Source organism: Cucurbita maxima, unplaced genomic scaffold, assembly GCF_002738345.1.
Source record: "Cucurbita maxima cultivar Rimu unplaced genomic scaffold, Cmax_1.0 Cma_Scf00015, whole genome shotgun sequence".
Lineage (NCBI taxonomy): Eukaryota > Viridiplantae > Streptophyta > Magnoliopsida > Cucurbitales > Cucurbitaceae > Cucurbita > Cucurbita maxima.
Window position 1 is genome coordinate 1,915,014 of NW_019272031.1, and position 138,388 is coordinate 2,053,401.

The following is a 138,388-nucleotide window of genomic DNA, read 5'->3' on the forward strand; positions in this document are numbered from 1 at the left end:
TAATCCAAGACGTTAGACACTCACTGTGTAGACAAAGTAAGCTATTCAGAGTAGAGAACTGCTCGAAACTTCAAGGCCTTCTCAAATGCTAAAATAGCGTAGAGACTAGGCCCAAAGCCTAGAGAAAAAATCTTAGTTATCTACTAGGTTAAGGATGCGATGAGAGTCTATAAGTTTTATACTCACCTCTTTCTACAATTTTTTTTTTAGAGATGAGTGATGCTACTAGTCGAGATGAGGAGTGTTCGAGAGCCGAGCTTTCACATAGGAGTGTCGACTCGAGACGTTAGCTTAGTCAATATTTTTATAAGTTGCCATTTGTAGGCCTTTTGTATTCGGTTCCCATTTCCCATTTTTTAATAATTTGAACTGCACATGTTTTGCAATGTTTCCGTTTTGGATTTTAATTAGTGTTGTATGACTTTGATTAACGCACAATTTTACTGTATTTTTTCTTTCATTTGTTTGTTATTGTCTTGTTTTTTCAGTCACAGTTCGAGATTCGAAACTTTCAAAATTAGGAATACAAAAAAATTAACAAACTAAAATAATTTTTTATATGCAAAAAGTTTAGAAATTAAAAGAAAAACATATAGAGTGATAAAATTCAAACCTATTTAAAACTTGAATATAATTTTTCAACCAAAGGGGTCTAAAATTTCTTACTTCTCATGACAAGTCAAATGTCTGCATGATTTGGGCATCCCCTTCAAATTTTTAGATGCATTGAATTGCTACAAGTTTGACTAACAGTGAGAAGTCAATATTGGCACAGGATTTAGGGTTTGAATGTTGAATGAAAAGTCGTTTGAACGTTGTTCTTTCTTAATTAATTTATATAAATATCTTAATTACCGTCCCGTCTATTTTAATCTGGCACTATTGAATTTCTACTTAAAAGGTGATTTTGAAAGTTAAAATGATCGAGAATATTTTTTAATAATTTACACCTTTAGTAAGGTGAACATAGAATTGTAATAAGAAATCTTAGTTTTCAAACTTCAATATCATTATAATTCAAACTTCTCAACCAAAAATTTAAGAAACCAAAGCACACTCAACCTTAAATGATGGGAAGATTATAGTTGAAAGAGAAAGTATAAAGTTTGAATTCAACCCAAATGATGAGAAAATTAGAGAACATAAGACTGAAAGAGCGTTCTCGAAAGTACAGTGAGGACGAGAGTGCAGTTGGAGAGACAACTAATAGATTTAATGGGCGAGATTTTGTTCCAAATAAAATGGTTTTGGTCTAATTCCAAAGGTTCTATTATCGAAACTGATATGACATATGTTTGACATGCAATATGATGTATTGGTATAATGCACAATCTCAGTATATGCCTGGAAAGTTATGATAAAAATGCTATGATATGAAGGAAAGCAAAATGGCTTGTTTTGCGTGATAATGAAAGAAAAATGTTGGGAGGCAGGAAAACGTCTATACTCTCTTTTATGATGGTATAGAAGCGTACGCTACGAGACAGGAAAACGATCATTATGTTCATTATAATGCTGCAACGATCGCTATTCCTAGCGGCTGTCTGACAACAATGAGAATGCTAGCCTAACCAAGAAAAGGGGTCCAGGAGGTGTACGAACCGACTAGTGGGTCCATACTCGCACGTGTGGCCCGTGTGTAGAATAGTAAATACACATACAATTACCCGCTTAGGTTAGTCGTCTAAAGAAATACGAAAATAAAATGATAGGTCTCATTCATGATTGTTTATATTTGCATCTAACCCCAATAATGGGATCATGCTCAAGTCACATGCTACTTTTATTTCAGGTAAAAGCACGGGGAAGGCAAGTACATAAATCATGACAATGTTCTATGATAAAGTGTACAAAAATCACAATTTGAAACTTTATGTTATATATACCGTAGCAACTTTAAGTTATCTGAAATCTAGGGTCGTTACAATATGTAACAATTTTTTAAGAGGCTGGCTATCGTTTAAAGGACGCTAATTGAGTCAACGTGATCGATTGCTCAAAGTCTTTCCTCACTTGTCCTTAACAATCTCCTACTTTTATGTGGAAAAAATAATAAAGAAAATGTACAAGATAGGCCTAAGAGGGCCAACTTATTATTCAAATTGCATGACGTTTATCTTACGGCAGCCAATTCTCAGCCATCACAGCCATATGCCATTATATATCAATTCTTAGATCATCTAAAATCCTCAACCCAAACTCCAAAACTTCTTCAAACAAAGAAGAAAACTATGTTGAATTCAACCTCTTCCATTCTCCCTCTGCTACTTACCTTACTTGTCTTTCTTCTTTCAGTTTCAGTTTCAAACTCAGCTTTATTGGAGCAAAGTTTTCTGCATTGTCTCTCTACAAATTCTCAACAATCTGTCCCTCCTTTCTCTGTTTGTGCTCCAACCAATGCTTCATTCATCCCGCTTCTTCAGTCGACTGCACAAAACCTCAGGTACTCGGATCCTTCGGTTCCGAAGCCCGAGTTTATCTTCACTCCATTGTACGACACTCATGTCCAAGCAGCTGTGGTTTGCTCAAAGGGCCTCCAAATACATCTTAGAGTGCGTAGCGGTGGTCATGACTACGAGGGTCTTTCTTATGTTTCTCAAATCGAAACTCCTTTCATCGTTGTCGACCTCGCCAAACTTCGGTCGGTCGAAGTAAATATCGAAGATAACACTGCGTGGGTTCAAGCTGGTGCAACGGTTGGTGAAGTTTACTATAGAATCTCAGAGAAAAGCAATGTCCATGGCTTCCCTGCTGGTCTTTGCACTAGTTTAGGCATAGGTGGGCACATAACAGGCGGTGCATATGGGTCCATGATGAGAAAATATGGGCTTGGAGCTGATAATGTCATTGATGCTCGGATCGTCGACGTTAATGGCAGAATTCTCGATCGAAAGGCTATGGGAGAGGACCATTTTTGGGCCATTAGAGGGGGTGCTGGAGGCAGCTTTGGGATTATTCTCTGGTGGAAGTTGCGGTTGGTTCCTGTTCCAGAAACTGTGACAGTCTTCACTGTTCCAAGGACCTTGGAGCAAGGTGCCACTCAAATCTTGTACAAATGGCAGCAAATCGCAGACAAGTTAGATGAAGATCTATTCATTAGAGTCATAATACAAGTAAGCAGTGACAAAACCACAAAACAAAGAACCATTACAACTGCTTACAATGCTCTGTTTCTTGGAGATTCCAATAGGCTCCTCCAAGTTATGGGAAAAAGCTTCCCTGAATTGGGTTTGACATCAAAAGATTGTACTGAAACGAGCTGGATTAAATCAGTTCTTTATATAGCTGGAGAAGCACCAAGAACACCCCCTGAAGTTCTTCTACAAGGAAAGCCACAATTCAAGAGCTACTTCAAAGCTAAATCAGATTTCGTTCACGTCCCAATCCCGGAAGTCGGACTGGAAGGTCTGTGGAAAAAGTTGCTGTTAGATGACATGCCATTTATGATATGGAATCCTTATGGAGGAATGATGAGCAAGATCTCAGAGAATGAGATCCCATTCCCACATAGAAAAGGAAACTTATTCAAAATTCAGTATTTAACATCATGGCAGGGTGGGAATAAAGATGTTGAAAAACACATAGAGTGGATCAGAGAACTTTACAACTACATGGCTCCATATGTTTCCAAGTCTCCAAGAGCTGCATATGTAAACTACAGAGATCTTGATTTAGGTATGAACAAGAAGAACAATACAAGTTTGGCCCAGGCTAGCGAGTGGGGCAATAAATATTTCAAGGACAACTTCAATAGGCTGATAAAAGTAAAGACAAAAGTTGATCCTGATAACTTTTTCAGACATGAACAGAGCATTCCACCATTTGCAGTCACTAAATCATTCAGAAAGACAAGAAAGTTCAGAAAGAGCGGTAGTAACTAGTATGCCAACAACAATAAGCCACCAGTTAATAAAACTTATATCAGCGCTATCTAAGTAATGTAGAAGAGAAAATGAGGTTTTAAGTACTTACTGCTGTAGTAGACTGAACAATAGTTCTTCATCTTCTTTCCTTTTCGTGTCAAACTGCAGGTCAGCGTGTGCTTTCACAACTTACAATTATGTTTTACCTATAAGTGATGAGCGTCATGACACGATATCAATGTGGCATGGCTCAACATTTTGGATGTTGCAGAGCAAACTCGCACGTTTATCACTTTAGAGTATTTTGTCTCTACAAACCTCAACCGTTCATTGAAACATTAATGAGTCATCTGAACTCTGATACATCAATAACTCCTATCTGCTCATAACACCAAGCACTGAACTAAATTGAATTAATTTCTAAGACTAACAAATAACTTGACTTGTATATTCAAGACCAATTGTAAGTACTTAAAAATTAACTCAGAAACCTACAGATCTTCTGGGGCCATTCAAAGAGACCGGTTGAAAGTTGGTCGCTGGTGACTGTATGAAGGTCCCGTTGGTTGGTTGGTCATTTGTGTTCCTCCATTTGTGTAACATTGTCTATAAGTTTCAAAAAAGTGCAAACTCGATGGATCAGCAGGTACCAACAGATTACGCCTAATCTGCACAATAATTTCTGTGACAGTAATAATAACTGTTGATACTATTGATCTCAAAAGTACACGTCAATTACCACTAAGCTAGGAAAACTTTGACAACTAAAATATACCTTTTAGATACAACTCAACGACTATTGATTTCCTTGTTTCTTTGTCACTTGAACAGTAAGAGTATATGGCCACAAATCAGACCGAAGACTACATGAGTGCAAGTCGAACGCCAAATTTTCTAAAACTGGAAATTACCATGATAATTTACAAAACTTGATCATATCCACACGTAAATACAGTACATAAAAGTATATGTACCCTCTCCCTCTTTAAAATGTAAAAGAAAACTAGACTAAGCTACCGATATGGACAGATCCTCAATTTCCCTAAATATCTACAGGTAGTTGAATCCTCAAAAATTGGTTGTGATTGCTCTTACTTGTCCATGCCTGAAAAATAGGTCGCAACCTCAGTTGGTTTAAGGTTGCATCGTGAAAGGAAATCAAATATCAGCTCACACTGCAAACAGCAACTTGTAAAGTGTTGCAAGACAACTCCTTCTGTTTTGGGCTTAGGAAAGAAAACCACGTCTTTATTAAGTTAACCTCACCATATTGATTCAAAGAGGCTGGATAGCCTACTTCATCTTGAATGATTGTTTCAAAATCAAAAGGGAGAAGACCTAATAAGGCAGAAACAACGGCAATTTGAACACAAAGACCAGATTTAATGGTAGTGTCCAGGCAAAGAAAGGCTGACAAATTAGATCTCAAGATCTTAACTCCTCCGTCTTCGAAGCCTCCAGTAGCCACACCAAACCTACAATTCAAAGTTGAAAATTAATATAATCGGATGGTAAAGAGTCTAGGAATATAGGTGTAAGCTAGGTAGCTGAAATACTAGTTATTCAGCCCACACACAGCTAAAGTTTAACACTCGCTGACAGAGGCCTATGCCAGCTAATAAGCTTCCTTTTGGTGCACAAGTTTCATTTCTAATATATTTAGAACAAGATTTAGCATTAGAAATGAGAAAATTTATTCCAGGAGAGATTTGCAGTGTTTTACCTCCCAAGTTGACCCAGAAGAATCACAAATGGAAGACTCTCCTTAACTGATGACTTCAAAAATTCCAGCAGCTGAGAGATAATGTTAGCGAATGTCCAATTCCAGCCCTGCAATTGAAAAGCAAACCAGAAGCAATCTCAGTTTCGGATCTAACAGGATAAACAGCATCATGTTCCATATCTCTCGAGATTAAATATCAATTATCAAATAATGAAATGGACATTTACAAGAATTGCAGGTAAAGGAAAGCAATCCCTTCCAACACTCAAAAGATTTCAAGGTTTCTAAAATTACAACTGAACCTTAAAAATGAGATTTGTACAATTACAAATTGAAAATATGACATACATATACCTAACAGAATAATAACTAAAAAAACAACTCTCAAAAAGATGTTTGGGCATGTGTGTACCACAAGAAGAGAGAGAGAGAGAGAGAGAGATCAAACAGTGCCATTAATGATAAGTATACAACAGAAGCAGCTACTAGGAAACCAAATCAAATCTCTCTCAATGACTGAACACAGAATACCTCTCAATAATTAAACACAAGTATCAAATACTGTGACTAGTCACTTACGTCATAGAATATAGTTGAAACGTTGTATTTCAGGGGCACAGAGGATACAACAATATGGAAGCTTGATTACTCTGGGGATTTTTCATCTAAACCGCTTTTCCTATGCTGCAGTTTCAAAGGGATTCTTAAACAAGAAAATTTCAAAGACAAAGTTTGAAGCATCAGGTGCCAAAGAAGATTCAAATTTTCTAATCTTGAATCCAGTGCCAAACTAGTTTGCTTATGGTAATACCCAATTTTTTTTTATGCTGATCCAAAATAAGGGAGATTTCAAGAGCTCCCACTTGAACCCTACAACTCAGACCAAATTCATACCTCCCCTCACACCGAAAACATTCCTTTAAACCTAAACATTCCGAAATCTAGCAGAAATTTTTAGGATTTCTTGAGACAATTTCAAGATTCCTGGGTATCCGATCACTCATTGAAGAATAACTTGGTCTAAACGCAAGTGGACAAGGTCTGAAAGTAAAGCCTAAAATCATCTATATGACAGTTTTTTTTTTCTATTCCATCATATTCAAAGCGATCTGCTAAAACAAGAAGTCAGTCCTCAAATCATTGACAGACTATGTTAAAATTATTAATAGTGAAAGGTGAGGACCAGTACCATGTAGCATGCTAGCAGTTCAACCAATGAGATGGCATCGGTAATATCACACAGTGTGGGATTGAAGAGAGACCATGAATCATCATCAGACACCCTATACTTTTTTAAACAACAAGATGCATCACAGTCCAAATACAATGCTGGATGGACCTCTTGACCACTTAAATTTTCACAAGGAATCTGGTTGGCTATATTCTTCTCGGACAAGGATTCTGGATTTATTGAACCAGTTGGATTTTCTAAATCTTCAGCCAATGCATTCTTATGAATTAATCGCAATAGAAATGACACAGCCATGGGCATAGACATAATGTTAGCTGAAAAGGGGCAATAAGCGCATTGAACAAACTCTGTTCTACAATTTCCTTTGGGTGGGGTGAAAGAAGCATCATCTGATGATCCGACCACCTCAAGATGCGTGATTATTGATTTCAAGACAGCCATCAGAGTAGAGTAACCTTCCAAACTGAAAAACTGATCTCCACCAATATGTGCAAAAATATGCAACATTGTTAACACCAATGAAGACTCATACCTGCAGATCCTTAAAATACTGTATGATACCTCCCAAAGAAAACCAGTACGATGAACTGCTTTAGAAATTGATGCCAGTATGGAACTCCCTGCGATCAAATAGTTCGTTGATGCTGGTGTCAGTGACAATGCTCTGTTTACACCGTCAACAGAGATATTCACCCTCAAAACACCCTCAATCGATGTCTCCAAAGAGGCATCAATACATGATAAGATCCGTCCATCTATTATGAAGTCTTCTATGAGGGCAAGTAACTCATCCAAACAGAGCAATTCAGTAAACAAGCTTCTTATTTCCACATCAAGCATTGCTACCAACATGAAAAAAGGAGGAAATATGGAAAATATCATTAATATGAAACCAAAGAAAAAGAGAATGAAAATCTGTTTAACATTAGTCACTAAGAGAAAAAAGAAGGTACCTTCACATATGTGCCCCGAAAATGAATCCAAGTAGGTATTGCAGTTCAGAAAGTTCCCATATTTATGCACAGCAACAACATTGAAGTTGAGCAGCAACAAGGAAAAGAAAACACAAGCCTTCTCCCTGAAAGTCATTATTAGTAATTCAATTCTCTTAGAAAGCAAGAAAATAATTCTGAAATTTTAAGGATCTCTCTTAATCTTTTTGGGGAGGAGGGAATCATGAAATAGAAAATGTTTCCTAAGAGCAGTAACTATTTGCACTGGTACAGATAACAAAGATACAAGATAAGTCAGTTTGCAGATCAAATGAAACAACTTACATTGGTAAAAGTTTATGCTCCATGTTAAGGGAAGCCAAGATCTCTTGCACCATCCACTCTTTTTTACTAGTCAAAGAACTCCTCTTTGAACAAGCCTTAGTTGCTGAAAAAATTCTGGAGATGCTGCGGCAGTCTTTTGTATTAGAGAAAAGGACACAAAAATCAGGGATAGAGTTGTCCAGGGTTCCAGATTTTATTGCTGATGCTCCCACCCCTTCACAGCCAGAAAGAGGAACATTTGTCCCAGGCTTCTCTACAGTAATCCCAATCTGATCAAGACAGTTTTCTTCTGCATGTACAATGTCGCAAAGATCACTCCCATGTCTCCCTTGCATAAAACATGGATCAAGATGACGTTTACTGCTATGAATATCTCCTAACAAGCCAGAGTTGCAGTGTTGGGTATAATTGGACTTGATCTCAACATCCATGACATCATAGCTATGCAATTGTGGCTGACCTTCTTCATGGCGTTCATCTAGTAAAGGCTCAAATTCATTCAAAGTAGATGTTTCAGCGCCAGGAATATAAATATCTGGAAGTGAAGGGGACAGTGGCATTTCCATTGCTCTCCTGTAGCATTCCTCATCAGCGGCACTATCCAAATCTAGCAATTTCATATAGTCTCCATCTGATATATTCCCAAGAGTTCCCAGGGTTTGAAGTTCACTTATGGCAGAATTATTAAGTTCCTCTGAACAAGGCTGCAAATTGTCTGTAAGTTTGCTGACAGGTTGAGAAGGTTGTCTACCAAAACTTTCAAGCGCACGAACTTCAATGTTAACTTGAGTCTCCATCTCGTTATCATCAAGCAACTGTTCCCTTGTTTTCTTCGGGCACAAAGTCTTTCTCTTCTTCCGGGCCTTCTTATCAGCAGAAGGATCTTGAAACACGTTTGATATTACATGTCCCCTCTTTTCTAAGGGCTTCTCTGTAGGGCTGTTTAAAGCATGCAAAAGAGACAACTTCTCTTCAATCTGAGAATGTATTTTTCTACTCTCATGATATAAACATTCAATGTTTTCAACAGCTTCAATGGTCCTTTTTCTCTTTTGTTGTTTTTCGTTAGCTCTTCCAACATGATTTTTAATAGGACTTCTGACACTATTTTCTGCCATCCTAGCAATTTCATTGTCTTTCATCTCACTAACTTCACCAGATACATTGGATATTTTTGGTTTCATAATCAAGTTCTCTCCAACCAATTTCGCTGCTGTCAAACAAAGACCGGCCTTTTCCTGTGAGCCGGCCAACTGACCATCAGAAAAAGATGCCGTACTTGAATTGACTGCACAACTTTGGAACATTTTTCTGTCAGAGTTTACAGGATGAGCCTCCAACCTAGATTCAATACCTGATAAAGATGTGACATGATTCCCTCCAGATAAAGGAAGCAATGGAGCGTCATGTTGTGGGGTAGTCTGCCTGAAAGTATCAGGCAACCAAGTTTTGAAAGGCTCTATAGCATGTAGATTCTTATCTGCATACAAACTTCGCAAGTTCTCAGCATTCTTTGTCTGTGAACCATTCAATATGGAATGAGTGTTTAATCAAAAGTGAGTAGAGCATAGTAAGTAACAACAGCCCTTGGAGAGTAAAGAGCCCGCATTATAATAGAGCCTCCTACTCAGCAAGATAATCACTGAAAAAGACTCATACCTATATGCTAATATGTTTTGTTGTCTGTAATTATATTTGCAACGAATTAAGCAATCAGTGGAATAGAAGAGGATTATAATAACTCAACTAAAACTGAATATGCAATCATAAACAACTTGCTACCTCAAATCTTGATCAAGACATATGTGAAAGAAGATAAACAAGAAAACAAGTGAAGAAGGTGAAAGAACATTAATATCATCCCACCTTTCAGAACTTCGGTAGTAAAACAAAAGCGGGGGAGGGTTACCCTTAAGACAATTTCATTTTAATCAGCTCCACGTGAAGTATAGCAAAACTATGAATCTAGAGTCAATATGATTACCAACTTATTCTGAACTGGCAAGGCTAGTAGAAATTAGAGTTAGCAGAAACCTGATTGAGACTATTACCAACCTACATCTGCAATTAATTGGAGTGAAAAGTGGGTAGATCAATTCAACACAAGGAATGACAATAGTGTGATGACATTGTGCCTTTAGAAGTGAGTAAAAATATAACAATAAATATAGCCAACAGTTCTACTGTATGTACAAGATTTAAAAAAAGGTAAAAAAGTAATTGAAAAGGAAAAACCAACCTTTTCCAAGTCATCATTACCCTTAGCACCAGTAGAGGCAAATTTATGTAGGTTGTCCAAGTAGTTTGACAGCTGAACAAACTTTAGTTTAAAACGACCCAGTTCATGCTGAATAATGGAATGATGCGTATTTTCCAAGTTAGCCACTTCTCTAGCATGTTTCAATCGCGTCTTCTCAAACTTTAGCTTTTTTTTCAACAGCTTCATTTCTGCACGTTCAGAACTCATGGCATGTTCAAAAGAAACAGCAGATGCATCAACTAATTTCCTAGAAGACTTTAATTCACGTAAATTCTTTTGAAGTTTCTCAACTTTCCTTTTCTTTTCTTCCAACTCGAGAGCCAATTTATCGGCACGGCATTGTTCATCCATGGCCTTCTTGCGATAAATCTCTAAATGTTTTTTCAGTTCTGATGATTTCATTATGTTGGAATCCACTGGCTTCTCCTTCATAATCACCAGATCTCCATCCATCTTATGCATTATGTTAACCTCCTTATCCTTCAAAAACTCAAAAGCCAACTTTAATTCATTTGCATTTTTCTGTATCACTTCCAACCAAGGTTTAACATTCTTTTCCACAGCCTTACCATCAGTTTTCTCGTCATGTTGGCCACAACAAGATTCAATAAAAGTTTTCAAGGTCTGAAGTTCTTTGACCTGCTTCTGCAATTCCTCAATCTTGCAAGTCTTTCTTTCCAATTGCTGAAATAAGTTTTCAGCCTTAGATTGTTCTTCCTCAGCCTGCTTCCTGTTTGCTTCAGCTTGCACCCTTGAAGCATGTGCTTTAGACATTTCGGAATTTGCACGCTCTCTCTCTTTGGAAGTCCTTCGCTTTTCTATCTCTAGGCCTTTTTTAACCTCAATTAGTTTAGATGTTTCGCTTTCCAACTTTAACTTTGTTTCTTCATATTCTTTTTTTAACATCTCTAGCTGTTGTCTGCATTCTTTAACCTTATCCAATTCAGTTTTGTGAAGCTTCCTTAAGTCACTACCCTTACTCCTTTCAATCCTAACTGATTTCAAAGTTTGAGCAGCCTCCTCTTTCCTCACTTCAGCATTTTTCCTTTCAGCATCTGTCTTTCTCTTCTCTGTCTCTAGAAGTTCGTTTAGATGGCTGATTTCCTTCTTACCCTCAGCAACAAGAGCATTAAGATGCTCTACTTCCCTACAAACTTTAACTGCATCTACATCGTTTTGTCTCAATGAAGAAATGTGAGATTTCAAGTCCAAAATTTCCCTCTCCAAAGAAACTCTAATAGCGGATTCTTTTTCTTTTCCCTCTCTCTCAATGGAAGCTCCAGCCTTCTCCTCCTCATATCCTACACCCATTAATTATCAAAATTAAAAGAAGTAGTAGTAGACACAAAATAACATCATCCAAGTGTAGCCCTTCTTAGAAAACCACAAGCTCAACAGCTAAACTAAAAGATCTTTTTATCTCCAGTGTTTTTAGAGCAAGATGCAAGGTGATACAAAAACCAAATCGATGAATATACCAAGAAGCATAACTTTTTCATTGTATAAAGGTTGAAATCAAATCGATTTCTCAAGTAAAACCACTCAAAACAAAAGAAGAGATGGGAATTAAACATTTGGTGTCATTTGTCTGTTAATCAAATACATATGAAAATAGGGCCACTGGGAAGGAAAAATTTTACAACCGACTGTATGATAAAAATATTCTCAAATTGTCATAAACAAAAGAAAGATATAAAAAGTCTAGCTTTGTTTCACGCTTCGTTATTCTATTAACCATATGTCACATCTCCATGCTAGTGTTGGCAGAAGTATCACAAATTCTACAATGAATACATGTCTTACAGAAGTTCCGTTATTAAAAGATACAAAAGCAGGCAGAGGAAAATAATCATGATTGAGATTCTACCTTTTTTAAGATTAAGATTCTCCGCCTGAATCCTATTGATTTGTTGCTGAAGGAGCTTGACTGCCTGCCGTAAAGCATTTCTCTTCTCTTCTACCTCGGTGCACTTATCTTTCCACTGCGCCCATAACAACCATAATGAAATGAAACGAAATACAAACAAAAAAATCACCAAAAAAAAAAAAAAAAAATGGCAGAAGAGGAAGACGAAAGAAAAAAAGAAAACCTTACTCTTTTACAGCAGGAATTAGCCGATTCAGGGTTCGGTACGAAATCGTCCAGCATTTCCAAATGCCCTAAAGAACAAATGATTAAACAAGAGAAGTCGAATTGCTGCACTTAAAATCTTACAAACTCATAACTAAAACTTCGCAAGGAAGTACCAGATTATCGAAAACGTGGAATCGGTCGCCGGAAATTATTGAACAGCATGAGTTCAATAATCATCCACTTGTTAGCATTCAGCGCAGTGAAATCCTAGAGAAACAAGTTCCTCAAACTTAGTTTCAAGTATTTGAATGAAAACACTCGAGTACCACTTCAGGCGATCATCGCAAAAGCCAGTCAATGGAAGTCGGTTTAAAACTTTTATCTGCTGTAACGGATGGATGGAGCAAACACAAAATTGATCAAAGATTTTAGCATTGGCTTCACTGAAGTATTAACAATCCCTTCCTCGATCGTTGGATTCGCAGCGGTAAAGTTTATAATTGGTATTGTTTGAACTTCAAACAAGAATCAATGTTCTCTGCAACATTTTGGTTCCTTTTCATTGGTTAGGGCTTTAACAGAACCGTGACATGAAAATGAGAAAAAGCGGTGCTGGCAAATTGGTTCTGTTCCCGGTTTGAACAAAACCGAACCGATAAAACCCCAATTCGCCGCTTACTTATAAAACAAAAAAATAAAATAAATAAATGTTCTTATTTACCCTCGTTGGATTAATAGATTTTTTTTTTTATTCAAGTCGGTTAAATTGGTAACCCAATTCAATCTATAAAAAAATTTATAATCCAATACGACCCAAAAATTAAAAAAAAATATATTTATCCACCATTTATAATTTTTCGAATACGATAAAGATAATTAAAAGTTCACAAACAAATACAAATCATTCTTACTCTTCACAAACAAAAAAAAAAAAATCAAAAACAACTAACTAGAATTGTAATATATTAACGTAGTTTAATACTCTCATAAAACTAAAAACAACTAAAATATCGTCACTCGTTAAGAATTATTCAAGAATTGAAATTGAGTTGCGAACTAGAATTGTAATATATTAACGTAGTTCAATACTCTCATAAAACTAAAAATAATTAAAATATGACCCTCGTTAAGAATTATTCAAGAATCAAAATTGAGTTTAAAAAAAAAAATTAAAGTATTATAACAAAAATAAAATATATTATAATTGAAAAGTTCTAAATTATTATATAAATAAAAATCAATTTTTAAATTATATACACAATTTTTATTTAATTAATTATTTAATTTTCAACAACATTTAAAAAATAATTTTTAACTCTTTTGAAAACTATTTTTGTTGAAAACTATTTTTTTGAAATATATATTAAAATTCAACGACTAATCTTAATTAAATATTTTAAAATATTATTTAAAATAAATAAATAAAAACGTCACGAACACCCTTGAAAATAATTTGATATGTAAATTTATTTTATTCTCGAGTATAACGTAGTCAAATATGCTTCCGATTATATTTTACGAGAATGATATAAACTTTAAAATTTTAAAACAAAACGTTACCATAAGAGTTTAACCAAAATTTAATACAAGATTTAAGTACCATCTTCCTTATTTTATATTACATTAGAACACTTGAGGCCATACAAAAACTATACTACATAATAATCTTAGAACATACCAATTCAAGATACACAGATATATGATGGCAGGATAAAATCGAATTCAAAGTTGGGCAATTTCACACCATCCCGACGACGCCACACGACAGGAACGAATAAATCAAGCAATAAGTAGGCAGAAGAACAAAGAATAATGTTGAGAATCAATCAATCTCAGGAAGTTGCAGTCATAACCTATTGCTACTGATACAACACTACACCTGCTGCAGAAGTGGGTCATCGTCATCGTCATCGTCATCGTCATCGTCATCGTCATCGTCATCGTCATCGTCATCGTCATCGTCATCGTCATCGTCATCGTTTCTCAGCTACTTTTGAAGGTGGAGGCAATGTTCCAAACACTTTGTCCCATAGTGATGAAGTAATTCCAAAGCCTAGTGTTTGGATTCTGAAGTGATGGTTCAAGTGGTATTTCTGTACAAACAAATCAACCCATTTCCAGATTTCTTATATATAACAAAACTTGTATCAACTCCTACCTTCTAACATCTGTAATGCAATATGTATGTATGTATGTATAGGTGTACTCATATAAATACCGATATACGCTTTTTGTCATACAAGAACTACATCTAGAGTGCTATAGTTCAACTGTCCTTGCCAGTTGGATTTCATTTTTTAACGTGTCGAAGACCCGAAAGTGATTTGGATGGTATTGATTACCCATTTTGATCAAGTGGTCGGTTTGCTTTTGAGGGATCCTCAATTCAGCCTTATTATATAGTCTATCTCCTCCCATAACGTGATTCATGAAATCGTTCCTTGCCAACCAAGGTAATAAAGCCCACTATTTTCTAAGTTTGATGGGAGAAGTTTCGTCAAAGAGACTTATTTCTATGTCGAGGCACTACCACAAAGTGAGTCTTAATCAATAAGACGATTTCTCTTTTCCTTTCATGGTCCTCGACCAAGTGAAAGCAGATGCAAATGACTTAGTGTAATAGCCCAAACCCACCGCTAATCGATATTATCTTCTTTGGACTTTCCCTTTTAGGCTTTTCCTCAAGGTTTTTTTAAAACACGTTTGCGAGGGAGAAGTTTCCACACCTTTATAAAAAATGTTTCGTTTTCCTCTCCAACCAATGTGAAATCTCACAATCCACCTCCCTTTGAGACCCAACGTCCTCGCTAGCATTCGTTTCTCTCTCCAATCAATGTGGGACCTCACACTTAGGCAAGCACTTGAACTAGCAGATCCGCTTAAGAAAGCTTATCAGAGATCAACAGTTCAATATCAATGTTTACTGGAAATTAACTGGAACTAGCAGCCCATTACAGACTTGTATCAGAATGTGTATAATTCTCTCTTAGATCAGACGATTTGTATATCAGTCCTGCTTTGACTAACATGGGGGAAACATATGCATAATAAATGTGTTCTCATTTAATGGCATGCTTAAAATCCTAGCAAATTTAATACGCACCTTAAGGTTTCGTGCCGTCTCTCCAGATGGCTGGCCGTGATGAAGGTAGTGATGGGTAACATCATACATCACGTAGCCCAGCAATCCACCTCCAACCAAACAAGGTGTGGTAGATGGAGTGGCAAAAAGCTTTATCAAGTTCCAGAACTGGTAAGTCATGCAAGGAAAATAATTAGGATGACAAGGAAAAGAATTCATGAAACCGAGCTAATTACAAAAGGTGATTAGATGGCTGCTACAGGATTATGCAAGCGTGAACCCACACGTTCACCACAACATGATAAAATAAACTTTCATAGTAAGATTTATATTCATTGGATTCATGTTCATTATGGTATGAACACTAAGCACCAAAGACTAATGACTGTTTATGCCAAGAAGATTTGGTTTTATTTACTAACGACTTCTTTTTTTTTCCCCCCCAAGCGATGCCATGTTAACACGACCACAATAAGCACTCGTACGTATCTATGATCCAAATACCCCCATAACGACTGTGCAGGAAAACGTAGAACGACAAACATTTCAAAAATAATCCCATTCAACACACTAAAGAACAATTGGCCGCAACCGAACAGGAAAGAACAAGGAGAAGATCGACATACTGGAAAGAGCAGAATAGCAGTTGCAGCAGGAGGGAAAACGAGTCGCAAGCTATCCATTGGGTGTTTGTGGTGGCAACCATGAAGAAGATAGTGTAACGTGTTTCCCCTAAAGCATCCAATTCCAAAATGGTTTGAATCATCTTAATTTGCAAGTGAAAACCAAAACAATGAAAAATTTCTAGGCAGTGTTTAGGTTACTAACCAATAGCTCTTGGTTTTGATATGGAAAAGAAATCGATGAAGAGTATATTCGAGTAACGTCCACACAAAAACTCCAAATACCACCATCAAAAATAACTCTAAAGGAGTATGACCCATCCTGTAAGACATTGATATGAACCAGCAAACAACTGGCAGCCAAATGGAAGGAATCGCCCACCAAGCTGTACGAGTCAAGAACTATTTTGCACTCAAACAAAAAATACTTCGTTAATCATCGACACGTAATCTCGATAACTTCTCGAACATTGGGGGGAAATCAAATTCTTTTGAAAACCAATAAGCTCTGCCATACCTCCCAGAAATCACTTTCGAAAAACCGTGGCCCTTCTTTGCTGACAATGGGCTGGTGAACCCATTCCTGATAATCTTCTCCAAGATGTCCTACCTGATAAAGAAATGAAAGTTCATTTCTGTAGCAAGTTGAACTGCTAAGAATATTATGCCAACTTTCATAAAATTTTATCATTTCCAATTTCTTTCGAGGTAGTATCACAAGAACATAAACCGAAGAACATTACAACCACCAAATAACATCTATGACACAGAAATTTTCATTATTGGGCAAGAAAAGGTTCATTTCAGCTCGAAAGGCATAAGTCTAACCAACCATTTTCATTTGCATCCAAATTCTGAACCAGATTTATTCATAATATAAACACGATCGAACCGACATTGTCGCTACCTGGAATACAAGTGGCTTATTCAAATCAACAGTGAATCCCTGTGCTACCATCTTGGCCTAGACGCAGCTGCAGAAAAGAACTAGAGGATTAAACGAAGTAATCGAAACCGACACTTTTGCCTACAATAATTTGATATCACCAAGGAGCAGCAGCATAGAAGGAAATAGTTCAGACTTTGTCATGTTTCTCAATTGATAACTCTTAGATATCACACTGAAACTTCACTCAATAAAAGAGAACTTTATTCATTCATCTGCTCCTGTTTTCTTCTAAATAAACACATGAAACATTACACATTTTACACTTAAAAACCAAGAATCCATGCTGTAATTGTTCGTATTAGAGCATCAAAAGGCCATAATCTCAAAGTTTAAGCCAAGAAATAAATGAAAACCCACATCGATTCAGGTGGGGAAACCCTAGCTCATTTCTCCACAATTCACAAAAGAAACAGAGAGAAACGTAAATCAGAAGAAATTCCAGAAAATCCCTTCTCCAACACTCATAAAAAAAAAGGCCCACACTAAATGAAAACCAAAGAAAAAGAGCCCACGACGCTACTCCACAAACGAATCGAAAGAACAAAACAACCTACAAACCACAGATCTACAAACAGCCACGGAAACCTAAGAGACGAGAAAAACAGTGACAAACCGGAAAATGGAAATGTAGGTTCGGCAGAAGTGGCGGCGGCGGCGGAAGCGGCGGAAGCAGCGGCGATCTTTCTCGCTGTAGACAATGAAGTACCTCCACCACCACGACGGCGGCCACCGGAGAAGGAAAGTGAGGGAGTCGGGAGTGGCAGTGTGGTATGGGGAGGAAGAGAAAAGGAGCGGAAGAGTAACGCTAAAATAGGGGTTGAGATCTGGACCGTCCGTTGAGAACATGCATCCGACGAAAACGGCCAGCAGATTCGCATAGTGGAATCTGCGGATGCCAGTCTGGCAGGATTTGCCACACCTCCGAGACCACGGTTTACGGGCATCCAGGATGGCGATGGACCAAATTTTGTGTGTCTTTTAGTGTCTTTCGGGCCAATTGAACCGTTTTCATAAATTGGGTTGAGTTGAACTCTTAGCTCGGTTTGCTTACGTATGAATTGTTGGTTTAAAACTCCAATTTCACCTACTTTTATCCACTTCTCAGCTCTCGCATCGATGAACAACGTAACGAAATGCGATACTTAGTGTAAATTGTAGGATCCCATGAACCATCAAACCTCTGAACGCAAGTTGCACTTGGAGCCTTCTAGCTAAGGACACGTTTGCCTGGGCATCATGCATCGCTGCCCCCGCATGCAATACCCACTTGGGTTTGTTGCACTATCAATGGCACAGTTAGCCTTTTGTGCGCACCTTCGTGCGATTGACTTAAAATTAGAGTTGTAACAACCTTAAATTGATTGTATAATAAACCGACTTTGTTCTGCATGGAGTTTAACACATGGATCAATGGACTAATATAAATTAGAAAAATAATTTTATAGAAGTTTGAACTTGAGATTTATGTCATGAGTTCACATAGGTTGACTTGGATTTCAAATGATAGAATCGAACTTCATTAAGGATGAATTAGTGACAACAATATAAGATAGAGTAGAAATTGTATGAGTTATGAAGATGTATGAGTTGTATCATATGAAACATTATGACGTTATTTCATATTAAGATGATGTACATATATTAAATGTCATGATACATTATGACGATGATTTATTTTCTAAGACACAACCCAAATTAATGTTAATGATGATGTAGGTATGAAGGTCAATGCATGCATGTTACCTAGGGTAATGTGCGAACGGAGTATAAGGGCATGTCATTAGAGTACTTTCTTATTTATGATGATGAATACGGATGCATACACTATGATGACGATGATGATCACGCCTCGCATGACACTGAGGGTCTACTGATCTCTGGACGTTGCTACGTACAGCTAGCTTAACTATGATGGGTCCAAGAGGGTGCGAACAGCCTGAGGATCCACGTTCGCACGTGTGAGTCGTGTGTAAGGAAGTTAATAATGTTTGCATAATCCACCCCGCCTAAATGGTGTGAAAGTTATCTTATTTATAATCAAATAAATTACAAGGATATGGAAAGAGTAATAAATAGAAATAACAATAAATAGAAAGATACCTATAGTAATAATGTAAATATTATATATTTGCCTTATAATCAAAAATCAAATATAATATATATGGTAAACTATAATTTACTAAATATCCTTAACACCCCACCGCAAGCTAAGTGTTGGATTTAAACAAACGTGAAGCTTGAATCTGAAAAATTCAAAGAGGTTGAGAAACACTTTTCGGGAAGATGTCAACAACCTGGTTCAGAGGAGGCGTAGAGAAACACTCTCTTGGCTATCGAAAATTGCAGAGGGATCGCCGCTCAGCGACGATGCTGCCTTGGCTTCGGCGAGAATATGTCTAACCCATGAAGATGGATTGTCGCTTAGCAATGATGCTGCCTTGGCTTTGGTGAGAATATGTCTAACCCCAAGAAGTAGAAGGGGAAACCTAGAGCAAGGGACAAAGACAATGTTGAAGCCGAAAGAGTCTCCACATTGAGCGAAGGAGCCAATTTTAGCGAGAAGGGCAGCCAAAAGAGTCCCACACATTGGGCGAAGGAGCCAATTTTGGCGAGAAGGGTAGCGGCAACTTGGTTGGCGAAGAGGCTAGTGCGACGCCCAGATTCCAAAGATAAATCTCTACATAAGGTCGATGGGTTTATCGAGATTCTGTATATTTTCGAAGAGAATGCTGATGAAGATCCTAAGATTAGGGTTCCTGTGAAGGATGAAGGATGTGTTGGGTTTTATGTCTTAAAACTCATAGTTTGTAAACAAAAACATATTTTATTTTCAATAAAGTTATTATTATTGTTTATTCAGTAAAGATTATTATTGAATAAAGTGAACTTTACGATCATTAATCTAAATCCAATAAACTAAGAACACTCTGGCTATAGTATGATTACTTGAACTATTTGTAGAGACATAAGAGTTGATCAAGTTCAAGTATATAGTCAAAATGATCTATAGTATAAGGATAAGGCTGAGTACCTTATTCTGGGGACACTATGGATGCGGCTCACTTTTGTATATGATATAAACAATGTGATCACTAAAATTGTATATGTGGAGACATGTGAGTAGGGGAGTCCTATGCAATGAGTATTGCATAAGATCGGACCATGAAGAAAATCACTCTCACTTTATAATGTCGTTTACTGTTGAGACTGATTTTCTTTTCATTCGATGACCTAGGTAACTCAATCTTAATCCTGAGTTAACCATGAACTCCTGTTTATTCGGAATTATCCTTAGATTTGCATGGGTGAGAGTGGCTCAAGTTCGCCGACTCAATAGGCCTCCCATTTCAAGGGTAAGACTGGGTAAATGGTGGGGTGCAAGATGGATTTACTTCTACCCACTTTTAGGGATAAAAGAAAGGTTGTTCCCTTAAGTACTGACTCTAGGTCTTGAACAAGGGGCCCCACTCTTTCATTGGCCTGCGAGGGATCCGGTTTACTAGTTGGAACACAAACCAATTGTTCATTTGAGGATCAGTGAGACATAAGAAACAAGAAGTAACTTCAGGGGTAAAACGGTAAATTGACCCAGCTCTAGTTACGAACAACCTGTGAAGGATCGACTTACTAATCATGGTTATATCAAATGGACAGAAATATATCTATAGTGAGGGGAGTGCAACTACTAGGCTATAATGGAATGTCCTAGTAGTTAACGAATATTGGCTAACAAGGTTAATGAGTTTAACCGGTTAATCTTGGATCGTTGGAGCCCATGATCTATAGGTCCATTAGGTCTCTCTGCTAGCTCATATCGGACTAAACCATAGAACAATGTGACGAGTGAGTACGAAGTGTTCGAATTCAAATTAGGGTCAATGCGCTACATATATACGATATATTTAACCACATTTTTGTTTTATTTACGAATTAAACAAAAAAGAGAGAATATGAAATATTTAAATAAGATTTAAATATCTTAATCAAATATGTGTCAGAAATTAATTGGGATTGACATTTGAATTAATATTAAATATTAATTAAATAGTTCGATTAATTATTTAATATTACTTTAATTTGAAATTAATAATTCAAATCGATTGTTGAATCAAAATGAAGAAAGTCAAAATATTGACTTCATTTAATAGAAAAACCCATGTTAGTGGAATTTTGAGGTGTCAAAATTTGGTTAACTCAAGCATGCTTGCCACATAATCCCAAACATTTGAGTGTCAAAATTTGGTGATCTCAAATTTGCATGAACATGCAAACATGACTCCATAAATAGAGTGTTCATAATACATGAAAGGTCTTCTTGTTGGTGAAAAACCTTGAGAAAAACCTCTCACAAACACTCTCTTCATATATACAAAATCTCTCCCAAGTTTAGTCACTCACCAGATTCCACAATCCCGTTCTAAGACCGGAGGATAGTAGAGAAGACACTAGGGTGGTTCGAAACCGGTTCGTGAGGAAAAAGGAATTTGAACTACAAAAGGTTAATATTCAAACTCATTAAGTTTTAATACTTATGAACAGGCTAGTTATTTACTATAATTGATGTTCTAAAAGTGTCTAAGATCCAAATTGCTTCCGCATGTGTTATATTAACACCATCAGGATTGAAGGAAAAATTGGGAAGAAAATGAAAGAGGCTATGTTTGGAAAATGTGAGGTTGTATGTACAGAATATGGCGAAGGATGATAGGGAGGTCAAAAGGGTGGAGCCGAAGAGTAATCAATCGGCTCTGCATGTGGCAGCCATGACACTGTCCTACGACGTCAAAGTCAGCAGTGGTGGTGGAGAAGAACAGTAGAAGATTTCAAAAACCATTGAAAAGAAAGGATCCGGGTTGCTAAATCAAAATGGCTCTGATACAATAAGAATGTTTGCATAATCCACCACACCTAAATGGTGCGAAAGTTATCTTACTAAATCAAAATGGCTCTGATACAATAAGAATGTTTGCACAATCCACCACACCTAAATGATGTAAAAGTTATCTTATTTATAATCAAATAAATTAGAGGAGTAATAAATGGAAAGATACCTATTGTAATAAGGCAAATATTAGATATTTGCCTTATCATCAAATATTAAATATAATATATATGGTAAACTATAATTTATTACTAAATATCCTTAACAGAATACTACAAGTTCGCACGATGGTTTTAATGATAGGTCCCTTATCATGTGTTGCATGTGTTTGCACTCTCTGACCCCAATAGTAAGATCATTTACTGAGTATTTCTTAAGATACTCAAGTGTGCTACTTCTATTTCAGGTAAAGGCAAGATACCCCTGTACGGCTAACGACGATATCGCAAGTAAAGACCATGACACGTGCATAGGATAGTGGTATTTTATTATTTTAGACTTAGGTTAGTGTAGGGTGCTTCTACTTTTAATGTTTTATTTGGTATTTCCTTAGGTTATTTTAAAGATGCTTTTGAACATGTAAGTCCATGACAATGATTTATGATGAAGCTTTAAATGTCTAATTCTGCAGAAGAGCATAGGTTATGATGATAGTAGCGACTTTAGGTTAGTAAAAATGTAGGGTCATTACACCCTTGACTGCACAGAGTTACTATTCTCCAAAAACTGTAACATAAACTACTCTGATAAAGGGATATGGATTGTAATAGCTCAAGCCCACCGCTAGCAGATATTGTCTTCTTTGGGCTTTCATTTACGAGCTTCCCCTCAAGGTTTTTAAAACGTGTCTACTAGAGAGATGTTTCCACACCCTTATAAAGAACGCTTTGTTCTCATTTCCAATCGACATGGGATCTCACGATCCACTACCCTTCAGGGCCCAACGTCCTCTGCAATTGATGTGAGATCTCACAATCCACCACCTTCGGGGCTCAGCGTCCTCGCTGATGCTCGCTCCTCTGATAAGATAAGGAACCACTACAAGGGGAGTAAGATTCGGATTACCTTGTTGATCGAATATCTCAAGGCAAGAACATTGTTTAAGATTCGAATCACTCCACAAGCAAGATCGATCATGTATAGCTTGAATGATTTTTGTTGATCAAATATCTGAAACACTTGTTTGAGATTCGAATCACTCCACAAGCAAGATTGATCATGTCGAGCTTGAATGATTCTACATGCAACCTAAACTACATAGAATTGCAAATAAACTTAGCCATTGGCTAAAAAAAGCACAAATGCTTCTTTTGCTGTATATTTTCCAAGTCTACTTACAAATACAACATACATGGTTTTATATAGCCTCAAAATGAAAATACTAAAGACATTCCAAGAGTTGTAACATTCATTCTTAATGGTCTTAATTAACCCTTATGTAATTGTAAAAAGTAAATTAAAAGTCTTAAAATACATTAATGAAATACAATAACTCTAAATTGTAGTCCACCCAAAATTCAAAACATGAAACTTCATTCTTCTTCAATGTGACATTCAATGTGACATGAATTGAAATATCATTTTATAATTTCAACAATATTTTCTTCACATCTTCATTGAAGTATATTGTATGATTGATGTCTCTTGGTTCATATCATTCTCTCTCCAATCAATGTGAGATATAGATTGTAACAATTCAAGCCCACCGCTAGCAGATATTGTCTTCTTTGAGCTTTCCTTTTCGAACTTCCTCTCAAGGTTTTTAAAACGTGTCTGTTAGGGAGAGGTTTCCACACCATTATAAAGAACTCTTTGTTCCCCTTTCCAATTGACATGAGATCTCACAATCCACCCCCTTCGAGACCCAGCGTTCTCCAATCGATGTGGGATCTCACAATACTTCCCCTTCGGGGCCCAATGTCTTCGCTGACACTCGCTCCTCTCTCCAATCAATGTGAGATCTCACAATCCACCCCTTTCGGGGGCCCAAAGTCCTAACTGGAAAATCGCCCGGTGTTCAGCCCCCTTCGGAGCTCAGTGTCCTCGCTGTCACACCACCCTGTGTCTAGATCTGAGATATCATTTATAATAGCTCAAGCTCACTGCTAGCAGATATTGTTTTTTTTTTTACTTTCCCTTTCGGGCTTCCCCTTAAGATTTTTAAAACTCGTCTACTAGAGAGAGGTTTCCACACCCTTATAAAAAATGTTTCGTTCTCCTCTCCAACCAATGTGAGATCTCACAATCTGCCCTCTTTCGAGACCCAAAATCCTAGCCGGCATTCGTTCCCCTCTCCAATTGATGTGAAATCTCACATGGATTCACAATTGGTTAGTGATGCATATTATGTTCTAAGTATTATCGACTCCGAAAGGGTATTCCCCCGATCAGGTTCTTTATAATGTATTGATTGATTGTCTTGCTAAGATTGTCATATGTTTATCCAAAGGGTTTTACCAAGTTGACTTAGTGGCATGTAACTTGTCTTAGTGAAGCTTCCTTCCCATTCTCTTGCCTTGGAACTATATGCTGAGATGTTGGATAAAGGCTTAATGCCTGATAAGTATAGTGTTCTTTGGTCTTTGTGAATCAACAACAATTGATAAAGCCATTGGTCGTTGAAACTTCAAAAGCTTGCCATGAATGAAGTCTATTATTGTCCTTGTATCTAGAAGTTATGGTAATAAGGGTCTAGTTTGGATTTTGTCCTGAGTTCGAATAAATTGGCTTTTAAAGTTCATCGTGTGAATAGTTTCACAATGTTGAGTTTAGACTTCAAATGTAAAAGTAGCGAACAAATCAAGATGTTAGATTGAAGTTTAGACAATAACGAAGAATCAAAGACAGATTGAACTTCTTCAAACGTAGAAATTTAGAAGGAGTTCCATTTCGAAGAAGAAAGTTGAATATTTAAAAATAAAAAAGGTTGAGGATGAACTATAATGCATGTTATCATAAGAGAACACGCTTTTTGATAGACCCACGTCGGTTGGAGAGGAGAACCAAACACTCTTTTATAAGAGTGTAGAAACTTTTCCCTAGCCGACGCGTTTTAAAGCCTTGAGGGAAAGCCCGAAAGAAAAAGTCCAAAGAAGACAATATATGCTAGCGATATGCTTAGGCCGTTACATTTTTTCAACCGTGATGGTATGATTGTCGATCCCTCTTCGAGTTCTGTTTTCGAGTTTTTATCGGTCCTTTTTCATAAAGAAATGAATTTCTATTTTTTTTTTTATTATAATTCTTTAAATTTTATAAATGGATAATTGTTGTTCCTTGGAGGAGGTGGTTTTGTTTTGATTACTTTCCTTTAATCACGAGCGTTGAATATTAATCTTACTTTAGACAGTAATATTAATAATTACAAGTCTATTAATCAAATCTCTAAAAAGTTTGAAAATATAAATAGAAAAATAAAATTTTTAAAAAATTAAATAATAATTGCTAATTTATTATATTCCCAACTAAAAAAGGCCAGGAAATAATAATACAAAGTACAATTCAATGTTCAATAATTCAAAGTACATTATTATTATTATTATTATTTATTTATTTATTTTGCAAAAGAAGTACAAATTTTCATTAAAAAAAAAAAAAAAACAATTCAGCCTACAAAATAGAATTAAAATATTTTTAATTAAAAATAAATAATAATAATTATTATTATTATTATTTTTTGAGAAATTAAAAGACTTCCCCTTAGGCAATCCCTTATGTTTCAAGCAATTATTCAAATTCTTTTTATTAAAAGTGAAACCAAAAAATGATATAATCTCAAACTTCCAAGAAAAGAAAAGTTTTAATAATAGTTTTTTTTTTTATTATTCTTTTTTATTTATTTGTTAAATAATGTATATTTTAATTATTTTTATCTCAAATTATTAGTCTTTTTTTTAATTATTTATTAATATATTAATGTTTTTTGTTAGATTTGAATGTCTTTATTTTTATTTTTATTTTTTTTTAATATGAAAACTATTAAAAAGGAATTAAATATATCCCTTTTTTTTCTGAAACTATTATAAAAAGAATTTAAATACATCTCGTATTTTAATTAATTGTGAGTCATGATTTAAACCGTGTATCAAATATTTTATTATTTTATCTACTTATCCCGCGTGATTTTAGATATAAATTTAATCCCTTCTTCATTAAATTTTTTTTGGAGGCATAATAATTATTATTTTTTTCTAGATAAATATTGAGGGCGTACATATAACTAATTAATTAATTGAAATTTTTAATAAATTGTGTGAATTTTTTATTATCTAAATTGGTTAAACGGTAAATATAGTTATAAAATTTAGAGAGGGAAATTTAATTTATTGAAACTAGGGATATTTTAACCCAAAAAAAAAAAAAATTAAAACACTAATAAACACAATTTAAAAATAAATAGACTAAAAAAAAAAAATAGACATAATTAAAAATGAAAATAAATAAAAATCTATGGCTTGCATTGAAAGTTAAAGTAAATTTTAATTTAATTTTAAAAAACTTAATTGGGGCTTCGGATCACATGTCTCTTTCAATTACAACTCACTCTCTACCAATCATCCTATCCTCTTGTGCCCATAACATCATTTCAAATATTTTTTATTTTTATTTTTCTATTTTTACAAATTATTTAATTTATTTGTAAAAATAAATACATATAATTCAAAAATATTGTCAAATTAATTATTATTTTAAATATTTTATTACCTTTTTTTCTCTCTCAAAAGTCAATTTTGCATAAGTGATATTAATATTGTTTTTTAAATTATTTTATCAATTAATAATTTTTGGTGAGGATTAAATTTTAAATATTAATAAAATTTAGGAGTAAAAGTAAAAAGGGTTAAAATTATGAGTTTATAAAAATAGAAAAAGGATAATTTTATATTAATTAGTTTTAGAAAATAAATGGGTTAAATTTAGTTTCTTTTCTTTTTTTGGAATTCAAAAGGAAAAAGACAATTTTATTTTCGTTTTTGCAAAAATGCCCCTTGATTTTAGATTATTTACTTAACAACCAACTATAAATATCCCCCGACATCCCTGTTTATCTCTCCACCCATTCAATTCCATTCGTTCGGTAACGAATCCAATTCCCTCTCTCTCTCTCTCTCTCAAATTCTCCAATTTTCTCTCTGTAGTTCTTATCGTTTTCCGTTTGTTTCCCGGGAAAAATAATCGAGGATGAGAGAAATCCTCCACATCCAGGGTGGCCAATGCGGCAACCAGATCGGTGCCAAGTTCTGGGAGGTCATTTGCGATGAACATGGAATTGACCATACTGGCAAGTACAGCGGCGACTCTGAGCTTCAGCTTGAGCGGATTAATGTCTATTACAATGAGGCCAGTGGCGGAAGGTATGTTCCTCGTGCCGTTCTTATGGATCTAGAGCCTGGAACTATGGATTCCGTCAGATCCGGACCCTATGGTCAGATCTTCCGTCCCGATAACTTCGTTTTTGGTCAGTCTGGGGCTGGGAATAATTGGGCCAAGGGACATTACACTGAAGGAGCTGAGCTTATTGATTCTGTTCTCGACGTTGTCAGGAAGGAGGCTGAGAATTGTGATTGCTTGCAAGGTAGTAGGATTTCTTTTCTTGTTTTTTGAACTATTGATTTTGGTCTTTGATTTCCCGCGCAATTTTCTCACCTGGTTCCTTTTGTGTTAATTTATTTTGAGGTTTGGAATTGTTCTTTTGGATCTAGCATCGCAATTCTTGTGTTAAATTCTTAATTTCGTTTTGGTTGAAATTCTACCGTTTTCTTCGAATCATACTGATTAGCTTCTTTTATCCTATGGTGTTTGGGATTTTGTTCTGAAGGATTTTTTCTCTTGCTTCTCGAATTTGGAGAAATGGCTCAATGTTCTGCAAAACTTTTCTTTAGTATTCTGCGTGGGTTCAGTCCAGCTTCTGATATCACGTTTATATAATTATACCGACGGATTTAAATATACGGATCCTTATGAAACCATAATATTAACTTTGTTTTCGATGCTATCTTCTCTGGATCTGATCGTAAAAAACATTATATTCAGAGGATTTTTCCTATTTCCATCCCCTCCGTAAGTAATTCTATAAAATTGTTTTATCAACTTTCTTGCCAATCAAAACAACAAAAAATTGTTTTGTCAACTTTGATGTTGTGCGTAGTTTTGTATCTTTCGAATTTTTATTTGCATCTCTCTGACTCTCTCTGTCTCTGCGACATGAACACACACAGAATTCTTTTACAATGGCTGACTATCTTTTTCCTTCTTATTTGTAAAGGATTCCAAGTTTGTCATTCTTTGGGTGGAGGTACTGGCTCTGGAATGGGAACACTTCTGATTTCAAAGATCAGGGAGGAGTACCCAGATCGTATGATGTTGACATTTTCTGTATTTCCTTCTCCCAAGGTTTCAGACACAGTTGTAGAGCCATACAATGCCACTTTGTCTGTTCATCAGCTTGTCGAGAATGCTGATGAATGCATGGTTCTTGACAATGAAGCCCTCTACGATATTTGCTTCAGAACACTCAAGCTTGCTACTCCAACATGTAAGTGCCTAAGTCCTGACTCTGAAACTTATATTTGAGTCTTGAAATGTGCGTTTGGTTGCTCATTGTTATATAAAAAACTGTAAATGGATGGTGTTGAGTCTGAAGTTCTGATATGTCTCTTTAGATACTTAATAGTACTTTATTACTTTTTCCATGGCTGTACTGTGCAATTGCATAAAAATGATTGTTTTCAAGTCCCAAATCCCGATCATCATTTGCTGGTGGCAGTTGTAAAAAGGGTCCCAGTTGTAGGTTCTTTCCTTTGTTTTACTTTTTCTTTTCTCCTTTTTCGCCAAACTTAAATACTAATTATGAGATCTCACATCGGTTGGGGAGAATAACGAAACATTTTTTGTAGAAGTATGAAAACCTCTCCCTAACAGACGCATTTTAAAAACCTTAAGGGAAAGTCTAAAAGGAAAAGCCCAAATAGGATAATATCTGCTAGCGGTGGGCTTATGCCGTTACAAATAGTATCAGAGCCAGACACTGAGCGATGTGCCAACGAGGAGGTTGAGCCCTGAAGGGTGTGAACATGAGGCGGTGTGCCAGTAAGGACACTAGGCCTCAAAGGGAGGTAGATTAGGAGGTCCCACATCGATGGGAGAAGGGAACAAATGCTAGCAAGGACATTGAGCCCTGAAGGGAGTGAATTGCGAAATCCCACATTGGTTGAGGAGGAGAACGAAACATTTTTTATAATAGCGTGGAAATCTCTTCCTAGTATATGCGTTTTAAAAACCTTGAGGGGAAATCTGAAAAGGGAAGCCCAAAGAGAACAATATTTGCTAGAGTGGACTTGGGTATGTAGTAAAAGGAAAAAATTCTTGTGAACCATGTTATGCACAAATGTAACCACAGATTCACATGAACGAAAATGCCAAAAAGTGCGTAATCTTATAGTAATTTTATTCATTTTTTACATTTATATGGAAAATATCAACTTATTGGTCAGATTTTTTTCTTACTTGTTCAATTGTCATATTGCAGTTGGTGATCTCAACCACCTTATCTCTGCTACCATGAGTGGTGTTACTTGTTGTTTACGATTCCCTGGACAATTGAACTCTGATCTACGAAAACTTGCTGTCAATCTCATTCCATTCCCTCGTTTACATTTCTTTATGGTTGGTTTTGCACCATTAACATCAAGAGGATCCCAGCAATACCGAGCCCTTACCGTGCCAGAGTTAACCCAGCAGATGTGGGATGCCAAGAACATGATGTGCGCTGCTGATCCACGACATGGTCGATACCTTACCGCTTCAGCCATGTTCCGTGGTAAGATGAGTACTAAAGAAGTAGACGAGCAAATGATTAACGTACAAAACAAGAATTCATCTTACTTTGTTGAGTGGATACCCAACAACGTCAAGTCCAGTGTGTGCGACATTCCCCCCAAGGGACTAAAGATGGCATCGACTTTCATCGGTAACTCGACTTCAATTCAGGAGATGTTCAGGAGGGTTAGTGAGCAGTTCACAGCCATGTTCAGGCGCAAGGCCTTCTTGCATTGGTACACCGGCGAAGGAATGGACGAAATGGAGTTCACCGAGGCCGAGAGTAACATGAACGATCTGGTGGCCGAGTATCAGCAGTACCAGGATGCAACTGCAGAGGAAGAATACGAGGATGAAGAAGAGGAAATCCCTGCTTGAGCCAACATCCATTCAGCAACCTGGTTTGTCTATAAAACTCTGCAATCTTGTTGTTATTGACTTAAATTTTCAGTTTGTGATTATGATGATGGTGTTGTTTTCTGTTGTTCGGAGTTTGTAGAATCTTTCATGTTGTTCAGATATATGGAGTGAGTGAGGGTCATGTAATGTAATGAGAGATGGGTTTTGGATATAATATATATCTTTGTTTGAATTAGAACGATTGATATTTGTATTTAGTAGGTTGGCATATTTTAATATGAAAGGTTTCATGGTAGAAGTTGTTGTTAACGAAATTAGAGGTGTTTTATTAGACATAAATTAAACACACTTGTTTGTAGAAGTTGTTCTTAACGAAATTAGAGGTTGTGGTAAAACTTCGTTTAAAACAATGTGGTAGAAAGCAATGTGCGACTCACATCATATGTTCTGTTCCACTAGAGTTCTAATTTTTCAAGGGTTTTGGTATAAATAGTGTATGGTGGAGCTTGAGTAGAAAGTATTGACTCTGAATTTCTAAAATGGAGAATGGGGCGGGGACGGGAATAGAAAAACCTACGGAGACGAATGCATCCCGACCCCAACGTGTGTCCTGTTTCTACTCCTAAGGTCATGATTTACAGAAACAAATCACTCACTTCTTCTATAAGGATAGGCACACAAATCACAACTTCAAATGTCATTATTGTTTACCTACCATTTAATTGACATTTTAATGATATCGGATGAGGAACTTTACGTTGCATTTACTTCATTCCACCATCTCTCTGTGAAATGCACTTCATTATCTTCCAAACATTTAATAAACTAACTTGTAGGAGATGAAGTGCGATATTTTAAGAAGTGCATAATGAAACGTGATCATAAATAGATGAGAACGATTTTGAGGATATATGGATAAGAGAGATTAAAAAAATTAAAAGTCATTACTTATACCAACAAGTTGCATCTTCTTTTTCGATGCCTCAATCATAGGAGCTCCATGGTTAGGGGTACTTAGAACAATACTCTTAGGTGACCTCGTAGAAATTTTCTTGAAATGCATGTGTAAAGTATGCTAGAATGAGTCATATTAGTTTGTAGGAATATTCTTCACTGTCAGGAGAATATCGAGGCACACAGGTACTGAATTCAGGTTTTGAATCCTGACATGGGTTGTTACAATACCAAGAATTATATAAGATATCTTCACTCACATGCCTTCACATGAACGACTTAGATCAAGTTATTTGTAACAATTAATAATTGGGGTTATGAATCGAAACCCGATAAAAGGGGGGAAAACTTTGGCCTTCAAAGTAAGGTGGAGGTAGATAATAGCTCAATTTTGGTAAAGAAAAATCCATTTGTGAGGTCATGATTTGTAGGAAGCAAATCACTCAATTTTTCCATTAAGGATATCAAATAAGTGACATTAATGATATTCAATTTAGGTGAGGAACTTTCATTGCATTTACTCCACTCTACCATCCTCTCATCAAATCAAAACCACTTTTCTTCTAAATATTTTAAATAGATATAAGGTAAAAGATTCATTATCGACTTTTGAAATGGCAAGATTTATCAGTAAAACAAATTCGAGACTTATAATTTAATTTAAAATTGCTTAAATTTTGAAAACGAACCTATAATTTAACTTAAAACTGCTTAAATTTTGAAAACGATTCTAACTAATTTCATAACTTAAAAGAACTTGGCCGCTCTCCACAATAAAAATGATTAATGAGGCCATATGCATAAAGCTAATCGAGTTTATTTCATGAATAACTCCATTAAAATATGTAATCACTTCAGTAAATAGCAATATAAAAATATGATGAGGCCATATGCTACTTTTAAATTTTTATTAAAAAAAAACTTTAAAATTAAATTACATACCAAATAAACTCAGTTTTGGGAGTTTTTAAATTTTATTTAGGTGCTCAAGTTGGAACTATATTATTAAAGGAATTTATTTTATTATTCTTGATAAAATAAAATAAAAATAAAATTTAACTTTTAACTTTGAACATGATGTAACAAGTCAAATGATTGTTTGTCAAATTCTTAAAAACCATGATTGAATGCCTCATAGAATTAAGGCTATTATTGTTGTAGTCATTGGGAGAAAGAATTAAGGGTATATTTAGTTTTACTTAATGAAAATCGACTTCTATCCTTGTTCTCATTCTCGAAAATATAGCTAAAAATGATCGAGAATTGCACATGATCTACATCCATGAAAAGATCTATTCTATCTATATAGAGAGGGAGGGGAAACCCAGAAAGCTTGACTTTAAGATAGCTCGGGCAAGCAACTCCTCTTTCTTTATTAATGATCTTTCCCTACTTGACTTATTTATCTCGCACTACTCGAAGTCTTCGTAAACTCATTGTACGTCGTACAGGTTGCTGTGAGGAGATCCTTGTGCCAATGAAGATTGCTTACGAATTTCTTTATTGATGGTTTTTACACAAGTTCAATCTGGAGAAGATCAAGAATGTTGAGTCTTTCCTGACAATTCACTCTCATTCATCTTGAGTGTTTACTGTCGAGTAAAAGAGTGTTTGAATAGTTCAACCCTAGTTCAATTAGGTTCCGTCTCATTCATCTTTCGTCTTTCCTTCCAATTCACATTAAAACACAATATCGATTTAGCTCATCTTAATATCGTAATAGCAAAAAATTACGGTTAAAAGCTATAGTAATAAACATCATATCAATTTAGCTCATCATGATATCAATATGACCAAAAATCATAGATTAAAATCGAAAATGTTAACTCTCGATCTAAATCTCAATATTGATAAGAGTTGAGCTCTCGTGGATATGTAAATATGGTTAAAAATTATAGGCAAATATCCTCTGAATCTTCTTCTTCCCTAACATCACTTCATCTAACTTCATACTTTAACTCTCATTACAAAATGTCATAAGCGTAATCACATGTAATCCATAATTAGAGATTCTCGTTAATTGATTATGATTCCAGAGAAGTAAACATATCCTATGTTCTACTCGGGAAGATTAGTTGAGTCTAATGTTCAAAGAGTTCGTTGTATACTTTATTAGACCTTTTGAGCCTAAAGGCCCTGGTCAACAATTCGACTAGCCCTACTTCCATTTTTCTTTGATTATTTTGGAGTATAAGAAGAGAGAACAAAGTTGTAGTAGGGAATGAAAGGGCGTCGATTTTTTGTAGATTTCGATTCGAAGCTTTTGTAGATGTGTTTCTGGGTATTCCTTTAGCATTTCGTCCCGAGAACTTTCATAAACATTCAACAATAAATGCTTTTGATTAATATATATATATATATATATAATCGAAAACAAATTGCAAATATAATTTCACTGACCTTTAGAAAACAGTTTCTAAGAACAATTTACCAAAACCAATGAAAGAGTTAATAATAAAAAGAATCGACTTATTCATGAAGACACCCATCAAAGAATGAGAAAATTTAGACACAAAATTCAAAGACAAAAAGCTGACTATGGTTTTGTGAATACAAAAGGGAGGATGGGTCCCACATGTTCCCTACATGTGAGTGCGCATGGGAAAGAGCCATAACTTTGTTCCTTTCTAATAGCCAACAAAAATCAGGTTTTTGGGTCACTCCTTTCTCAACATTTCCTTCACATATTCTAAGATGAAACTAAACATCACAGTCATAGCCTCACGCTTAGTCCTTGAGGCACCAAAAAAGACTTTGTTGACTGATTTTCAGAGCCTGAAAAGATAGCCCAAACTCACCGTTAGCAAATGTTGTCTACTTTGGCCCATTACGTATTGTCGTACGTCTCACGGTTTTAAAACGTATCTGTTAGGGAAAGGTTTCCACACAATTACAAGGAATGCTTTGTTCCCCTTTCCAACCGATGTGGGATCTCACAATCCATCCCCGACTCCTCAGGGGCCCAGTATCCTCGTTGGCACATCACTCAGTGTCTAGCTCTAATACCATTTGTAACGGCTCAAGCCTACCACTAGGAAATACTGTCTGCTTTGGCCCGTTACGTATCGCCGTTAGTCTCACGAGTTTAAAACACGTCTACTAAGAAAAGGTTTGCACACTGTTGAATACTGGGCCTTTTTTGCACCCAATTTCTCAATTTCTTCCTATAAATACCTCAGTTTCTTCATTCCTTCTCTAACAAACTAAACATTGAGTAAATTTGACTCAATATCACCTTTTGTTCCTAAGCCAAACTTCCAGACCCTTTCTTTTCCTTGTTTATTATGGCCAGTTCTGCTTGTATATTGGCTATTTCATTTCTAGCATTAGTTTTCTTTCTTGCCTTCGCATCTGATCAGAGTCCTATTCAAGATTTCTGTGTAGCAAATAATGGAAGCACGGGTATTTGTTTGATCTCCCCTGTTCTTCCCTTGTTTTAACATATTTATCTGAGTTGCTAGTAAGATAGATTGAACTGGAAACGGTTCAGGAGTCTTACTAGCACCATCTAGGATATGTCAAGAGAAAGAAGAACATCTTCTTATTCTCTAAATCCTCGGAAACCTCTAGCTTAGCTACATGTTTTTTGCCTATTTCTACAGGCATAACCAACCGACGTATAATACTAATCAGTAATCATATTCATTCCTGCTAATGCATCTCATTTGTTCTCTTTATTCCATTAACTGTCATGTGAAGATAAATATTCTAACCCCCTAGTTTCTCCTTCCTTCTTTCCTACTTGCATCCTTGTCAGATTTATGAAGGATTATGAGATTCACGTTGGTTGGAGAGGAGAGTGAAGTATTCTTTATAAGGGTGTGGAAACTTCTCCCTTGTAGACACGTTTTAAAAACCTTGAGGGGAAGCCCGAAAGAGAAAACCTAAAGAAGACAATATCTGCTAGCGGTGGGCTTGGGCTGTTACAAATAGTATCTGAGTCAGATACTAGGCGATGTGCCAGCGAGGAGGCTGAGCCCCGGTGGACATGAGGTAGTGTGCCAGCAAAGACGTTGGGCCCCGAAGGAGGGTGGGATTGGGGGGTTCCACATCAATTGGAAAAGGGAACGAATGCCAGCGAGGACGCTGGGCCCCGAAGGGGGGTGGGATTGGGGGGTCCCACATCAATTGGAGAAGGGAACGAGTGCCAGCGAGGACGCTGGGCCCCGAAGAGGGTGGATTATGAGATCCCACATTGGTTGGGGAGGAGAACGAAACATTCTTTATAAGGGTATGAAAACCTCTCCCTAGCAAACATATTTTAAAAATCTTGAGGGGAAGCCCAAAAGAAAAAACTCCAAGAAGATAATATCTGCTAGCGGTGGGCTTGAGCTGTTACAAGGATAATCATGATATGCTTTCTTTCTAAGTTATTTGTCATCATTATCAGAAAAAATAAAGTTTCTTAGATGCTGTCCTTTTCCATGATTCTGCTAGCACTAATTTTTCTTCTTCTTGTGAATCCAATCACTAAAGCATCTGATATTGTTAGCAACTGATTGCAGTGTTACTAAATGGACTAACCTGCAAGGACCCAAAGGAAGTTGTAGCTGATGACTTTTCCTTCAGCGGCCTTCACCTTGCAGCTAACACATCAAATGCACTGGGGTGTCATGTGACTCCAGTTACTCCATCAGAAATGCCAGGACTCAACACTCTTGGCCTCTCCATCGTTAGAATAGACTATGCACCACAAGGCATCAACCCTCTACACACACATCCTCGAGCTTCCGAGATATTGATCGTCTTGGAAGGCAGCTTAGAAGTCGGATTCATCACATCATTTCCTGAAAATCGACATATAGGGAAAGTGTTACAAAAGGGAGATGCATTTGTCTTCCCTGTTGGTCTTGTTCACTACCAGAGAAATCCAGGTCCTACCAATGCAGTTGCTATTGCTGCTCTTAGCAGCCAGAACCCTGGAGTGATCATAGTTGCAAATGCAGTATTTGGGTCTATTCCAAATATTTCCAGTAACATTATAGAGAAATCTTTTCAAATCAATAAAAAGGCTATTGGCTACCTTCAAACTAAGTTCTAGATTAGAAAGCTACAAATCAGAATGACAGAAGAGTTGATAAATGAAATTGTTCTAAAGAATCATTTACTTCTGCTAGTTTGTCATATGCAGTCCAGGCATTGAATTTTTCTAAAAGAAATATCATTTGCAGTTCAAGTGCATCTCTTATTTAGGTTCCAAGATGCAACAGCCAAGGAAGTATAATAAAGAATCAAGAAAGACATGGAATTACAAAGCCACTCTTTGTTAACTGTTCTTATATATGTTGGTAATCTCTGGAAGTTTATCTTATCCAACAAACAATGGGTGCTTGGCTATCCCTAGGGACATCAGCACCTTCCTTTCTGTGATTTTTGCAGGTCGTCCTTTCAACAGAAACAAAAAGATGCTTATTCTCCACTTCACTAGAGCATCTTTTTGGAATCTAATATAGAAAACTAAACTTTCTTTTCTTGTAGACTTATCTTTGCTTGGAACAATTACAATGTTTCTCTTATAAAAATTAGGAAGATTATTCTCTTATCTCCTTTGGCTTTGGGCTTGGCGTTTTTCCTCTTTTTTTTTAATATTATTTTTTTGGATAAGAAAGTGAAAACATTTCATTGATATATGAAATAGATACAAAAAGTCCTATCGAAAATATAATTACAAAAACACCTCCACTGAGCTTTGAGGGTGGTCAAACTATAATTACAAAAGAGAGGATAATGCTTACTCCATAAAATAGTAAGGTAAATAGTAGATCAATGAGACACTCGATGCTTTATTGCTTATCAATGAAGATGCGAGCATTCCTTTCCAACCATAAATTCGATAAGAAAGCAAATAAAAAGTAGTGCCGAAGTACCTTTTTCACCTCCATGAAAGAGTGTCCAATGATGGCCTCTCCTCCTTTATTGTAATCTTACATTGATGTAATCGTTTCTTACGGTAATTACCATACCAGGCATACGGTATCAACCAAACCAAGTGCATTTTTAACAGCCTGAAACCTCTCCAAGAAATGGAATTTTGAAATCACAAATATAAAGATAAATGTTGTAAAGGTTGCTTCCTTCTAATGGTGTTTATACACTCTGACATCTCAAAGTTCAAGAGTCATTCATCAATGTTATCTTACAACAAACAGCAGCCAAGAAAGTAGTTATAGTTCCCTGATGGATAGTCAAAATCGAAAGTTTAAATTTTCCATAAATAGGCACTACATAAGGTATCTTGACAATCACCTTGAGGTTGAGATCTGCCTGGCTTCAATATCCTTCAATCGAAGACTTACAGCTCTTTTATGGGCATCTAGGCCCTCAACTTCAGCCATTTTTTCGACATACGGGCCAAGTTTTCTTAAGCCTTCCTCAGTCAAAGACTGAATTGTGATGTATTTTAAGAACGAGTCAAGTGAAACTCCACCATACATCCGTGCATAACCATAGGTTGGAAGAACATGATTTGTCCCACTTGCATAATCCCCCACGCTTTCTGGGGTCCATGGCCCCAAGAAAACAGAACCTGCAAGATAAAAACAAAGTTCATTAGGTAGGACATGCAATTATAGTTAAAAAGTGCCTAAGCTGTCAACTACAACCAACCAATGTCAACAAACAGGAATCTGGCTATGCCTATATTGAATAACGAGCTACGACTAACTCTATATAGACAAGATTGGCTTGATATAACAACCGACGTGTGTTTACAAACTCCGGACCTAATTTGTATTTAGCAGTTTCATGGTATACTTGAGAGAGTAAGCTCCAAGGGAACAATTGAACTGAATTTGAGTTGGATGAATGTTACTATGTTCTTTTACAGTCTAAGAAACACGAGATAGATAATATTTCAGATCTCTGACAGTTTTAATGGTGTAAAATATGTGAGAGTTACTCTAGTAGTATCCTACCAAATCCTTTTGTAACTATAGTCACTCAAAGGTTATAACCGAATGGAGATCTAGACTCTGATATAACTCAATAATTTTTTAATGAGAGCCGCTGTTTCGTAACTTTCTTTAAATATATATACAAACCTCTAGTAATAATAGCCTAAAAGCTAGTAAAGTGTAGAGTACAAGCTTGAATTAAGATAAACAACTCTCAGAAGATACCTGCATTCTGAATGAAACTCTCCCACTTTTCTGCATCCTTGACATTAATTATCAAATGTTCAGGTGCATATAAGTTTGAAAAAGAGACTGCCTGAGAATCAAAACAACTATACTAAGTTCCAAAAAACATGAGATGGCGAAGAGATTCTGAAATAATAATTTAGCAAAAATCCAATAACAGGCAGATTCGTCGAGCACATATTTGAACTGACGGTATATGTACTAAATCTTCATGCAGAAACAAATTCAATTTAGAGTAAAGAAAATTTCCAGGAATTCTTTGTTGCTACTTGTTAGTTAGAAACACGTTATTAGTTTACGTCTATAGATTCCCTTGGTATAGCAATAGCAGTAGTAGTATTTTTCTTCCCTCTAACATTGATAGTGGCAGTCAAATCTAAAAGTAAGGCTAAATATCAACTTAATAACAATATATTTCTGGACACGACTTACATCAATATTGATACGACCAATTTAAACAATGCATGACTGATTTATTTTTACTTTCTTGTTCCATATGTTTAAGTTGTGGTAAGTTTCCATGATTAACCAAAACCTCTTAGTTACATCAGCATTTCCTTACGTGGATGCAATTCAAACCATTTATCCAAGATAACAAACCTCAACCATATCACGAGCAAACACAGTAAAACTGTGGCTCAGTGCTTTTGAAGCAAGCTCTCCCCTTGGAAGACTTTTACATTGTTTGCTGAGTTCCTCTTCAATAGCTTTAAGATCCACACCATCACCAGAAATTACAAGAACTACCTGACTGTCGGGGCCATGCTCGGCCTGCATATTATTTGCTGACATGTCAGGTGTAGATAATCGTCAACCACACTCAAAAATAAATGAATCAGACAAAGTTTCTCTTATGCTAGTCGAACAATCACAACCAGGGATGACAAAAGAGAACTCACTCGTCAATTGCATGCAACACAAGAGAATAAGAAAAAACTTCTTTCACATAATTGTTGTCCAAATTTGAAGTATAATCTAGAGGAATTTTGTGCTCCTATGCTATAGGAAACAGAGGAAGTTTAATAACTAATAACCTGGGAAAGTAGATCTGCTGCTATATGAACTGGGCTGGCATATCTATCAGCAATAACCAGAACTTCTGAAGGCCCCGCAGGCATATCAATTGAGATCATAGCTTCACTATTCTGTCCCCGAAAAAAAATTGGCCATATAGTTAAAATGTTTATCAAACTTCTAGGAAATAGAGGTTTATTTTTTCAATTTCTAAGTACAAATTGATTCTAAAATAACAATTCGAGTGCATGGCAAACCAATGTTTTTATAATCTTCATCTAAGAAACGCTACAGACATTAGTTAACACAATAGATGAGTTAGATCCTAGTTGTACGAAGTGAATATAGGTCTAACTTTTTTTTACACACATTGAACACTTGTTAAGCAAACTAAATAATGACAAAAAAATCAAACTAGAAATTGATCCCACAAAGTGACGGTTATGGTTATGGATTTTGGGTTTTTGAAGCTTATTTGGTCAAATTGTTACTACGACCTTTCAAAAGTTAATAATTCATTCACTCTCACTAATTTTATGGAGGAAGACACTGCTGAGCCAGGAAGAGGAAGAAACATTTTCCAGTAAGAGTATTTTCAATGCCAAAAGTATTATTGAAACAAAACTTTGACGTTTTCCATCCAAAACTTAACGATAAAGGTATTTTTGAACATTTTTGAAAGATTGGAGATATTTTTTAAACTTTTAAAAGTCCAGGAGTAGTATTGAAATGAAACCTTAACGCTTTCCATCCAAAATCTAACAGTAAGGGTTTTTGAATGTTTTTTCTAAAGATCAAAAGTATTTTTTTGAACTTTCTGAAGTTAGCATCAGTAGCTCTGGAACATGATAGGACAGAGTGGCGATGGGTAATGCTTTCTCATCCCCGTCCCTACTCTCCAAATCATTATCCATCCATGAAAACACCCATTAAATTGGGCGGGGATCGGGTAGGGCTCCTGGAACTTTCCTTCATTTAGTTTTGGACTTTCTGTTGCCGGGCTTCTCTTATTTTTGGTGGGTGGGGGTGGGGGGCATATATAAACTATATTATTGTAGTACTATTTTTTAGGATAGGAGATCACGGCTGAGTTCAAAGACAGGAATGCATCCCCGTCCTCAGAATAAAATGGAAAATAAATTTTTTATCCTCATTTAAAATGGAAATACCTGCCCTGCTCAAGGTAAGTCCCCATGGGGAGTCCCATGGAAAATGTTGACTCCTCTAAATAAGACCATTATTGCATCAAAAGGATCAACAATAGGGCATCCTCCATTTTGAACATTAATTCTCATGAATAAGAAACTACGATATTATTAGATGTTCTTCAGGTCCCCCATGTAAATAAATTTAAAACGTAGGAAAATGAAAAAAAAAAAACAAAAAGGAATCATACTTGAAGAATCATTTTGGCAGCTGTTACATATTGATTACCAGGGCCAAATATTTTCTCAACCTGCAATCAAAGAAGCAATTAACTCTCAAGGAAGCTCAACCAAAATATATTTTCATAAAATATATATTTATATATATCCCACAGCATATTTATATATAAACATGAACACAATTTGACGAAAACATATCAGAATTAATTAAGAAAAAATAGATTGATTATTATCAAATATAGTGCCAAATTATTTTTAATATGCATTATCATGAAACGACTACTACACAAGGCAATACTATCTCATGTTTCAGATATTCAAGACTTAGACCCTATTTCTTGCTTGAGAGTGCTACAATCCATTCACTGAAGTTCTCACTCTATAAGGGATATTTATATGCTTCTGGTTCAAGTATTACAGACAAAATTGACATCAATCTTTAGAAATCTGTGAGAAACAACTGACTTGGCTATAAATAAACGAATTCTAACTCTACATGATAAATGCTTGTCAGAATGACACAAAACTCAATATAGTATTACCTTAGGGCAAGATTCTGTCCCCCAAGCCATAGCTGAGATAGCCTACAAATTAAGAAGAGCCCAGCAGTCACAAAAATATTAATTTTTGACATCTAATATCACAAATTAAACTCAACCATCTGTCTATCTAATACATATTCTATATGTAGCAAAAGTTGTTTACAGACCTGAGCTCCTCCGGCCTTAAGAATGTGAGTCACACCAGCCTTCTTCGCACAATAGAGCACCTCCTAAAGAAATTGACATCAGTCAGTCCCTTTACATGTAATAATTGAAAAAAAATATGCCTCATTTAGTGCTAGGATTTGTATTTATTTATTTATTTTATTTATCCCAAGACATGATAAACTTGAAGCATGTAAGGGTAAAGCAAATACCTTGCATACGCTGCCATCCTGACTGGGAGGTGTTGCAAGAACCACAGTTCCACAACCAGCAATCTGAGCAGGCTGGTGCCAATAAACAAATGTCAAATGATGCATCTGGTAACTTATACATCAACGCTATTTACTAATGAGGAATGAGTATGAAGACACATCGAAATGAAATATCTAGAAATGAGAATAAAATTTGTGTTGCAATAATATTGTTCATTGATGCACAATATAAATCAAGTTCAAACTAGAGTGGTATTTCGCCTAAAGTTTAAAGTTTAAAGTTTAAAGTTTAAAGTTTAAAGTTTAAAGTATGTAGGCAGTATAGAGAGAGAAAAGAAAGTAGAGAGACTCACAAATATGAGAGTGGCATTCCTTACCTTCAAGATCAACAGGAATGACTCTCAATTTTGGGGTGAGGCACAAATTGTGAATCATTGCCCATTTTTATAAGTTCAGTACACAATGAAGATATAACAAGAGAAAATGGGTGTCATTCCCTAGTTCTCATTCCTAACAGATAAACATGTCAAAAAGTAGAATTGTTCATGATCATCCTTGGCAACTAATATTCTACGGCACTGGTAACTTACAATTGCGAGCATCAAAGCCGTAGATGGTAAAACAGCAGTTCCCCCCGGAACGTAGAGACCAACAGAAGCAATGCTTCTTGCCACCCGTTTGCATTTTACTCCCTGAAATATTTGTGTAAAAAGCTTATAACATAGATTATAAGCTCATATTTTGAATAAGATAACAAATTATGAAGCAAACTTACAGGCATATTCTCAACACTTTTTTCAGCCGATATCTGAGCAGCATGAAATGCGTAGATATTGTCATAAGCTACATCAAATGCTTCTTTGACAGCTGCATCAAGCTGTGCGAACGTAAAAATTTCCAATGTCAATCATTTTATCAACAAGAAAACTGCAAAGAAAAACTCAAGAAGATGTCCAATTTAATGTAACTCCTAAAGAGAAAAAAAGAAAAATTGAAATTCATCTCCGAGTGTAAATGAATAATTAGTTAAAATATGTAGGTGCTGAATTTATCCACAATTACCTCAGGCTCTGGCAGGTCAGAGACACTAGCAACAGTCTCTTTGAGTTCAACTTTGTCAAACTTTGCAGTATAGCTGCAAAATATGCAAATTTAGAGAGAGGTTATATCTACGCACATATCAAATGATTCACAGCAATACAGATATGATGAAAACTAAAAAAAAGAACCACCTACTCTCTAACTGCAGCATCGCCTCTGTTTCGAACATCATCAACAATGGGCTGGACCTAAACATAGAATTTAAAATCAGATGTTTTAAACAGAAACTGAAGTGATAGGAATATGACAAAAAGCGAATAAAACTCACCACACCAAATATTGAAGAAAAATCAATACGAGGGCGAGCCTTTAAACTAGTGACAGCATCATGATTAAGTTCAGATAACTTATAAGACTTCATTGCACACTTTATGCCTTTACTCAAAGTTCCTGTTAGAAACAAAAGACCATACAGAGTGAAGGATAAAAAGGAGCAAGCAGGAAGACATGAAGAGGCACAAAATTTTCAACAAAGTCCATCTAAACCACAGCCAGAATTGGAAGCTAAAAACTATTCAGTCTTCAATAATTTTTTATAAACAAAGCTCCTAATCGAAAATAACTGACTCTACATAGCTCTTCTTAGGTGGTTAAAATCTAGAAAATATTAGAATGACGACAATTGTATCTAGGTAACACTAAGAATTCTTAGGTGGTTAAAATCGAAAATCTAGATATTGGAATATTTAGGAAACACTAAGAATTTGACTAACCATCGTTCTCAAAAGCCATTTTCAATTTCTTGTTTAATCAAATGCAATCAATATAAATTTCTACAGCATTTACTCCTAAACCTCGTTCACCATATTCACACACAAGGTGTAGGAAAGCATAGACAAAAATACAGAACCATACCTCCTGGAAGGTAAGAAGTCCGGAAAGAAGCAGATTTTGGAACACGCAGAGTTCGAAAATTCCGCTTTATACGTTGTTGAACCAAGCAATTACACCTCCAATTCAAGCTTATAATCTGACTGTCCATAATCACCTTCAATCAGATTGATTAGAGCGCGGCTTCATAAATTAGCGAAATATATCCAGAAAACATTAGAAAGTCTACGATCAACCTTCGAACATTGCAACAGCTAACAAAAATGAAAACAAAAAATCACTCCGGATAGAAACAAACCGAAGAATGATTTCAGGCAATACCAGCGGAAATGGACTTCGTCGGAGGCAGTATCGGCGAGAATCAGCAAGGACACGGCGGAGCCGACGATGATCGTACAAGATTCTGTGCCCCAAAATGAGTGAGTGTAAAGAGATCCAGAGCAACAAACGGCGCCGGTGACAGAAGAAAGAGACCACAAAATTCTGCGTAAAAAATAAATATTTTTTTCTTAATTAAATTTTTTATTTTATTTTCTACTTTCTATAAGGAATTTAAGAACTATTTAATTTTAAATTATTTTCTTAAGTTTCTTAAAAAACAAAAAGAAAATTTTAAACAAAATCTTAATAATAAATTTTGATTAAAAAAACAAACCCATAATTTATTAATATATCCTTAAATATTATTTTAAATTTTATAATGTGTAATTATAAAACTAACGTAAATTAAAGAGAATTGCTATAAATAAATAAATAGTAGTAGTTTTTATTATTATTATTAATATCAATATTTTTCATATTTCTCCTTTTTCCTAAATTTTGTTCTATTTATTTAAAAAGAATGGTAGGTAATTTATTTCGATATTTTGGAGAATTCTAAAAGAATAATAATTTTATTTAAGAAAAGGTTATAAATTATTAATAAATTATCTAAATTGATTCAACTATCGATCATTAGGGCTTAAAATAATACCTTTATTATTTTAGGAATATAAATTAATTTTTACGCTAAAATTATTAATTCTCGTTAAAAAAAAATAACAATAATAATACAAATATCCCAATTTAGTAGAATGAAAGTTATATTTATTTTTTTTTTATTGAAAAAAAAAACTTTGTTTTTAATATAAGAAAAATATATATTGGAATTATTTTAATTATCTTTTTTTTAAGTACTATAAATTTCAGATACCCTTAAAATTGTAAGAGTATTTGTTTTTTAGTAATTTAAAAAAAAAATCCAAAGAAATAGATTTCTTACCTTTATTTTTTTACTATAATTTTGTTTTTTTTTTTTTTTTTTTTTTTTTTTTTTTTTTTTTTTTTTTTTTTTTTTTTTTTTTTTTTTTTTTTTTTTTTTTTTTTTTTTTTTTTTTTTTTTTTTTTTTTTTTTGTTTCTTAAAAGAAGCATTTTGAAAAACAAAAGTAAAACTTTTTTCACCATTTAATTTGAATTTTAAGAACATTATCAAAATAAAATAAAATTAAGATGATTAATTTTAATGCATTTTCATTTAAATGAAATTATATGATTTTTTTTTACCAAAAAAAATCCAAAAAAAATATCTAGAGGATGGTATAATGGGTATTTTGTATTAGTATACGAAGGGTATAATGGGTATTTCGATAATTTTAAGAACATTATCAAAATAAAATAAAACTAACATGATTAGTTTTAATGCATTTTCATTTAAATGAAATTATATGGTTTTTTTACCCAAAAAAATCCAAAAATAAAGTATCTAGAGGAGGGTATAATGGATATTTTGTATTAGTATGAAGGGTATAATTGGTATTTTGAAAATTTTAAGAACATTATCAAAATAAAATAAAACTAAAATGATTAATTTTAATGCATTTTCATTTAAATGAAATTATATGATTTTTTTTTACCAAAAAAATTCCAAAAAAAAATATCTAGAGGATGGTATAATGGGTATTTTGTATTAGTATAAGAAGGGTATAATGGGTATCGATAATTTTAAGAACATTATCAAAATAAAATAAAATATCTAGAGGAGGATATAATGGGTATTTTGATAATTTTAAGAACATTATCAAAATAAAATAAAATAAAATAAAACTAACATGATTAATTTTAATGCATTTTCATTTAAATGAAATTATATGATTTCTTTTTTACCCAAAAAAATTCCAAAAATAAAGTATCTAAAGGAGGGTATAATGGGTATTTTGTATTAGTATAAGAAGCTTCCTTTACAAAATTATTTACAACCAAAAAACAACTGAAAATGTGAAAAAGAGATAGTTTTTTTTTTTTTTTAATAACATTCTAGCTCTCTTGATGATGCACTGTTATCTCTTGGAATACTTGCAATCTGCTACTCCTCATCAAGTTCACATTCTCTCCGGCCATGGCGGCCGGAAATGGCGAGGAGCGGCAGTTATCCATCGTGTCGACCATAGGCTGTTGATTGAAGTATAAAGGGCGTCGAATTGCTGGATTTGTCGATGAAACGACGTCGACCGAGTCGTCTTCAACCTGTTGATTGTTGCTTGGACTGTTGTTCTTGTGGAGTATATTGGAATTCAGATTCTCATTATTGAACTCCTCCTCTTCATTTTCACTGCTCCAATGGCCGAAGCAATCGACTCGATGACCTCCTCCACTCGACGATGTTGCTTCGGTAGTATGATCTTCTTCCCTCTCGTCATTGTCGTCTTCGTCTTCTTCAACTAGATCTGCCCAACTCTTCTTCTCACCAACTGTTGATGAATTCCGCTTGATCTTTTGATCGTCGTCTTCCTTTACGATCCGGTCGTACGACATTGTAACATCCTCATACTCGATATCTTCACAAGAATTCTGCTTCCAATCATCAAGATCTTGAGGTTCATTGAGTTCAGATCTTTGAATATTTTCGGTGTTCATCCGAGGCTCGAATGAAAGTTTTCTACTCCGAGGCAAACCTCGAAAGCACTCGGTCGCCTTTCTCGAACATCCTCCTCTGTTAATACCCCACGAACAACTCCTCGGTTGTGTAAATGGAACTTCGAGTTCAACAGCAGCAATGAGAGCTGTAGGCTTATACTTCGACTTATAATTCGATGTCGTTCGAGTTCCTTCCGATTCAGAACAAGCATCATCATCTACAAGACTACTCGAACCATTAGTTGTTGTTCCTTTTCGCTGCCTCCGGTGTCGAGTATCGAATTCCCAAAAGGAGTTTTTCGGTTGAGTGAACGGAACTTCGATGTTTCGTCTTGGTCGAGTCGGTGACGAATATAACGAGCTACAGTTGAAACTCTCATCTTGGTTATATGCCTTCATTTTGATGGGAATGCTGGAGTTACTTTTCACTAGCTTTTCATTGCAACACAGATAATTATGTCGATGATCGTCCCGAATATGATCATTTACGTTATCGTCCGAAGTCCACATTGTCGATGCAGTGACACGAGAAGAAACAGAAGACGGCGGCCGAGCTCTAGCAGTCGAGGTTATCGTCATCACGGTGCTGTTATCGTCTCCGGTCTTTAATTCTTTTTCAGCCAGCATATGAGATGCACGTTCAAAGGATTTGGCATATGATTCTTCCATTGGCTTGCCTCCAGAAGAAGCTCTTACAGACTGAAGCAGAAATTTCGCTTCCACGAGTCGATTCGTAAGGATCAAACATATTGCAAGATTGCATTTTTTGTTGTTGTCTGACTCGAGTGACAACGCTCGCCTGTAAAACAACACGTAATACTTTCTTAAGTCATGTCCGAAACATCCTTAAAAACATAGTAACACAACAAAAGGGACAGTATCTTTAGATGTCAAAATAAAAACTAGCTTTTAGAGGTTCAAGTCTTGGTAGTTATGAACTTAATGTTGCCTTGGATGTTGGAAAAAACATGACAAAATCTAGCTCATACAAGCAGGTCACAAGAGTAAGAATCTAAACCACAATGGATCGTAGTATACCAACACAATATCGACTTACCGGTAATAGTCTTCGGCGACATAGACGTTGTCCAGCTGCAAGAAAGCCCAGGCCAAGTTTCCAAGAACTCTGAGTTGGAAAAAAGAGCTCGTGTCAGTATTAGGAATCACGGACCTTCACAATGGTATGATATTGTGCCACTTTGAGCATTCGCTCTCATAGCTTTGCTTTTGGGCTTCCCCTAGAAGGTCTCGTACTAATGGAGATGTATTCCTTACTTATAGACTCATGATCATTTCCTAAATTAGTCGATGTGGGACTCCCTCCCAACAATCCTCCCCCTCGAACAAAGTACACTATAGAGCCTCTCCCAAGGCCTATGGAGTCCTTGAACACCCTCCCCTTAATCGAGGCTTGACTCCTTCTCTGGAGTCCTCGAATAAAGTACACCTTGTTCAACACTTGAGTTACTTTTGACTACCTCCCCTCAAACAAAGTACACTATAGAGCCTCTCCCGAGGCCTATGGAGCCCTTGAACAGCCTCCCCTTAATCGAGGCTCGACTCCTTCTCTGGAGTCCTCGAACAAAGTACACTCTTTGTTCGACACTTGAGTTACTTTTGACTACCTCCATTCGAACAAAGTATACTATAGAGCCTCCCGCGAGGCCTATGGAGCCCTCGAACAGCCTCCCCTTAATTGAGGCTCAACTCCTTCTTGGAGTCCTCGAACAAAGTACATCTTTTTGTTCGACACTTGAGTCACTTTTGACTACACTTTCGAGGCTAGCAATTTCTTTGTTCAATACTTGAGAATTCTATTGACATGACATGACTCTGATACCATATTAGAAATCACGAATCTCTAGATATTGTCCACTTTAAGCATAAACCTTCGTGGTTTTCCTTACTTATAAACTCATGATTATTCCCTAAATTAGCCAACGTGAGACTCCCTCCCAACAATCCTCAACAATCAGTCTAATACCGAATCGATCAAGAAAAGAACGAAAACAAACTCGATACCTACCTCGATTTCTCTTGCTCGATGGTAATTTGCACCTTCTTCCCTTGGGATCTCGCGGCCTTCGTCCTCTTCCCTCCAAAAACCGTGCCTTCTTCGATTTGTTTAAGTTTGCATTGAAGCATATCAATCTCTTCTTGTATCCTTCCAGATCTCTGCAAGAACACACAACATGAAATACTGTCTTCTTCTTTACAATAACCAAAAGAACAAAAGAAGTTCTTGCCTTGTATAATTCAATCAAGACATTGTCAATAGATTCCTGAGCATCGTAAGGACAGAGATGGCGAAACGATCTGATCGCCTCAATCGCTTCGTCAGACCGGTCCAATTGCTTCATCACTACAGCCATGTCTTTCAGTGCACTGTCCACTCGATCTCCGGCGTTTATCGCCGCCCAAAACAGAGAAACAGCCTTACCCGGATCTTTGTCTATCAACTGCAGAACCAAAAATGGCCTAAGATTCATCATTTCCATGGAATGTGTTCATTTGTAACAACACTGCTACCCCAAGTATGTTGTCTATTTTAGGTTTTCCTTTTCGGACTTGCCCTCAAGGTTTTTAAAACGCATCTAGTAGGTAGAGGTTTCCACACCCTTTCGTTCTTCTCCCCAACCGACGTGGGATCTCACAATCCACTCCCTTCAGGGCTTTGTTCTCCTACACAACCGAGGTGGGATCTCACAATCCACCAGCCTTCAGGGTTTTGTTCTCCTCCCCAACTGAGGTGGGATCTTACAATCCACCCACACCACTAAGGGTGTTCCGTTCTCCTTCCCAACCGATGTGGGAACTCACAATCCTCCCCCCTTTAGGGCTTCGTTCTTCTCCCCAACCACGTGGGATCTCACAATCCACCCCCCTTCAGGGCTTCGTTCTCCTCCCCAACCGATGTGGGATCTCACAAACCCACCCCCTTCAGGGCTTTGTTCTCCTACCCAACCGAGGTGGAATCTCACAATCCATCGTTCTCCTCCCCAACCGAGGTGAGATCTCACAATCCACCCACACCCCTAAGGGTGTTTCGTTCTCCTCCCAACCGATGTGGGATCTCACAATCCACCCCCTTCAGGGCTTCATTCTCCTCCCCAACCAACGTGGGATCTCACAATCCACCCCCTTCAGGACTTCATTCTCCTCCCCAACCGATGTGGGATCTCACACTTCATCCCGTTCAGAACCCAGCGACATCACTGGCACTCGTTCCTTTCTCCAATCAATGTGGGACCCTTAACAAATCCACCCCTTTTGAGGCCAACGTCCTTACTGGCACACCATCTCGTGTCTACCCTTTCGAGGAACAACCTCCTCGTTGGCACATCGTCCGGTGTCTAACTCTGATACCATTTGTAACTGTCCAAGCCCTCCACTAGCAGATATTGTCTTCTTTGGGCTTTCCCTTTCGGGCTTACACCCTTATAAAGAACGTTTCGTTCTCCTCCCCAATGGACGTGGAATCTCACACATTTCTTTAGGTTTCTAATCAGCTCAATCAAACCCCCCACATGATCCACTTTCTTAGACTAAACAAACCCAATGATCATAAAGAAACAAAGAACCAGAAACTTCAAATCACAAAAACAGAGCAAAATTCTGTAGTAATCAACAAAAGAACTCAAACCCAAAATTCAAAAGTTTACACAAACCTGAACTTGCTTTGCCTTAACATAGGGAGAGTCCCCAGAGGGAACTTTATGAATGACATGAAAAAGATCAGGTTTATTGACAGAATTGGGTGTCGATCTTTTCCTCTCTGAAAACGCCGCCGTTTGCGGTGACCGGAAAGGCCTCGATTTCCACGATGGCGGAGGGGTGGAAAACCCCCTGCCGGGTAAGTTGTTCTTGCCGCTGTTCATCCACATGGGTGGCATAATCCCCTCACAAATTCCACTGAATTTTCCCGAGAAAATTTTCGTTTTCACTTTCTCGCCCAAGAAAAACAAGTTTTCTTCTGTGGATTTTAAATTTTCCTTCTTGGATTAGAACACTTCTTCTTCTTTGAATCTTGCATGGGATTATTCTGGTTAGAACAAATACGGAGAGAAGCGATGATGATGTCCTGTGAGTGGGGAGAAGAAGAGAGAAAAAAAAGTGGCCGTTTTATTAATTACTAGCCGTTGAAAATTTCATTTACTCCACACGTGTCCAGACTCAAGTAACGAGCCGGGTCGGGTCGGGTCACTCCCCGGGTTCCGGGTATTATTATTTTTAAAAAAATTCAATGATAGCTCGAGTAGTTCTTCATTTGCTGCAATTCCACTCCCAAAAAACTTGATACTCATGAGCTGATTCTGTCAAATTCTCCATTGGGTGTTCAATTTTCAATTTGTGAAGCAAAACCAAGATCTAAGTGGCCCGATTCGCGAACCCGAATGGTTCTTTAGTCCACTCGAATCTGTAATCGTGATTACGAAATTTACAAGATTTGATCCTTAAAGTATTACGTTATCCGCCAACCCGAAAAGAATTGTTGAGAGAGAAGTCTCACGTTGGCTAATTAAGAGGAACATCGTGGTTTGTAAGTAAGAAATATTATCTCCATTAAAACGAGGCCTTTTCAGGAAACCAAAAACAAAGTCATGAGAACTTATACTCAACGTGAACGATAATCGTACTATTGTAGAGGCTTGTAATTCTTAATATGATATCAGAGTCATGTCTTTAACATGACATTCTCACGTGACAAATAAAAAAGTTTGAATTTCGAACATGTAATCAAAAGTGACTCAAGTGTCGAATAAATGGTCTACTTTATTCAAATGCTCAAGAAGAGTAAAGTCTTAATTAAAGAAAGGTTGTTAGGCAGGCTCTAGAATCAAACGACCACTTACGAAAAGGGAAAAACACCGGATAAGACAAGCAAACGAACAAAAAGGAAAAGACAAAAATGTCCTTGGCCTGAATCTCACAGGGTCAAAAAATTCCATAGTGGAAGGGACAAAAGGTGGAAATTCCTTGTATTAATTCAAAGCATGTTCTTTTTTTTTTTACAACTGATTACACTAACAAGGTGAGCTAAACTGAGACTTCATCTAATTCAGAAATAAGAAGCTAATGATACAAAACAAACAAACTATATGGACGAAAGATCCTCATATATCGTCTTGATACCAGGTCGTTCCGATATGGTTCGAATACATCGTAAAGCTATACCGAGCACTTCCTTCATACCCTTCTCAGCTACTGCATTGCTCATTTCGGACAACAATATCGTATCGAAACAATCAGATCCCCGTCCTTCGGCCACCCGTAAACGCACCCAATCTGTTAGATCGACCCCTCCCTCTTCACCAGAGATCACATCACCAGCACATCTTCCAGTCAGAAGTTCCAACAGCAACACTCCAAATGCATACACATCCGACTTGAAGGACGGCTGTGGCTTCTTCGAAGCTGCCAACTCCGGGGCACGATAGCCTAACACCCCGGCGTCAAGAATCTGTTCGACGGTGCCAGCATTAGTCATGAGACGATGAAGGCAGTAATCAGCTATACGAGCATTCAGGTCTGCTCCATCTAGTAGTACATTTGTTGCCTTAAGGTTCCCGTGTGGAACAGCTCGATCGAAATGGAGATAGTTCAGGCCACGTGCGATATCAACGGCTATCTTGAGTCTTTGAGCCCATGTCAATGGTCGTTTTCGTCCCGGACGATCTGAAAGCAAGTTTTGTTATTTGCAGGAAACGATTCAAACTCGAAGCAAGAAAGAATCATCTGAAAGATCGATCTTACCATATAAAAAGACTGCGAGATTTCCGAGCGAGATATAGTCCGAAAGAATGAGCTTCTCATGCTGTGTAGGACCCCAATAATACCCTCTCAAGCCAACAATGTTCGGATGTCTGATATTCGCAAACTTTTTCGCTTCCTTAGCAAATTCCTTTCTCGGCTTCGCTACACCTTCTCTTAACCACTTAACCGTTAAGAACATCCCGCTCTCGAGTGTCGCCCTGTAGGACGTGCCATGGCTGCTTCTCCCCAACACTTCAGCTGGAGCTCTGGATAGTTCCTCTGGTGTCAATGAGATCGAATCATCAAGAAAATGAAGCTCTCCAACCAAACGATCCGGCGATCTCACATCCAGTCTACCAAGGTTTTCACCAGTAAACGAATCACCCGACTCAGGTGACCAAGTAAAATGACTACTTTTAGCTGGGGAGAAACCAGTTCCAGCAGCTAGTTTCTTGTCCGGGCTGATTATCTCAGACGACGACCCTTTCCTTGATGTCACGAGGTCCTCAGCCGAAACAACCAAATTGCTACCAGTTCCAGCTCCACCGATGCCAGCGGAGCTAAGAGAACTACGCCTCTGAATGTCCTTAGCTGTGGCAAGCTCGGGCGGATTCTTCCTTGATATACAAATATAATGAAAGAAGATAGCAAGGAGTATAATAATAACCAATGCAATCACACATGAAACTATTATGATTACTTTAACAATTGTGTTCATTTTCCTTCTACCTGTTCTAACATCTGGATTATCACTCCATCCCGGACCATTTCGAAGAATCAGTCTTGAATTTCCAGGAAAGAACGAAGAACGTGGAAATTTTTCCAGATTTTCGGGGACCAATCCCGAAAGATCATTAAACGAAACATTGAAGTTCCGAATATTGCTCGACAAGTTGCTCGGAAGGGGCCCTGTGAAGTGATTTTGTGATATATCTAACGAGATCAAAGCACTCAGATCGGACATCGACGTAGGCAACGATCCAGAAAAGTTGTTTCCAGCAATATTCAGCAATGTAAGATCAGTTAAAGAAACAAATTCATCAGGAAAATAGCCACCGAGCTGATTATGAGAAAGATCAAGAACGTTAAGGTTTGCTCGACCCAGTGAAGGAAGCGAGAACTTAACCGTACCACGAAGTAAATTATTATCCAAATAGAGCTCTTCCAAAGTGGGCATTGTGAGTAAATCAGCTAACAAAGGTCCATCGAACTGATTCGAGCTCAGATCAAGGACTCGAAGCTTCGGATACTTCGTAATAGCACTCGTAAGTGAACTACTCAGAGTATTATGAGACAAGTTTAGAAAATTTAACCGTAAGAACTGCAGAGATGCCTCGGGGATAGGCCCGTTCAAAAGATTTCGACTGAGATCAAGGAATTCGATGTTCCCCCACTTGATCATTCTTGTTAAATTTCCCTCAAGTTTGTTGTTCGAGAGATCAAGCACGACACAACTTCCAGTCAGCAATGGAAGTTCACCCGTAAGCTGATTCGACGACAGATTGAGTATGCGTAGCGTGGTCGAAGTGATCATACTTATTGGCCCTGAGCGATACATTAGTCCGTAAGTGCTTAATCAAACTGGAATCACATAAAACTATGAAAAAGAAGATATGGTCCGATACCTGAGAGGTTGTTGCCACTCAAATCGAGCTCAGTTAAAACCGAAGCATCGCCTTTCAATAGATTATTAGGAATAGCTCCCGAAAATCTGTTGTTGCTAAGCTTCAAGATTTGAAGATCATACACAAAACTAAAACCGGGTAGCTCTCCGGAAAGCTGATTGTAGCTTAAATCCAATGTTTTCAAGTTTACGAACACCGATAACTCGCCTCCAGTGACCAACGATCCCGTAAGCTGGTTATGACTAAGGTTTAAATACTTGATAGTATCAGAAAGTTTAGGCAAAAACTTCCCATGCTCCATATCAGAGCTCATTAGCATGTTGCTACTAAAGTCAACATAACTGACTTCCGACAGAAGAAAAAAATCGACATCGAGCGTGCCATCGAGCATATTACCGTGCAAGTCAAGCACCTCAAGATCTGAAATAAGCTCAAAACCTTTCGGAATCCTCTTAGTAAAACCATTAAAAGATAGATTCAAATAAACCAAGTTCATCAGCTTAGTCAATGTCGTAGGAAGCGACCCCGAAAACGAGTTACGACTCAAATCCAATGAACGGATTGATCGAAGACCAACAATCGGATCAAGAGTACCAGAGAAGTTGTTCCCAGCTAATGATATGTTTTGCAAGCTTGTTAACTTGCCAATCCCCTGAGGTAAAGACGACGAAAACAGGTTATTCGAGACATCAAAGAACTCGAGGCTTCGAAACTCGGCTATATTGTCGGGTATCTTCCCCGTTATCGAGTTGTTCGACAAGGAAAGCTTTACAAGTTTCGTGAGATTCGAAAAAACACTCAAATCTACATCAGCTGAAAGGCTCAAACTCTCCAAAACCACTCCAGCAACACTTCCATTGCTGCAAACAATCCCATTCCACGAAGAAGGACAGCCATTAGAATCAATGGACTCCTCATTCCATGAACTAAGAACAAACCCTGCTGGGTCATGCTTGATACCCTTCTTGAACTCAAGCAGAGCCAAGATATCTTGTGAAGGGAGCTGAGCCACAGTAGAAACCAACAAGAATGATACCACCAAAATCCTAATGGCTATCATTTCAAGCTACTCAAAAAGGCAAAGATTCTAGAACAAATGAACACAAAATTTAACAAAAAATGCAGAATCTCAATGGGTTTCCAAGAACAGCCACACACATTCTAATAGATTCAGAGATTTCAGCACAGAAAATGGAGGATTTCCCCCACAAAAACCCCTTTACAGAGTAATGCAACGATACCCATAAACATAATCCAGAAGAAAAAGAACAAAATCTTGGGATTACAGAGAAACAAAGAGCATAAATCAATAAGAACAACAAACCCAGAAAGAAGAACAGAGAAATGGGTATTCAAACAAAGAATTAGACGGCATTAAAGAAGATGGGGCTCAAAGATTTACCCACAAAAACCCAAAAACAAGAGTTCATTAAGCTGTTTAATGGAGAAACGATGAAAAATGGGGTTGTCTTCGCACTCAGACGCCCTGTTTAGTGAAGCGAATGCATGTGAGTGATGCGAAGAAGAACCCCACAGTGATTAAGCAATTTTGGGGAGAAAAATGAATTAATGGGAGAAATCAAATATAAAATAATTTAGATTCCTTCTTTTGAGGAGGCTCAGTGTCAGCTTATCAGACACCAAACAGTACGCGGGAAAATGGTGTAGAAATTCGTGAGAAAATGGTGTATTTACCCGCCATGGTTGAAATTGGAAGCTCATCCAATTCTAATTCTCCCATTTTCAATCTCAATTTTTTTTTAATTCATACAATATTAAAGTATCGATATTCAGGAGAGTAATTAGTGCTCTATCACTACATTATATTTGAAATAACATGTTTTTAGTCTACAAATTTATTAATGTCATTGAAATATGTTACATTAATTATAAACAATCAGTATAGGTCACTAAATCTGTAAGATTGAAAGATTTGAAAAATTAAGTTTTACTCAATTTTCTGCTCGAACAATTTTAACTTACTAAAAAGAAGGAAGAAGAACAAATAAGTTGGGTCACTCTGTATTATGAAACTTATAGTAAAAGATATGTTTTATGGAATTTAAATGAGTCTTCCGTATTCAATGTTTAGGATATGTATACAGTTGCAACCTTAAATTAAATAGAAAATTTTGGATCGTTACAAAACTGGTGATAACAAGCAAAAGCTTGAAACTTTGTAAAATTTTAATTTAAATAAAAAATATATATAAAAATAGTACAATAATATAGGAGAGTGTGAATTTAAATATTTAATTTTCTCAATTTATACAATAAACTTCATTCAGTTTACCTATACTCAAGTTGATATTAAAATGTTTTAATTTTAAAATTATATATATATATATATATATATATATATATTTTTGGTATATTTAAAAAAATTTAAAATGCATATTTAAAAATATTATTACGTGAAATTATTAAAAATAACGAGTAAAATAATAATGGGGGAACTTGAAAAAACTAATAATGCAAATATAGTAATTATATTTAATTCACAAAAATAATAAACCGTCATTTATTTAATCTCTAAAATTTAATTATACGGTTTTAGTAATTAACCGTATAAAGAATTTTGTTTTCTCAGAATAAATACCTTTTATTATATTTATAAATATAGAGAGAAATTAAACTAAATTATTCACAATACTCAAAATTAATATTCGTGAAAAAATATATATTTTGGAAAGATAAATTAATAAAAATATATTTAAATTTTGTATTTAGTATAAAAAATATTTAGAAAATATTCGAAAATGGTAGTAATTTATTTCAAAAATACCTTAAACTTTTAAAAAATTTAAAAGTTTTTTTTATATATTTTTGAATTTTTTTAAAATTTTAAGGTATTTAAAAAAAATCCATTTAATAACGTATTGAAAATTTAGCTAATTTTGTAATTAATTTAGACGAATTATTGTCCACGTTTTTCTGAATGAAATGATTTCCATTTGTAAAATAAAAAATGCCACGTAGGACGGTAGGACCCACAATTTCCTTTTGACCAAGATTTCTTTGCTGACTCATTCCTATTGGACCAGAGTGAAGGGAGGTGAAGTAGGTGCAAAATATAATTGTAAGCGGGGTCCACTGAGCAGCCAATAATAATGTGACACGTAGGACGCATTTTGTCTTTATTGTGCAGTCCTTATCATGGTATGTGTGAGCATGTGGTTGCGTGAAATACCACAATGTGGTCCCTACCAAAAAAAAAAAAAACATTTTTAGTTTTTAATTGAAATTATTTTTTTTTACCATTTTTATTTTTATTTTTTTAAGTTAAATTATTATATTTATATTAATGATTCGGAGAAAATTAGAATTTAGTCGTAGTTTAATATTTTATAAATGATCTCTCTTGATAAAACGTTCCTAAGAAATTGCACATTATTCGTGTATAAGTAGTAATTTTCAATTTTTTTAAGTATTTTTTAGCTATTTCAAGCTTAAAATCGCTCTTATTTAGATGTGGTCTCAGTTTATTCATGTATTTTTCAGTTATTCAGTTGTTACTATTTATAAGTTAGGCCGTTTATTAAATAATTTAAAATTTTTAATTTTGATATGGGGGCAATAAATTGACGAGTTAAAAATTAAAAATGAAAAATTTAGCAAAGAATAATTAAAAAACATATCACAAACATGGGGGGCCAATATTTAATATGAAGCCAAAAACAATATGGAAAGTGATTCCACTTTGAGAAAATATATATATATATATATATATATATATATATATAAAATATTTTCAGAAAAATAAAAAAGATATTAAGAGATATACTTTACATATTAATAATATTTTGGATATAAACCTTTTTAATTAAATATTGTTAAATATTTTTAATGGCGTTAAATTGAATTATTTATTCTATTAAACATAATTTATAAAAATTGGACCTTTTATTATTCAAGATGAAGACAAAAAGAATTGTCCCTTTTAATAAATAAATAAATAAATTGGTCTTATTGTAAATATTGTTGGTTTATATTCTTAATGTTGATTTTTAGTTAATTAAAAAATAATTAACAAATTTTTTTTCTGATTGGTTATAAATAAAATCATAATTGAATATATATATATATAATCATTTAGAGGAAGGTGAAGTCGTAACAAGGTGTCTATAAGTGAACCTGCAGAATGATCATTGTTGATGCCTCAAACAACCCGTGAACATGTTTACAAACTTTTTGTTTCAAGAGAAGCATTTGCGCCATGGATCTTAAACGAATAAGCTTGCCCCCTGCCCCGGTTTCGGTGTGCGAGGGGCAAAACATTCTTGTCGTATTATTCACAACGATTCTCGGCAACGGATATCTCGCTTCTTGCATCGATGAAGAACGATATATGACAAATTAATAAGTTTCTCCAAATTTTTATAGCATGTTGAAATTTTTTAATGGAATATAAATTCAAAAAGTCTTGTACTAAAACAAATTTTATTTTTAGTCGGGATGTTCCTCGCTTTTAATTGATATCGAACCATTCGTTCCATTCGACAAAATTGTTCAAATTTAAGGGGTCGGGATTAAAACTTTAAGATGTGGATTGAAAGGCTATAGGTTTAGGAGGGTTTTATTGCAAAGTGGACTAATTCCAATTCCCTATTCCCAAAGCAAAAGGTATTGACTTTAATTGATAATTTGTGAAACTTTTTTCAAATACAAACAAAAAATAATAAAGCTAAAAGTATATACATTTTATATATCTTTATTGCTACTAAAATTTGTCTAACTTTTTTTTCTTTCCTTTTTCATATTTTCTTTGATGATTTCGAGGTTTAATTTCAAAATCTAATCGAAAAAAGGAACTTTTTATAAGAAAAATAAAATATAATTTTAAATAATGTTGGAATCGAGTTTTAAAGAAAAGAGTTAGAAATCGAGTTTTAGTGAAAGATCCGAAAGAGATGAAGTATTTGAAAAATGGATTGCAATGGTCGAGAATGATTTCAGAAAGGGAGAGAGGGTAACGTTCTTAATTTTCTTGCTTTCGACAATGAAATGATGAAAATCAACGACCTTTCAACATAAAATTATATCAAATTATTGACATAATTTTTTTTGCATTCGATTGGAGAAGCACCATTCAAACTAGGTAATGAAAGCCTCTCTCTTCGAGTTCTTGAAACATAATTCTATTGAAAGAAGTCGATTGGCTCTCTAACTTTTGAGGACCGATAAAATATATAAGGATCACGATATAAACTCACATAACAAATTGCTTAAGAGTGATACGATATAAGTGATGTGAGATCCCACATCAATTGGAGAAGATAACGAAGCATTCTTTATAAGGGCTGGAAAACTCTCTTAACAGACACATTTTAAAAACTTTGAAAAAAACTCAAAGAAAACAATATCAGCTATTGGTAGGCTTGAATTGTTACATGTGACGCTAACATCCACATTTTTTTCGACTCAAATAAACTCCAGCACGAACCAAGAAGCTGCCACCATCAATGTCAACTGTTCTAAACATGTCATCAATCCTGTGAAAAGGATGATCATTGCAAAAGAAGACACTACCAAAACAATGAAAAAGAAATAAAAAGCGTAGAAAGGATCAACATTAAGTTATGCGACTCATTTCTATATATATAAAAGGAATCAAGGGAGTCCAAACCCAAGTCCACCGCTGGTAGATATTGTCCTTTTTGGGCTTTCCCTTCCGGGCTTCCCCTCAAGATTTTAAAGCATATGCTAGGAAGAGGTTTCCACACCCTTATAAAAAATATTTTGTTCTTACAATCTACCCCTTCGAGAGCGTCCTTGCTGGCACTCGTTCCCTTCACCAATCGATGTAGGACCTCCCAATCCCCCCCTTCGGGGCCTAGTGTCCTTGCTGACACACCGCCTCATGTCCACCCCCTTTGGAGCTCAATCTCCTTGCTGGCATATTGCCCAGTGTCTGGCTCTAATACCATTTGTAATGACTCAAGCTCACCGCTAACAGATATTGTCTTCTTTGGGCTTTCCCTTCCAAACCTCCTCTCAAGATTTTAAAATGTGTCTGTTAGGGAGAGGTTTCCACACCCTTATAAAGAATGTTTCGTTCCCCTCCCCAACCGAACCGAAGTAGGATCTCACATAGGATCTCACACTGATAATTACAAAAAGTCTGATTAACGGATGCCCATAAAACTTCATCAACTCTCACAACCTCCCACACCTACTCCGACCTCCCTACTCTTTTAAAAATTCTATTGTTCCTCTCAGGCCACTCTCCCAACAAGATGATGATTAATAAATGTTTTACAATACTCTCATTTATCATAAATCAGTTGAAAATTCAGTCTTTAAATCTAAATTCTAATACAGCAAGAATCCAGCTTGATTATATATGTATATACCTTGACTGCTGTCTCACTGCCGAGCTCCTTGAGGAGCTTTTGTCTGTCGTCTAATTTGCCAGCATTTCACCTGTGAAGACTCATATTCTGGATTAGGTCAAGCCAACAGTTATCATAGCAATAAATAGGAGACTCAGACAGCACACAATCAAAATTTCTGACATTAGCAACAGCCAAAGGAGGAAAATGAAAGGTATTCTACATTGAAAAGATAAGAATTAAATCTACATAAAACCATTAATGGATGGAGGGAACCTGTGTTGAGAATGGTTGGGAGGGAGTCCCACGTTGGCTAATTTAGGGAATGATCCTGAGTTTATAAGTAAGGAATACATCTCCATTGGTATGAGGCCTTTCGGGGAAGCCCAAAGCAAAGCCATGAGAGCTTATGCTCAAAGTGAACAATATCATACCATTGTGGAGATCCGTTAACATGGTATCAGCATCATGCTCCTAATTTAGTCATATCAATAGGATCCTCAAGAGTCGAACAAAGAAATTGTCAGCCTCGAAGGTGTAGTCAAAAGTGACTCATGTGTCGAACAAAGAGTGTACTTTGTTCGAGGGCTCCAAAGAAAGGAGTCGAGCTTCGATCAAGGGGAGGCTCTTCCCATGTTCTATCAACTCCTCTAAAATTTTTCTCATTCCTGACCCAAATGCTCCATCAAATAGCAAAAGAACCAGCATCCCTAAGGGTATTCATTACCCTTATCTTGAAAGGTGATAGGGTAAGGCTGAGATAAAAAATTTCTAAAATTTGGATAACTACAATATTATCATCAACAGCAGAGAGAAGTTAAGCTTCTTTAGTGCTGTATTCCTATGGCTCTAATTAGTATCATTCATATATAACCAAGGAAAGCATCATCAATACCAGCTACTTCAATACTCAGAGAACATTTTAACAAACACCAAAGGCAAAATATGGTAATAATGTAAGTAATATTCAACTAATTATTATACCTCATCAGGACCTGCAGTGAAGAAATATATGAGATTGATCGACGAGAACCCAATCTTTATGATCTTTGGAAGGGCACTGTGACAATGTTAATAATAGTCATTCTGTATCAAATTATTATTATACATTCTGAAGCTTCAAAATCATTGTGAAAGTAACACTGTTTGTCATACAGTTGGCAGGCTCTAACGACCCTAGACCCTAAATTTTCCTATTTAACCTAAAGTCCCAATTATACATTTAATGTAGAATTACTCTAATGAACTCTTATCATAAATTCAACATTAATTTCATGTCATTGAATAAGTTTTCCACCTTATCTTATTGACGATAAAAACTAATCCGAAGAATTCTAAATCGATAATAGCTCGAGAAAAGGAAGTTAACCTCACTTTTAGGTTTGTATAAGTTGCGAAGCCATTCAAACCGCTCATCTGGCACATTTGCTCTAGCTTCGTTAGGTTCAATAGTGCAAAAAGGGAATCCAACCTGAAATCTCAAACAAAAACCAATCACAGGGGTGTACAGATTCATAATCAACACTCAACAACATTACTACCACATAATAATCCAACAAAACCAAAACAAGCATACGCATCCTGGATTAGCAAACCATAAATTCCAACAAGATTATAAAAAAAGCATCCGGTAGTTCATCATTGAACATTCCGGATAAACGAACAAGCAAATGAAATTTCATTCCTAGCATCCAATCAATATAGAGCTGGAAAATCCAATCCAGACAATTAAAAGAGGACAAAAAATGATCGAAGTAAGAACATACAATTCCAATCTTGAGATGGGAAGAAAAACGACCGAGAATAGGCCGTTCTGCGGGAGTTTCCTTGGATTTCGAAGCTTTCGTAGGCATTTCTTGTACTGAGTAGGACGGTAATGGGTGCCTCTGTTGTTTTAAGAGAAATTAGGTGAGAGTAAATTGGTTTCGGGAAGAAAAATGCGTAAAGAGAGAGAGAAAAGCTGAAATTATGATTGCTTTCAAAATAGTTAAATATTCTAAACAAATTTCTTATTTAAATATAAATTAACATTCTCGAGAGTGGCTAACTAAATCTGTCACACTCCCTACAAAATTGTCGTCTAAAATTTTGGTGATCCATTCGACGTGTCAAATGGTCAAACTGAGATATTTTGAAATCGTGTAAATAAGGAAAAACTGTAAAAACTCAGGTTTTATCTAACAATCTCCTCCTAAAACCTGTAGTATATCTACCTTATTATTTGAACTCCGATCTTTGAGCGTAGTTTTTCAAATTTCACCCGCGCCAGGGATTTGGTGAAAATGTCTCCAAGTTGTTCCTCTGTTCGGATGTAATCAATCTTGATGAGCCCTCGATCTGCACATTCTCGAATGTAGTGGAATCTGATTTCTATGTGCTTGCTTCGTTCATGCAAAACTGGATTTTTGATCAGGGAGATAGTAGCTTTGTTGTCTACGTATAGCATTGGTGGATCACTTTCTCTCCCGATGAGTTCTTCCATTAGTCGCGCAAGCCAGATCCCTTGTGTTGCTGCCATCGAAGCAGCGATGTATTCTGCTTCGCAGGAAGACAAAGCAACTACCTTCTGTTTTGTTGATTGCCAGCAGATTGCGCCGCCTGAGAGAAAGTAGATCATTCCGCTAGTGCTCTTACGATCATCAACGTCACCGACCATGTCATTATCACTGTAGCCGACCAGCTTGAGTTTCTCCTTTCCACTCCCTGCGCAGTATCTTACACCCCAGCCTCTAGTTCCGGCTACATAGCGCAAGATGCGCTTGACAGCCACTAGATGCTCCTCTCTAGGTTCTTCCATAAACCGGCTCACATATCCAACAGAATAAGCAAGATCAGGACGAGAGTTTACCAGATAGCGCAGACTCCCGACATTGCTGCGATAATTGGTGGAGTCGACTGTCGTCGTAGTGCCGGCCTTCCTTAGTTGGAGTCGGGCCTCCATTGGCGTCCTTGTAGGATTACTGTCCACAAGCTCAGTTGTGTCTAACAGCTTCTTCGCGTATGCACTTTGGCAGATGGAGATGTCAGTAGAATTCTGTTGCACTTCGATGCCGAGATAGTAGCTGAGCACGCCGAGATCGCTCATCTCGAAGTTTTTCGACATCTCCTTCTTGAACCTTCCAAGGACTTCCACGTCAACTCCGGTGATTATGAGGTCGTCGACGTACACTCCCACGATCAGTCGCTTCTTGCCATGGCCGTGCGTGTACATGTCATGCTCAGAGACGCAACGTTTGAATTTCAGTGACAGTAAGGTACTGTCGAGCTTTGCGTTCCAGGCTCGTGGAGCTTGTCGAAGCCCGTAGAGTGCCTTGTGCAGGCGCAGTACTTTATTGGGGTTGTCGTTGTCCAGGAAGCTAGGTGGTTGTCGAACATAGACGGTCTCCTTCAACTCTCCGTTAAGGAAAGCAGACTTTACATATGGTGAACCTCCCAAGAGTAATGTGCCGCAATTTCCAGCAAGAAACGAACGGATTCTAACCTTGCCACTGGCGCAAATACCTCTTCGAAGTCCACTCCTTGCTTCTGGACGTAGCCCTTTGCCACCAGACGGGCCTTGTGCTTCACAACTTCTCCTTTTTCGTTGCGCTTCAGTTTGAAGACCCATTTGAGCCCTATGGCTTGGTGTCCCGGCGGCATATCCTCCTCCTACTAGGTCGTTGGTGACGAGGTACTTCACCGTAAATTAATTTGGATTATGGTCTGCCTCAATCACGTCATTCCACTGTCAGAAGGTGCTTTCGTCGAAGACGACGTCACGAGACACGTGAGCTCGCCCCCCTACAGGATTATATAGTCTGTACGCCTTGCTCCCGGGTTCATAGCCGATGAAGACGACCTTCAGCCCTCTGGGATCGAGCTTGGCGAGGTGGGGACGTGTTACCTTCATGTATGCGACGCAGCCGAACACGCAAAAATGATGTACCGTTGGTTTTTTGTTGTACCAGGCCTCATATGGCGTCTTCCCGTCAAGGCTTTGGGTTGGTGACCGATTGAGAAGATAGACAGCCGTCATTACTGCCTCTCCCCAAAATCTCCCAGGCATCCCGGCCGTCACCAACAATGATCTCGCTGTCCCGATGATGGTCTGATTTCGGCGCTCCACCACTCCGTTCTGTTGGGGGGAGTAGGGCGCCGTTATATGTCGATCTCGTCACAGTACTTACCGAAACTTGTCGAGCTGAATTCCTCGCTCGGTCTGTGCGCAGCACTCGCATCTTCTTCTCACATTCGGCCTCCGCTCATGCTTTAATGTACTTAACCGCCTCTACCGCCTCACTTTTCGCTTGCAGCAGGGTCAGCCACATGAAGCGGCTTTTGTCATCGACTAACAGGAGGAAGAGACTCTTACCGCCTGGAGTCACCGGCTTGTTCACGCCTTTGATTACTGGCAAACCGTGCACCAACTCCTCCTTCTGTAGCTTTTCTAGAGCAGGAAAGTTTAAGTGCCCGTACCTTGCGTGCCACCTCCAAGATTCCTCTTCGGTCTTGGCCGAGAGACTGACGGGTTGCTCTATCTCTAACTCCAGGATGTAAAGACGGTTTGTCGTGCGTCTTGCCTGCGTGAGCAGCCGTCATTGATTATCGCAGATTTTGAGTAATCCGCGCTCGATGGAAATGAAACAGCCTGTCTCATTGAGTTGACCCAGGCTCACAAGGTTACCCTTGAGACTCGGGATGAAGTTAGACGTCGGTCAGTTTGCAATGCTTGCCTCACTTGCTGGCAAACAGGATGGTGCCACGTCCCACGCCCAGTTGGAGCTCTTTCTCGAGTTCAACATCGTCGTGGATTTGGAATCGACAATGGGGACACATGCACTTACCATGAAGAAGAGCTGGCTCGTCCTCCTCGGATTGAGCCACATGGGCCTTTTCGGCCTTCTCCTTGTTCCTAAGCTTGCTCCTCCAGCAATTCCTGCTCAGGTGTCCTCTCTTCCCACAGTTCGAGCAGATCGACCTAGCCATTGGTCGACTTCTTTTGATTTCCATCTTTCCCGCGCGTGCGCCCGTGGGACATCCATGGCTTCTTACCATCTTTGCGGCTGGAGGAGGACCCGTTTTTTGAGTAGTCTGCGCTCGATGGAAATGAAACAGCCTGTCTCATCGAGTTGACCCAGGCTCACAAGGTTATCCTTGAGACTCGGGATGAAGTTAGACGTCGGTCAGTTTGCAATGCTCGCCTCACTTGCTGGCAAACAGAATGGTGCCACGTCCCACGCCCAGTTGGAGCTCTTTCTCAAGTTCAACATCGTCGTGGATTTGGAATCGACAATGGGGACACATGCACTTACCATGAAGAAGAGTTGGCTCGTCCTCCTCGGATTGAGCCACATGGGCCTTTTCGGCGGGATGATTTCATTAGTATTAGTTGTGATAAACTAATGCGCCACTTCCCGGTGAAACTGGACCACAAGATTATTTGATAGTAGAGAAAGAGAAAGAGTACTTTGTGTTAGTAGTACTCAAAAGTGTATGATTTATTGAAGTATTTGTAGAATATAATAATCTGGTGTGTCCTCTCTTCCCACAGTTCCAAGCAGATCGGCCTAGCCATTGGTCGACTCCGTTTGAATCCCATCTTTCCCGCGCGTGCGCCCGTAGGACATCCATGGCTTCTTACCGTCTTTGCAGCTGGAAGAGGACCCGTTCGCCGTTCGTTGCTCTCGTCTCCTTTTGATTCCCATCTTTTCCGCGCGTGCGCCCGTGGGACATCCATGGCTTCTTACCATCTTTGCGACCGGAGGAGGACCATCCATGGCTTCTTACCAGCTGCTCTCGTCTCCTTTTGATTCCCATCTTTTCCGCGCGTGCGCCCGTGGGACATCCATGGCTTCTTACCATCTTTGCGACCGGAGGAGGACCATCCATGGCTTCTTACCGTCTTTGCAGCAGCTGGAAGAGGACCCGTTCGCCGTTCGTTGCTCTCGTCTCCTTTTGATTCCCATCTTTTCCGCGCGTGCGCCCGTGGGACATCCATGGCTTCTTACCATCTTTGCGACCGGAGGAGGACCCGTTGCTCTCGTCGGCGTTGGCCTCTTCATGGTGGTGGATGGAGATGTCGGCAAACTGCAGCGACATGGAGGAGTGAGTGGGCCTGCCCGAGATGGGCCCTACGATGTGTGTGTTTTTACACTTCGCATTTTCTTCTACTCGAGCCTGAGATCTATATGTTGTTAGATCGATGTTCTAACCACTTGAGCTATTCAATTTTTTAGTTGTTAGGTTGGCTCCTCTGCAATGATATACACCGATGGCTTCAACTTGGCTCTAATACCACTTGTTGTTTTCAGAGAAATTCGGTGAGAGGAAATTGGTTGTTGGAAGAAAAATGCTTAGAGAGAGAGCTGAAAAGCTGAAATTATGACTGCGTTCAAAATCAGGTAGTTGAATATTGAGAACAAATTTCCTATTTAAATATAAATTATCCTAAAAATGGCTGGAGAGTGGACAACTAAATCTATGTCACTCCCTACAAAATTGCCGTCTAAAATTTTGGTGATCCATTCGACGTGTTTTGTCAAATGGTCAAACGGAGATATTCTGAAATCGTGTGAATAAGAAAAAACTGTAAAAACTCAGGTTTTATCTAACAGCCTCGGCTAGCTGAATGCTGAGGTTTGGTGCCGGAGACAGAAGGCGTCGTGAGGCCTTTCTCCCCTATGCTGTATACCCAAACCCCAACCCAATTGTTAAAACCCTAACGAAGTCACTTGCGCTTGAACAACGCAGCTTCAACAACACATGCATTTGTAGTTCTAAATTATCAAAGAATTGACATTTGATCCTATAATTTTAAATCACATATAATTATTTAAAATTTAACTAAATAACCTCGGGAAAAGGATTGGCTCTGAAGGTTGGGCACGGAGGTCCCAGTCCCGAACCCGTCGGCTGTTCCCCGAAGGGGGTTAGACATGAGGCAGTGTGCCAGTAAGAACGCTGGGCCAAAGTGGGTGGATTTGGGGGCGGTCTCACAACGATTGGAGGAAGGAAAGAGTGCCACATGTTAGGCCCCGAAAGGGGTGGATTATGATGTCCCAAAAAGGGGTGGATTGTGATGTCCCAAAAGGGGTGGATTGTGATGTCTCACATTGGTTGTGAGGAACAGTTAAGAATGAAAAATAGAATTGGGATCGATCCTCATTTATGTTTACACGTTTGATACCAACTATCACCTAATACCTAAAAATAGGAAAAATATATAACTAACTAAATCTCTCGTAAATAAATAAAATATACAGTTAATCAAATCTAAATCTAACCTAAAATATAGATTAGATCCCTAAATATCTTAGATATACTCCTAACTAATTATTAAAATATATCTCAAAATATCATATCCTAATACTCCCCTCAAGTTGGAGAGTGTATGTCAATCACACCCAACTTGTCCTTCAAAAGATCAAAGTGATGTCTTCCCAAAGCTTTAGTAAAAACATCTGCCAATTGCATTTTAGTCGAAACATAACACGGTTTGATGATTCCAGCTTGTAACTTTTCTCGAACTATATGACAATCTATTTCAATGTGTTTCGTACGTTCATGAAAAATTGGATTGACTGCTATATGTAATGCTGCTTGATTATCAGCATATAATAATGCTGGTTTGGACAGTGGAACATTCAAGTCTTGAAGAATGTATCTTAACCAAGTTAACTCTAAACAAGTATTTGTCATAGCTCGATACTCGGCTTCTGCTGATGATCTGGACACAATAGTCTGCTTTTTAGACTTCCAAAAAATAATTGAATTTTCGAGGAAAATACAGAACCCAGAAATAGACCTTCTGGAAGTTCGACAGTCACCCCAATCAGAATCGCAATATGCTTGTAATCTTAAATTGTTTTCAGATGGTAGTAGGAGTCCTTGACCAGGAGTGCCTTTGATGTATCTCAGAACTGGAAGAACTGCATCCCAATGTGGTTTTCTTGGTTCATGCATAAATTGGCTAAGCATACGAACTGAATAAGCTATGTCAGGCCTAGTGACTGTCAAATATATTAATCTGCTAATCAACCGTATGTATTTACTTGGATCATTCAACTTCTCTCCTTCTATTAAAGAAAGTTTCAGATTTTGCTCAATAGGAAATTTTTATGGACGTGCTCATGTAAGACCTGTGTCTTGAAGGATGTCTAGAACATACTTTCTTTGAGACATAAAAATTCCTTCTCTAGACCGAGAAAATTCAATGCTTAGAAAATATTTCAAATTTCCTAAATCTTTGATAAGAAATTTATGGAGTAAACTAGTCTTGAGATATTGAATTTCTTTGAGATCATTGTTTGTCAACAGAATATCATCAACATAGATTAGAATTGTCGTGGAAGAAGTACCTTTACTCTTAGTAAATAAAGAGTAATCTGCTTTGGATTGAGTGTAGCCTGCATTTTGTATAGTTGTAGAAAATATGGAGAACCAATTGCGATAGCCTGTTTTAATCCATAAAGAGATTTATGGAGCCAACATACTATATTCTCCCCCTGTCGGTGAAGACCTGGTGGTAAAGACATATAGACTTTCTCGTCTAGATTACCATGGAGAAAGACATTTTGAACATTCAACTGATGGGTGAACCATTTTCAAGCAGCAATAGTGAGTAGGCAACGAAGTGTAGTAAGTTTTGCTGTAGGAGAAAATGTTTCTGTGTAATCAATACCTTCAACCTGAGTGTATGCCTTTGCTACAAGTCGAGCTTTATAACGGTCAACAGAACCATTAGAGTTGTATTTAATTTTGTACACCCAATGACAACCAATAGCTTTATGACCAGGTGGTAGAGGAACGAGAGACCATGTATAATTACGTTCCAAAGCTGCAATTTCATCATTCATAGCATGCTGCCATAACGGGTCGCTAATTTCCTGTTTTAGGTTCTGTCTGGCATGTAATAAGAGCTAGAAAAGCACGTTGAGTAGGAGAAAAATGAGAGAATGAAAGGTAATGATGAAGGAGATACCTGGTGCTAGTGTTGGGACTTGAGCTAGAGGTTAAATAATTGGTTCTAGAAGACATCTCATAATCCTTATGTCAAGCTGGAGGCTGTTTAGTAGTATCAAGTGAGATAGGATTAGAATTAGTGGGCGAATCTGGAGAAGGTGGAGGAGACGACGAAGTAGTAGGTGAAGGGATAGGAGGTGAAGGAGGAATAGAAGGTGGAGGATGAATGTTTGAGTAGGATGGATCATGAAGTGGTACAACAGGAGTCGAAGGAGCTAATGTCAAAGTTTGTGAAGCTGATGAAAAAAGAAAGTCATCTTCACAAAATTTAACATCGCAATAAGAGCATGCATAACTTAGAGTTATAAATTGGTAATTTGCTACATTTAATTTGATTGGAACAAGTGAATATCCTAGCAGTTATGAATTGGTAATTTGTTCCATTTAATTTTATTGGAACAAGTGAATATCCTGGCTGATCAGAGTGATGAATATAATAAGGATGTGTTAAATCAACATCCGAAATTTTGAAGCTAGATTTGGTTGATTCCGCCATAAAGGAAATTTTGATATTTAAGAACACCACCAAGATCGGCGCTATGATACCATGTTAAGAATGAGAAATAGAAATAGAATTGGGATCGAAAGTATGATTTTTATTCATGTTTACGACGTTTAAATAAGATACAAACTATCCCCTAATACCTAAAAATAGGAAAAATATATAACTAACTAATTTATATCGAGTTAATCAAATCTAAATCTAACCTTAAATATACCACTAATCCATAAATATCTCAGATATACTCTTAACTAATTATGAAAATATATCTTCAAATATCATATCTTAATAAAAACAAACCACCATTTATATGGGTGTGGAAACTTTCCTCTACCAGATGCGTTTTAAAGCCTTGAGGGGAAGCCCGAAAAGGAGCCCAAAGAGAACAATATCTGCTAGTGGTGGATCTGGGGCGTTACAATTCCACGGACTCCCTAGGTATTTTACCTTGGTAAGACAACATATGTACCTGCAGATTTAGTATTACATATATGCACCTATAAGTGCACTACATACGCTATATGAGTGCGGTCAAGGGGTCTCCAACTGTTCCCGAATTGTGTTTTTTTTTGTCAAAGCAGAACAAGGGAGCACTTAGAGTCGATAGACACGAGGTCACTCCTTCTTGTGTCACATTCATATTGTGAGACTATTAGAGTTAGGCCGACTACCCTAGTAGTTTATCTGTCATAGAGAACATACTCAATGATGTATGTTAGAGTTGGAAATACGACAACAGACACTAAAATTAGAATGTAATTATCTAGATACCTTGAATTCAGCTACACTTAGTCTAGTCAACATGCTCTAAGAGATTGGCAAACTGGTGAGAGTTTCCCCGAGCTAATGTGGAAAAGCTAGAAGTTGACCAGCTGAAAAATTAAAAGTAAGCAGAGATAGAAGAGTAGAACCAAAATGTTTGTCTAGGCGAGCCTACGACATAGATTTATGGCATATAGATATGAGTACAAGCTCCTAGGGGCTTAATATTGATTGTACACCAAGCAGTCGATCAATGAGAGTCATTGAATCAACATTAGTTGATTGAATAAGCTTTCAAACCCGAACACAAGTTGAGTATAAGAGATCTAGTTAAACTTAGCTGCTTGTGGTAAGGAAACTTAAATAGTAGTTATTGAACTGAAATGACAACCATAATCAACCGAAGTTATTGGACTGAAGTGATAATTTGGTCCTACAAAATAAGTGATGAATGAAAGTAAGTCGAGGACTTGAGTGAATTTCAAAAGTTCAGTCAAAGGACCTTTTATTAATTTCGTTTAGATGAGTAGAACGAGTCCTACCCGTAGAATACAACCGATGATTGAGAATCTAGGTTAATTTTAGTGATGGCTTCTGGTAGAGCCTCGGTTATGTATGTGAATGTTGTATAAGTAATATGATTAGCTTTAAGCGAGCTACATATTGGATGTATACTCATTTGTGCTACTCTCCCTTTCTCGCAAGTGACACCTAAGTATCAGGTGATGACGATGTGGTGAAGAAGTTAACTAGCCATTGTAACTATTAGATTAGAGTCTAGAATGATTAGAGAAGTTGATTACGACCTAATGTGAAGATAATAAGCATGTTTTAGGGTTTAAATCAATAAAAATGGAACCGAGATGCATGTTTCGAATAGTTGAACCCGAAACATGTCTTTCATGAATCGAGCCTAGCCTAGTGATGCCCTAAGTCACTTTAGACCTCCCTACCTTTTCGGTATGCCACGAGCTCATGATTCCTCACATCGATCAAGTTTTTCTTAAGAATTACTTCAACGGGTAAGTAGTCGTACTGGATTTTTCTTAAGAATTATTTGTGAAATCCATCATGGAATGATCGGAGAAGTTGATTATGATCTAATGGGAGGATAATGAACATGTTTTAGGGTTTAAATCAATAAAAATAGATCGAAGATGCATGTTTCGAACCGTTGAACCCTAAGCAGCATGTCTTATTTTTGAATTTTAATTTAATTTTGCCCTATTTTTGTATTTGACTTAAAATTTTGACAGATTTTTTTTTTCTTTTTTCATTTTTCTTTTTATAAGATGTTTGTTCGCAAGCCTCACCGCCTCCGGTGGCTGTTTCTTCTCTGTTCCTTTCATCTCTCGTCGAGAACCAGAGCTCTAATTTCTCCGACTCAACAATCTCCCGGAGTATCTCCGGAATCAATCTAGATTTCTATTCGAATTTATTCTATTTGATTTTCTGGTGGTTGGAGGACTGTGTATTGCGTTCGCCGACGGAAATTGAGTCGGAACATCTGACTACGTAGAGCGAGTTTCATTTGGTTCGGTGGAGTGTGCGACAAGATATAGGCATCAAGTTGCAGAAGGCTTTGGTTTTCTGATAAGACAGTACGTTGAGGCAGTTTACTTTGTCCAACTTTTGTTTGAACTCTTCTTTATTCGACTGTGAGTTTGTGTGATTGCATTTAGTTTTATGGTCAGGTCATTTGTAGTGATGAACTAGTTCGCGTTTTAAAATTTTGATTGTTTCTTTTCGTCGGCGTATTGTCTTCCAATTTGTTGTCCTCTTATCTCTACTTGTTTATATGCCGGTTAAATTCAGGCTGCGGAGAGTGCTAAGTTTCTGCTGCTTCTTTTTGTTTTGTAGTTTAGATTGCTTTCTTTTTCTGGAATTTTCTCTTTTGGGAAGGATAGGGTGTTCTGGGCTATCAGATGCCTCTGCTTTATGATTCTCCCCCTGTTCAATGAAGTATGCCATTGTTATTATTTTAGAGATAAGTGGATAAGTTGTCATTTCTAGTGCTATGAATTTCATTTAGCAGTTTGGTGAGCCTTGATATGTGAAGAAATGTTGTTAGTGTTGGATGATGAAAATCCCACTAGTCCCACATCAGCTAATTTAAGGAATGATCATGGGTTCATAATCAAATAATACTCTCTCCATTGGTATGAAGCCTTTTGGGGAAGCACAAAGCAAAGCCATAAGAGCTTATGCTCAAAGTGGACAATATCATACCATTGTGGAGAGTTGTGTTCATCTAAAAGTCAGTACCGGTACATGTGCCTAGTTATCAAGAAGTGGGACACAACATTTTTGTCATTTTTTTTTTTTACATTTTGATTTTGGTACCTTGATTGCGATATTGCAATGCGTTGGTAAGCTCTGTGCCTGCTGTTGGTTTCTTGCTTAATTGATTTGTCTTGCTGAGAGAGAATTTATTTTTGGTTCTTATAAATTTGGGCCTTTTAAAATGCGTTTCATGTCCTGCTTCCTAAATTATTGACTTGTAATTTCCTCGTTTCATTTTTTAGATGGCCAGATGGGACGAGATTTTTTCTCTTCCAGTACAGAATCCTTCAACCTTGGAATTTTCTTCCGCTGATCTTGTGTGGTCTAAGGTAGAAGGATGGCGTGACAATGTGGATAGAGTTGCAGTAATCCCTTTTGCTAGAGTTGATGATTTTGTACGTGGCGAATCTTCAAATAAAGAATGTCCAACCAGATTTCATGTTGAAGCAAGGCGACGACGAGCATTGAAAGCACCTTTCAAACCGAAGGTTGATGGTGTACTGGAGTACATTATGTAAGTCCCATATTTGTATATGTGTTATATATACATATGTTTTCATCTCGTGCTTGGTCTTTTTTCTTCAAATTTTAGAAGCTTAGTTATTCATCGAATACATAGGTATTGGTGTTCGTTTGGTCCTGATGACCACAGGAAGGGGGGAGTTGTACGACCCAGTAGAAATACTTATATACCAAAGAAGAAAAATGCTGGACGGCCAAACACTAAAAGGGGTTGCACCTGCCACTTCATTGTCAAACGTTTAATTGCTGAACCATCTATTGCACTGATCATATATAATGAGGACAAGCATGTAGACAAGAAGGGATTGCCATGCCATGGTCCTCAAGACAAGAAGGCTGAAGGTACTCGTGCTATGTTTGCACCATACATCTCTGAAGATCTTCGTTTACGTGTATTGTCGCTTCTATATGTTGGCGTTTCTGTGGAGACCATTATGCAGAGACATAATGAATCGGTGGAGAAACAGGGTGGTCCATGCAACCGTGATGACCTTTTAACTCATAGATATGTAAGAATACAAGAGAGAAGCATCCGGCGTTCCACTCATGAGCTTGATGAAGATGATGCAGTAAGCATTAACATGTGGGTTGAGGGCCATCGTAGTAATGTTTTCTTTTATGAAGATTTTACTGATACAGACACCTTTACTTTGGGAATTCAAACAGAGTGGCAATTACAACAAATGATACGATTCGGCAATCGTGGCCTTCTTGCTTCAGATTCCAGGTTTGGAACAAACAAGTTGAAGGTATATCAGCTAATTCTTATGTCTCAGTTATTTCAACGTTGTTGGATTATAAGATCCAATTTCAATGTCAGATGATGCTAATTATGCCTTTTCTGCATTTTTGTCCAGTATCCAGTTCATAGTCTGGTAGTATTCAATTTAGACTACAACGCAATTCCAGTAGCTTGGATTATATCACCAAGATTTTCCAGTGGAGATGCCCATAGGTGGATGAGGGCTCTTCATAGCAGAGTTCAAACCAAAGATCCTACATGGAAGTTGGCTGGCTTTGTTGTGGACGATCCTCTTGCTGATGTACCGACAATCAGGTTACCTATTTCTCTTTGTTCAGAAATTAAGGACACTTTTGGAAGCCAAACTTGACTAATCAATCCATTGGGCTCATAGAATCAAAAGATAATCATCTTAACAGTTCAATAATTGTCTATAATTATAGACTTAATTCCTTTCTTCATTCTGTTCCTTTTCTTGGTTAAAGATGCTATTGATTCATACTGTCTTGTCTTGTTATAGTTTTGTTGAATATGAGAAAACTGTGCTGACTTCTTTTCTTCAACTGTTTTGATGGATAAACCAATGCACATGACCGATAAGTCCACTTAAAGGGCTACAGTCAATATTTCTTATGATTCTCCATAAGAGTGGCTTATAATTATTTTTTATGCTCAAATTTTCCTCTGCAAAAGGTTTTTAAGTTCAGTTAATCAGTACAATCTAACTTTTTTCGTTGGCGAATGTGAAAGCTACTAGTTAGTGCAAATCTAGCTATTCTACAGGATTGGCTCCCGCTTCTTTTAGGCTTGTCTTTTGTATTGTATTTTTTCATTTTTTCATTAAAAGCTCACACACGCACAAAAAAGAAAAAAAAATTGCTTTCATTTCCTTTCAAGTATGCCGCCCTCAGGTGAATGAGAGTATTTCTTTGATTTTATTCAGGGAGATATTTCAATGTTCTGTTTTATTAAGCTTTTGGCGGGTCCGTCATGCATGGCATAAAAATGTACTGAAGAAATGTGTGGAAATTGAGAAGCAAGCTGAGATATTAAGACAGCTTGGGCAAGCGGTGGATAGAGTTTGCCGAGGTGATGAAAAGGTGGATTTATTTGAACAGCTGATTAAAGATCAAGTTGATGATCCAGATTTAATTGACTACTTTAGGGCAACCTGGTGTCCTAGACTAGGTTTGTCTCCTTCTCCGTTCTCTAATAATGAGGTTTTCTTAGAAAAAGAAGGTTTCCAATTTATCATGCTTGCTGAATTTGTTGCTATCATTTTTATTTGCTAGATATCTGCATCATTTATCATCCAAAGTCTTCTAACGGCTACAAATTGATGGTTAATGCGATTATTTTATAATTCTTTTATATTTGACTTCAGACATGGTAAATGCGAGTGCAATGTGCATGAGCACTATCATTCAAGCACATTGCATTTGTTTTTATTTGAAGGAAGAGTGGCTATCGATCTGATCGAAAACAAATGTGTTCCGGGGGTGTAACAGCCCAAGTCACCGCTAACCGATATTGTCCTCTTTGAGTTTTCCCTTTTGGGCTTCCCCTCAAGGTTTTTAAAATGCGTCTACTAGAAAAATGTGTCAGCGAGGAGGCTGAGCCCCGAAGGGGGTGGATTGTGAGATCCCACATCGGTTGAGGAGGAAAACGAAACATTCTTTATAAGGGTGTGGAAACCTCTCTAGCAGACGCGTTTTAAAAACCTTGAGGGGAAGCTCGAAATGGAAAGGGGTTATTTTGAAAATTATGGACATTAGTTTTGAAGGCTAGATACATTCATTACATGTGCAACAAGTTTCAAGGCCATGGTGACTAGGAGGAGCATATCGAAATTCTCATCGTCTAAATTTTTTTGGTCTTAGGTTTGTGGACTACTGCACTAAAAGACCTTCCACTCACCAGTCTGGAAACATGTGCTGCAATGGAGTTTTACCACAGCCAATTGAAGTTACGATTGCTAAATGAAAAAGATGTTGATGTTTATCAGCGCACGGACTGGTTGGTCTACAAGCTGGGTACAAAGGTACATTCTTACTTCTGGCTTGATGAGTACTCGGAGAAGAATAGTTTTTCACGGTATTGGAAAGATGAATGGATGAGTGGCTTGACATATTGGCGCAGAGCATTGAAAATTCCAGACTCTGATGTTGTCATTGAAGGAAATATCGCAAAAGTCACCGACCAAATTACTCGAGACAGGAAATTTGTTGTTTGGAATCCTGGTTCGCAGTTCGGTCTTTGTGATTGCAGATGGGCAGAAATGGGTAATCTATGTGAGCATATCTGCAAGGTTATTAGCATATGTCGTAAGAAAGGGACTACAAAACCATCAATCAGCTCATTGCAGTACCAGAAGGCCTTGACCGACCTGCTGCGCTGTCCACCTCACGATTCGTTAATACGTGATCATGCTGTATCGTTTGCAATGTCTGTCCAGAAGCAGTTGAATGTACTAATCAGCATGGGGAGCAACCAAGAGTCGAGGAGTCCTTTCCAGGAGCATAAAACTGACACGGAAGTATCTACTGGAGAGACAGAATATCTGAGGGATATTGTACATAGAAACAAGTCTGAGTCGAACCAGAACAAGAGTGACCGTGCCTTGGTACAAGAAGCTGCTTCTAATTATATTACCGATAACGCCAGTAGCTTGCTTATTGATTCAACTGTGTCTGGAAAGCATGTGAATGGCGAAACTGCCGGGGAGGACTGCCCTTGTACTGAGATGGACGTCGATACAATGTCAATCTCTATATCGCCACAACGACTAAATTCCGTTGAAGAGGTTGTCGACGGTAATTCCTTTGAACAAAGTACAAATACAGTACAAATTGATATGGAGTACGAAAGTGTACCTCCTTCCAGTTACAATACCATCTTTGTTGACAGTGAACGTCATCAAGAAAAGATCGATGGCATTCTCAGTGATGCTCCTGAGCCCACAATTGCTTCATAGAGAACAATACCTCTTCTATTCCACGAACAAAAATGACATTTGTTCAGTCCTTCTGAGAAGAAAAACCAGATACCAAAGAAGTTTACACCATACCATATCAGATATGAACTCTGGGAACTCTTCTGAGCTTAAGTAGGTTGTTCTGAGTTGAACAAATATTGATCCTAAATTCTTCGGCGCACCGTTCTTGCCACGGTTAATGATCAAGCAGCTCACAATTTATTCTGCATCTCATCTTCGTGGCCACAGTAAGATCTTACGATAATCCATCGACGATAGTTCGATCCAAATTGATGAACTTTCATTGGACAGATAGAGGCGCATGATATTTTTTCTATTTTCCAGAAGGCCATGGCTGGCTGGGTTACTCAACTCTCTGGATGTTCCTCACATCAATACTGATTCTTTGTAAATTGTACAGGGAGCCACCGGGAAAAGAAATGAGATGACATGAGGTAGAGTTTAGGAGCGATGTGGAGCGGTTAATTTGATTCGTGTTATGTTCGATTTCATCAAGGTAAATCTTAAACTTAGAAGTATTGCAATTTTTACCTTAAACTTAAATAAATATCGCAATTTGTATGTTTCGATAGTCTTATGATAGAAGAACAATTATAATAACTATGGTTCCGAGTTTAATTAATTATAAATATGTAGTAAGAAATTAATAGACCTAGAGTTTTTTTTTGGTTAGTTGCGTTTTGGACAACTTTATACAATTTAATTACATGTTAATATTAAAAGTAATAGTAACAAAAGTATTTTTTTAAAAAAATATAATATTAAAATAGATATTTCAGAAGTTTAAAATAATTAAGTGGTTGGTAGAAGTTTTTCGTATAATAAATAAATAATATTTTTTTTGTTTGATTCTATGGTTAATTTCAACAATTTTATTATATTAATTAATTGTAGTTAGTTTATTTTATTAATTTAAATTATTATAATAACTTTAATCCATTAATAAATATATTATGAATAATGTGTTTTAATTTTAGATCTTTGAGTTTATGGATTTAATAAAGTTATAATAATAAAATGGAACATTAATTACACGTGTAAATAAGTATTCACTTTCATTTAATTAAAATTTTATAGGTAGAAACAAATTAAATAAATAGGCTTTTTAACGTAAGTTTGTTCAACTTTTAATATTTTCTATAAAGTTTTCATTTATTTGAACTCAATTCAATCTAAATAAGTTGACAACAAAATCCAAATTTTATGAGTTTCCTTGGGTTAATCGGAGTTTTCAAGGCAATAGGTCTTTTGACTAGGGGGAGTGTCGTGGACACAGGTTGTTAGGTTCATGATTAGTATCGTAAATCTTAAGGAGAGTGTCTTGGAAAACGAATAACCAAGATCAGTACAAAAACCTAGAAAGTAACTGAGAACAAGACAACGATCAAGAACTAAAACTAGACGTGGATTGAGATCCAAACTCAAAGAACAGTAACCAAGAACTATAATTCAAGGACTAAGGTTCTCAGGATAGATCATGATAAGAACCCACAAGTCAAGAACAAGCAAGTCAAGAACAAGAACTAGACAACCTAATTATGTACAACAAGAACCAAAATAAGACCAGAAAAAGTGTTGTACCCTAGCATATCAAGGACACGATTAAGTGTCTACAAGTAGACTACTTCATTTCATGTTTTCCATGTTTTTCAGGTAAACAAGGAGTAGACTACTTACTGAGTCTTTTTACTCATTTCATGTTTTCCATGTTTTTCAGGTAAACAAGGAGATTGAGAGCAGACTCTAGAGCAGGTGCCATAGACAAGTCTCACCCATCATCCTCCACACCCTTTTATTTTAAATATTGTGCCAGTTCCTTTTGTATTTTATCTTTATGTTGTGTTTCAAATACTTATGTATAACACTATTTTGTTATAATATAAATATAATGTATATTATGTTTCAAATTTTATTTGTTTTACTTCGTGAAAAAGTTACTCATCTTTTTGGAGTCATCGAGTCAGTCCGGTTCTTACAAGCCGCCTAAGGACTATAGATTGATATGATAGGTCCCACCAATGATTGTATGTGTTTGCATCTAATCCTAACAGTGAGGTCACTTACTATATCTTAAAATACTCAAGCCACGTTTTACTCATATTTCAGGTAAAAGCAAGACATCCCTACACGGTTGACAACGTCATTGCAATTCGAGACCATGGAACATGCATAAGGTAGCTGTACTTATTTTGTTAGACTTGTGTTAGAATAGGGTGTTTTTAATATTAATGCTTATTTATTTCATTTAATATTTTATTATGTCGTTTTAAAAATGTTTTCGAACACATAACTCTATGACAATGTTTTAAGATGAAGTTTAAACATTTATTTTCGCATAAAATAATTATGTTAGGATTAAAAACACTCTTATGGTTAGTTTTGGAGGGTAACGGTTAATATTTTATTTAACTAATACCCATAAACTTTCAAAAATACTTTTAACTATTAAAGTGTTATAAAAATACCCATAAGTTTTTTTTTTTAAAAAAAAATTAATTTATAACTTAATTTTTTAAAAAAAAATTCAAAATTACCCTTAACGTTAGTATGACGAGTTAAATTCATCAATAGACAATTTTCATTCATATATTGATCGTAAGATTTTTTTTTGAACTTTTTGTTTAATAAAAGTAAAAAATATTAATTGTATTTTTGAATTATTTTTAAAAAAAATTAGTACTTTTGAAACACCATTATTTTTTAAAAAAATATTAACAATTTTATCCTAAATCTTTATTTTGGAGGCGTGTATGATACCTGGGTAGGCGTGTATGATACCTGGGCTCGAGGGAAAGGAGAGATGTAAAAAAAATTACCAACTTGACCTTTAGCCCAAATGTTATTTACTAAAATCTCCTTTTCAGGGATAATGATGGATTGTTAGTAGTGACGATTTAGACGATATAGTTAGGAGACATGTACGGTTAGATTCCATTTGACATATCTTAATTAAAATGTTTGGGTGTTGATTGGGTTAGATAGGTAAGTAAAAAGGCCTTATTTAATTTAACCATAAAATTACCATAATATAATTTTTTTTTATTTGAAAAAAAAACTTACCTCGAAAGCTCGTTGACTCGATTAAAAATTATTAAAAAACAACGATATCGCGAAAACCTAGCAAAGTACATAAATTCAAACCATCATATCATCAAAATCCCCAAGATCCTATCGTACTTTCAACGTGGACAGGTGGGTTCGTAAGCTAATGGCCCAACACTGTAAAGCACAACCGGTTTCTTCTCGGCGTCCAAGAATGCCTTCACCGGCTTCAACTCTGCCCCCTCTATTCCGCCGTTCATTTTTGACGTTATAGTGCAATTCTTGTTCGACGACTTCACATTATAAACCTTGCATCGGTGGTATGCGTGGCTCGACACGTCCTTCGCCGCTAGCCAGAAGTAACCGTTATTGTCCGTGGTGGCTATCACAACTACTCGAGAATACTTGGTGTTCTTGCATGTCATTTGTACCATAGCACCTGCAACGATCATAGATATATAATACTAGGTGTTTTGGAGAGATTTTAGGTTCAAGGTAGACAATATCATACAAGTACGAGAATCATTATTGGACAATGTGAATAAACGCTTTTAGTAAACAAACAACAACATTGATATCAAATTTAGAACATTGCCTCGATTACATGTAAAATACACGCTAAAACTAAAGTGGGTTTATGCTATATCTAATGATTCGTAGGTAAAAATGTTATTTTTCGAACTAACCTGAAAGGGGTTTAGCATCGAGAAGGGTTTCAACACCGGGATACTTGCAAGACTTGCAATAAACAACACCTTCGACTTCGATGGACCTTCTTTGATGATAGGTATGCGGTTTAGGTGGCTCAACGGGGGCGTAGTGAGGCGAAGGGGAAGGAGGGAGGTGGTGGGGAACCGGAGATTGGCTCGGTGGCTGGTGGGGGATCGGAGACTCGCTCGGCGGGGGAAGGTGGTGGGGAACCGGAGATTGGCTCGGTGGCTGGTGGGGGATCGGAGACTCGCTCGACGGGGCAAGGTGGTGGGGGCTCGGGGCAACTAGATGATGGTCGGCTGGTGCAGGAGCAGGACTCTCATGATACTCCGCAGCTTCAAAGACATTGAAACTACAATGGAAGAGAAGCGTTATTACAAAAAGACTTATGGTAAGAGAAGCCATTTAGATATGATATGAACTTCTAACATCCAAGGCTCGTATATATAATGGCTCTTAATCAATAATAACATTAAAAAAATTTGAAGTTGAAATAAAGAGGCAACTCACATACCAAATAAAGTTGAACAAATTTCTTAATTAGAATTTTATAAATAATTTAAATACTAAAAAATTTCATTCTTCAAAATTTTTAATTTTTAAAGAAATGATAGAAATGGAAAGTGTAAAGAGATGGGTAATAAACTAAACCGACCATTTGTTACCTAATCAAAATCTCAAGTACCATTGACTTCTCTGTTATTTGTAAAAGACATGACCTATTACACGATCCAAACTTAAGAAGATTCAATAAGCATTAGTTTTTCATATACGAAATTGGTTAGACTCGGTTCAACCAATCATTTCATGTGTTACAGACTGATTCGATTGAAGAAGGACCATTTAAAGTTTCAGGAGTGAATATTTGCATGCAAGCATTATTTCATGATTGGTTAGAAAACTTTATTTTTTATTTTTAATTTAAAAAAGTTTGTAAAAATCAAATGGTGAAAATTCACTTCTGTCTTTTGTTCGGAGGGGTTAAATCACGGCCATAAATGTTTGTGTTGGGAGACTATAAATACCCACCAATTATTATTTAAAAAATCAGAATTTGTGAGGAATGACATTGATCTCTCAAGTTGAGACGTTACCCTTATAAATTCGAGCATCATCTTTGTCATTTATAAGTTTCGAGCAATTCTTGTTGTAGATTGCATCCGAGCCATTCAGTCAAACATTGATCAAGTTTGACTGTAGAGTGACTCAATTTAGAACCATGTTCAAATCGTGTTCTATATCTTTGATCGTAAGAGGTAATCTAATTCGAGCCTTATTTCTTGTATGATCTAAATTTTGTATAAGAAGTGTTAATTTCTCTGATTCAACAGTTATTACTCCACTCAAATAAAAGCTTGATAGTTGAGCTGACGATTAGGGTTGCCTTATCAGATCCCATATTGGTTGGAGGAGGGGATAAAACTTCTCTTTAGTAAATGGGTTTTAAAATCGCGAGAGTAATAGTGATAGGTAACGGGTCAAACCAGACAATATCTGCCTATAACGGGTCAAACCAGACAATATCTACCAATAATAGACTTGCGTTGTTACAAATTGTGAAATATTCGGGATAGAAATGTATTTTTATTTTAAAATATAAATCGAATTTATATTTTAAAATAAAAATTATCCACTTAAATTTTTATAAAAATATTTCAAAAAAAGGAGAAAAAAATTAATATTTTCTTAGTTGACCATTATTGCCATTTCAAGAGGTATAAATTAATATATTGCACTGAAAAAAATGATATCATTTAGTTAGTAGTTAGGTTGGTCAACTATATATTAATATTTCTCTAATTCTTTTTTGTCGTAGGTGAAATTACATTTAAATCCACTAATTTAGGATGTTTTGATACGAAATTACTAATATTTTGGTTAAATTAAGGAGGATTGGAGCGGTATTAGCTCATTGATCCGCTTGAATTTCAAGTACGACACTCTTCTATTGGTTAATCGTGTTTTAAATACCTTTCGAACTATTAGATATGCATGCATTGGTTGATCTATATGATATGTATACTCGTGACTTATATTAGATGCTTATTTAAGCATAAGGTTTGGAAGGAAAAATGAAATTAAACAGAAACCAAAAACCCATTAAATCGAAAGGTTGAATCTATGATTTGTATATGTTTGGGTGTTGTTTTGGTCATTTGAAGGACGTTTTAAGTTCATACGAGTAAGGACTATGCTATTGTGGTGTTTTGAGGAGCGGAAAAAAAATTTAAGCAACCCAAAATTCTTCGTGTGAACAAGATTTTCAGCTATTGCCCGAAGGAAAAATGTGACGTGTGGGAGTGCATGCGTGTGGGGCGCTTGTGGTTGAGAGTGTGCAAGCGCACGAGAACACATGAGCTCGTCCGTTTTGTCACCTTGCTAAGTATATAAGTTTCGAACATGTTTTAACTAGTAATATGATACAAGTATTTACGTATGTGATTGAAGACATAGTAGACAACTAGTCGAGAGTGAACCTTAAGTATAGAGAAACTAGAGAGAAGTTAGTCATAATATCGTGAAAATTCCAAAAAAAAAAGAAAAAAGAAAAAAGAAAAAGAAAAGAAAGTAAATAAAAGCTTTCACCCTTAGAAGAACGACCGAACACTAGAAATTATTTGACAAGTGACTCGAGATGAAAACTCGAGCTAGATTTGGGGTTGACATTTAGAATAGACTAATAACGTGCTTGAAAAATTCAAAATTATTAATATAACATAATCATTTAATAATAATTAAATATTTTATTTGCAATTTAATATTATTCGGTATGGAAAATGATTTGATCCAAATTATTCATGTGAAGACATGTGAGTCGAGATGTCCATTTAACCTATGAGGTCGAAGTCCCGTGAGTGCTTGTCCTGAATGGGGTGAGGATTCCCTATTGATCGGGAAATGGGGAAGGGTGTAGGGAGAGATTTCTTTCCATGTCTGCCAAATTCCCTAACCCGTCCCACCCTCGTCTTCCTTACTATAAATATATTTTTAATGCATGAAGTAAGTATCAAAACTTATAAAATATTATTGATCTTATTATAAAGGTATAATATTGTCCACTTTGAGCATAAACTCGAGTGAATTTCTTACTTCTAAACTCATGATCATTCCCTAAATTAGTCAGGGTGGAACTCACTCCCAATAATCCTCAACAAATCTTTCATCAGAGTACTCGAAATGCTCGACCAGGGAATTTGGAGAAAATGCATTGGAATACTCAAACAAAGAATTGGGATGTTAGTTGGATGTCTCTTCAAACAGAGTGCGATTTCTTTAATGCTTATGCTTATGCTTATATGCGTTTTAAAATCGTGAAGTTGACGGTAATACATAACAGACCGAAACAGACAATATCTGTTAGTCGTGGACTTAGGCTATTACAAATGGTATCAGAGCCAGATACCGGGGTGGTGTATTAGCTAGGATGTTGGCCTCCAAGGGAGGTGGATTGTTAGATCCCACATTGGTTGGAGAGGGGAACGAAAGATTCCTAGGGTGTAGAAACCTCTTCCTAGTTTACGCATTTTAAAACCATGAGGCTGACGACGATATGTAACGAGCCAAAGCGGACATATCTACTAATAGTAGCCTTGGGCTGTTACAAATGATATCAAAGCCCAACACCGGGCGATGTGCTAGCGAGAACGTTGGGCCCTCAAGGGGGATGAATTGTTAAATCTCACATTGGTTGGAGAGGGAAACAAAGTATTCCTTATAAAGATATGAAAACCTCTCTCTAGTATACGCGTTTTAAAACTGTGTGACAAGTCAAAACAGACAATATCTACTAGCAATGGACTTGGGCTGTTGCAAATGATTTGTTTTTCAAGTTCCATGATTGCATGTGTTTGCGTGCAAGACATCTTTTTACGGTTACGATGACAATTGCAAACAAAGACTATGAAACTTACATACGGTAGTTGTATTTAATTCAGTAGATCTTAGGTTAGTACAGTGCATTGTTATTTTTATATTTACCTTCCTTTATTTTAATATTTCTTTTATATTGTTTTTAGACCCTTTCTAAAACTTATAAGTCCATGACATCATTTTATGAAGTCAATTTAAATGAATGTTTCCACATAAAGAAGTTACATCGGGTAGCGACTCTACGGAAAATATTATTTCATAAAGTTTCAATATCAAATATTCACAAGTCACAACACATCACTAACATCAATAACAAATATAAAATATTCTTAATTTTCATAATAATTTTAAAAATAGGATACGGTGTGTCACGACCCAATATTTTACTATGGACCGTGACTAACAATGACACATGAATGCACAAAATAATTTAAGTAGTCAATAGAGAAAAATCATTTACTTCCAATAAAATTTTGAACGACAAACAAAAATAATTAATAGTTTGGAAATAAATTACGAAAGAATTCAAATACAAAATAAAGACTGGACTGACGCCCCAGGACAACTCATTCATCTATGACAATCCCCGTCTCCATCACGCCCGCCCTTGACCGACGCCTCACACTCCTGAAAAAGGAAAACATAGCAAGGATGAGTTTAAAAATTATACTCATTAAGCCACCTACTTGTACGCTCTCATCGCTTCCTAACTAAACAGGTTCCCACGGTCTCCTAATTTGATTATAGAACATATGGTTCTAATCTTAGTCCCTTGGGGCTTGCCCCTTGGACTTTACCAGTTCATCGTCTTTTCATTTGATACTTAAAGGTTCCTTACGCTGAGCTGATATGGCCAGTATCTCTTTATGAGGCGCTACCTCTGCATGACTATATGAGACTACATGGTATCTAGCCTAGGGGTGTGCTGAGTACCTCCTAAGCTCATATAGTCCCCCTATGGGGGGCACGACCCAACCCGTTCCCATGCAGCTAATGGGTTGTACGACGTGGAGACACATTTCCCATGTTAAATGGCTAGGAGCAGTACGAACTGGTCAGGAACCCCTGGTCCTCCCACGAAGCTATAGATACCGTTCACACACTAGCAATCTATGAACACTCCTGAGGTACTTCGTCACCATAGTAATTTGCTAAGTTCCTAGGAGAAGATTAGGTCTAGCTAGAGTGACTTGTCGCTCCTAACTGCAAATCCCTAGGCGTATCATAGTAATGGGCCATAGAAAATAACAGAGTGTGCATGCAACCGTCGTCTAACATCATAATATATAATTCATGCAAATTAGGCACGCAAGCTCAACGGGGCAATGACCTCCATCAAGCACCCAAAATGCGAAGTTCGCGCTCAATGGGGCGAAGTCATCCATCAAGTACCCGAAACGCGAAATACACAATTCCAACATGAATTAAACACATGCATACGTATAGCGGAAATTTAAAGCATGATCGCGCTCAGATAATTCACTCAAAACTTCACATAATATTACACATCATCAGCTCATAACAATCACTTATAGGAGGCTACCACCTAAGGTGAATAACTAGCATGCATGCAGTCCAAGTGAATCCTACAAGTATTTCTTCCTGAACACCGGGTGGTGACTTACCTGGTTGACGCGTGCCCTTTCGCTAGCGTTTCTATGCCCGTGAGGTGTCCAAAAATATTGTTTTTCTTCAAGATCCCTATTCACATAAAAACAGTATTAGAACTAGGATCAGGACAAAAATCAAGCAAACAGAGGGTGAACGGGCCAAAACGGGTGTCTCACGCGCCCTCAGCGTTGGCTATGCGCCGACCACACGCGAGAAAGTGCACCAGTCGCAGGCTGCACGCACGACTGCTTCTGCATAGTCGCGAGTTAGGAGGTTCGATTCGGCTCGGGTTTGTGGTTCGGCTCGAGGTTTGCAAGCGACACGTGTCATCGTTTCACTGGAGTTGCGTTGCTCCAGCCAACGATCGACGCGTGTCTGGCACCTACCAAGCCGCACTCCGCCACTCGGCAGCCGACACGTGACTGCCAAATTATTATTTTTTTTTCTTCTTCTCTCTCTCTCTCTCTCTCCTGCAATCTGTTTTTCCATTTTCATATCTTTTGATTTGGAGTTCGAATCAATATGGTTTCTTTGGCATGGTTCTAGATCGTGTTACGGGCTATGTCGGTATTTGTTTTTCGTAATTTTTCCTTAACTACCAGAAGAGTTAAGAGCGTCGGAAGTTCGCTTACTGTTCTCAGACGATTCTCGGATCTCCACCTTCGGATCAAAATTTCAACCAAACTTCTTCACAAATTGTGTGTAGAGTTGTTCCTAGGTGAATATATCAATATTTTAGGACTCGATTCACGTAGGAAAAGCCCAGATCTGAAAAATGTCGTTCAAAACCTTACCTCGCGAAACGTTCTTGGATCTTGACGGAGTGTCGGCTTCGCTAACGTATCAGTTTGTATAAGTCTCGTCTGAAGGTGGATTCCGACGGTGGTCTGATGAAACTTAGCGGCGACGCTTTTCTGTTTCCTCTCAATTTGATGGGGTTTTCCTTGAACCCGTGTTATGACTTCTGTTTTTTGGGCGCTGCAAGGAGGGTTAGGTTGTAACCTCCTAGTGGGGTTGGTTGGGTTGACCCAATAAAAAAAATGTCAACCTGTGAAGCGGTCGGAATTTTTTGATTCTAAAAATTAAACCCAACCCAAACAAAAAAGAAAAAAAATTTATAATTCGAACTCAATTTGTATGATTTGGGTTGAATAGTCCAAGATGATCTGAATTCTGGAATCATAAGAATCCTCTTAATACCAAATTTTGAAATATGATATTAGATGAAACCTTATTAAATGTGACGTAAGATTTTGTTTTATTTGCAAAATTAAAATGGTAATAAAACCCAAGGATGAATTAAAACATTTAAACATTGGTTAAACTTTCAACTTAGTTTCAAGTTTGAGGTGTGTAAAGTCGTAATTATTTTAAAATTTAATTTTAATTAAGTTGATTACTGATTAATGACATTTGGTAATAATTATGTGAGAAATGATTATAAATATATTTCATTTATCTTTGTTTGATCCAAATCATTAGCCATCATCAAATGCCACATGTCATGTAACGTTAATTTATTAAATAAAAGGGAGTGATGAATAATATAATTAAAATCCTTTTTAGAGAGAAAATATATTTTTATTAGTTTATGTAATTTGAAATGTAAAAAAAAAAATAATAAAAAAATAACTTTAAATTTTATTTTAGTTTTTAATTTTTTTTTTTGGAAAGATATTCATATTTTTATTTTCTTAAATATATTTTTTTTATAATAATATGGGCTATTTTTAAAATTTATTAGAAATATTTGTACAATAAATATAATTAGTTAAAGGATCAATTGCAAATATTTTTTATATTTGTATTTATTTAGTTTTTTAATTTCTAAAAAATATTTAATAGTTCATTCAATTTTTTATTTTTTGTATTTTCAAATAAATTACTCAATTTTTAATTATATATTTGATAGTTTTTTTTTAATTTGAAAAGAATTTAAATAGATATTTAATCTTTCAATTTTCTATAATAAGTGTTTGAAAATAAAAATTATAAATAAATTCTTGAAACTTTTTGGAATTTTTTTGGGTATTTTTTTAAATTAAATAATTAATATAAGTTTAAATTTTATATCTAATAAAATATTAAAATTTTAATTTTTGTCATTTTAAAAAGTGTAGAATAAGTAAATGAAAATTTAATATAAACAAAATCCGACAAGGGGGAATCCGACGTCGTTTCTCTTTCTCCCAAATTTGATTCCATTCCAATGCTCTTAACTCATCAACTCTTCCTCTCATAGATAAAATCCAACCACAAACGCAACGCACTGTAAATCCACAAACAAGAAATGGCGATTCCCTCGCAGATTGCTGCATTCGCCGCCGTCTGTTGCTGTCTCGCCGCCATTTTCTTCTTTGGATGCTCAAATGCGAGAGACCTGCGTCCATCGGAGCACGGTTTGGAGTACCAAAACCCTGGCGCTACCGGAAACTCTTCATCGAATATGCAATCGTTCTTCCAAGGAAACACCTTAACCTCCTCCGGTGTCGAACTTCCGAAGGCGGTGAACACGAGTCTGCCGTCGCAGTGGTGGAATCGCAGCCACACTAACCGCTCTGGATCAGGCGGAGATCACATTCGCGGCGCGTTGATTGTTGTGAGTTTGGTATGTGGAATTATAGGCTTTTCTTTACTGATTGCTTCTGCTTTTATTTACTTCTTCAAGTTCAAGAAGCAGAATAGTAGATCGCCGTCCTCGCTCTCTGCCTCTGAAACTGCTAGCATTGTTGTTAGCAAGTGATTTGAAGACGAATTTGCATTGTACATAGCCATGAGATCTGGTCGCTGATCTTATTTCTGTAAGAGATTCATGTCCTTTTCTGATTTCTTTGCTTTTATTTACTTCTTCAAGTTCAAGAAGCAGAATAGTAGATCGACGTCCTCGCTCTCTGCCTCTGAAACTGCTAACATTATCGTTAGCAAGTGATTTGAAGACGAATTTGCATTGTACATAGCTATGAGATCTGGTCGCTGTTCTTATCTCTGAAAGAGATTCATGTCCTTTTCTTTTCCTTTCCTTGATTTTTGCTCTGGTATGTTTGAATTGAGTTCCTGAACTAGCATAATCTTAGATCTTCAGATATTCCACAAGATTATTGCCAATTTCCGATTCAGATACAGTTGATTCGTTCAGACAATATCTGATTATGAACATTTGTTGTTGTGATTTAGATTTGTGGAAAATGCAATAGAGAGCAGGGGAATTTAATGGTAATTAGAAGAAGTAAATTACAAGTTCTGAACCTTAAAATAAATAATTGGTTAAATAATAATAATTTAATTTTAATTTTAATGTTAAATTACAAGTTGCCATTAAACTTTTAAGTTGTTTAAAGTTTCTAAAATTTTAATTTATGTTAAATAATTTAGAACTTGATTTTTAAAATTTTAATTTTATGAATAATAGACCATTAACATTGGCATATTTATTTATTTATTTATTTATTATTATTATTATTTTTAACGTGAAGTAATTTATTAAAAATAGAATTAAGTCTAAATTATAGAAAATACCTCTAAATAATGAGTTAGCCGTAGCGATGACCTGAGGTCAACAGGTCCCTAACTGTCATGCGAGGCATGATTTGATTAGCGTACGTGTCTGTACTCATCGTCATAAATGGGAAAGTATTTCGATGTATATGTACACACAAAATACAGGACATCTCTATAGCTTTTATCTTTAAATCATCTTCGAGACACAACCTTATATATTGTTCATATATTACTCTAAGCAATATGCAAGTGTTGGTCTTCATATGTTCATCATCGTCAACTTCAATTAGGGTTGTGTCTTTAAAAAAATCGTTGACATAATGCGTCATGACATTTAATACATGCACATCATCTTAATATGGAATAATGTTATATTAAGTCACCTCATCATCATACATCTTACATCTTGATGTCATCATCTCATATCATCATATGTATCATCACATCATCATACAATATTATCATATAACATCATCAATATCAACATCATGTAACTCAGTCTCGTCTTCATACGTCATACGTCATACATCATATATGCATCATGCATCACCATTATACATTATACATTTTATATATATATATATATATATATATATATATATATATATATATATATATATATATATATATATATATATATATATATAGTATTAGAAAAGTTTCTATCTTTTTATCAAAATGAGTGAGTTAATTCAAAGAAATTTTAGGTCGACAACAATGCATCTAATTGATGATACAAAGTTGTAGGGGAGAAACAAGTATATGGATATTCAAGATGACCAATGTACCGTGGACACTTGTGAAAGTTTAAAACAAGAACTCTGCTCACAATTCTTTCAAAAGAATGTCGAGATAATTGCAATAAGGAAGTTAAGGCATATTGAGAATATCTGAAACTACGTTAAGCAATTTTCTGAGCTTAGGTTGGATATTCGTGATATGTTCGAGAAAGATAAGATCTTTAATTTTGTTGAGAGATTGAAGAATGGGAAAAGATCAAGTTTTATGAATAAAGGGTCCAAGTCCTTTCCCGGACCTATGCTACAGTCAAACGATTATTTGACCTTAGCAACGATCAATCCTATGACAGGAGGCAAAACTAGGTTTGGTAAGCCAAAGAGGAGAATGGATCAAAGTTCCTTACGTACTTCTGGCATCCACCATCAACTCTATTATCCATATACACTTGCACAAAATGGTTGTGCTAAGAGAAAACATCGTCACGTGACTAAGACTGACTTAACCCTTCTTTTTCACTCTCATCTTTCTCCTCGTTTGTGGGCTGACGCCTTCAGCCCTACAACATATATTATCAACCGGTTGCCTACTCCACTTCTTGGAGGCAAGTCACCATTTGAACTCCTCTATGGCTAATCTTTGCGTTAAGACTCACTTTCTTGTTGTCTCTAGCTCCTAGACCTAACCTCTTTCCTCTCTTCATATTTCAAATTTTTTTAAACCGCATCTTTGCCATATTGATTCATCCACCTACCACTTCTTCACCACAAATTTCTCAATCCAGCTCATCTCTGTGTGATATTTGTTTTGACCTTGTGGATGAGTGTGCAGGTTGGTACCTCTCTTGCCATGATCACATGATCCAAAACTGGTATTTTCAAGACTCGTCATCCAGCAAATCTTGGTATTTTGGGCTCATCTGGACTTCTTTATGCTCTCCTTGCATCCACTAAACCAAGAGGATTCAAATCTTCTGCTAAGAATCATGCTTGGGTGCTGCCATGTATGAAGAAATTCGAACTTTACAACAAAATGACACTTTGACTGTGGTTCCTCGCCCTGCCAACACCAACATCGTGGGCTCTAAATGGGTATTTCCCATTAAATATTTTTTTTGATAGATCTGTCGAGCGTTTCAAGACTCGTCTTGTTGCCAAAGGTTATACTTAGGTTCCTGACCTTGACTACATTCACACATTTAGTTCGCCGTCAAAACTACTACTATCCGTGTTGTGCTTTCTCTTGCTGTCACAAATACATAGCCTCTTCGACAACTTGTTGTCAAGAATGCTTTCCTCGATCGCACTTTTATTGAACATGTTCACATGGAACAACCTCCGGGAATATTAAGTCTCGATTTCTCAACCCCTGCTAATGTATTTTTTAAAAGTTAACAATATATTTAAATCAGTTCCATTTAACCAAATCTAGTTTTAGGAGAATAGTTTTAAGATTTAGCTTTAATTGGATTATAATTACAATTCTCATGGGATTACATTAAATTTGCAAAACGATTTCAAACACGAAGATCCAATTAAGAATGATTTGGAGTTTCGATGTGTCGTATAAGCCCTTTGATCGGTTGGGACTAAAAGGAGTCATTTCAAAGTTGTAGAAATTACACTAAAGCATTGAAGGCGTCACCGGCCTGACTCTTGGATCGGTTCACGGTCAGGTCCGGGGAGCACATTGAGCTCGTCAAGATGAAGGTTCGGAGCCAGCACGAGATGAAGAAGAGCCTCACGTGGTGGGATCTTATGTGGTTTTGTATTGGCGCCGGAATATTCGTCCTCACCGGTCTCGAAACTAAGAAACATGCTAGCCCAGCCGTGGTCTTGTTTTATGTCGTGTCCGGTGTCTCCGCCATGCTTTCCGTCTTCTGTTACACTGAGTTCGTCGTCGAAATCCCTGTTGCTGGTACGTGTCTTTTTCCAAATCTCATCTCTGTTTCATATCGTTTGGAAAAAAATATTATTGTTGATATCATTTAACCACCCTTTTTTCATGGTTTCTTCCTCATATCTTGTTCAAATTTTCCTACCATTTAAAATAACAATGATGATAAGAAGAAGACTAAATTAATAAATATTTTGAATTGAAACATATTTCTACACTAATCTTAATTTAAATTTAATTTAAATTTATTTTACAAGGTGGATTATTCGCCCGCCTAAGGGTAGTACTAGGAGACTTCGTGGCATTCATCATCGAGAGCAACATCCTCCTCAAATGTGTAATTGGCGGTGCTGCTGTTAGCCAGTTCATGGACTTCATACTTTGCCACTTTGTGCAATCACCATCCGAACGATTTTCGCATCCACGTCTCATCTTTCCCCAACAACTACAACCAGCTCGACCCCATCGCCATTGTTGTGATCATCGTGATTTGCACCTTAGCCGTAGCCAGCACCAAAGGCTCCTCCCGCTTCAACTACATTGCTTCCATATTCCACGTTGCCATCATCATCTTCATTGTCGTTGCTGGCCTCACCAAGGCTAACTCGAAAAACTTCACTCCCTTTGCTCCCTATTGCCCTCGTGGCATCTTCGTAGCCTCGGCCGTTTGTTCTTTATACCTATTGGTCTTATTGGGTCAATGGCGACCACCACATTAGCTTATTGCATTCTTGTGGTTACGTTGTGCTTGATGCAACCGTACCAACAAATTGATGAGGATGCGCCGTTTTCGGTGGCTTTTGAGGCTGTTGGATGGGGTTGGGCTAAGTACATTGTTGCTGTTGGTGCTATTAAAGGCATGATTACCGTGTTGTTGGTTCGTTCTTTTGGACAGGCGCACTATCTCACGCACATTGCCAGAACCCACATGATCTCACCCTGGTTCGCCAAAGTGCATGAAAGGACTAATACTCCAGTGAATGCAACAGCCACAATGCTAACTGCAACAACAGTAATCACCTTCTTTACAAGCTCGGGAATTCTCTCAAACTTCCTCTCTATCTCCACCCTCTTCATCTTCATGTTGTTATCCATTGGCCTGATCATCCGACGCTATTACATCAGCGGTGAAACAACACCATCCGACCGAAACAAGCTTATAATCTGCCTGGTTCTAATCCTTGGATCTTCAATGGCAACTGCCATATACTGGGGCTCGAGCGATGGCTGGATCAGCTTGGTAGTGTCCAATTCCATATGGTTTCTCTCAACTTTGGCCCTATGGCTCGACATCCCACAGGCTAAAAAGCCTCGTGTGTGGGGCGAGCTGCTCGTCCATGGCTGCCTACACTGTCTATCGCCATCAACTTTTTCCTTCTTGGCTCTATCGACAAAGCTTCATTTGAATGGTTTGGAATATGGACTGGGATTCGATTGATTTACTATATCTTATTAGAAATCATAGCTCTCCATAATAGTATGATATTGTCCACTTTGAGCATAAGCTCTCATTGATTTTCTTTGGGCTTGCCCAAAAGACCTCATACGAATGGAGATAGTATCCGTGACTCATAAACCGACGATCATTCCCTAAATTAGCCAATTTGGGACTCCATCCCAATAATTCTATTGTAACGACCCGAAATTTTTACTAATTTAAGGTCGCTACTATATATATGTCATAAATATTGAATGCGGAAATATTTCATTTAAACTTTCATAAAACATAACCTTCAGCAAAATACCGTCATGGACTTGCCTGTTTCGAGAGCACCTTTAAAAATGACAACAAAAAGACATAAAATAAATATATGTTTAAATTAAAAACATCGCATTCTAGCGTAAGTCTAAGAAAATAAATACGACTACCATATACATGTGTCATGGTCTCGAGTTGTGACGTCGTCACATACTTAAGTTACCATTTCATTGTAACATCCGAGCCACGTACTTAAGTTTCCATAATTAAAATTCCAAACTTCTAGGATTTTATTTAGAACCTTAGAGGAAAAAATGGTAAGGGTACCTCCAATAATCTAAGAAAAATAAAATAAAATGGTAGAAAAATTAGAAAATTCGGGTGAAAGTCAAATCGGGAGTCGAAAAGGATTTTAGGTGTTTGGATTGTAAAATTTCATCAAGAACCGAGAAAGAACGAAGGTATATTCTATAGGTCTCTAACTTTGATTTTCACAAGATTTTGGAGCACTCTTGAGTGTTAGAACTTGAAATTTTCATACATTGTCCTATGCAACGCCCCATGCATGTTTTAATCTCGTATACAACAATTGCATTAAAAATACCTATCAACTACTAATGGAAATTGAACGCGTTCTATTACCCTATCATGCCCTATCCAAACTTACATGGTCTTTTCAGCGTTCACTGTCATCTATGCATGAGAGTTTTACCTACACATGAAAAATATAAGAGTAGCACGTGACTTGATTATTTTATGACTTACTCACTAAGTCAACCCACTTTTGGGATTAGCAATGTGACACACATAACATGATTGGGACCTATCTTAAAACTGTCACGTGACCTTGGACTCTTTCCAGTTCCGAGCAGGGTTGGATGTGTGGTACTTCTCCGCACACGATCCACATACGCGCACATGGACCAACTAGATGGGCTCATATACGTACCCATGAGCCTGGCATAGTCGGGTTTAACGTATTATACGTCGTCGGACGCCACAGAAAAGGAAAAGCCTGCATAAAAGGGAGATCCTCCACTATAAAAGGGAGATCCTTACTTCATTTTATTATCTCACTTCAACGGTTCAAAGCTAGAATTCATTTTCTGACAGCTCCAAGCCAGAATTTTGGCTGATTCAACTTGAGTCTGATACGCTCGGACCCTTTATTACTAGTTTCAACCCTTCGAAAGCACTTAAGGTTAGTATGACTACTTTTAGTTAGTTTAAACTTTTGGGGTCTAATAATTAGGCTTAGTTAGTTTTTATTATTAGGAGTAAATTTAAATTATTTTTATGCCAAATAAGGTTAGCCAATTCATAGTAGAATCTTAATTTATAATTGTGGAACTCCTTAGGTAGAATTAAATTTTGGAGAGGAGCGTTAAACTAGCATCAAGGGGTCATGGTAGCTTCGATCTAGGGCAACCAAGTGGTCTTACTATCGGCTGGGTCAGAAAACTTGACTTATCTATGACAACACGTGCCTAGTGGCCTTTGCACGTGTCATTTATGTTTTATGTTATATGATGATGCAAAGGTGGTGTATGATGATGTGATGATGTTATATCCATGTCGTTCCTCGAAATTACTCCAAATTATCACTGATTGTCGCTTTGTATTGGAATATCCATCCTGTTTCGTTAGTAACTTAAGTATTCTTAACTCCCTTATACTAACCTTATTTACAACAAGATCAAATTCAGCGTCGAGATGGTCGGAACCCAAACAATTTCAAAACCCATTCTTGATTCTGACGATAAGGGACGTTGTTAAGGCGTGGAAACTTACCTCCCTCTTGTGTACATGCAATTATCGATGGACTCTTTCATCACGTGAGGTGGCCATTTGATGTCGGGTTTCTCTAGTTGATCTTGCTGGAGTAGCTTTCGAATTCCTCTCTTGTTCTCTCTCCCTCTCGTTCCCTCTCACTTGTACGTAAGCTCTAGTGAAGTATTTTGGCACCTTTTTTAGCGACCGAGTTTTTTAATATAATATATTAGTACCTACTTACTCTATAGGTTTATTTTCCATTATTTGTAATATAATATATTTAAAAAAATCGTATTTGAATCCCGTATTTGAATTCCATTATTTGTAGCAAATCTCACACGAACTTGAATGTTGTAATTTAGATCATAGAACTCAAACAACCATTGCATAATTTGAATTATATCCTCATCCTACAACCGAGTAAAAAAGTGGTCAGATTTTAGATTATGTCACCCACCAAAGAAGTTGATTAAAGAATAAATTTCTTATATGTTTGTATGGTTTACTTTTGCATTAGTCATTACGAACAATAGGAACATTATAGGTTAGGTTAAGTTCGATTCAAACTCTCGTCTAAATATAACATATTTTAACATGTATGCAACAACTTCCTATATATAATACACCTTATTAATTATTACATGTATTATATATGTTTAGATAAATAAAGTTAGAAAATTGATGAGATTTAGATCGTACAATCTGTAATGTTCGTTCTATATCAATTTGATTCCGCTATATATATGAAATAAAACAAAATGGATTTGTGTACCCAAAAAAAAAAAACCAAATTAAATAATAAAAAAATGAAGCTTCAAAACATGTTTTGTTTCATTGTATTATTTGTTTTTCAATCCAACATGATTATTAACTCATTAACTCATGTTTTGCACCATCCGAGTCAAAGATACTGAATGGGAAGTGGTAATTTGGAATCATATGAATGATTCAACTCTCTCGGGTCACTAAAGACTACGATTTAGGCAAACATGAGATTGGCCCTGGAGAGAAGTACTCCTGGACCTTCAAAGAAATTATTTGACAAACAACACGGTTTTGGTGCAATTTTAATAGTAAACACGGAGATGCTTCTGGTGAAGTATTTTGGCCAAAAATGGACAATTGGTCTAGTGACCAATGTTATAATAGTATTTGTACTTGGGCAGCGGGAGACGATGACATTTCATTATGTCTTGGTTCTAAAGAATCATATCTATTAAAGTACACTTGGAAATGATATAACTAAGCTTCATTGAGTTGACTTCCACTTGAGCATAACTCTTGATATAGACACAAGAAAACCCGTCTTTTTTTTTTTTTTTTTTTTTAGCTTGGAGGTCAATCCTTCTCTACTTGTTGAGTTAAAATGCATATCGATAATAATAAAAATAAAACACAATATAGTTATATATGTTTTTTTTTTAGAAAATTGTGAGATCATACCACATTGGTTGGAGAGTGGAACGAAGCATTGTTGGTAAGGATGTGAAAATTTCTCCTTAGTAAACACATTTTAAAACTGTGAGGCTGACAACGATGCGTAACGAGTCAAATGGGACAATATCTATTAGTGGTGGGTTTGGGCTATCAAAAATGTTATCAGAACTAGTCACTAGGCGGTGTGCGAGAGAGGACACTAGATCCCAAAAGGCAGTGAATTTTGAGATTGAACCACATTGGTTGGAAGAGGAACAGAGCATTTTTTATAAGAGTGTGGAAACTTCTAACAATATTTACTATGATGGGCTTGAGCTGTCACATTAAGAAAGTCAAGTTTATGAACTTTGACTTTAAATGTAATAACCCAAAATTAGAAAAAAAAAATGAAAATGAGAGACCTTTAATGTGGTAGACTGACCTGATAACCAACTACACTACACACACCAGATGATTTCCGAACTTTGATCTATATTATGATATAACATAATAACAACTTTTTAAAAATAATTAAAAGTATTAATGAAATTTGAATAGTTTTTTTTTAAAGCTTAAGGATATTTTTATCGACTTAACCAATATTATATTGATAGGATTTTATCATTCAATGACAGAAAAAAAAAAAAAAACCTAATAATTTTGTGAATAAAACAAAAACTTATGATAAACAATATGTCATCATCGTCATCGTTGCTAAACCATAAAAATTTGAAATTTTGAAATATTAACAAATATATTGGATTTATTTGTTAATTATCATCGTGAATCCTTTGTGAGTATGACTCCGGTAGGGTCTTGCAGCGGTTCTTGAATCATCCCCTACAAAAAGTGTTCACCTAGATATTGACTCATCCAAATACCTTTTATGGAGGGATATATCAAAAGCCACCACCAGACCCTAAATGAGTCGTATAATATTTGGTTGAGATTAGCTCATTTAGTGAATAAACACTTGACCTACTCTAAGATAGCACTCACGAACATTAGTGATGATATACGTTCTCCAAGTGAAGGTCTAAGATTTTAATCGACTACAATGGGAGTCGGAATCCACGACCTTCTAATCAAAAGTCAGACGTGTTAATCCATTGCGGTATGTGGGTCATTTTTTTTTTTTAAGTTTGTGTATATACTTTAACAAAAATATATATGTTTATACTTCTACAAAAATAAATAAATAAATAAATTTATTATTATTATTTTATTCTCTTAATTTAATTTAAATTACATTTTTTTTTTTGTACTAACTCTATTATATTACATTTTTATTTATCTTAATTGAGTAACATCTTACTTTTATTTTAAAAACTATATTTTTTATTTTTTATTTTTCTCTCCTCTCTCTCTTCCTTCTTCTTTACATGGAAGCATTGAAGAAGGAAGAAATTAGATGGAAGAGAGAGAAAGGGAATATTCCTACACTATATTCCATCCATTTCAATTTTATAAGACTATATTCTATCCTTTTTAAACTTTTTTCATTCATGATGTTATTTTTTTTCATTCACGCGTACACTAGGATGATGATCATCATCTTCATCATCATCATGTCTCGCATGATACTCGAGGGTTTGCTGACCTCTGAACGTCCGACTGCGGACAACTAGTCCAACTATAATGGATCTAAGGGGTGTGCAAACTGTCTTAGAACTCACGCTCGCACGTGTGGATTGTGTGTAGAAAGTACTACACATCCAATTTTGTCCAAGAGGCCACCTCTATGGTTTTAACGATAGGTCCTTAAGCATGAGTTGTATGTGTTTGCAATCTCTGACCCTAATAATGGGATCACTTACTGAGTATTTCTTAAAATACTCTTGTAAAGGAAAAGCACCCGTGTACACAACTGACGAAGACATCACAAGTAAAGACCATGAAACATGCATAAGATAGTGGTATTTCATTTCTTAGACTTTAGGTTAGTATAGGGTATTTTTAATTTTAATGTTTATTTCTTTTATTTAGTATTTGGTTACGTTGTTTTAAAGCTATTTTCGAACATGTAAGTTTATGGCAGTGTTTTATGATGAAGTTTTATATGTTTATTTTCGCATAAGAGATTATGTTATGATGACGGTAGCGACTTTATGTTAGTAGAAATCTAGGGTCGTTACATTTGGTATGAGAGCACTAGGTTATAGATTATGTAAACTAGTCTACGAGATAAGCTTGGCATGTTCCCACCGCCGATGCCCTATCAGCATCAGATATGTAATATGTAAGATAAGAAAAGGAAATGTTGATTGCATTTGGTTGTTATCAAATATAACTCATGACACCACTTACTGTATTATAGTTGACTTAGTTATATGTTTATTATAATATAAAATATGAATGTTAATTGATGTATTGATAGTGTTTAGATTTAGCAAGGTTTTTATCATGAATGGGGAACTATAGTTTATTAAGCTACTAAACACTAGTAAAAAGAAATTATGAATATAGTTAAAATATGCAGTGTTTGACCATAGAGATGGAAAATAATGTAACAACGTATATTGACGATTAAGTTTATTCAAATGAAAATGACCAAGAAAACTTGATAGACGACAGTATCTTATAGTCTACTATAGATATTAAAATTGGTAGTGTCAAAAGGAAATTTTGTAACTATAAAGTATGTAAACTGTATAGGTATGAACAAAAAAAAAATAAATAAATAAAAAAATAAAAAAATTATGAGTCCAAGTGACTTTAATGGGATTAAAGTAGTGAGATGTAGAAAACCTATTTGCCTTAACACTAATTAAAAAGTTGTAAAGCTACAATTGCAAATATGAATGTTATGAGGTTGTTTAAAAGTATCGAGTCACAGCGTTAATGATATAGAATCGTAGACAAAGTTTTATGAGTATTTACTAAAGGTCCAATAATGCACTTTTTTGTCCATATAAAAACAAAAACTAACTAGGAAAACAATGTAATGAAAGAAAGATCTCGTTGACCAAAGAAAGCAAGTCGTGAACATACTAAATGAATTTTATTACTCATGAAACTTTAGGAAATTATGTATGAAATTTGATAATCATTGGTTTAAGGGCTAAACCAATTGTATGTGTAAAATGACTAAAATGCCCTTATAACTATGTAGGAGGACCCTAAGTAGTATATAATTTAATGAGTATTATGTCATGGTTCGAAGAGATTATACGAAGTTACTAGGCCATACGTACAAACAAGGTTCAAAGTTTAGTTCATTGCAATATGAATAACACCTATTTTAGTAGTACGGTAAGAACTTGAACAGAATGAGGCATTTCATAAGCAATAACAAAATGAAACTCACACTCTTCTTCCAATAATATGTGTGACTACTGATCAAGAGGCATCCACTCTAGTTCCAAGTACACTTCACCTGATTCTACGTTTCCGAGCTTGAGCGACACCTCTTGTTTCACCTTCCCATCCACGATATTGACAGCACTGTCGTCGATAAGGGCGTTGTCGTCTGATTTCAACCATTTTCCTATCTGCATATCCCCATATATTTCAGCATCTCCAAATGCCATTGCTGATGTTAACATTGGCTGGAGGTCGATTTCTGCTTCACCCATCGAGTCATTAGATGAAACAGTGTCGAGATCGAACACTTTCTGCAATGGACCATTAAGTGAAGGAAGAAAAAATGAGTATTCACGGTTGAGGATTGTTGGGAGGGAGTCCCACATTGACTAATTTAGGGAATGATCATGAGTTTATAAGTAAAGAATACATCTCCATTGGAATGAGGCCTTTTGGGAAAGCCCAAAGCAAAGTCACGAGAGCTTATGCTCAAAGTGGACAATATCATACAATTGTGGAGATCCGTGATTCCTAGCCTCCACTTCTTTCTTCCTAAAATAACCTCAAATGCATAGCAAGTATTCAGTAGCTTGTAACAAATGCATAACACATCTGAAAACAAGGTTTCATATTTACCAACTTCAAGGGACACAAAATTGAGCTCTAAAAGTTGGATCAACTGTAAAAATCTGCAAAAAAAAACTTACCAACTCTAAGGGACCATATTCTTGAGGAACCGACAGCATGAGTTCCTCGTTCCAAACTGGATTCAAGTTTTTCTTTTTCACAGTTGTTTTCGCAGTCTATCATCAACAAAACCAGTCGTCATTATCAATTTCTCAACAAGAAGTTAACAATTATTATCCAATCCACCTTCTATCTTTGAGCATGTTAGCAGGTTCAGAGTAGGACATTCAGAATGCTACATTTGCAGAGTTCTTAGTCACCCCACCATAGACCAATTAAAAAAAATGTAAAAGCATGCACCCTTGAAAAGATCAGAGCTGTTACTGACCTGTTGCCCAAGAGTCACGGTAATGAAAGGATCACTGGATTTCATATCTCTCACAGCTAAGTTTGTGCCTTTAATCACCTTAACTTTCAGTAGTCCCATAAATTCAACCATGCCTTCCTGTGGCTAGTCCCAAAAGCAGAAAGAGTAGAGAGTTAATCAGATTACTATCCATAGATGGTTAAACATATTAACTAGCTGCTGATCTCATCCAATAGCTCCAACTAATTATAGCCAGATTTCGGATGATGTTTTGGAGGAGAATGGTTCGGGGGAATATGAAGCATATTTACAAACATATTACTCAAAACTGATCTCCATGCCAAGCATGAAGCAGTTAGAAAACAAATACATTTTATCATGTGGTATGAGATGTAAATGAACTTACTGATTTCTTTGAAGAGTTCTGAAAACAACTTGGCTCCTCAGGAGTCTTTGAAGAGTTATTGGGTATAATTCGCAAGCTAGGTTTTAAAAATTCTTGAAGTTCATATTTGGACCTGCATGAAAGATTACTTACTTAAATTACTCCTTAGAGATTCAAAACTGAACAGGGGCATGGTTACTAAATATGTTGTCAATATACATTCATAAATCATGATCCGGATTCCCTTGCTAAACATTTACTGATTGCTGAAGTGCAAAACCATGACATTTTAACTAAGCACAACTAGTAAAAGGGGAGAAAAATTACACGGTAGGCTATAAATTATGGCTGAAATGGTCATATAAACAACAGAGAAATTACTAGTTGTCATTTATGATGCACAAATATGTAAGAGATCCTCCGTGACAACTATTGCAAGTCAGAGTCTTACTTTATGAACTTTGAACGCTCCTCATGGCTAGCACTCGGTCCAGGCTTTGTATATCCATCAGGAATAAAAGCCTCATATATTGAATTAGCAAAACCATTTCCTCCAACCTCCATCATGGCATCGATCTCATCATCAGACCATTCATCCAATGTTATTGATAAGACCTGAACCAGAGCCAATAATGTCCTTAGAACAACGAATTTTCTTTAATCTTAAAAACTCCAGCAGTTCTAAGTTCAGGCAAAGTTTTCTGATGAGAGAAGGAAGTAAAACCCTGTAACCTTCCATTTCTTGTAAACTATTCTCAACAAGAGCAACATTGACCAACTGGGGACTACTATTTCAGCAATGTAGGCTGCAAGATTGCATGGCACCGATTGCTTTCCCCTCGAGTAAATCAAATTCAAATTGTGCTTTTACGATGAAAAGCGTTTAGCATGCTTAACAAATAGATAAGGATACCACAGAATATCGGAAAAACATAAAAGTAGTTATAGTGTTAATTCCAATGACATATGGAAAGAAAAAAGGAATGCAATCCGAAATCTGATTTTTGAGAAAGGTGAGTATTACCTTTGATATATGTGTTCCAAGGTTTCTGTGTACACCACTACATTTTAAGCATACAAATACACCAATATTTGCAGAGCTGCAAAGGCAGTGAATCATACATCATACTTCTTGAGATGATCATATAAATTGAAAAGAAATCCATGGAAGCATATCACCAATGAAAAACAATGTGCTTTGTTTCAGAGGAAAAATTATTAAAACTAAATGATTAGATCATAATCCTTCAATAACGAAGCTTAGGAAACTTACGCCCATTTAGGATCAGGAGCACCACAATCTGCACAAAGTTGATTATCTTTTTGAAGCAATAAATCTTTTAATCTACTTTTAGCTGCACAAAGAATTTCAAACCATAAAGTTTCTGAAAAACGCATGCAAAATCTGCTTCCTAAACACACACACACACACACACACACTTCAGTAAGCACACCTGATTCAGGCCTCCTGAAATCCCCTGAAAAATGACTCATTCTCCGCTTCGATCTCAGTGATTCATAAACCAGATTTCTTCAGATGACCTAAAGAAAAACAGGGGAAGGGAATGCAATTCAGACAAGCTCTCACAGCAAAAACAAAAGAAAAAGGAAATCCTCCTTAAAAAATGGATCTCAGGTCTTCGCAATGGATCATTTTACCACAATCAACTAAAGGAAAACCAACAAACAAGTTCTGCAAAGCATTTTGATTTCTGTATGCCGCAAAAGCTAAACAGGAAAAACAAAGAAATCCTCCGAAATAGAATGGAGATGAAAGATTAAAGCGAAGAAATGAGATATGAAACCAAACAATTTAGATCAATGGCGGATCTAATTTGATGATTCGATCTAATAGTGCAATGAATTTTTTGTTGAAAGTGACTGTAAAACGAAGGTGATGAAGCCACATAACCTGTTCTTACGCAGATTCTATCTCCACCTTCATTGTCCTAAGCGATTTGAAAGTAAAAACATATTTAAATATGAATATTTATTTTATTTTTATTTTTAAATTAATTAATTAATCGTTAGAAATTTAAAAAAAAAAAAAAAAAGAAAAAATGAAAGTGGTCCCGGCTCGGTTAAGCATATAAATATTAATTTTATGTTTCACTATGGATGTCCTAAACCTAGTGAAGACTAAGTAACACGAGTCCGTGACATTATTTTTAAGAAATTGCAATCCTACTAGTGGAGTTACTTACCGAGTATTTTTATACTCATTCATGCTATTCTTCTCTTTAGATGGTACTTGAGTTTGTATGACACGTGACAATGGCACGACAAGACAATGACGAGGCTTTGAGGATAGAGATAGATCAAAACCTTAATTGACTTAATCTCTCTCTCGTTTCTTAAATCTCGGCCCTCCTTCACTGTTCTCAAACTTAGTCTTTCATTTCTTAAATCTCGGCCCTACTTCTCCCTTCTCAAACTTAATCTCTCGTTTCTTAAATCTCGGCCCTACTTCACTCTTCTCAAACTTAGTCTCTCTCGTTTCTTAAATCTCGGCCCTACTTCACTCTTCTCAAACTTAGTCTCTCTCGTTTCTTAAATCTCGGTCCTACTTCACTCTTCTCAAACTTAGTCTCTCGTTTCTTACTTCTCTCTTCTCAAATTTTGTTCCCTGATTCTTAAATCTCGACCCTATTCCTCTCTTCTTAAACTTAGTCTCTCGTTTCTTACTACTTTGTTCCCTGTTTCTTAAATCTCAACCATAATCCTCCCTTCTCAAACTTAGTCTCCCGTTTCTTAAATCTCGACCCTACTTCTCTTATCTTAAATTTAGTCTCTTAAATCTCAGCCTGCTTCTCTCATCTTCAACTTAGTCTCTTAAATCTCGAACCTATTTCTCTCTTCTCAAACTTGGTCTCTCATTTCTTAAATCTCGACCCTACTTCTCTCTTCTCGAATTTAGTCTCTCAATTCTTAAATCTCGACCCTATGTCTCAAAAACCTAAGTTATCTCGTCATTCTCTTAGCTTAACACACATTCACAAAGTTCGTCTCCAAAATCTCGACACTATCTCTCAAATCTCGATCCTATTTCTCAAAAGCCCAATTTGCCCTTTCATTCTGTTGGTTTAAACCATGAAGTCATATTTATATTTAAATTGTAGAAATAGGAAATCTAGGAAAAATAATTTTTTAAAATTAACGTTAAAAGATGGAAAATAATATAGGAAATCTTCTAGAAGGTAATTTGAAGGGCAAAGATGGAAAAAAAGAAAGTAGATAAAGTCGAATTCCCCGCAAGGGAATGAGAAGTAGGCCGAGCCCAGTTGTTACTAAGAATTGGGCCTATGGGCTTTTATTGGGCTTTGAATATTAACAATGGGCCCCAGTATGGTTTCGACTTGGTCGGTAATTAAAAGCCCAATAAAAGCCCAGCATCTGATTTCATTATCTTAGGCCCTTTTTTCTGCCCAAGTAAGCCATTCGATCCCCCATTACAGTTGAGGCCGGTGGAAGACGATGGAGCAGCGGGCGGAGGGCGAGTCGATAAGAGTAGCCTCCGAGGAGCTCTCTCAGGAGTTCAAAACTTTGATCAAAACGGATGATTTGAACTCTCTCAACCATTTGCAGCACCTCATGTAAGTCCTGTTTCTCTCTGTTCTGTTTATTAACATCGTTTTCGGACGTAGAGGCGAAATTTGACGAATTAAGATCAAATTGGAGTTCTGTACCGACTTTATTGTTGAAGTATTCGGTATTTTTTTAATGATGATTTGAAGAATATGTAAAATTTATTACCATTACTCTTAATTGTTTCGTTGAATCGCTCATTGCAGATTGGGGAGATTGCAGGATAGCAATGCTGTCCTCTCTCATTTTAACGAGTTCTCGGAGCATTGCTTTGCTGAGGTGTCTGGAGATCTATCTAGAAATACTCGTCTTTTGAAGTCCATGAAATCTGACCTTGATTACATATTTCTGAAAATAAGGTATGGTGGTGAATCGACGATCAAATGCTCTCAGTGATACAAATATTACTTACGTTATTGTTTATGATCTTTTGTTCCCTAAAATGTATGGCATCTTTAAATTTAATCCCCTAAAAGAATCACAAGAGATGTATGTTACTGCCATTTCGATCACCGAAGTAATGTCCAAACTTAATGATTCAAACCAAGTATAAATAATCCTGGAACGAGGTCTCAATAACTAAACTATGTATGAATCAAAATTTGAAATAGATTCTAAGGAGAAAAAAAGAAATAAGAGGGTTAGAGATACTCAATAATTAAAATGCTTAAGCTTATGGGGGTTTTCCGCTTTGAGTGAGTCGTGTGTGGGAAGAAGTATAAATATCTTCATACACTAGATGCTCGTCAATTAGTTCTGTATCTTTAGAATTGTAACCTTCTTGTGGCATGTCACTTACAAGCTACTAATACGTTTTTTTTCCAAAGCAAGTTGGTGTAGTAGCACCGTCAGGTAAAATTTTGCATTTTTTTTAATGCATTTGCCATGTTGAACATTCGGATTTTAGCTGCATACAAGTATTTTTGTTAGAATGTTCTTCAAGTATACGCATTTTCCGTAAAGTAATCTTGTTTCAGTACAAATGTTCTCTGCAATTATTCGTTGCAGAGTTCTTTTCTAACCCTTCTATATCATTACGATGGAAATGGATAGTAATATTTCATTATCAAGGGGGATCAAATGGAGAAATGTGTTCTAGTTGATTCAACATACTTTCTTTCCAGTTTATGCACTTCTATGATCTTTACAGACCACAGTGTAACTGTAGGCAAAGCTGGCCTAGTGTTCTAATTCTTCTTGATTGTGGAAGAACTATAGTTATTTTTATTTTCTCCTTACTTGGCCTGTTTTGGTGGTGGTCTGCTAGTTTCTTTGTTAGTACTAGATGTACAGTTTATAAGATAAAATAGTTCTTTTTTCATCATTTTTTTTCTGATCATATATGTATATATATACGTATATTATTATTTATTATAAGAGAAAATTTCATTGATAATTGAAATTTACAAAAGGGATGTATAATACATGTGTTTACAAAAGACCTTCCCAATTTGCAATGAGGGAGGTATAACTATAGGAAGTAAAAATATTAGACAGTTTACACCAAGATATAGCTTGGTAATCGACATTGTCGAAAAGGTTTGTGTAGGTCTGTGTCCTTTTTGCAAATATTCTCTGATTTCATTCTTTCTAAAGATTCCAAACGAAAGTCATGATAAGGTTTTCCCATAATAAGACTTTTACATTCTTGAAAGGGTGGTACGTTATGGGCATATCCAAAAATAGGGCTTTTTCTGGTTATTCTTGACGATTAAAAAATCACCAAACATTTCAACGGTGTCTCCCCTAAAATATTTTGGAATTAGTTAGCATGAACTCAAGGTGAATAAAACTTTTAAAATTTGGAATGGAAAATATATGAAATTAAAGTTACTTATTTCATTGTTTTTTTTTTTTTTTTTTTTTTTTTTTTTTTTTTTTGTTCATTTCTGTTACGAAATCAAGAAATTGAACATTTATGTTGGCTTCTACCAAGCAAGGATCTGAATTATTTAATACCCAGAAATCCTTCTTGAAACCATTTTGTTCAGATTGTGGTTAATTCAAAATTTTCATCTGTGATGGAATGTTCTTGTATACTCGATCCTCTCTGCTCTTCCTTGCACTTTATTTCACTGCGAGAGACTTCTAAATTTTATCTTGACCATTCATAACTGATTTATTTTATTGATCAAATTGCATCATTTAGTATACTTTTTGATTCAATATTGGCTGTATCTTTCTAGTTTGTATAGTTCATCAACTTCTCTTTCTTTCAGGAGCATGAAATCAAGAATCTTAGCCACTTATCCTGATGCATTTCCTGACGAGTCAACTAGTGAAGCTCTAGATAGGAGACCCGACCTCGAAAGGCCTCAGTAACTACAGAAATTACGACTGCAAGTAATCAAATACCCCAATGTGAGTCAGAAAATGTAGATAAATCATCTTCCAGAATCATTTTTATCATAAGTTTAACTTAGACAAATTTGTTTATATTGTGTTGGTGCCTTCAAGATTTTACCTCAATTGCTATGTTTAAAGATTATTGAGGTACATGGTAGATCATTATGAGGAGAAATCCATATGAAATATGTATTTGTAAAAGGTATATTCTCCTTCTGCTAGGTTTTTCATTTGTTAGCTTAAACTCATTCTAGCTCGTATTGGCCCCTTGTATGCCTATTGACGGAGCCTGCTACTATTAGCACCTGAGGTTGATATATACAATCCTTTCGATATCGAGTCATTCTTTTGTTTTCTTTTTCTCGTCTTTTTAGTTCAATAATGGTAGGTTAGGAGATCGAACCATTAACTTTTTGAAGTATAACTAGTGCTTGTTTTATGCTCAGATTGACATCCAGTCAACTTTTAATGCATGCTTATTACTTTTAAATTAATAGCCGACATTTCGACACAGGATGATTATGAATCTAAATGAACATTATCAACTTGAATGAGGTTGATAGCAGCCTTCCATCTTCACATGACACCCAATTAGACAAGGGATATTTGTTCAATATCAAGCTTGGTTCAACGTAGAACACGTTCAAATTGTCACTTTTAAGGTATAGAGACCTCAATGATACTTGAGTAAGTCCGAGGTCTTAAGAAACGAGCAGAATAGAAATGGTGGGTGTAACATGATATTATATTAGGTATGGTTCGAGCGCATGATTCCCACTCTCTTTGTATTCCACATGCAAATTCATCGTGAGCAAACTCCTTCTGTGTCATGCAGAAAAAGAACAGAAGTTGGAAATTTTGATCACATGCTTCTCGTCTCCATCCCCATCCACTCCTTCCTCAATCACAACCGTCCATTCCCCATCACCACTCCTTTCCTTCCAACTACAAAACCATAAACAAAGTGACCAAAATCTCATCTTTAGAACAAACAGAAAGAAAGAAAAAACTGAGAGATATGAAGGAAGGAAGTGAAGTTGGTGCTGCAAAAAGAAAGGGAGTTAGAAATGAGACTGAAAAACATAAAACTAAGATGAGGGAAAGGCAAAGAAGAGCCATTACTACCAATATCTTCCTTGGCCTTCGAAAGCATGGTGGCTACCGCCTCTCCCCTCGAGCTGATATCAATCAAGTCCTCCGTCACCTCGCCAACGAGGCCGGCTGGATTGTCGACCCCGACGGCACCACCTATCGCTCCTCCGCTTCTGTACCATCCCTCTTTCCCTTATGTTTTTTTTCTTCTATTCAATTGAGTACCCACAAAACACAAATTTTATGTCATAATCTTTCGTGGCTAGTCAAAGTGAGGCTTTGATATGCCGGGTTAGCACCCTTTGTCGCCTCTGTACTCGAAATAGATGCTACTCTTCTTCTGGTTTTGCCATTACCAATCGCGGGTAACTCTCGAGTTGGTTGAGCTGGTTGTCACTAACCTAATAAGAGCTATTATCCTTATCATTAAACAAGTAACAGTTTACTTCTTACCAGAGTTCTAATCTTAGTGAAATATTTTAACATTTTAACTTTTTTGATATAAATCAATTATGAATTTGGATTGAATAATTGTTCTATTTTTTTCTGTCCCTTAATTTTGGTTATGTTCTTCGTCTTAGATTTTGAATAGATGTTCAGTTTGTGGGACTGTGAGGAGCACCACTCCGACGTCGACGAGTAGCGCAGTAGCTGGCGGCGGCGGAGAGAATTCCACTCCGGCATCGTCTTGCCGATTGCCTGATTCTGTGAGAGACTACGCCATGGCATTCAACGACAATGTCATTCAACCGGCGACTGCCTTTTACATCCCCGGCAGCGGCACTTCTTCTTGCTCCTCGTCTCGGAATCCGACCGGCAACGGTAATATTAACGGCGACGTTCCTCTAGCAGTCTACATGTACGGAAATGAAGACGTTCGCTGCTGTCTCTCTGCCTCAGCCACCGTCGAAATTTGCGGCGGTGGCGACGGCGACGGCGACGGCAGTGGTTTCAAGGATACGGCATACGAAGAGATGCGGGAAGCGAGGGCATCTAATCAGAGTACACCGGAGGGATCTCCACGGCTTCGTTCGTAGTTCTTTTCTTTTTTACCATTTTGCCCTCCGGGTTCTGCTCTTGTTACGACCTTCTGGGAAGCCTATTTTGGGAAATAGGTTAAAGATTAGCAAAGATTAATTAAACACCAATTAGGTTAATTAAAATTTACTTTATGAAGTGACTGCCAAAAGGATGGAATTATCTGATTTTTAACTGCATTTAAATTATATTAATTTATAATTTTCGTTGATTTTCAAATAGAAAACCTTTACTATTTAAGAAGTGAATTTATGTAGGAATGATTTTTCAGGATTTGAATTAATTCAGTTATGAACGTTTAAGAGTTTAATTGAAATATTTTTTTCTGTCGTGAATTGATATTTTTAATCGAAATCTAATAAATTGTGTAAATTTATACACTAATTGATATAAAAATTAATTTTAAGATTGGTATTGATACAACTCTAAAGTGAGGCGATTTTTGTAATTTAAACGAGATGGTTGTCTTGAAAATTCTTTTATGGTATGATACTTTAAAAACATTCAGGACCTCGATTAAATGAGAGAATTCAATCTTTTAACTTTTCGATCCAATGAGAGAATTCAAACTTCTAACCTCTCGATCAAATGAGATAATTCAAACTTTTGACCTCTCAATCAATTGAGAGAATTTAAATTTTTTACCTTTCAATCAAATTGAGAGAATTCAAATTTTTGACCTCTTGATCAAATGAGAGAATTCAAACTTCTAATCTCTCGATCAAAGGAGAGAATTTAAACTTTAGACCTTTCAATCAAATGAGAGAATTCAAACTTTTAACCTTTCAATCAGATTGTGAGAATTCAAACTTCTAACCTCAAGATCAAATAAATGTGAATTAAGCGGTGTACAATAAGGTTTGCACAAAAAATTATTGCAATGCAACCGAAGCATCAAATTGATAAATTTCTTCAAACTCGAGTTTCATTCATTGATTGATTCAAGGTAGTCCCCTGCCTTTCTTGATTGGAAATTTTTCGATACTCATACTTTCAGTATTGGTACATACTAGTACGACTATGGATTGTCGTCAATCAAGCCATTTAGAATTCAGCTTTCGAGCAATAAAGTCAATATTTCAACCTCATTTAGGGGATCAAAAAGCTGCTTTTGGCATAGAATCTAGTATTACGTAAACTAAACTTTCTATTTATTTCATAAGTTTATGACGAGCAATAACAGGGACAGGCAATGATACTCTTTAAACCACATAATGTCAAAGCTGGGGAGATCAGTCACCTTAGATTATAAACCATTGCAATTTGACAAATAATGTTCATTAAGAAAGGCCAAATACCGTACTAATAATAATGACTATAAATCAAGAACAGTATTCCAAAGGCTTTATCATCAACATACCAGAATTCCATGAATTAAACCCATTTGTGTTTCCTGGAGAATCTGAAACCAATATAAAAAATAAGAGTACAATGAAGATTTGTTGCAGTTTATGACGTACAAAGTGATGAATGTGAACACTGTGAACCTTGGTACAACGACTTGATTGGAAACAGTTGAATAATGAATTGCCCAAAAAGGTACATCACAACAGGGAAATGCCAGGAAAACCCAACTGAGCGGGCCCATGTGATCATAACAGAATCAATCTTCAATGGCTTTCAAACTCATCCTTCTCAGTAAGAAACATGAAGGCTCTAATTTTACTATTGTTTCCATAGCTAAATGGTGGGAAAAAGTTAGGTAGGTGGGTGAAAAAAAATACAAAAATAAATAAATACAGGGGTGGGGGTGGGGTGAACTCTTTCAATTGTACTTTTAGCTCTGAGAAGTCAAAATTGGATTGGGTATAGAACTCTCCAATTCAGTCTCATGAGAGTTTAAGGGGATGAACAGCAACTCCGTTCCGAGAAGCTGGGATTCGACCCCATCTTCCTAGGCGAGGTTCCTGTCATGAAGTTAACTTATGGTGTCAGCACTAGGCATACCATTTCACTGTCAGCATGACTACAAAACTTATGAGGGCAGAAGAACAAAATAACTTGCCAATAACAAAACTGAGAAAATAGAAGAGATTTTCAATAAGAGAAGTCCATGAAGAAAACCAGCAATCTAGATACGAATTCAAATCATCAATTCGACACCTAATCAATCTATTCTGTTCTGCCAAACGTAACTATTTATTATCCGTTTTCGAGATTCCTGCTAGGATCAGTGAAATCCTAAAAAGAGACCATAGGAGTTTTCCATAGGACAGAGGTGCTAGAAATGGAAGGGGCATTAGGTGAAGGAGAAAACTGCTTGTTAGCATTAGGAAAAAGGAGGGTAGAGATGGGTATATATGAAGAAGGCGTCTAGCTTTCGTATCCAAATGGCTGTAAAAGTTTCCTCTGGAAACTAATGCATTTATGAATTGCCTGGAGGCTTAGTTCGTCAAAGACTGATATTTCCACCATTTCCAGATTCGAAGTAGGAATGGTGAGGGTTTGAATTCTTGGAAGGACATGAGGACGATCCCCCTTCCTAGGCTGTTTCCTAGAATGCAACGGATATTTCTATCTAAACTACTAGGCCTTCAGAATGAGACAAGTTGGAACTAGGAATCCAATGGAATAATTTTTATCATAGAAGAGAGGTCTTTAGCAATGCAGAAACAGGGGAGTGAATAACTCTCAGAGATGTTGGATGGTTTGTCTTATAGTGAAGTTTTAAAGATGCCAAATGGAGGACCGTTCTGTATAAGGTAAAGCCACAAACCACCAAATACCCAAAACTTGCATAAAATATTATGAAGTATTTATTAACCTAATTTTTAGCAAAATAGAGTAATTTTTTTTATGATCCTTTGATATTAGTTCTAAAAAGAGCTTCAACCCTGCTATCCCGGTTAGAAGAAAAGTAAGACCCTTTCGGAGCAGACTCCACTTCAACCGCAGCAACTTCAGAGAACTATGCCCTCTGAACCGCTTCCCCCAAACTAGTGAGGTGAATTGGTGCATTCTTGTAGGAATAATGAGGAAACACCGGTATCTCTCTTCTTTTTCTGTCCTTTCCTGGCAACTTGTTGGGAAGATCTCTCCCGGACATTTAACTTAGATTGGTGCATTCCAAGCAAAGCGTTGAATGCAATATACCAGCTTTGAGGAACGTTTAACAGAGGCCAAGAAAAGGTTTTTGGTCCACTGGAGTGACGGCTCTTATTTAAAAGTTGTGGTTTGAAAGAAACAAGAGTTTTTCAAGAACAAGAGAGAGGTTCATGAAATAGGTTTAAATGATGGCTACCGACCTAGAATATAATATTCAATGAGTTATCTTAAGGTCATGAAAATAGTCCAAGTGCATGCAAGTGGAAGTGAATCTAGATGATAAAAAAAGAAAAAGAAAGATGAGATTAACATGTTTTGGGAGCATGATAAAATTTTTGCTTCTAAATGATCTAATTCTTCTAAAGCTTTTTGTAATACAGTAGTATGCAAATTTTCACCAGCTGGAGTCTTTTTGTAGCCCTTTGGTGTGAGGAATATCTCATCTCCCCATTTTCTACGTTTATATTATATATATATAACTACAAACCAGAGGTGGTAATCCTCGGCCAAACATCTACCACAAAATAATAAAACATGTTTTAAGTTTAATTTGTGTGATGATTACCTGCCCAACTCCAGCTACCACAAATCTTCCAGAATTGGCAAAAGTCAAGGAGTTCAAAAACCCAACCTGAAATACAAAAATAAATAGATAAACAAATGAAATAGCCATATGTAAGCAATACACTAGACTGCAGTTACAGTGCATACAGCATCTTAAGCACAACTGATGTAGAAACAACCCCATAAATATTTATATTTATTTCTTGAAAAGAAGAACACAGATATCAATCTCTGTCAAACAACCTAATAGGAAAGCATCATAGAATTCATTTGGACGGGAAAAAATACAAGAAATAGAATTCATTCCTATTAAAAAAAAAATTATGTAAAGTTTTCATAAGAAAAGAAGGAGAAAAGGAAATAACGAAAAAATAGCCGAGAGAAGGTACAAATGCCTCAGCAGCCGGAAACAACTTTTACAGTCAAAATCCTTAGATTTCTAAGAGAGAATCAAAAAGATGTCACAACTTCAAGATTCAACTTCATCAAACTCATCATATTTCACGTGTATATTATTTCTATAATAACAATATAAAGAGAGTGATCATCAAATACTCAAACATATAGAGAGAGTGAAGAGAGCAGATATGGAAGACGCCATTAAATTTTCTATTCGAGTACTTCCAAAGAAAAATATAGGGAAACTAGAAACAGGGTTATATCAAATCAAACTCAGCAGGTGTTCAAGTGCTCTTCATGGGACATATGAGTGCACAAATTCAAGCGATAATATATATAGACTGCAGTAGCACAATAGCCACATTCAAGTCATTTAAATCAGAAGAAACAAAATTAAACAGCTACAAATGTAATATAAACACATGTAAAACTCGCATACCAGAGGAAGGTCATATAATGGTCGCACATCTTTCTTATCACTTCCGAGAGCCCATAAACGAACAAAACCATTGCCAGCACCTGATGCAGCAAGGTCACTGTTTCTACATACTGAGACTGAACTTACCCAAGAGTGTGCTGACAAATTATGAGAAGTATTAAGATTGGCATTCCCATTTCCTGCAAAGAACAAAATTCACAAATGAATAATAATTGGTACGACGTATGGCAATTAGTCGAAATTGATTTTAAAAAACAAAAAGAGAAAGAAATTCATTGATGTATGAAATTTACAAAAGGGATGGGAAACTCAGGGCGATTGCAAAAAACTTCCCATACCCATACAAGAACATTAAAGCTTGCAGCATGATTTGCAGAATGATTTGCAGAATGATGGAAGATAATCATATATAAAATCCTTGAACAAACACATACCCATACAACCATTGGGGATGGCACCATTTTCCTTTGGCTCCAAATTAGTGCAACACAATGAAGAAGGATGAGCATTTCGTACAATATAAACAGGCTTCTTTTTTAATGCAGTCCAAAGCTCAATACTGCCGTCATCTGATCCAGTTAAGAACTCATCATTGCTTATAAAACAGCAACATTCTAAGGATGATGCAGGCGCACGAAATACTAAACGGGACTCCTCTGGGACCTGTTTAAAGGATCAAAAGAATAACTAGTCAAATTAATAAAAGGAAAATAGGACTACTGTAAGTACACAAAACTACAAGCATGCTGCACAGTTTAAATTAGCAACAAATGGATAACCACTAAGAGATGCGTTAAAAGCTGGAAGAAATAGAAAAAAGAGGTCTACCTTCCATAATTGCATACTCCGATCACGTCCAACAGTAAGCAATCTTTCCTTCCGTAAGCAATCAATAGTCAATACTTCACTTTGGTGACCAAATAATGTATTTATGTAAGCTCTGTCTTCTACATTCCATATCTTGACAGTTCGATCAAATGAACCAGAAAAAAGTTCTGAGGTCCCTTGCCTGAAAGTCAAACACGAAACAGGTCCCCTATGACCAGGAAATGCCTGCAAGAAGTCACAGTAAAATGACTGAGAAAAGATTCAACAGCTGTCATACTTTATTTTCTATCATTTTTTCCCCATCTTTTTCTGGTAGGTTTCAGAAGGAAGGAAGAGGTAACCTTCCCATCAAAGTGGTTAATAATGGATAGACACTGAATTTGGGATAAAATTGTCCAAACTTTCCCGATATTCTTTTTCGTAACTAAAGCATATCCGATAATTGGAGGATCTTTTTACAGCTTCTTTGGTTTATGGAGCCTTTTTACCTTCTCATATCAAGTAAAACTGGTTGTTGAATAAAACAATTTTCAATTGAAAAAAAAAAAGCCCAAATGAATAGTACAACAAAAGAGGAATAGTTACAAAAGGCTCATATTTATCCAACTAATCCAACACAAATGATTTTTGGTAAACGTTTAATCTCAGGAGTTCCAACCACGACAATGTAATAAGAAGCTACAGCAAAAATTAACGATTACCTGAATATGCTCTCTTGTACGTGTATCCCAAATATGCACATGGCGGTCTAAGCCTCCACTTGCTAAATATCGACCATCAGAACTGACTGCTAACGACAAAGTGACTTTACTATGTCTTGCAGCCCGACCTTGGGGATCCTTAACACCATGCGACTTCAATACTTCATAACTGGGCCATTGATACTTTTCCCCTTTACCACAATCTACATCCCAGTGTAAGATGGTACCATCCTTAGACGATGAAAACCCCTTCAAATCATCATCAGATAAAGCCACAGCTGTAACAGATTGTCTATGCTTAATCAAGACTTGAAATCCATCTCTAGCTTCTGGCTTCAGAACCCTGAAAAGGTGTATAATCATTAACAATTTAACGCCACCATGCACCCATTATTAAATATTTGAAAGTCAATTTCATTTGCTCTCTTTTTCTCTCTTTTTTTTTTTTCCCCCTTACGTAAGTGGTGTAAGAAACAAGTAAATCAAACGAACATGCTAAACATCATCACAGTGAGTGAAGAGAACACACTGAATACTAGCCACATATCTAAAGGGTAACAAGTAAATTTGTAAGAGTCATTGTCCTATTTAGGCTTTCTCTTCCGAGTTTCTCCTCAAGGTTTTAAAACGCGTCCACTAGGGAGAGGTTTCCACACCCTTACAAGAAATGTTCCGTTCCCCTCTCCAACCGATGTGGTCATAAAATTCATTTTCCTTTCTTCATGATGATATAGCACAAGAATGTGCCCGACGTCCCACCGTTAGTTCAGACACATTGTTCAACTCTTGAAGAACGTTATGAACTTACAAAAACAAAGATTTACTGCTGAATTTAAGAGAGAACAGGCTGGAGTTGGGATAAGAAAAGGAGAAGAAATGCATCTACATATTATGAACGTCAAATAAGCAGATTACTTTTAGCTTAGCAGTCGTATATCGAAGCAACATGAGAGTAAATGTGTGTAAGGGAGGGAGATGAAGTGCTTTGAATTTGGAAAAACAAAGACAATAAACAAAAATGTAAACATCGGAAATAAACACAATGCTTTCCAATGAAAAATAAACCAAGAGAACACAATACCTTGATGCAATTTCTCTCCGAACCCTTCCACTATCTTCGAGTTGTTCTTGCTGAAGGATTTGTGCAACAAGTGAATCCTTTCCGCCTTCATCACCACTCTCATCATCATCATCATCATCATCCTTCTCTTCATCTTCCCTCTCCTTACCTCTCCTCGCAATTTCCCGAATTTTCTCCAAGTACTCGTTCGCTAATCTCTTCCTTTTCTCATCAGCAGTTTCTTCCTCAAACTCCTCATTCTCAGCACCTTCGTTCACGAACCCATTATCCTCATCAGATTCACCGCTCTCAATCTCATCATCAACAATCTTCCTCCGTTTCCTCGATTCAGAACTGAAAAAAGGATCCTTACTGAGTGGAAAATTCTTCCCCTTCTTTGCCCCTCTAGGAGGACCCGAGCTATTCTTCTTCACGTTCTTTTTCATAGTCGAGCTAAAGCAAACCAGACAATAACAAACAGCTGAAGAAAAACGTAAGTTCCTTAAACAGATTCCTCCTACTAATTATGATATATTATTAGCACTAACAAAGCAAACCACTATCATTCAGCAAGAAACCGTACTGATAGAAAAAAAAACCGCCGTCACCTGCTGGCTGCAGTGAAGGCGTGAGTGAACGGAGACGGAGTGCGGCGGTGGGCAGATTGCAGAGGCGTGATCAGGGTTGAGAAAGAGAGTGAGTTGTGAGATTTGACAAGGCGAAGAGTTTCGTTGTTTTTTTTTTAACTTTTTTTTTTCTTTTTTAATGAAAATAGGAATAAGGTTTTATTGTTGCAGTGAGAGAGAGAGAGAGAGAGAGATGAAAATTAGGGTTTATGAAAAGGGTTTTTGAAAAAGATGACAACGGTCAAGCAGCAATGGTGTTTGGGCCTTTGGGCCTTTGGGCCTTTGGGCTTTCCATCGTCCAAATGGGCCGTATCTGTCCACATTTTTTTAACCTCTACTATCTAATCCAAATTATATACTTAATTATATATTTTTTTTTGGATTAACTTTAACTTTTTTAAATAATTAAAAAAAATCTAGAAACCCAATTCAACTCCAATATAAACGGGTTGAGTTGAAGTGTGAACTCTATTTGAGTTGATCGGGTCACCAATCCAACGAACCCAAAATTTCGAGTTTGTTCAAAAAGAGGGGCAGTGGCATGCTTTCGATTTACAAAATAAGTAAAATAACGTTAAAAGTAGTGTTATTTCACTTTCGTCTTTCGGCTCCCACTTATCCTACGCCTCTCAAGTCATTTCACAAAGTCGAACAAGAGTCAAGCTCAACAAGGTCTTCTTTCCCTGCTGATTTTGTCAAGCCCGTTCCCTCTCATAGATATCCTAAGTAGGTGTAGTTCTCATTTCTTACAAAGAGCTGTTAAATGATCAAACCAAACAAGTGCAGGTAACTTGATCGCTGAGCCCTTAAAGCGGCGTGTATGGCTATAATCGGACAATTCCATAGTGGTCAGAATGACGAGAATGAGAAGAATGATAAAAACATCGAAAGTTTTTCTAAGTTCAGGAGGTGACTTCAAAATTTAGGCCACATTCTTCTCTTTCCTTGATGTACGATCCTTGCTACTGAATTATCTACCATGTGTCAAGACATAAATCATGGTAGTGCACTTTTACCGCTTCTTCAATATGTATATATAATTATGATTTTATTTATAGAAATATCTATGAATATCGATATATCTATAAAAGTAAAGTCATGATATTGATATTGATGTTCATATAATCATTCGTGTTAAGCTCGTGAAGTTACGACAACAATTTTGATTCATTATACATACGGTTCAATATTAGGTATCTGTTGGCTTTTTGGCCCTTGATCTCACTCTAATTAATTTCAATCAATTAATTGATTGATGTTTTGATGATAACAAACCTACTTTTAATTATTAACTACTTTAAGTATTTTGAACTGTCCATGTCGGGAATAACGATTACAACGATTGTTCAATTACTCAAATCAGAACTAAAACGAAGAAATTAAAGTCGAGACAACATACCCGACGAAGTGATGATGTGGCAACAAAATCAAAATGATGGACAAATCAAAATATATCAAAGTATGACATTTATAATGTTGGAAGAGTACCGAGTTTTTCTTATTATTATATTTCTAAATAAAATTATTTTTACAAAATATAAATTTGAATCTAATCGTTACTTATATCGATTTTTATTATTAATATATCATATTATTATATTATTATATTTTAAAATTTTAGTAGTTACTCACCTGGCTTTTATTATTATTATATTATTATATTTATAATAAATTTTAAATTTTCATTGGACATTGCTCACATAATTTTTTATTATTATTATATTAAAATTTTTAAATAAATGAATTTAGAAAATTTTCTTATTTATTTACTTTTAATCTCCACCTTCCATTATTCCTAACACAATCCAATGGTCAATATTAATTTCTACATTTTGCCACTTTTTTTCTTTATATAAACTCATCAACTTCTCCAAACCTTAAACACAACTTCCATAAATTCTTCAATTCTCATTTGTTGAAAGTCTTCATGGTTTGTTGCTCTTACAAGCTTACAAGTTTATTTCTCTTCGTCTTAATCTTGAGAGGGATTATTATTGTATTGAGGAAATAGCTGTGAGTGTTCCCAAATTGTAAATCTATTCTTTGAGAGAGTTGTGCTGTGTTATTATCAAACTCAAATACTTGTATCGGTTTGATCCTACGCTGGGAAAGGATTGAGTTTGCTCTTGAACTCGTAAAAAGAGTGGTGTAGCGGTTTAGCTCTGATCCGTAGAAAGAGTCGAGAAAGTTCTTTATTCATATTCCCAAAAGGCGCTTGGAGAGTGGAGTAGGTCGAGTTTGACCGAACCACTATAAAACTGCAGTATCATCTTCTCTAACTCTTTCCTATTTAATTTCAAAATTATTATTGTGATTTATTGCATGTTCTACTCGATTATTGTTTTGACTTGAATTATTTTGTTCGAGTAATTATCATATTCTACTTATTTATAAAAAAACTTCATCATTAGAAAAATTAATCACGTTCAAACACTTTTACCGTTAAAACCCTATTCACGGGGCTCTAGGGTTGCCATACCGATCCAACAGTATATTGTAAAATTTTTATAAAAGAACTCAGTCTACGATGATTTGAACATATCGTTGAGTTATGCTTACTTCGACAATTTTGATGATTAACTTGTGGATCTATTAAAAAAAAACCTAGATGCAATATGTTATAAGTTTGTTGTTTCTACCTCTTATAGACTAAACCCTAAACCTTAATATTACTTATTGTGGGGGAGAAAAAATAATTTTCATTGTGTCGTTCCCTACAATATTGACATCTCTAATATAGGTGTCCATGGAGCGGGACGAGAATGATTTCGTGTCTTTGTCTCTATTTTAATCCCAATCCTCACAAATTTTGTAACACACGCTCATCGACAGTGCGATTTACAGGAGTTACAATTGACTCCGATAACAAATTACAACAACCAATCATAATTTTGCAAAAGATTTCTACCAAAAATGTTTATCAACATCGAGTAAAACCTTCAAAACCAGTTCTATTTAAAACATTATTAACCAACATAATCTTAAACAACAAAAGCATAATTACATAAACCGACCCAGACATGGATTTCCAATAGTCTCTAGCCAGCTCGTCTCCACTTTTGATGGTTTAGAATCATCTAAATTTGGAAAGAAAAGTTAAAATAATTTTGATGAGTAATTAAATTAAAAGTTAAAATAATTTTGATAAGTAATTAAATTACCCATAAAGTAAATAGCAGCTTATCTTTCATGAGTTATAACTAATTTTTGTAGGTATTTTTAAGTTTTATTGACCATTGATTCCCAGTTTCTCTTACCAGAGTCATCGAGGTATCTCAGCTACCTCTAGCTTAGGTTACTGACTCTCTCTATATGCTTATCTAGAATTTCAGACTCGTATGTAAGATTCACTCTCGGTCAAATACGACCCGTCTACTAATTTCTCTGGCGGCCTGTATAACTCATATACCAACGGTCAGGAGTACTCATTCTCTCTGACTTAGCACACAGCGCGTTGGTTAGGAATTCCGCGGGAATTAGTAGACTACAATACTCATATAATTAGGGTTTAGGGTTTAGGGTTTAGGACATTCTAGTAATCATTTATAACATGCTTACATCACAGACGAGCAGTCACAACACACAAATAATCCATCAATATTGTCAAAGCACATATTAACATACTAAGCTCTTAATCGTGTAAACAACATACTCGCATGTTGTTAAACTAGTTAAGAACTAGTTTAACGCACGATATGCTACTTAGTTTCGAATCCCTTTTTCCCTTGGTTGTACGTTTAATAGGGTATTTCAACCCAATTTCTTTCAATTAGACCTATATTTCACCATTTTCAAAGATAAGTATAGATATTGATTTTGATAGAAAAGGTCAAAAGAAGTCGAACGGGACAAACCGGGAGCCAAAACAATGATGCACGCGCCCTCACGCGCTTGCACACGCTCGGTGTGCTTTTGTCACGCGCCTGATCTGCACATAGTCCTGCTCTCACTCTGGGATTCCCACGCGCCCCGCGTCTCTCAAGCGCTCGTCTTCAACCTAGCGTTTTGTGCAATTTTTCCCAACTTTTTCGTTAATACCCGTCGTATCCCTAAGCCATATCTTCTACAATCCGAATTTCATCTCGATTTCTTCTACAACTTTATAGATCTTCTTATTATGATTCTAACAAGCCCTATTTCATAATTCATTACCCAATATAGACCAAGATATCGAGATTTAAAAATTCGGACAAATGGATTTTTCGTTACCTTTGGGATAAACACTTAAATCAGCTTAAATTTAGAGCTTCAATGGCTGAAAATCATCACTTGTCCCCCCATCCTCACGTTTGCACACTAACACAACAAACGCTGAAGAACCTTACGATTTACCGAACATATGGGTAAGATTCTCCTTCCTCAACCTTTACAACTCACGTGTGTCACCTCTATTATAGCAGGTGCTTGACGCAACAGGTATGTTTTTTTTTTTAATTAATTAATTAATTTCTTTCATAATTATCATAATAATAATAATTAATGTTACCATTAAATATCAATACAACACGTATACACATTTATTAATTTATTTTAGATCATTAAAAACTTTTTCTTAATGTTTGTGGGAATCGTGATTGAGATTCCTTCTAAAAAAGTTGTAAGGATCAAGTTCCTCCCGATCATTTTTGTTCTAAACAGGGATGGATCATTTTCATTCTAAACAGGGATTCTCACCCTCTTCAATCTCACTTCGAGGTAATTTGGTAACATAGAGGGGTAAAAAGCAAAATATAATGGCTAGAACACTTGCCGGATCAAAATTGAGCTATTGCACAAGGAGTACGATGAACTCTTGTGATTGAAAATAATCCTTAATGACTTACATATTAAGGTGCACGTCCCATAAAGCTTTACTACAACAACATCATCCTATTTAACATGATAAGACAAAGCAATGCGCTGTCGCAACTTCAACTAGTAGATATACTAATAAAAGAATTTCACACCTCAATGTTTTATCGATTAGTATCTGTAATGTACTCATGCTCATGCCTTCCAAAAGTGAGTAAACAAAATTGACATGACAATGAAAAGGTCTTGTAGATATGCGAAAAAAACAACTTCGGAATAACATAAACATAACGGATCTTGGATGATGCATTAAAAAGTTTGTTACATCTCCACGTCATCGAATATCGACTTTTTTATGAGATTCTTCCCTTCAAATGAAAGTTCTTTTACAAATTTGTAAAATAATGCATGAATTATGGCTCTGCTAGGAAATGTATAAGTTTACGTCACAAGAATTCACCTAAAAAGCAAGGTATAAAATGAAAAGAGGAAGAAAAAAAATTAGATGAAGCTTAAATACTCAACTTTGGAACTTACAGCACTAAGCTCAATGATGTCTTGCCTAATCAGGAAGAAAATACAAGCAATCACTGATCAGAGATTGCAGTGGCATCACCTTCTGAGCCTCTCCGCTTCTTCTTCCCCTCTCCGTGCCTTGATCGTCGAGGTGCCTCGTCCTCACTTTCGCTCTCTTCGTTCCTAATGGCGGTTCCCATACCATATTGCTCATCAGGATAAGCTTTTGATCCCTGCTTATATTGCATTTCGTCGTCATGTCCGCTACCCGGTATCTCCTGGCCTCTGTTTTGGTCTGAACCTGCAATATATCTATCATTCCTATCACTACCTGGTCCCCTTTGATCCCTCTTCATAGCTCGGTTCATGTTCTGAGATGAAGGTACTGCAGGAGGTGGATACAATGGAGGTCCTACAGGCCGACCAGCTCGAGCTGGGTTAGTACCAGTAACCCCCATCCCACCCATAAAGGGACCACGTCCTTGACCCATCATCATCCCAAACCCACCAGGAGGAAACATGGCGCCAGGTTGAGAAGGTCGTCCACGAAACATCATAGCAGATTGGGGATTCATAAACTCACCGGAAAATCTAGCACCGTATGGATTGAAACCACGAGGAGCCATACCGAAAATGTCAGGCATGGGAAACCCATCAGGTGTAACAGGTCCATATGACATCCCATCTGGACCCATCATCCCAGGTGGAAAACCTTGCATTCCATGGAAAGGCCTCGCACCACGCCCCATCGGCATGTGTGGAGGCCACATGATTCCTCGGCCCCTTCCTCTGCCCTGAGCTGGTGGACCAACAGACTGGCCAAAGCTCTCCTCCTCCTCCTCTTCGCTTTCTTCTTCTTCCTCTTCTTCGTTATCCTCAAACGGGACAATATCTGGATTCTCATTTCTGATATCGGGATTAACTCCCTTTGCTTTCTCCTCTTCTCGTTTTGATTCCGCTGCTATCGAGACAGCCTGATCATAAAAATAAGAAAAACACACTTACGAAATTCGCTAAAGCTATCCCAAACAATTACACAATAATAAATCCTGAAACTGCCATAATCCACTCCCTCAAACTTCATTATGAACATATTTCAAAGTTTTCAGATTCTTCGTTCAAAATGAACAAAGCAAGCATACCATGAGGTCACCATCGGGCTCAAGATAAAGCAAAGAAGCCAGCTGCTCACCAATAGAAGGTTCTAGCTCTTGGCAATCTCTACTAATCTACAAAAAGAAGAATGATGGCTCATTTAGTATCTAATGCTTCCACTGATTGCAGAGCTGGATATGGAGGAAAAAGTTAACTTTTTCAACAATCATCCTCTATGGACATGTGGATGGTTGACGGAAGCAAACCAAGACAATGAGCAGTTTAAAGCAAAATGAGCATCAATTGAACGGATTAAACGATAATCGGGATGGCTTTGAACTCCTTCAAAGTTGAAGCAAAGTGAAGCCATGAAAGCAAAATCCCATCTGATACACAACCAGCATCATCATCAATGTTTCAGAAAATCATCTTGTTTCGTCTCAATCTAACTACTATCAGATGATTTCCTTGATCACCTATTTAAAGTTTTTCATTACAGCCTTTTTGTTGTTTTTTTTTTCGAGGAAACAGAAACCATTCATTTGATATGATGAAATGAAACACACATGAAGTTCGTATCAGATGAAAATCAGTCAAGCAAGCAATTTGAATAGGAACAGAAACATTCTTCACGGACTAGCAAGGGTAGATGAACTGTAGTTACAAAAGGGAGGGGACAATTTGCTTCAAGTAATAGCTGAAACACATGAAAATAGTTTACATTGTGACTCTTATCTGTGAACATGCAAGCCTTTTTGTTGCGTTTTGGAAAGGGGAAATCTTCTGGAATACCTTTGACTAAATATTTTCCATTTCCATTTATTAACTCGTGAGAGTACATAGGATCAAGTAATTTTTCTACAAGCTTAGTTATGCCCAGTTATATATTTCATTCTATCTCACCATGGATTCCTATTTTTCATTTGCAATATATAGCATATGCTTCTTTTCTATTTTTTACATCATGGATCTAACTTTAGTATGCAGACTCCCACCCAACCCGAACAAGCATGAAACATATTGCAATGAGAGTAGGGATGGCATCAAGATAGACTAGGGTGAGCAGTTCTTATTTACAGCTCCATAGGGAATTTTTAATCTGCCCCCACTCTATTTATTAGTCTACAATGTTCGTTTTTTAAAAATATTATTAATAAAATGATAAGGCTGACTATTCTAGCAAACAACTTGGAGCACTACCACCCATAAACTCTTGAAATGTACTTGCCTTAGCTTTGAAGGGACTAGCGGAAAAACTTAGCGTTAAATCCCATATCGGTTGGGGAGGAGAACGAAACATTCTTTATGAAGGTGCGGAAACATCTCCCTAACAGACGCGTTTTAAAAACCTGGAAGGGAAAACCTGAAAGGAAAAACCCAAAGAGGACAATATCTGCTAGCGGTGGATTTGGACTGTTATAAATGGTATAGAGTCAGACATTGAGCGATGTGCTAGCAAGGAGGCTAGGCCTGGAAGGCGGGTGGAATGGGAGGTCCCACATCGATTGGAGAAGAGAATGAGTGCCAATGACGACACTGGCCCCCGAAGGGAGATGAATTGTTAGATGCCACCTTGGTTGAGGAGGAGAACGAAACATTCTTTATAAGGGTGTAGAAACCTCTCCCTAACAGACGCGTTTTAAAAATCTTGAAGGGAAGCTTGAAAGGGAAAGCTCAAATAGAACAATATCTGCTAGTTGTGAGTTTGGACGGTTACATTTAGTATATCTGTAAAGAACTATCATCAATACCAAAGAGGAGTTGAGGTAATGTTCTCGAAGAGGGCTTTGAGGAAACTGCTCCAGTAATAAACCCGAAGTATGTTGAAGACCAAGGCCTTAAGAAGTTTCTTCTCGGTAGTGCTACTCATACCTAGGAAGACTGACCATGAAAATAACTTATAGCTTACGTAGGTTTTTAAATTCTCATTTGAAAAGGAAAACGAAAGCCATCCAAAATTAACATACTAAGCTCTTCACAAGCTCTTCACATTCTTCCAATCATCATCATTAAGCCTTTCTCAAAATTCGAACATTCAACTACTTGAAAAGGCATTCAAGCATTGTGCGAGAAAGGGACCCGGATGTGACAAATCTGGAATTCAATGTCTCAGCTTAGAAATGCGACTGCTGTTCTGCTTCCTAGATGGATCACTATACATGTTCAAGACTCCATTAGAAGTCTTTCATGCTTTTGTTAGATCTAAACCTTTTTTTAAGTCTACCATGTTTGGGCCAACATTTTAATTGCAGTCAAGGAAATAATGGTGGTTATATTAGCACGAAAATGAAGCCCACATTACTAGCAATGGTTCTGATAGTCAAATGTTAGTTTATTGCTATTATATGAAAACCTACTGTGTTTTTCTCGAATAATAGGGAAAAGAAAAAAAAAAAAAAAAACTCATGCTCTTATATCATAGAGTAAAGTTCATTGGGATTTTCCATCCCTCATGATTGTATTGATAATGTTAGCACTTAGATAAGTATATATCTATCTATCTATCTATCTATCTATCTATCTATATATATATATATATATATATATATCACGCAGTCCACATGGGGCAGTGTAATTTCTAGTAACTTCCATGAAACTAATTCTACGAAAAGCTTCCATATACCCCATAAAAGAAGAAGCATAAATTTTCATTCACAATCTTGCTGGTTCTTATGTATGTTTTCAGACAACTTGACTTCAACAAAACCAGCTATATGTCTCATCACCAGATAGAGCAAATCGAGACAATAATCATACAAATAAAATATAAAAGAAGCTGGAAATAGTTTCAAGAGTTCACAACACATATAAAAGGAGAAGTGTGACAAAGACATCCGCAGATAGAAATATAAATAGAAATTGTTCTTAATCAAGCTAGAGATACCATACCTTTACTGGTAAGTTTTCATTATAAGGATTTCTCAAATGGCGAGTTTTCTGAAAGGATAGTTCACATAACTGCAAGTAACAAAGTCAAATTATTTATTGCATCATACAAGATTCAAATTGACAGCAACGAAATCATCGTTAGCAACATTAGTTAGCTTGAACTTTGAGCTTTATCATGGATCTGTCAAATTCAGATTTCAACTAGCATCCAGATATCACAGAAAATGCATATTATAATTTTTCATCAACTTTCATCTTAAAAAACATTAAATTCTCAATGAAACTGGAAAAAAATGGTAGAAATAACCATAATAATTTAATTTACTTCAATATATACATAAGAATAACAAGCTGAGTCATGAAGTTCGATGCACTCAAAGTCATGAGAGGCATCGATTTTGTTTCCATTCGATGTACCTCTAAGGTTTTAGGGTTTAGATGGAAAAAATGATCAAGTTTTCTTCCTCTTTCAGTCTTTCTATGCATACAATTGAACCTTTGTGTTCCTCGTTCTCAGGCGTCTTTGAATGATGGCAAGAAAAAAAATGTTCAATAACACAATTTTTTTATAAAAATTATTATAGTTTCGACTTTAATGAGCACTGCATTGATGATCTTTGAAAGTAAATGTGCATATTTTTAAGAGGGAGAGATAGAGAGACAGAGAGAGCACAAGCATCAGCAGTAATGTAACTTAATAAAATGCAACAGCATGGAAAGATCCGTTGTGATAAATTTCTGCATAAAACTATGAAAAGATCTAAGAAATAAAATATAAACCTTCAGCCATTTGAGTGAAAAGTTTTGCCCATAATGTGCAGTTCCATGTGCATACTTCCAATTGCCCCCGCTGACAGATCCACCAATCCTAGTCATCATCTTTGCACAACCCTAATCAACCAATACTAAATCAGTATAATTATCTCAAACAAACATACTTCCGTCCTCAATGGCAAAGTAACATCATACACAAATATAATAGTGAAAGATTGACACCTGAAAATGCCGAGTCCGATTGACTGAGAAAATCAAAATAACATTATCAGCAGAATCAAAAGCTTCATTAAGTTTAGCTTCATTGCTTCTTTGAGTTGCCCATACCCCTTGTTGTACAGATAATTCCAAATTCTCACGGTTGCAACTTTTAACAATAAAGTACCTAATCTTTCAAAAATAAATTAGGACATAAAGAGTATTTATAAGGTTCATGTAAAAGTAAGCTTTTTATCTTTTGTTTTTTGCAAAATTATATGAAAATGGGTAGCTGAATGTCTTTATCAGAAGATGAATGAAGAAAGTTACAGAACCAAAAAGGGGTACCCCTTGCTGATTGTGTTTTACCGAAAACAAGTCCACTTGGCATCACTCACAAAGGTAGTATAACTAAAGAAGCTCAAGAGACTACAACAATTTCAAGTATTTGGAGCAAACTAAATCGATAAAAGTCCACAAGAAGTGTCAGAAAATAGATTCAATCAGATTCTAATATAACAGAGTATGAGCTATGAGCCAACAGATTCTAGCCAATCAATTATGGAACCATCAACGTGCGGGAAAAAAAAATATTTTCTTGACTATTGGCAATTGACATGAGATACTAATTCAAATGGAACATGAGAGTATGATAATGAAGCTTCGGCATAGAATTTAATAGCTTGATACAGAATATGTAAAATAACTAATACCCTACGATGTTGATTCATGTCTTTCTAGGAGCATTTTTTCTCAAAATCTAAAAAGGAACCGAGATCTCATTCTAACTAAAGATTCTTGTGGTCGAAGGACTACAAATTGATATGAAGAAAAACATTGCTAACTACTCAGGATTAACGTAACTGTTCAACAGCACAAATATGATAAAATACTGAAAGTTAAATAACATATCTCTGCAACAATGATTCCATATGATACGGAAAAAAAAAAAAAAACTAGGTTTTGAAGTAAAAAGACTTCAGGTCTCCTTAGACACACCTAGATATTCCGGGAGGCAAAGATGTTGAATTTCTGTTTAATTGATTGACCTGACCATTAGAAGCACTTTGTATTGGAGCCTGGCTGGTTTGTTGTGCAGACTGTTGGGCTTGCTGTTGTTGGACATTAGCAGATTCTGCTACAGAAGGTTTTCCTATCACTCCTTGAGTAATGGTGACTGGACCCGGAGGAAACTGAGATTTTTCGTTCTGTTGAGATAAGCCAACTCCACGTTGTGAAAAGAATTTGTTCGAGGTGCCATAATTGTATGGACCCAAATGCTGAATTTTCTGAAGGATTTCTTCCACTGGAGGTGGAGGTCCCGGCAACTTAGCATGCCTATACCGACAATCAGGACCATTTGGACAGAAACCAAACTTGTACCTGCAGTTACAGTGTTTAGACATCAGGTGTTCAACATCCATCGTTTTTCAGAGAACAAAAATAGGTCCAAAAAGATGAACTGCAGAAATCATTTTAAAAATCCGTGCAAATACAACAATCTAAGTCAAACCAGGGAATCATTTTGTAAAAATTTGAATGAGGACTCCATATGATCTATCACCATGAATGTATCTCATTGTTTTCTCTTCGCAATTCAGTACTCTTTTGTAAACCCCTAATGGGAGAAATTGTATTAGATTCTGTTCGTGAATTCTCATATAATCAAGAAACTGCCTCCTCTTATTAGAAAAAAAAAAAAAAAAAAAAAAAAAAAAAAAAAAAAAAAAAATCCACTCTGCAATCTATGAACTGCACATTCAACAACTAAGGGTAAAGAAAAATGGCATAACAGATGAGAGCAGACATGATCGCCTTCTATAAAAAACAAGCGTATAACGAAATTAAACAACAAAAAAGTATAAATCAAACGAACAGCCAAGAAACAATAGACTAAAACTCAATTCCGGATTCCAAAACTTACATATTACACTCCTTGATATCTTCGTTGGTATGTTTATACACGCAATCCTGTTCACGGCACTCGCCATAGAGACGGAAGAATCGGCAAATGGGCATCCGAGATTTATCATACTGGTGAAGGAAGCCACAAGCGTCGCCCTTCATACACAGGCTGCGGAGCCAATGCCGGCAAACCGTCTGCCGGAAGCTCCTCCGGCTCCCAACGTTGCCAGTTGCGGCGCCAGAAGCGTCAGCAGTAACAGGAGGACCACCGGCACCGGCGCCAGAGTTGGAGACGGCGGAGGCGGCAGGAGGAACAGAAGAGTCAGAGTGGATGAGGGGCAAGGAGGCGGCGGCGGGGTTGGTGGGACCGGCATCAAGACCGCCCTCGAAATCGAAGCTGAGACCACCCTCCGAATCCTCCATTAGGAAAGGTAAAGAGCGTTAGTGAATTAGGGTTGTGCAGCAGATCATAGCTCAAAACAAGAAGCAGAGTAGCAATGAAGGGAGATGCAGAAATGGGTTTTGCATCAGAGAGTGAAGAAGAAATTCGCCGTGGGATTTTCTGACCATATGAGGTGGGCTTTCAAACTGACACTGCTTTTGAACTTGTTCATCAAAATTAAATTCATCAATTTTTGAGTTATTTTATGATCAATTTCGTAGGTCCTCTGGTGATGTTAAACATGACTCTCTCTACTAATATATATTATATATTTCCTATAATACAATTATCACATTTATTTTATTTTTTATTTAATTTCATAATGATTTATTCTTCTAGCATTATTCTAATTTTTTAAAATACATATTCAAGCACATTTTAACTAAATGTCTGAAAAATAAATAGATAAATATTTAATAACTAAAATTTTACTTTTATTAAAATAAAAAATTTAAAAGTTAAGTTTATTATTTAATAAGAATTTAAAAGTTAATAACTGAGTCTCAAATTTTATTTTTTTAGGATAATTCACTAGTTTTGAAAAAAAAAAAATCTATAAATGTCGTGTTTTCGGCAAATATTCTTATGGTATCAGAGTTAGGTTACAAATATGTCGGACACAAGCCAAAGCTGACCTTTTCTTCTTTGAGTTATCATCCTATGATCACACGAGACAAAGCTGGTATATTCAAGACTTGTCGTCCGGTAAATCTTGGTATTTTTGGCTTATCTCGACTGCTCTTCTTGCATCTATTGAGCCAAAAGGATTCAAATCTACGGCGAAAAATTCGGTTTGATTGAGATTTATGTCCTAAAGTGTTGTAATTAATAATTTGATTATTTTATTGTCATTTAAGGTTATCTAGTGTATACACAATTCAATTATATTGGTGTAATCTTAAACAATATATGGTTGATATATGAGAGTATCTTATTTAAGTAATAACCTAAAAAGTCTATAGTACCGGGATAAAGTTAGGTGTTTGATTATGGTAACGACTCACTTTGTAATTGTTACAAATGACATGATTCAAATAGTTCGTGCAGAGACATGTGAGTAGAGGTATCCTATATAATAAGTTTGTATAAGATTATACAATGAGTTTAGAGAGGGAAGCGGAAGATCCTCATAGACTATATCGGTTGTTATCGGCCTAGGAGGTTACCTTTGTCATTCCTAGATGTCGTGGAGGTTTATTATGTTTTAGGGGCGTCTAGGTGGTTTAACATTCGTTTCTCGTTTTTAGGAGGTTCGGGGTTAGCTCTTCGAACTAAACAAATCTCTAGGTGTACATGGGTCTAAGCCTTTGATCGTTCATATTCTTGAGGTTCAAGGTTTACTGAAAACATACTAACGTGTGTCAACATAGAAACCACAATAACTGTAGCGTCATAACCTTAACTGAGTTTTTGCATGCATGCTTTGCTAGCTGTAGTGCCCTAACTTTAGTTATATCTCGGAGATGAGGAGATCTATTGGACTCTTAAGGCAGCTAGGTGACTTAACATAGACTTCTGACTCTAGGCTGTTAATAACTCTCCAAAAACAGAGTAATACAAGTTTTTTTCTAGTTATTTTTGCACTCATACTCACCATTTTCTGATCGGTTGCTCAATTTATTCTAATTTACCAATCATGAAATAGCCCATTGTGATTGAACGTGATAAAAATATCAATTTGCATAAATTGAACTCAATTGTAGATTTAATTAAGTTATTTGGTAAAATTTCAAAACATTTACGTTGAACCATGATGTTGTAGCAAATCTGAAAACAACCCTTCTAGCAATAATATGTCTGTATAAATTGTTGAAGCAAGCAAATTTTAAGCGGACGACTTATCCTTTTAGCCTTAAATGAGAAGAAACAAACGATATAAAAAGGGAAGAGGTAAATTACAAAAAGACTATGGAAGTAATTAACATGCATGACTCTGGAAAGAGGGCTCGAGAATCAGTTAAAAGGAGGTAAAATCCTCCACAAATTTAAACAACTTATCTATTTAATGTGTCCGAACCTTCCTCATTATTATTGATTTTTTACTTGCTTTCTATTTTTTGACGGGGCATAAATTTCCTTTAGATAGTTTAAACTCATTATCATTTAGTTTTTAGCAACAGAATAACAAAACAAAAAAAATGTTATTTGTGGAATCGATAATTTACTTATTACATGTCTATTTACGATTATTCTCGTGAATTTTACACATTTTTACTATAAAAATTCACTAGCTATCAAGTTTTTTGGAGTCGTTACTTGTGGTAGATTATAGTGAGTTGGAGCAAAAAATAAGTAGTAATAAGCTGAATTTGTTGAGGCTAAATTTTGATTTGTTGGTGCTGAATTTGGTGTATGAACTCACCTACGGGTTTGAAATTTATTTTAGGCTCGGAAATAGAGAGAACGATTAGACGAAAGTTGAGAGAGCAATGGTTGAGAATGATAGAACAATATATACAATAAGAAGACCTTGGAACCGAACTGAATCAGAAGTTTGAAAATATAGTAGTGGTGATTAATCCACAGAGAATCACTACAAATGCTACCCATTTAGGAGATGATATAAAAAGAGCAATCAATGCAAATACCCAGTTGTGGAAGAGGTAAATTCGTACATTATTAAACCCGAAATGCAAGCAACTACTTTTGAGCTAAAACCCGTGATGTTTCAAATGCTGCAAACCATTGGATAATTTAATGGACTACCGTGAGAAGATCCCCACCTACATCTAAAGTTATTTTTTGGAGTTAGTGACTCATTCTGATTCCAAAGAGTGGATAGAGGCATGAGTAGACTGAACTTATTCCCTTACTCTTCGAGGGACAGTGCTAAATCATGGTTGAATACTTTAGCACTCGAAGCAATTGATTCATGAGATCCTAGAAAGATTAACATGTAACAATTGTCAATGGGCAGATGTGAGAAGCAATCCAGGATAGAAAGAAGACTCGAGGAGTACTTGAGGTTGATTCTTTGATCTCTATCAACACTCAATTAGCTTTGGTGACTAATATTCTACGAACTTTAGCTTTGGGACAAGGCTCAATGACTAAAGCACCAGTCCAAACTGCAGCTATGATGACCAAACCAGCAACTCGTACAATCAACAAATGTCACTTAAGGCAAATTACCCTCCACGTTTTGAACTACAAAATCAAGTGATGTATGATCCTCAACAAGCTAATACCTACGAAAAGAAACTAGTCAAGCTCAACACATATCGAGAACATCTTTTAAGAGCCTTATGAAGAAATATATGACCAAGAATGATGCTATGATCCAGAGTTAGCAAACATCCTTGTAAAATCTGGAAGTTGAATTGGGCCAATTAGCAACTGAGTTATGAATAGACCTCTTGAAAAGTTGCCAGCAGACATCGAAACGCGAAAAAGAGAGGACAAGAAACAATGTCAATCAATAGAATTAAGAATTGGAAAAGAAATATCGAACGGGAGAGTTGAAATTAAAGAACACAATAACAATCACCCCCGAGAACAGCTAATACACCGTAGAAATGAAGAAAAAAAAATGTTGAACAATAGAGTAAAAATTATGCAGAAATTATGCAGAAGCATACCAAATTAAAAAGAAAATATATATTAAGCGTTTTGTTTAGCTATAATTTTTACATGTGCATATACTTTGTTTGCATGAATTGTACAATAACGAACATAAGATGTTAAATCTGAGTGGATTCGAAATTCTTCTTTTCCTCCTTTCACAAACTGCTATTAACTTCTCCGGCTACTGTCTTGGACTCCATGACCGAATCATAAGAAGCATGTAATCCAATCAAGAAATAGTAAACCAACAAAATCCCAGTCCAGATTCCAAACCTTTCAAATGAAGCTTTGTCGATCGACCCAAGAAGGAAAAGGTTGATGGCGATTGACAATGAAGGCACCCACGGGACGAGCGGCACACCCCACACGCGAGGCTTTTTGGCCTGTGGGACGCCGAGCCATAGGGCTAGAGTTGAGAGAAACCATATGGAATTGGACACTACCAAGCCGATCCAGCCATCGCTCGAGCCCCAGTATACGGCGGTTGCTATTGAAGATCCCAGGATTAGAACAATGCAGATTATGAGCTTGTTTCGGTCGGATGGTGTTGTTTCACCGCTGACGTAGTAGCGTCGGACGATCAGACCCACGGCTACTAGCATGAAGATGAAGAGGGTGGAGATAGAGAGGAGGTTTGAGAGGATTCCCAAGCTTGTAAAGAAGGCGATTATTGCTGTTGCAGCGAGCATTGTGGCTGTTGCATTCACTGGAGTGCCAGTCCTTTCATGCACTTTGGCGAACCATGGTGAGATCATGTGGGTTCTGGCAATGTGCGTGAGATAGCGTGCCTGTCCAACAGCACTAACCAACAACACGGTGGTCATGCCTTTAATAGCACCAGCAGCCACAATGTACTTAGCCCAACCCCATCCAACAGCCTCAAAAGCCACTGAAAACGGAGCGTCCTCGTCAATTTGTTGGTACGGCTGCATCAAGCACAACGTAACCGCAAGAATGCAATAGGCTAACGTGGTGATCACCATGGACCCAACAAGACCAATAGGTATATCTTTAGCAGGGTTCTTAGTTTCCTCAGCCATGGTCGAAACGGCGTCGAATCCAACGTATGCAAAGAACAAAACAGCCGAGGCTACGAAGATGCCACGAGGGCCATAGGGGGCAAAGGGAGTGAAGTTTTTCGGGTTGGCCTTGGTGAGGCCAGCAATGACAATGAAGAGGATGATGGCAACGTGGAAAATGGAAGCAATGTAGTTGAAGCGGGAGGAGCCCTTGGTGCTGACTACAGCCAGGGTACAAATGGCGATGATCACAACGATGGCAATGGGGTCGAGCTGGTTGTAGTCGTCGGGGAAAGACGAGACGTGGATGCGAAAATCGTTTGGATGGTGATTGCACAAAGTGGCAAAGTATGAAGTCCATGAACGGGCCACAGCAGCGCCGCCAATTACATATTCGAGGAGGATGTTGCCTGCCGCGATGAATGCCACGAAGTCTCCTAGTTCTACCCTGAGGTACGCGAATGATCCACCTGAACAAATAATTCCAATTGGCTAGTGTAATTAGTAAATTAGAAAAAACCAATAGAGAATCTAGAATATTTTTAAATTTGGATTATCGTAGAAGTATAAGAAGTTGATAGACGATTTGTTCAATAAATAATAATTTTATGAATATAATAAAATTAAAAGATACATATATATATAGATACGACAGAGAGATGGAGAAAAGAATTAGTAAACATTGATTAATTAATTTAAATGAATAAATAATTAATAGAACATTAATATATCATAGGGAAAATTCAATGATATATGTTTTAAAACCGAAACCAAATAGAAACTAATATAAAACAATCAATAATAAAATATATAATATTGAATAAAAATTAAACTAATTAATATCGTCTTCGATAGAAGATATGAAACTATGGAGGAGATGAGATTTGGAAAAAAGCACGTACCCGCTGCTGGGATCTCGACAGCGAACTCAGTGTAACAGAAGACGGAAAGCATGGCGGAGACACCGGAGACGACATAAGACAAGACCACGGCTGGGCCGGCATGTTTCTTAGTCTCGAGACCAGTGAGGACGAATATTCCAGCGCCGATGACGGCGCCAATACCGAACCACATAAGGTCCCACCACGTGAGGCTCTTCTTCATCTCGTGCTGGCTTTGAGCCTTCATCTCGACGAGCTCGGTGTGCTCTCCGGACCTGGCCGTGAGCCGATCCAAGAGCCGGGCCGGCGTCGCCTTCAGCGCTTTAGTGTAATTTCCCCAACTCTTAAACGACTCCTCTGGCAGAAAATCTTCCTTTGAACAACTACAGGATCTTCTTCTGATCCCTTCTCCACCACCGACGTCACCGTTCGATTGACCCATTTTGATTCCGCACTGGAACAGTCCACTAAAAAAAATGAAATGTTCAAAATTGAGCTCTGACTCTGTGCTTGATTTCAGAGAAAACGAATTAACCTATAATAAATATAAATCTCATTTAGTTTCTGTGAGTTAGTTTTGAAATAATTTATGAACAAAAGTACATGAATCAATTTCTATTGATTCTTAAAATAAATGATTTGAAATGAAGAGAATAGATCTCGAGATTCATTCAAACTTGTACATAGTCAAAATCACCAAAACTAGAAGTGAAACTCAAACCAAATCGAAATGAAATTTAAACCTGTAAATAACACAACACAAAAGAACAAAATCACACAAAATTATGAAGCAGTTCCTCGCCCACAAAAACCAAAGAAACTGTGTTATGGAGACCTAGAAACTCTTCAAATTCTGTTCCGTGAAAAAACCGTGATCGCCATTTCACAGAACTCCACATTTTCAAGCAAGAAACAAGAAAAACAACTACAAATGTAACTTCACGGATTCAGAGAGAGTAGGGAGAGAGACAGAAACTGACCGTAGGTCGACGAGAGGAGAGAGAGCTCTGGCGATCGGAGAATGAAAGGAAAAGAGAGTACTGAAGACAAGGCTGGAGAATAAGAAAGGAAAAGAGGGTTTATAAAGGAAGCAGAGACGATCGGTGACAACCAATAGACACCGTGGTTTTGAAATCGTTTTGCAGATTTAATGTCGTCCCATACAAATCGAAATTATATAACAATTAAAGCTGAATTTTAAAACTATTCTCCTAAAACTAGATTTAGTTAAATGGAACGGATTTGAACATTTTGTTAACTTTAAAAAATATATTTTTACTCAGGTATATATATAAATATTTATGCAACTTTATAATTATTTTTTGTAACGACCCTAAATTTCACATAGCTAGAGTCGCCACTAACGTCTCATGCTAATCTATAATGCGGAAATATAACTCTTACATGAACATCATTTATAACGTAAACTTCGGAAAACGTTTAAAACAACTTCTTCTCTGGAAAACACAGTCATGGTCTTACGTGTTTAAATACAAAATACTAAAATTTAGAGAAGATAAAAACAAATACGAAATAATTTAAAACAATGGAATGCAAAACAAACCTATTCTAACTTAAAACTAAGAATTTAAATATGAGTCTACCCTATGCACGTGCCACAGTCTCTGCTCGCGATGCCGCCGTCCTCCGTACAAGTGCGCCCTTCCTTTACCTAAAAAGTGATGTGGCACACGGCCTGAGTATTTCAAAGAATACTCAGTAAGTGGCCCCACTCTAGGGGTCATGCAAATGCAAACACATGCAATCATGATTTAGGGACTAATCATCTTAGGGGTGGCCTCCAGTCTCGGACAAATTGGATGTGTAGTACTTCCCTACACACGACTCACACGTGCGAGTGTGAATCCCCAGGGCGCTCGCACACCCCCTGGACCCTATGGTCAAGCTAATCTGTAGCGACGTCCGGAGGTCAGCGGAACCCCATAGTGTCATGCGCCTCATGAACACCCTCGTCTGTGTGCGTTCGCACCTGTGCGCATTCGCGCTCATCATACGGTGCGCGTCCGCACTCATCATCTCTAGGGGAAGTAGCCCTATGCATATGAACATACAATATGTATGAGGTCCCTCTAAATCCATCTTAATGTCTCTTCGGACACAACCTTCTAGTCTCATTTCTTTGTTACTCTAGGTAACACATACTCGTGGATACTTATATTAATATCATTTTCACGCTCTTAGGGTTGTGTCCTATGTCGATCTAACGACATGATGCAATATGGCACTCATCATCATATAACATGTTCAATATAGAAAACATCATCATATTAAGGTAAACGTCACACAATCATCATACTCGTCATATTAACACAAAGTGCATCAAACATATAAAGTACGACGTTCATCAAAATATATATATACTACGCACATCATCAAGTATCACCCACACATCATCATAACTCATATACTGCATCGTATGACGTAGTTCATACATCATCATGACTCATACAATTTTTAGCCTATCCTATAGTAAGGCCACTTACCTAAGTATTTCCTATTTTATTTAACGTAAGCTCCCGTTCCTTGAGAACTACACCAAATGTTGCCAAGGTTTGCTTCCTATCGCATTGTTCATCACCTTTTATTAGTATTTCACATTTTAATTAATAATCCAACTAACCGCGTGAAATACGGCTCTAAACGGCCTCAATAAAAATCGAGTTCCACATTTTCATTGTTTCTAAATTATATAGGATAATAAAACTTAAAACTTCTATATCTTTTAAGCCGTTCAATTCTACTTCTATACCTAATTATTTTAAACAATTTAAATCTAAC

General features: G+C 36.5%; 18 protein-coding genes, 3 long non-coding RNA genes and 1 pseudogene across 36 annotated transcripts; 9 read left to right on the forward strand and 13 right to left on the reverse strand.

The window, feature by feature from the left end:
- The first annotated feature begins 1,961 nt into the window (after positions 1 to 1,961).
- On the forward strand, positions 1,962 to 4,007 carry LOC111490401 (berberine bridge enzyme-like 13). The gene is made up of 2 exons (XM_023139006.1): positions 1,962 to 3,880; positions 3,918 to 4,007. The coding sequence occupies exons 1-2, from the start codon at positions 2,232 to 2,234 to the stop codon at positions 3,937 to 3,939; spliced, it is 1,671 nt and encodes a 556-aa protein (XP_022994774.1). The 5' UTR covers positions 1,962 to 2,231; the 3' UTR covers positions 3,940 to 4,007.
- Positions 4,008 to 4,012: 5 nt separating this feature from the next.
- Positions 4,013 to 12,943, reverse strand: LOC111490360 (protein MLP1-like). Of its 5 annotated transcripts, XM_023138945.1 has the most exons (11): positions 12,563 to 12,943; positions 12,411 to 12,475; positions 12,183 to 12,297; positions 10,295 to 11,616; positions 8,056 to 9,572; positions 7,732 to 7,856; positions 6,776 to 7,620; positions 5,587 to 5,693; positions 4,959 to 5,338; positions 4,639 to 4,763; positions 4,013 to 4,531 (listed from the first exon to the last, which is right to left on the reverse strand). In XM_023138945.1, exons 2-9 carry the CDS (start codon positions 12,462 to 12,464, stop codon positions 5,029 to 5,031), a joined length of 4,395 nt encoding a protein of 1,464 aa, XP_022994713.1. In that variant the 5' UTR covers positions 12,465 to 12,475; positions 12,563 to 12,943; the 3' UTR covers positions 4,013 to 4,531; positions 4,639 to 4,763; positions 4,959 to 5,028. The 5 variants fall into 5 exon arrangements, with proteins under 5 accessions (XP_022994713.1, XP_022994715.1, XP_022994714.1 ...); XM_023138947.1 differs by lacking the exon at positions 4,639 to 4,763 and having other exon boundaries at positions 4,013 to 4,526; XM_023138946.1 differs by lacking the exon at positions 4,639 to 4,763.
- A 1,025-nt stretch (positions 12,944 to 13,968) lies between these two features.
- On the reverse strand, positions 13,969 to 17,936 carry LOC111490467 (dihydroceramide fatty acyl 2-hydroxylase FAH1-like). Of its 4 annotated transcripts, none has more exons than XM_023139106.1 (8): positions 17,657 to 17,936; positions 17,002 to 17,068; positions 16,612 to 16,704; positions 16,300 to 16,496; positions 16,098 to 16,203; positions 15,493 to 15,639; positions 14,347 to 14,482; positions 13,969 to 14,282 (listed from the first exon to the last, which is right to left on the reverse strand). In XM_023139106.1, exons 2-7 carry the CDS (start codon positions 17,050 to 17,052, stop codon positions 14,363 to 14,365), a joined length of 714 nt encoding a protein of 237 aa, XP_022994874.1. In that variant the 5' UTR covers positions 17,053 to 17,068; positions 17,657 to 17,936; the 3' UTR covers positions 13,969 to 14,282; positions 14,347 to 14,362. The 4 variants fall into 4 exon arrangements, with proteins under 4 accessions (XP_022994874.1, XP_022994871.1, XP_022994873.1 ...); XM_023139103.1 differs by having other exon boundaries at positions 14,341 to 14,482; XM_023139105.1 differs by having other exon boundaries at positions 14,335 to 14,482.
- Positions 17,937 to 19,699: 1,763 nt separating this feature from the next.
- On the forward strand, positions 19,700 to 21,802 carry LOC111490525. The gene is made up of 3 exons (XR_002719579.1): positions 19,700 to 19,817; positions 20,461 to 20,464; positions 21,672 to 21,802. It is a non-coding gene; the product is annotated as an uncharacterized LOC111490525 (long non-coding RNA).
- Positions 21,803 to 26,983: 5,181 nt separating this feature from the next.
- On the forward strand, positions 26,984 to 30,380 carry LOC111490427 (tubulin beta chain). Its single transcript, XM_023139040.1, has 3 exons — positions 26,984 to 27,500; positions 28,191 to 28,460; positions 29,454 to 30,380. Exons 1-3 carry the CDS (start codon positions 27,107 to 27,109, stop codon positions 30,119 to 30,121), a joined length of 1,332 nt encoding a protein of 443 aa, XP_022994808.1. The 5' UTR covers positions 26,984 to 27,106; the 3' UTR covers positions 30,122 to 30,380.
- Positions 30,381 to 34,137: 3,757 nt separating this feature from the next.
- On the forward strand, positions 34,138 to 36,235 carry LOC111490481 (putative germin-like protein 2-1). The gene is made up of 2 exons (XM_023139121.1): positions 34,138 to 34,459; positions 35,563 to 36,235. Exons 1-2 carry the CDS (start codon positions 34,342 to 34,344, stop codon positions 36,096 to 36,098), a joined length of 654 nt encoding a protein of 217 aa, XP_022994889.1. The 5' UTR covers positions 34,138 to 34,341; the 3' UTR covers positions 36,099 to 36,235.
- Positions 36,236 to 37,078: 843 nt separating this feature from the next.
- Positions 37,079 to 43,944, reverse strand: LOC111490415 (histidinol dehydrogenase, chloroplastic-like). 2 transcript variants are annotated; one of them, XM_023139023.1, is made up of 15 exons: positions 43,768 to 43,944; positions 43,471 to 43,629; positions 42,884 to 43,005; positions 42,751 to 42,803; positions 42,577 to 42,649; positions 42,290 to 42,391; positions 42,105 to 42,206; positions 41,515 to 41,586; positions 41,305 to 41,367; positions 41,138 to 41,179; positions 40,607 to 40,666; positions 39,231 to 39,341; positions 38,797 to 38,967; positions 38,176 to 38,266; positions 37,079 to 37,583 (listed from the first exon to the last, which is right to left on the reverse strand). In XM_023139023.1, the coding sequence occupies exons 2-15, from the start codon at positions 43,595 to 43,597 to the stop codon at positions 37,300 to 37,302; spliced, it is 1,473 nt and encodes a 490-aa protein (XP_022994791.1). In that variant the 5' UTR covers positions 43,598 to 43,629; positions 43,768 to 43,944; the 3' UTR covers positions 37,079 to 37,299. The 2 variants fall into 2 exon arrangements, with proteins under 2 accessions (XP_022994791.1, XP_022994792.1); XM_023139024.1 differs by having other exon boundaries at positions 43,471 to 43,603; positions 43,768 to 43,896.
- A 1,716-nt stretch (positions 43,945 to 45,660) lies between these two features.
- LOC111490389 lies at positions 45,661 to 50,385 on the reverse strand. The gene is made up of 5 exons (XM_023138982.1): positions 50,008 to 50,385; positions 48,586 to 48,798; positions 48,366 to 48,514; positions 47,397 to 47,465; positions 45,661 to 47,138 (listed from the first exon to the last, which is right to left on the reverse strand). The coding sequence occupies exons 1-5, from the start codon at positions 50,230 to 50,232 to the stop codon at positions 45,740 to 45,742; spliced, it is 2,055 nt and encodes a 684-aa protein (XP_022994750.1). The 5' UTR covers positions 50,233 to 50,385; the 3' UTR covers positions 45,661 to 45,739.
- Positions 47,630 to 48,126, reverse strand: LOC111490517. The gene is made up of 3 exons (XR_002719571.1): positions 48,091 to 48,126; positions 47,932 to 47,944; positions 47,630 to 47,786 (listed from the first exon to the last, which is right to left on the reverse strand). It is a non-coding gene; the product is annotated as an uncharacterized LOC111490517 (long non-coding RNA).
- Positions 50,386 to 51,290: 905 nt separating the features above from the next.
- Positions 51,291 to 55,295, reverse strand: LOC111490365 (probable LRR receptor-like serine/threonine-protein kinase At4g20940). The gene is made up of 3 exons (XM_023138953.1): positions 53,719 to 55,295; positions 52,094 to 53,638; positions 51,291 to 52,015 (listed from the first exon to the last, which is right to left on the reverse strand). Exons 1-3 carry the CDS (start codon positions 54,776 to 54,778, stop codon positions 51,435 to 51,437), a joined length of 3,186 nt encoding a protein of 1,061 aa, XP_022994721.1. The 5' UTR covers positions 54,779 to 55,295; the 3' UTR covers positions 51,291 to 51,434.
- Positions 55,296 to 59,136: 3,841 nt separating this feature from the next.
- Positions 59,137 to 60,187, reverse strand: LOC111490518. Its single transcript, XR_002719572.1, has 2 exons — positions 60,072 to 60,187; positions 59,137 to 59,210 (listed from the first exon to the last, which is right to left on the reverse strand). It is a non-coding gene; the product is annotated as an uncharacterized LOC111490518 (long non-coding RNA).
- A 260-nt stretch (positions 60,188 to 60,447) lies between these two features.
- On the reverse strand, positions 60,448 to 66,128 carry LOC111489932. The gene is made up of 4 exons (XM_023138336.1): positions 65,929 to 66,128; positions 61,817 to 61,936; positions 61,420 to 61,521; positions 60,448 to 61,110 (listed from the first exon to the last, which is right to left on the reverse strand). Exons 1-4 carry the CDS (start codon positions 66,126 to 66,128, stop codon positions 61,029 to 61,031), a joined length of 504 nt encoding a protein of 167 aa, XP_022994104.1. The 3' UTR covers positions 60,448 to 61,028.
- Positions 66,129 to 71,618: 5,490 nt separating this feature from the next.
- Positions 71,619 to 77,427, forward strand: LOC111490379. Of its 3 annotated transcripts, none has more exons than XR_002719559.1 (7): positions 71,619 to 71,915; positions 72,840 to 73,111; positions 73,217 to 73,868; positions 73,977 to 74,176; positions 74,805 to 75,049; positions 75,742 to 77,083; positions 77,257 to 77,427. XR_002719559.1 is itself a non-coding variant. In XM_023138973.1 (7 exons), the coding sequence occupies exons 2-7, from the start codon at positions 72,840 to 72,842 to the stop codon at positions 76,814 to 76,816; spliced, it is 2,376 nt and encodes a 791-aa protein (XP_022994741.1). In that variant the 5' UTR covers positions 71,619 to 71,915; the 3' UTR covers positions 76,817 to 77,156. The 3 variants fall into 3 exon arrangements, 2 of the variants coding, with proteins under 2 accessions (XP_022994741.1, XP_022994740.1); XM_023138973.1 differs by lacking the exon at positions 77,257 to 77,427 and having other exon boundaries at positions 75,742 to 76,745; positions 76,814 to 77,156; XM_023138972.1 differs by lacking the exon at positions 77,257 to 77,427 and having other exon boundaries at positions 75,742 to 77,156.
- A 2,485-nt stretch (positions 77,428 to 79,912) lies between these two features.
- On the reverse strand, positions 79,913 to 81,025 carry LOC111490464 (non-classical arabinogalactan protein 31-like). Its single transcript, XM_023139098.1, has 2 exons — positions 80,585 to 81,025; positions 79,913 to 80,337 (listed from the first exon to the last, which is right to left on the reverse strand). The coding sequence occupies exons 1-2, from the start codon at positions 81,012 to 81,014 to the stop codon at positions 80,036 to 80,038; spliced, it is 732 nt and encodes a 243-aa protein (XP_022994866.1). The 5' UTR covers positions 81,015 to 81,025; the 3' UTR covers positions 79,913 to 80,035.
- Positions 81,026 to 88,380: 7,355 nt separating this feature from the next.
- Positions 88,381 to 88,833, forward strand: LOC111489933. The gene has a single exon (XM_023138337.1). It carries the CDS (start codon positions 88,381 to 88,383, stop codon positions 88,831 to 88,833), a length of 453 nt encoding a protein of 150 aa, XP_022994105.1.
- Positions 88,834 to 92,014: 3,181 nt separating this feature from the next.
- LOC111490449 lies at positions 92,015 to 93,844 on the forward strand (annotated as a pseudogene).
- A 6,420-nt stretch (positions 93,845 to 100,264) lies between these two features.
- LOC111490447 (ADP-ribosylation factor GTPase-activating protein AGD12-like) lies at positions 100,265 to 103,767 on the reverse strand. 3 transcript variants are annotated; one of them, XM_023139075.1, is made up of 9 exons: positions 103,705 to 103,767; positions 103,247 to 103,334; positions 103,066 to 103,147; positions 102,817 to 102,892; positions 102,244 to 102,407; positions 101,814 to 101,925; positions 101,429 to 101,551; positions 101,121 to 101,216; positions 100,265 to 100,724 (listed from the first exon to the last, which is right to left on the reverse strand). In XM_023139075.1, exons 2-9 carry the CDS (start codon positions 103,284 to 103,286, stop codon positions 100,443 to 100,445), a joined length of 975 nt encoding a protein of 324 aa, XP_022994843.1. In that variant the 5' UTR covers positions 103,287 to 103,334; positions 103,705 to 103,767; the 3' UTR covers positions 100,265 to 100,442. The 3 variants fall into 3 exon arrangements, with proteins under 3 accessions (XP_022994843.1, XP_022994844.1, XP_022994842.1); XM_023139076.1 differs by lacking the exon at positions 103,705 to 103,767 and adding an exon at positions 103,452 to 103,662 and having other exon boundaries at positions 101,429 to 101,545; XM_023139074.1 differs by lacking the exon at positions 103,705 to 103,767 and adding an exon at positions 103,452 to 103,659.
- A 1,456-nt stretch (positions 103,768 to 105,223) lies between these two features.
- On the forward strand, positions 105,224 to 108,058 carry LOC111490503 (kxDL motif-containing protein 1). The gene is made up of 3 exons (XM_023139155.1): positions 105,224 to 105,385; positions 105,584 to 105,736; positions 107,597 to 108,058. The coding sequence occupies exons 1-3, from the start codon at positions 105,267 to 105,269 to the stop codon at positions 107,697 to 107,699; spliced, it is 375 nt and encodes a 124-aa protein (XP_022994923.1). The 5' UTR covers positions 105,224 to 105,266; the 3' UTR covers positions 107,700 to 108,058.
- Positions 108,059 to 108,621: 563 nt separating this feature from the next.
- On the forward strand, positions 108,622 to 109,969 carry LOC111490470 (BES1/BZR1 homolog protein 4-like). The gene is made up of 2 exons (XM_023139109.1): positions 108,622 to 108,990; positions 109,397 to 109,969. Exons 1-2 carry the CDS (start codon positions 108,742 to 108,744, stop codon positions 109,850 to 109,852), a joined length of 705 nt encoding a protein of 234 aa, XP_022994877.1. The 5' UTR covers positions 108,622 to 108,741; the 3' UTR covers positions 109,853 to 109,969.
- Positions 109,970 to 111,165: 1,196 nt separating this feature from the next.
- Positions 111,166 to 122,884, reverse strand: LOC111490411 (U3 snoRNP-associated protein-like YAO). Of its 4 annotated transcripts, XM_023139019.1 has the most exons (9): positions 122,875 to 122,884; positions 117,498 to 117,603; positions 116,911 to 117,342; positions 115,830 to 116,172; positions 115,129 to 115,353; positions 114,735 to 114,963; positions 114,301 to 114,479; positions 113,464 to 113,529; positions 111,166 to 111,760 (listed from the first exon to the last, which is right to left on the reverse strand). In XM_023139019.1, exons 3-9 carry the CDS (start codon positions 117,333 to 117,335, stop codon positions 111,683 to 111,685), a joined length of 1,545 nt encoding a protein of 514 aa, XP_022994787.1. In that variant the 5' UTR covers positions 117,336 to 117,342; positions 117,498 to 117,603; positions 122,875 to 122,884; the 3' UTR covers positions 111,166 to 111,682. The 4 variants fall into 4 exon arrangements, with proteins under 4 accessions (XP_022994787.1, XP_022994785.1, XP_022994784.1 ...); XM_023139017.1 differs by lacking the exon at positions 122,875 to 122,884 and having other exon boundaries at positions 116,911 to 117,370; positions 117,498 to 117,678; XM_023139016.1 differs by lacking the exon at positions 122,875 to 122,884 and having other exon boundaries at positions 117,473 to 117,678.
- On the reverse strand, positions 122,589 to 130,360 carry LOC111490386 (30-kDa cleavage and polyadenylation specificity factor 30-like). Its single transcript, XM_023138979.1, has 8 exons — positions 129,703 to 130,360; positions 128,778 to 129,161; positions 127,803 to 127,965; positions 127,587 to 127,697; positions 126,807 to 126,875; positions 123,965 to 124,051; positions 122,870 to 123,796; positions 122,589 to 122,838 (listed from the first exon to the last, which is right to left on the reverse strand). Exons 1-7 carry the CDS (start codon positions 130,104 to 130,106, stop codon positions 122,894 to 122,896), a joined length of 2,121 nt encoding a protein of 706 aa, XP_022994747.1. The 5' UTR covers positions 130,107 to 130,360; the 3' UTR covers positions 122,589 to 122,838; positions 122,870 to 122,893.
- Positions 130,361 to 133,823: 3,463 nt separating this feature from the next.
- On the reverse strand, positions 133,824 to 135,960 carry LOC111490511 (cationic amino acid transporter 1-like). Its single transcript, XM_023139166.1, has 2 exons — positions 135,611 to 135,960; positions 133,824 to 135,178 (listed from the first exon to the last, which is right to left on the reverse strand). Exons 1-2 carry the CDS (start codon positions 135,834 to 135,836, stop codon positions 133,845 to 133,847), a joined length of 1,560 nt encoding a protein of 519 aa, XP_022994934.1. The 5' UTR covers positions 135,837 to 135,960; the 3' UTR covers positions 133,824 to 133,844.
- Between the last annotated feature and the right edge of the window lie 2,428 nt (positions 135,961 to 138,388).

Coding starts and splice junctions, on each gene's coding strand:
- LOC111489932 (XM_023138336.1), bottom strand. CDS start 66,128: ATGTCGCTGCAGTTTGCCGACATCTCCATCCACCACCATGAAGAGGCC. Junction 61,522..61,816: donor CCCATCTCAAGATTGGAATT/GTATGTTCTTAC, acceptor TTGAGATTTCAG/GTTGGATTCCCTTTTTGCAC. Junction 61,111..61,419: donor TATACAAACCTAAAAGTGAG/GTTAACTTCCTT, acceptor ACATTGTCACAG/TGCCCTTCCAAAGATCATAA.
- LOC111490481 (XM_023139121.1), top strand. CDS start 34,342: ATGGCCAGTTCTGCTTGTATATTGGCTATTTCATTTCTAGCATTAGTT. Junction 34,460..35,562: donor AGCAAATAATGGAAGCACGG/GTATTTGTTTGA, acceptor AACTGATTGCAG/TGTTACTAAATGGACTAACC.
- LOC111490447 (XM_023139075.1), bottom strand. CDS start 103,286: ATGAGTCATTTTTCAGGGGATTTCAGGAGGCCTGAATCAG. Junction 103,148..103,246: donor TTTCAGGAGGCCTGAATCAG/GTGTGCTTACTG, acceptor TTCTTTGTGCAG/CTAAAAGTAGATTAAAAGAT. Junction 102,408..102,816: donor TTGGAACACATATATCAAAG/GTAATACTCACC, acceptor GCTCTGGTTCAG/GTCTTATCAATAACATTGGA.
- LOC111489933 (XM_023138337.1), top strand. CDS start 88,381: ATGGCGATTCCCTCGCAGATTGCTGCATTCGCCGCCGTCTGTTGCTGT.
- LOC111490415 (XM_023139023.1), bottom strand. CDS start 43,597: ATGGACAGTCAGATTATAAGCTTGAATTGGAGGTGTAATTGCTTGGTT. Junction 42,207..42,289: donor AAAGTGTTGAGAATATGCCT/GTAAGTTTGCTT, acceptor CAAATATTTCAG/GGAGTAAAATGCAAACGGGT. Junction 39,342..40,606: donor CTGCCAAAATGATTCTTCAA/GTATGATTCCTT, acceptor TTTCGGGGACAG/AATAGTGAAGCTATGATCTC.
- LOC111490411 (XM_023139019.1), bottom strand. CDS start 117,335: ATGAAAAAGAACGTGAAGAAGAATAGCTCGGGTCCTCCTAGAGGGGCA. Junction 115,354..115,829: donor GTACAAGAGAGCATATTCAG/GTAATCGTTAAT, acceptor GACTTCTTGCAG/GCATTTCCTGGTCATAGGGG. Junction 111,761..113,463: donor TGGTAGCTGGAGTTGGGCAG/GTAATCATCACA, acceptor ACTTCATGACAG/GAACCTCGCCTAGGAAGATG.
- LOC111490503 (XM_023139155.1), top strand. CDS start 105,267: ATGGAGCAGCGGGCGGAGGGCGAGTCGATAAGAGTAGCCTCCGAGGAG. Junction 105,386..105,583: donor AACCATTTGCAGCACCTCAT/GTAAGTCCTGTT, acceptor CGCTCATTGCAG/ATTGGGGAGATTGCAGGATA. Junction 105,737..107,596: donor TACATATTTCTGAAAATAAG/GTATGGTGGTGA, acceptor TCTTTCTTTCAG/GAGCATGAAATCAAGAATCT.
- LOC111490386 (XM_023138979.1), bottom strand. CDS start 130,106: ATGGAGGATTCGGAGGGTGGTCTCAGCTTCGATTTCGAGGGCGGTCTT. Junction 127,966..128,777: donor TTGCCTCCCGGAATATCTAG/GTGTGTCTAAGG, acceptor TTGAAAGATTAG/GTACTTTATTGTTAAAAGTT. Junction 127,698..127,802: donor ATCGGACTCGGCATTTTCAG/GTGTCAATCTTT, acceptor TTGGTTGATTAG/GGTTGTGCAAAGATGATGAC.
- LOC111490365 (XM_023138953.1), bottom strand. CDS start 54,778: ATGATAGCCATTAGGATTTTGGTGGTATCATTCTTGTTGGTTTCTACT. Junction 53,639..53,718: donor GAGTGGCAACAACCTCTCAG/GTATCGGACCAT, acceptor TGTATCGCTCAG/GGCCAATAAGTATGATCACT. Junction 52,016..52,093: donor TCTCGCAGTCTTTTTATATG/GTAAGATCGATC, acceptor ACTTGCTTTCAG/ATCGTCCGGGACGAAAACGA.
- LOC111490427 (XM_023139040.1), top strand. CDS start 27,107: ATGAGAGAAATCCTCCACATCCAGGGTGGCCAATGCGGCAACCAGATC. Junction 27,501..28,190: donor GAATTGTGATTGCTTGCAAG/GTAGTAGGATTT, acceptor TTATTTGTAAAG/GATTCCAAGTTTGTCATTCT. Junction 28,461..29,453: donor CAAGCTTGCTACTCCAACAT/GTAAGTGCCTAA, acceptor GTCATATTGCAG/TTGGTGATCTCAACCACCTT.
- LOC111490401 (XM_023139006.1), top strand. CDS start 2,232: ATGTTGAATTCAACCTCTTCCATTCTCCCTCTGCTACTTACCTTACTT. Junction 3,881..3,917: donor AGAAAGAGCGGTAGTAACTA/GTATGCCAACAA, acceptor GTTAATAAAACT/TATATCAGCGCTATCTAAGT.
- LOC111490389 (XM_023138982.1), bottom strand. CDS start 50,232: ATGCCACCCATGTGGATGAACAGCGGCAAGAACAACTTACCCGGCAGG. Junction 47,466..48,365: donor ATCGAGCAAGAGAAATCGAG/GTAGGTATCGAG, acceptor TTTCCAACTCAG/AGTTCTTGGAAACTTGGCCT. Junction 47,139..47,396: donor GTCGCCGAAGACTATTACCG/GTAAGTCGATAT, acceptor GTTGTTTTACAG/GCGAGCGTTGTCACTCGAGT.
- LOC111490379 (XM_023138972.1), top strand. CDS start 72,840: ATGGCCAGATGGGACGAGATTTTTTCTCTTCCAGTACAGAATCCTTCA. Junction 73,112..73,216: donor GGTGTACTGGAGTACATTAT/GTAAGTCCCATA, acceptor TCGAATACATAG/GTATTGGTGTTCGTTTGGTC. Junction 75,050..75,741: donor AACCTGGTGTCCTAGACTAG/GTTTGTCTCCTT, acceptor TTTTGGTCTTAG/GTTTGTGGACTACTGCACTA.
- LOC111490470 (XM_023139109.1), top strand. CDS start 108,742: ATGAAGGAAGGAAGTGAAGTTGGTGCTGCAAAAAGAAAGGGAGTTAGA. Junction 108,991..109,396: donor CCTATCGCTCCTCCGCTTCT/GTACCATCCCTC, acceptor TCTTCGTCTTAG/ATTTTGAATAGATGTTCAGT.
- LOC111490511 (XM_023139166.1), bottom strand. CDS start 135,836: ATGAAGGCTCAAAGCCAGCACGAGATGAAGAAGAGCCTCACGTGGTGG. Junction 135,179..135,610: donor TGTCGAGATCCCAGCAGCGG/GTACGTGCTTTT, acceptor TTATTTGTTCAG/GTGGATCATTCGCGTACCTC.
- LOC111490467 (XM_023139106.1), bottom strand. CDS start 17,052: ATGGTAGCACAGGGATTCACTGTTGATTTGAATAAGCCACTTGTATTC. Junction 16,204..16,299: donor ATCAAAACCAAGAGCTATTG/GTTAGTAACCTA, acceptor TGGATGCTTTAG/GGGAAACACGTTACACTATC. Junction 14,483..15,492: donor AGACGGCACGAAACCTTAAG/GTGCGTATTAAA, acceptor TTGTTTGTACAG/AAATACCACTTGAACCATCA.
- LOC111490360 (XM_023138947.1), bottom strand. CDS start 12,464: ATGCTGGACGATTTCGTACCGAACCCTGAATCGGCTAATTCCTGCTGT. Junction 12,298..12,410: donor CTAATTCCTGCTGTAAAAGA/GTAAGGTTTTCT, acceptor TTATGGGCGCAG/TGGAAAGATAAGTGCACCGA. Junction 7,621..7,731: donor TTCGGGGCACATATGTGAAG/GTACCTTCTTTT, acceptor TCATGTTGGTAG/CAATGCTTGATGTGGAAATA.
- LOC111490464 (XM_023139098.1), bottom strand. CDS start 81,014: ATGGCTTCTCTTACCATAAGTCTTTTTGTAATAACGCTTCTCTTCCAT. Junction 80,338..80,584: donor CGATGCTAAACCCCTTTCAG/GTTAGTTCGAAA, acceptor TGATCGTTGCAG/GTGCTATGGTACAAATGACA.